Source organism: Gigantopelta aegis, chromosome 14 (assembly GCF_016097555.1).
Source record: "Gigantopelta aegis isolate Gae_Host chromosome 14, Gae_host_genome, whole genome shotgun sequence".
Classification (NCBI taxonomy): Eukaryota; Metazoa; Mollusca; class Gastropoda; order Neomphalida; family Peltospiridae; genus Gigantopelta; species Gigantopelta aegis.
The window spans coordinates 41,729,289-41,873,467 of record NC_054712.1 but is presented as its reverse complement, the minus strand read 5'-3'; the positions used below and the strand labels follow the sequence as shown (position 1 = coordinate 41,873,467).

At 38.2% G+C, this 144,179-nt stretch overlaps 5 protein-coding genes across 5 annotated transcripts; 1 reads left to right on the top strand and 4 right to left on the bottom strand.

The window, feature by feature from the left end:
* Positions 1 to 54,559: 54,559 nt before the first annotated feature.
* On the bottom strand, positions 54,560 to 55,262 carry LOC121389265 (glutamic acid-rich protein-like). The gene is made up of 2 exons (XM_041520864.1): positions 55,071 to 55,262; positions 54,560 to 54,778 (listed from the first exon to the last, which is right to left on the bottom strand). Exons 1-2 carry the CDS (start codon positions 55,260 to 55,262, stop codon positions 54,560 to 54,562), a joined length of 411 nt encoding a protein of 136 aa, XP_041376798.1.
* A 741-nt stretch (positions 55,263 to 56,003) lies between these two features.
* On the bottom strand, positions 56,004 to 80,259 carry LOC121389018 (cathepsin Z-like). The gene is made up of 7 exons (XM_041520612.1): positions 80,132 to 80,259; positions 74,152 to 74,270; positions 65,990 to 66,214; positions 62,076 to 62,226; positions 61,326 to 61,401; positions 56,590 to 56,679; positions 56,004 to 56,255 (listed from the first exon to the last, which is right to left on the bottom strand). The coding sequence occupies exons 1-7, from the start codon at positions 80,218 to 80,220 to the stop codon at positions 56,133 to 56,135; spliced, it is 873 nt and encodes a 290-aa protein (XP_041376546.1). The 5' UTR covers positions 80,221 to 80,259; the 3' UTR covers positions 56,004 to 56,132.
* Positions 80,260 to 82,985: 2,726 nt separating this feature from the next.
* Positions 82,986 to 88,881, bottom strand: LOC121388584. The gene is made up of 3 exons (XM_041519980.1): positions 88,746 to 88,881; positions 85,234 to 85,861; positions 82,986 to 85,127 (listed from the first exon to the last, which is right to left on the bottom strand). The coding sequence occupies exons 2-3, from the start codon at positions 85,832 to 85,834 to the stop codon at positions 84,583 to 84,585; spliced, it is 1,146 nt and encodes a 381-aa protein (XP_041375914.1). The 5' UTR covers positions 85,835 to 85,861; positions 88,746 to 88,881; the 3' UTR covers positions 82,986 to 84,582.
* Positions 88,882 to 92,079: 3,198 nt separating this feature from the next.
* LOC121388997 lies at positions 92,080 to 106,065 on the bottom strand. The gene is made up of 5 exons (XM_041520585.1): positions 105,967 to 106,065; positions 100,428 to 102,292; positions 99,506 to 99,589; positions 97,997 to 98,223; positions 92,080 to 93,625 (listed from the first exon to the last, which is right to left on the bottom strand). Exons 2-5 carry the CDS (start codon positions 102,273 to 102,275, stop codon positions 92,758 to 92,760), a joined length of 3,027 nt encoding a protein of 1,008 aa, XP_041376519.1. The 5' UTR covers positions 102,276 to 102,292; positions 105,967 to 106,065; the 3' UTR covers positions 92,080 to 92,757.
* Positions 106,066 to 107,064: 999 nt separating this feature from the next.
* LOC121388782 (lysosome membrane protein 2-like) lies at positions 107,065 to 138,536 on the top strand. The gene is made up of 13 exons (XM_041520279.1): positions 107,065 to 107,509; positions 108,796 to 108,953; positions 110,146 to 110,287; positions 111,397 to 111,597; positions 112,801 to 112,892; positions 115,857 to 115,906; positions 116,583 to 116,652; positions 120,747 to 120,928; positions 123,856 to 123,986; positions 125,136 to 125,209; positions 132,373 to 132,424; positions 134,582 to 134,731; positions 135,432 to 138,536. Exons 1-13 carry the CDS (start codon positions 107,390 to 107,392, stop codon positions 135,648 to 135,650), a joined length of 1,641 nt encoding a protein of 546 aa, XP_041376213.1. The 5' UTR covers positions 107,065 to 107,389; the 3' UTR covers positions 135,651 to 138,536.
* Positions 138,537 to 144,179: the final 5,643 nt, after the last annotated feature.

Below are 144,179 nucleotides of genomic sequence, written 5' to 3'. Positions count from 1 at the left end.
CTGCAGCATACACTCTGACGTGCCTCGTGACCGGATCGGCGTTCAGAGAACATTCCAACTATAAAGTGTTCATGGTTCTGCATATAAGATGTTCCTGGCTCCGTCGATTTGAAGCAGAAGGTTGTCTTCCGAGTAGATCAAACAGTTGACCGTTTCTGGTAAGGCTTTTTAAAATTGTAAGTCCAGTCGTAGATTACCCCTTTTTATAAGATCCAGGTATCCGTCCTTCAAGTGGTAAGGTTCCAAGGTGAATTGATAAAGAGCATAACCACTAGAGAAATCCTCTCTACACACGTCCAGTCCTGTGGATTCTCTTCCTTCGAACAGACTGTTGTAGGCCGAGATGTACTGGTTGCTGCCCACGTGTAGAGGTTGAGCTGGTAGCGATTCTCCATTCATGTACAAGGCAATCGTGTCCAGATCGTGCATGGCAAAATTGAATGGATTTTTGGTATAACTGCTTCGGCAGAGACCAGTGACACCACAACTTTGTTGGGACATTTATTTTGAAACAGGTGATCCCAGGTGAAACTCAGTTGTCCCTTGGGTTTGGAGGCCACTTTGATGTCGCTCCTCGTGAAAGGATATTTGGCTTCCTTGTCCTGCAACGTCTTGGCGTGGTCAGTGATGATGGCCGTATTGGGTCGCACTTTGCAGACTGTGAGGTATATGTCTTCAATCTTGACTTTGTAATCGGGATTATCTTCTCCTGCCATCAGATGGAAGGAAGGTCTGGTCCGGAACAGTTTGATCTGTAGATTGACGCCATTGATGAGATAACGTTTGATGTCTAAAAAGTCTTCGTATAGCGGTCCTTCCATATCCATGGTATGACTGGTTTCACATAAAACACCTCTGTTAATAAGTCCCGAATTGATGCCTGTTACAGGATCTGAACTATCAGTCGTGTCTTTGTAGTACAGTTGGGATTGCAGAGATGATTCCTTGGCTGTGGACGTACCATTCAGCAACACTTTGAGATAACTCTTGTAAGCATACAGATTGGTCGAGGTGGTGATAAGTTTTCCATTGAGTGTCAGATCCACTTGAGACCACAAACTCTGGAGCCATAGATTGATGGGTTCCCCCTTTTCATCTTTTGTCAAGATGCTACCGTCAGCTTTGGTGATTTTAGCTCTGACGTGTAGTTTGGTGCGTTTCAGGTCGATGTAATCGATGCCTTGTCGATAAACGTTAAACTCCACAGGACTGTTTTCTGCGGTGATCTGGGATGTGGGTCTCGTGACCTCATAATAGATTGTTTCCACAGAAGTGAATGTACGTGGAAGTTCAAAAATAGATAATTTTTCGGCATGGGCCTCTACTTGACCTTTATTCGTATAGGAAGCCATCTTACTTCTTTTTACTAAAGCGATCTGTCTTCTGCTTTTTCTGATTGCTTCTGCTCGTTGTGTCTCCTTTGTGCTTTCTTGGTGAACTGACTGGTCGCTCTGTTGCTTTCCCTTTTATACTTTTCAGAAGACGTTTCTGTTCAGCCTTAGCTTGTTCCACCACTTGCTGCGTTGGGGAGACCATGACAACATTGGGTGTCGGGGGCTTGTTCTGATCCTCTTTTTCGTTTTTCCACGTGGGATCGTAGAGTTCTAGACATCGATCCACACTGTACATGATCTGACTTTTCCCACCACGTTGAATTTCGAAGTGAGGTTGACGTTTGCTTTCTGCTTGCAATTTGTAGAAACGGGTCCATTTGTCTACGTCGGGAACATACAATTTGCACTGGTCTGACATGTTGCTCCTCTGAAGGTTCTATCCCAAATGATGATGGTTTTTAACAGACATCCTATTTATATAGATCCTGCATATCTCCAGCAATCCGTGACCACTGACCATACCGTTTTTGCTTTCATCTGATCCAGGTGACTGTCGTTCCAAAATGAAGGCTAACAAAGGGGTGTTTTGTTTCAATATATATTTTCTAGTTCTATTCATCACGGCAGGTGACACGAGCATTTTCATCATGTTCAGATATTCATTGTTAGATTGTAAAAATCGACGTTTCTATCCTGCTCCGATGTTAATACGTCTGTCCAACAACGATCGCCACCAAGGCCAACATTTGTTCTGCATTCATATCATTCAGTAAATTCAAAGTCATATGGTAATCGTGAATGTTCGTCATCAGTTTTAAATAATCATAATGTCTTAATACGTATTGGGGCCATGTTTCAAAACCAAAAAGGCTGTGGTTTCACGTGTAGTGTCACCGTTACTGGTTCCGTGATGAATGAAGCTGGATTGCCATTGGCATCCTGTACATAGACGTGCTGTCTATACTTCGAATCGTAATATACTTATCCATGGTGCTTATTGGTTTTGATTTTGGGATTTGGCAGCAAATAACCTAAGCTACTACTGAGTAGTGCTGTCCACAAGTTAGAATTTCCTCGATCAAGAGATACGTTTATTATACACGTAATCACCACTACGTAAATGATGACGATCTGAGAGAAAAATACTCGTTTACCAAAAAATTTCCAAGTATCACCCGAATGACTTCGAGAAAGAGGTTGTGTCTCTGCAGTTTCTTCCATACTTCAAACAGGTGTTGAGGTCTTTTATACCATCTGATATCGAACGACGTCTGCTTCTGGAATCCACGTATTGTACTTCTTAGGCCAGTGAAGCCATTTCACCAACACTTCTTTTTTCCTGTTACGAGTTCTCTTTTTCACTATGTCTTGGATGCAGTATAACTGTTCTGGATGCTCTGTCACCTCTTGAAGTTTGGCAGCATAGAATGCCCCTTCGATGGCATCACCACTCCAATCCTTTAATTTGTACATGTCTTTACCTTGAGACCAGTATCTTTTCTCGACGGTAAATATTTCCCCAGACCATTTCTCTTGGTATTCCCGATCGAAGGTACCACGAAGATGACTGACTCGTACTTTTTCACCTATGTCAAAAGTAAACTTTTTCTTCTTTTTCTGGATTTTCTTTTTAGATTTGATCAGATACTGCGACAGACGGGCCTCTTCTTCATTCGTTTTGTTTACACTGATTGGTGTTTGACCTATCATCCTATGTATGGTATGATTATAACTATGGACCACTTTCTCTAACACATCCATGTACTTGTAAGTAAAGTTTTTTAACATATAGCGATACAGGTGCATTATAATGGTTTTAATGACCCGTTCTGCGTAACTGGCTTTGGTTTAATTGAGTGAAAACAATTGCGTTATACCTTGTGACTTTAATAATGCTTTGAACATATGGTTCTTGTACCGAATCAGACTGAAACAGTTTTCGATTTGAATGGCAGAACCCACAAGTATCTGGAGAACAGGTCAATTATTACCATGAGATATTTCACCCCATCATTATATTTAGCCAAACTGACCATGTTCATCAGGTCGGATTGCCAGTGGCTGTCTAAGCCTTCCACCGTATATGTATTACGCGGAAACTTTCGCCTCACTTGATGTGTCATGGGATAGGTCTCTTGACCTTTCAACCATTTCTTTATCTGCGTTAGAGGAATTTTAAATTTATCCTCTGCTTTAAAGGCTTGGTACAGTTTAACAGGACCTGCATAACTACCAGGATGTTTCGCATCGTAGTAAACAGATTCCAGGTACCATTCACATAGAGACATGGTTCTCGACTGACCGATAGATCATAAAGACATGCTATTTATAAACAACAGATTCACAATATACAACACAAAATTTATTACTAAACAGCAGAAATACACAAAATATATGACAAAACATAGCAAAAACATACAGGTGTTTCAAATGCGTCTGAACACATTGTTCACACAGGGACATCTCGGAGAGAGTCTGTAATGTTCCATCACCGGATCGTCCGTCTTCTTCCATTGGTAGGCTCGTAACCCACAACAGAAGCACATGACGGCATCGTAGTTTCCCGTGTAATAAAAACCCGCCTGGGCGAGTTCCCTTTGGAGTAATTGTAGCGGCCATCGTGCATACGTCAGCATCCGGGCATAGAAATGTCTCATTTCGGGATGATGACAGAACAAGTAACGTCTTGATCAGTCTTCATCATCATCATCGTATTCATGGACAGCATCCGTTTGATCTGTAGGTTCATCCATCGATTCGTCATCTTCATTTCCATTCCTGATTTCACAGGCAGCATCTGTTTGATCTGTGAGATTTTCATCTTGTTTGGTAGTCACTCTTTTGATTGTATGTCTTTCTGAACATTTGCAGACCAAGACGTCGTCATCGTCGCTACTGCTGCTGCTACTAACACTGCTCGAATATCCCGATGCCATTTTCTTTGTTCCAGATAGAGTGCAACAAGACAAAAATGTTAGAATCATAAAACACGTCTACTCCCTAGGACAGTCGTAAAACAAATGACGTTTATACCACAAACCACTTTTTATAGCCAAAAAATGTCTGTTACCACTGATGGCACTCGTTCGGGTTGCAGAAGTTACACTGTAGGAATCCCATCTGATTTTGATGGTCGTCTTGCATGGCGCAGGGCACAATCGATTTCAGATCTGGTACAAAGTCACACATGACTGCGAAACAGTCTTTGAGTTTCTCCCATTGGTCTAGGTGAAGAAAAAATCCTTTCTTCGATGGCTTGATCGCGTCATCGCACCACCACCACTATTGAATGTCTACACCGACAATGTTGTTGTCCACGCTCACGTACACGTTGGACCCAATATGACGAAACAACTTCTCCTCTTTCCTTTCCTTTAAGACTGCAATGGTGATCAATATATAAATTCAAGATTTAAATAAAACCAGTGTAAAGAACTGCAAAAATACAAATATCACAGATAGATACGGACTTTTACTCAAAATTTCAATTTGTGCTGTATTGGCCACTCTCAAAGAGAATGTTACACCCCTGCACCACGGTGAGGTTACAGCACGCGCAGGGGTTGTTATTGATAAACAAACCTGCGCGTATGAATACATGTGACGTAGGTAGCACCTGTAAATTTGCGACCGGTATAACGGCGGTTTTACCACCTGAAATTTTATTAGAGATCCAATCAGATTGGTTCTTACAAATATGTTGAGTTAGAATGAAGGTTGAATGTCACTATACATGTATTTGGCAGCAGTAGACTTAGTTATTAAAATTAGCTCTACTGGGTCTACCAGTAGATCTAACAGCATTGCGTGGACTCCCATGTCCAGTTGACATTTCATCTATAAATAAACAATTTAAATCGTAATTCACCCGAATTATTTCGTATACCCTCGGCATACTACAGAATGTTTTCAAATTCTTTTCAAATCACTGGCATAATTTTGCAAGTAAGGTTTTAAATTGGTCGAATGAAAGGTCAACTGGACATGAGCTCCAACGGGCTACTGTTAGATCCACATGTAATAGTGGAGCTAATTTTAATTAGATTGACTCGTCAACTAGCAGAACGACAGTGGCGTGACGTTACTAATGATTGGTTTCGCGCTGAAACATACACAGTGACGTAACAAAAGAAGCGATATCATTCTCCTAGGAGAATATCGCAGGAGATGTCGCAATTTATAGTGCCAGCGATATCTCCTACAAAAGACTTTAATGGAAGATAAAAGACGCCACTGCATACACCAAGAAGCTTCTGGTCAGTCTCTGTTTATCGGACCAGGTGACGGAGGGTCGTCACTCTGGGGAAGCTTTCTCCATCGTGGATCCTCACCCTGGGAGAAATGAGGTAGACACAAGTACTATATTATTAGGGGTCAGAAATCCGGCCAGTGGCCGGTTTCTCATTAATATGCACTATAATTCATTAATATGCAAATGTATGCACGATGTGACAGGTCAGCCGCGTAGAGGAAAGGTCGAACGCAGCTTATGCACTAATACAAGTGTTGGTGAGCTCATTCATTAAAGGGACATTCCTGAGTTTGCTGCATTATAAGATGTTTCCGAAAAATTAAATATTTCTACGATTAAACTTACATATTAAATATATTTTCTTGTTTAGAATACCAGTGTCCAGAATTCAATGTGTTTCTGGTGTCTTAATATTTGTAAGAAGCCCAAACTGGATTTTGTCTTCAAATAATTTCGTACGTACGAAAAAAAAATATTTTAGGAAATAAAATGAAATTTAACCTAGTACAAATAGTAGAACGATCAGATACACGTTTAATATATAGCCACTAATATTTTATACAGAAAAATATATTTGATATGTAATTACAATCGTTAAAAAAGCTCTTTTAGTCGATAACATCTTAAAAATTGCAGCAAACTCAGGAATGTCCCTTTAAGCTAGAACAATGGATAGTAATCAATACAATACACGGCAAACAACGCGAGTCACGTGGTCGTTGTACGAAGGACACGGGTCAGGTGTTCGGGAAAATCAATACCACCACACCCGAGTGAATGCGAAGTCACGTAGCAGTGCACTGTGTATACCCGACCACGGTTCGGTATTGTGTTTTTTTTGTCAGACCAAAGGGTAATATTGTATTTTAAAGTTTAATGTTTTAAAAGATGGGATTTGTTCTGTATTTGTTAATGGCAATTCATTATAGATAGATGCATTAAAATTAATAAATTGTTGTGACGGAACATGCTCTTATCTTTTCGCCTGTGGCAATGTTAATTGTTTTAGAGGGCTGTGTGCAGCTTGGTTACGTAATACCCCCGTGCGACGGTGGTAGTCCTGCGTCCCAATATGCACTTAGACCAGATGTGGAGGCCATGTGGCCAGTAGTTACGTAATAACTCCGGTAGTGCGGTTTACGACCTGGGTAATTCTGGCGAACTGGCGACAGTAAGTCTGGCCAGCTGAGGAAATATACCGTCTCTGGGGGTTGTGGAACTGTCACATGATAGGTGAGGTACCGCGTTGTGCCTCCAGGCGATATTCGCTGTCTCTGAGATTTTTGAATAAATAGATAGGATTTTAGAGATATCGGAGAGAAACATTTGGAAGGCTCCAGGGGAACGTGTCCGACCGGACTGGTAAATATATTTTTCTACTCTGTTGTATAACCTTGATGTGATTGATGTGACTTTAAATATTTTAATACTGTATTATACCAATATTATTTAGACAGTGTCTCCGGTAATCTGACGAAGTAAATTGTAGGCTTCACTGTTCTAAAATATTAAAGCTTAGCCAGTCATCCTAGAGGACCTAGGTAAACTGTAGGTTATTGTCCTTATTGTGATATGTACCAGTATTAATTCTGTATTACAAGGTTACTGAATGAGTATTTAAGGGTTAATTAAAAATTAACCAGCTAGGAATAGAGTTGTAATTCCTTTATTAATTAAGTTCCCCTGGCAGCGTTTCTCAATTATCACACGTGTGTGGGTTGTATTAACGTGAAGTGATTAGAATATTGTGTAAACTAGACACCTAGTGATTAACTAATTAAGTGATTAGTTCTGGGTTGTTATTATACTGCGGCAAGTACATTTGTCAGCGTAGTGTTAATACAGATTCCAAAGTGTATTGTGTTTTGTTGTGTTTTCTAGTGAACTAAACGTGCTACATATATATATTTATATAAGATCTTATCTCTGATTATACCTAGAGCCGAGCCACTCGGGTATTAGACTGCCCCATACAGAGATATCTAATAGATATATAGTTAGGAGAGATATTTGGATAATCGTGTTTTATTCAGTTACGGGTATTATAGGATCCCCGTGACAATTGTGTTTGCTATATTTTTTTAATATAGATTTTATCTCACAGTGATGGAAGCTTCACTGTAATTGATTATAATTATAAAATTGAATTACTCGTTCTCAACTGGAACAAACACGTCGTGGCTATGCTTTTCGAACAGATACTGATTATTGATTATTACTTTTAAAGCGGTTGTATGGCTTTGCAATATCTGAAAAAGGGTCTACCCAGGTGTTCGCCGTTCCGTTGGAATTGGTACAAAGGAACTGAACAAAAGAAATTTGCGCTCATTTTTGGTAAAGGTGGGTTTTGATGCAGAATCGCCATTAAGAAATATATTGCTTTCATTCGTGGTAGACTCGTTCGTCATCACCCCTTGTTTCTATTTATAGTAGACTCGACCGTATATGAAGGAATGTAGTTGGCTCATTAAAGGGGGGGGGGGGATTAAAATCGTAACCCTCGTATATATATATTTTTAATGTAGTTCAAGGTGATGCGGGTTTAAACCTTAAATAATATATAAACTGTATGAATTTGCTTTGACGTCATTTTTAATTCGATTCATCATGGGGTTCACATCGTGTCTCGAATGTGAGAGAACGTTTACCAAATGGGATAATATGCAAAGACACAGGAAACAGTTACATCATATTCTCCCTCCTCCTCCTCCTCGTCCCTCTCCTCCTCAACAGCAAGTGTTATTTTGACATGGAGTTTCGTTGTCAATAGGTAGGGCGTACTGCCTTTGTTGGTTCCGTGATGGCTTATCTAACATATTGCGTTGCAACCTGTTCTTTTCACTTATTGTAGGTCGTAAGTCGATGGTAAAATTGCCATATGGTTTCTGGACAGCATTCTCATAAAGCGACATAAAGCTATCACTGTCATTGGGGTAAATTCCTCTCGTAAACAACTTCACTTGGTGTCTGTCAACGGGTGACACAGACAAGTAAATCATATAAAAAGTCGTTGATAAAAGAACATTCCGTAAATAAATTCAATATTGAAAAGAAAATGCGCAACTTAAGAACAAATGACCCCAAAGCTTTTTACAAATTACTAAAACCACAGAATGAAGAAAATAACTTCCCCCCACTTGACGATTTTAATAAATGTTTCAAAACTTTAAATGAAGACGAACCGGACGAAGACGAAATAAATATAAATCTGGATAACATAGACACACACAGTGAAAATGATTTAAATAGAAAGATAGAAGAAGGAGAAATATTATATGCTATAAAACAACTGAAAAATGGCAAGGCACCTGGAATCGATAATATTATAAATGACTACATTAAAGTGACTGCCGACATGATGCTTCCAATTTATTCCAAGTTATTTAACATAATTCTCGATAACAGTGTTTTCCCAAATGAGTGGTTGACGGGGGTAATTAAACCTATTTTTAAAAATAAAGGAAATCGTTTACTCCCTGAAAACTATAGGCCGATAACGCTGATCTGTTGTATCTCGAAACTATTTACGACTATTTTAAACAACCGATTAAATACCTTTATTGAAGAAAATAATATATTAAACGAAGCTCAAACAGCTTTCAGAAAAGGTTACTCTACCACTGATCACCTATTTAATATACATTCATTAATCGAAATTCTGAAGAAAAGAAAAAAGAAATTATTTTGCGCTTTCGTAGATTTTCAAAAAGCATTTGAACTAATCTCTAGGACAGGTCTTTGGCAAAAATTGCTTAAAAATAACATAAATGGAAAATTCTTCAAAATTATCTACCAAATGTATCAAGGAATAAAATCTTGCATTTGTATAAACAATGAAACATCAGATCTATTCCCTTGCAATATCGGTGTCCGTCAAGGAGAAAATTTGCCACCTGTTTTGTTTTCTAATTACTTAAATGATCTAGATAATTACTTAAAAAGCCACAATTGTACTGGGGTATCTATAGCCACAGATGACATAGCAACAATCTCGGAAACCGCTCTTTATTTTCTAAGCTTATTATATGCTGACGATACTGCGCTTCTCGCAACAAACGCCTCCGATTTAAAACAATCCCTTAATGCCTTTTCACAATATTGCAATAAATGGAAACTTAAAGTAAATGTAAACAAAACTAAAATAATAATTTTTAAGTGCACTGCTAATGACTACAAGAAGGTATTTACATTAAGAAACCAAACACTCGAAAATGTAAAAGAGTACACAAATTTACGGTTAACTTTTACCAAATTAAATAGGTTTATAATAACCAAAAAACTGCTAACAGAAAAGGCGACAAAAGCAATGCACTTTATCCTATCAGAATCTAAAGACAATAAATTTTCAGCTGAATGTAAATTAAAATTATTTGATTCCATGGTTGTCCCGATTCTTTTATATGGATGTGAAGTATGGGGCCATGAAAATATTGATATTATTTAAGCTATTCATATTAAATTTTTAAAACACATCCTACCAGTAAGGAAAGGAACCCCATTATTCATGATATACGGTGAACTTGGAAGAAAACCTCTTAAATTAATTATCCAACAAAGGATGGTAAGTATCTGGGCCCGAATTGTTTCTGGAAAACAAACAAAAACATCCCTCTTATTATATAAACTAATGTTACACGACTCTAACATATCTGGGTATAATTATAAGTGGATAAAACACGTGGAAAATATATTTAACCAACTAGGTATGACCAGTATTTGGATGTCACAAAACGTTTCATCTATACCACTACTTATTCATAACGTTAAATTAAGACAAAACGATCAGTACCTTCAACAATGGAATAGCGACATAGCTTCATCATCAAGGGGTAAAATGTACACCACATTTAAAGAACATCTAGCATTAGAAAAATATATTATAAAATTACCACAAATATCCTGGACTACGTTACTAAAATTTAGAACATCAAACCATTACTTACCAATCGAAACAGGACGATGGAACAACACCCCAGTAGAAAGCAGACTATGTACACTATGTAACAAAAATGACATCGGAGACGAATTTCACTATCTACTTACATGCTCTTTCTTTAATAACTCCCGAAAAAAATTGTTAAAGCTATATTAACAAAGCAATATGCTAAAATTTAAACAATTAATGACAAATGACAAAATAAGTCTTCAAACAAATTCGGTAAACCTTAAAAAGAAATGTCTCCCAAGCTTATGCTGTCTTATTCCGACTACTACTATCCATGTTTGCATATATATATATATATATATATATATATATATATATATATACATACATATATACATACATATACACATACATATACGGTGAATTAAACAAAGTCACATAATGAGAGTTGATAGCAATGTCACGTGACTCTTTGCCTCTTGGAAATAGGTTTTGTAACAACAGAAAATCAATTACATTCTTGCGATGTGAAGTACGAGTAAATAGTTGAGAAATACGCTTATCGTTCTTGGCCTCAGCCATATGATCATGCAAAATTAAGACATTGTTGTTGCGTGCATCGAAGTAGTTATCATCTTGTAGATTGTGGGGGATTCCTCTCACAAACTGAACTTGGGACATGGATTCACGGATAGTGTCGTAAAGAAGTTGCTACTCTGTGTAACACCATATTACGTTGTTAGGTGTTGGCTCGACAAGTCCTTTCCGTATATTGTACATAAACATAATCTTGCCACACCCACTCGGACCCACGAATACAGCATTGGAAGGTATAGTAAAGTAAAATGGTTCTTCAACTGATAACTGCTGCTGAACTTGCTGTTCCGGAGGAGGAGGAGGAAGAGGAGGAGGGAGAAGCTGATGTAACTGTTTCTAGTGTCTTTGCATATTATCCCATTTGGTAAACGTTCTCTCACATTCGAGACACGATGTGAACCCCATGATGAATCGAATTAAAAATGACGTCAAAGCAAATTCATACAGTTTATATATTATTTAAGGTTTAAACCCGCATCATCTTGAACTATATTAAAAAAAAAAATACAAAAAAAAATACGAGGGTTATGATTTTAATACCCCCCCCCCCCCCCCTCCCCCTTTTAATCAGCCAACTACATTCCTTCATATACGGTCGAGTCGGTTAGAAATAGAAACAAGGGTTGATAGCAGACGAGTCTACCACGAATGAAAGCAATATATTTGTTAAAACCGCACGCCCTAGTTCAATCCAGCGATAATAAATTATAATTTTGGTTAATCTACAAACCTGTAACACACTTAGATCATGTTTTTATAAAATGGAGTGAAAAAGCAGGTTTTATATCGATAAATACCATGTGAATTCTCATGTCCCAATTTCTTGAAATAATTTTGAAAGTTAGTATTCTGATGTCACCGGTAGATGTCGCTCGAAGCACAAAAATGCCTACGTCACGACAAATTTCACAGAGTGCGCACAGACTTGGGGTGCGTTCCTTTCACCTCTCCTGGACATGTTCCAACTGTTCTGTCCTGGACAGCGAAAGGAATGAGTTTGGAACAAGAAGTTACTTTACGAACATGGGTGCTTCTGTTTAGGAAGTGGCTGCTGCAGCAATCATGATACTTGAATGGGAATAAGACGACACTGACCTTGTTGATTATACTACAGTGTTTGAAATAATACATTTTATATATTTTGTATTAACCGCAATTAGCCTACATTTGCTATTCGGAACCGGGTACTAGTGCCTAACCTATTGTTATTAGCAATTAGATGCACCGTTTATTATTGGTGGTGGTGGTGGTGGGTGGTAGAGGTAGTGGTAGTGGTGGTGGTGGTGGTGGTGGTGGCTGCTGTTGTGGTGGCTGCTGTTGTGGTGGTGGTGGCTGCTGTGGTGGTGGTGGTGGTGGTGGCTGCGGTGGTGGTGGTGGTGGTTGCTGCTGTGGTGGTGGTGGTGGTGGTGGTGGTGGTTGCTGCTGTGGTGGTGGTGGTGGTGGTGGTGGTGGTGGTAGACCTTTAGCATGTTTTTGTTGAAAATGTCTTAACATGGCGTCTCTCCTCGAGAATGTGAAACCACATTCTGAACATGTGCTCTGGATGACGACTCTAAATGAAATAACGATATCTGACCCACATAGTTCCTTTTATAGCTTATTTAGAAATGCTTCTGCAGTTTCGGGGCTTTCCAACCCGTACCACTTTGTTGTTGTTGTTGTTGTTTCCGTTTCAGATCGGCTTTGGCTTGCTCTACCACTTGTTGTGTTGGGGAGACCATGACGGCTTTGGGTTTCGGGGACTTGTTCTGTTCCTCTTTTTCTTTTTTCCACGTGGGATCGTAGAGTTCTAGACATCGATCCACACTGTACATGATCTGACTTTCCCCACCACGTTGAATTTCGAAATGAGGTTGAAGTTTACCTTGTGCCTGCAGTTTATAGAAACGGGTCCACTTATCCACGTCGGGTACATATAACTTGTACTGGTCTGACATGTATTTTACTTATATACCTTATGACGCATAAAGATATGGTACAGGAATGTTGAATGTGTGTGATACGTATGACCAGTGTCCTTCCTTCCAAGCACAAATCTCATCGTGCGAGCTCCCAAAAAACATCGTTACCAAAATATTACCCTTTACCAGTGTTACTACCATAGGGACACGTCCAGAGTCACACTCATGGACCCAGGACATAAATAAGAAAGCAAAACCTGTTATTCACGGTTTTATTCACAACATACAAAATGAAAACATAGCACACAAGTGTCTAAAACATTTAATGTCTGAACAGGTTGTTCACATAAGGACATCTTGGAGAGAGTCTGTAATGTTCCATCACTGGGTCGTCTGTCTTCTTCCATCGGTAGACGCGAAGTCCGCAACAGTAACAGGTGATGGCATCGTGGTCTCCCGTGTAGTAGAAACCGGCCTTGGCAAGTTCTTTTGGTTTTTGACGTAATTGTATGGGCCACCGAGCATACGTCAGCATCCGGGCATAGAAATGTCTCATTTCGGGACGATGACAGAACACGTAACGTCTCGAATAGCAATCTTCCTCACAGGCAGCATCTGTTTCACAGGCAGCATCCGTCTGATCTGTGGGTTCATCCACGAGTTCGCCATCTTCAGTTCCAACCCCAATGTCACGTGTAGCATCCGTTTGATCCGTATAATGAATACTCTTCTTCTTCTCATCTTGTTTGGTAGTCACTCTTTTACATTTGATTGTATGTCTTTCTGAACATTTGCAGACCAAGACGTCGTCCTCGTCGCTACTGCTGCTGCTACTACTAACACTGCTCGAATATCCCGATGTCATTTTCTTCGTACCAGAATATCTTCAAACTCCAAAGCAAAAATAGACCTCGTTCACAGAACTTTCGGCAAGCGAATGACGCTACTAACAAAACACCCCTTTTTATATCTAAATACGAGCCTACATAGGTCAAGGCCAGTCGTAAGTAGGCCAAGGACAATAGTCTGGGGACAGTCCAAGGGCACAACGGAACTAGTCTAAGTAGGTCAGGGCATGACTCATACCAAGGCCAGATACCTGCCAAGTATGCCAAGGTCGGTCCATGACTCACACCAAGGCCAGACACCTGCCAAGTGTGCCAAGATCGTTCTTTCTTCAAAGCAATGGGCTGGGGATGTTTCTCTCACACACACACACACACACACACACACACACACACACACACACACACACACACACACACACACACATATTCCTTTCTTCTTCTTAACAAACATCCCTTTCTTCTCCTTAACGCATATGCCTTTCTTTTTAACAAATATTCCTTTCTTCGAGACAAATATGTCTTTCTTTCCCTATGACTAAACCAAAATACTAAAAATAAATATTTGTATTCAATTAATCTTTATTTTACGAGGAAGGAAATGTTTTATTTACTCAACACATTTTATTTACGGTTATACAGACATATGGTTAAGGACCACACAGATATTGAGGAAAGAAAGAAATGTTTTATTTAACGACGCACTCAACACATTTTATTTACGGTTATATGGCGTCAGACATATGGTTAAGGACCACACAGATTTTGAGAGGAAACCCGCTGTCGCCATTACATGGGCTACTGTCACGGGGATTCTATATTTCCCGTAACTGAATAAAACACGATTATCAAAATATCTCTCCTAACTGTATATCTATTAGATCTCTCTGTAACAGGCTGTTAAACCCTAGTATGGCTCGTCTAGGTATGATCAGAGATACGATCTTATATAAAGTATATATTATTATAGCACGTTAGCTCTCTAGAAAACACAACAAAAACACAATACACTTTGGAATCTGTATTAATCTACGCTGACAAATGTACAGCCGTAGTAGTTAATTAATAACAACAATAATAACAACCCAGAACTGATCACTTAATTAGTTAATCTCTGGGTGTCTAGTTACACAATATGCGAATCACTTCACCGTTACACCACACCCACACGTGTGATAATTGAGAAACGCTTACAGGAGAAGTTAATTCATAAAGGAATTACAACACCATTCCTAACTGGTTAATTTTTAATTAACCCTTACTACTCGTTCAGTAACGTGTGATAATTGAGAAACGCTTCTTGGGGAACTTAATTAATAAAGGAATTACAGCTCTATTCCTAACGGGTTAATTTTTAATTAACCCTAACTACTCATTCAGTAACCTTGTGACACAGAATTAATACTGGTACCGATCACAATAAAGACAATAACCTACAGTGTACCTAGGTCCGCTAGGATGACTGGCTAAGCTTTATATTACCAAATACTCATATAATGTTAGAACAAGAAGTCTACGATTTACTTCGTCAGATGACCGAAGACACTGTCTAAAGAATATTGGTATACTACAGTATTAAAATATTTAAGTCACATCAATCACATCAAGGTTATACACAGAGCAGAAATGATATTTACCAAAGTCCAAACGGACTAACGTTCCCAGGAAGCTTCCTAATTCGTTCTCCTAGATATCTCTAAAATTAATCCTAGCTATTTATTCCAAAATCAGAATTGGCCTGGGGGAACAAGGCGGTACCTCACGTATCATCTCATATTCTACATTTACTAGAGTCGGTATATTTCTCTCTGATCGTCAGTCTGGCTGTCGCCAGTCGTCGCCATCACGGTTGTAAAAACCGCACTCGCAGAGATATTACGTAACTACTCGCCACATGGCCTCCGCAGCTGGACTAAGTGCATATTGGAATGTCCGATCGAGGACGGTCGCGCAGAAGTCTTACGTAACAAGTTGCCCATCTGGGCTACGGGCAATAAACTGCACACGGCCCTCTAACACAAGAAAAATCGCCACAGGCGAAAACAAATTTAAGAGAATTTACCGTCACAGCTACTCTTCCGATTAGCAGCAAGGGATCTTTTATTTGCGCTTCCCACAGGCAGGATAGCACATACCACGGTCGTTGTCCATTTGTGGAGCACTGGCTGGATATAGCCCAATGGGCCCACCGACGGGGATCGATCCCAGACCTACCGCACATCAAGGGAACACTGAGATACGTCCCGTCCACACAGGGTTATTAGAGGATGCTTGTATTGGGTTCTGCTTGAACATAATAAATAAATAAACAAATAAATAAATAAATAAAATAAAAACAAATAAATAAATAAATAAATAAATAAACTAATTTAAAAAATAATAATAGAAGAAAATTTTTTTACCACATGAGATACGAACAACGTACCTTTCACGCTCAAGTCGACTACGCTAACGACTGAGCTACCGAGATATTGGCAAAGCCTGTCATTTAAACCATATATGTGACGAAATAGGTCAGTTCATAATAATCTTGTGAATGCGCTATCAGATAGTGTAGAACGAGAATTCCTTTTTTCACCTATTTCAATCATTTCGTCTTTCTGCCAGACTTTGAGAACGTAACTTCTAGAAGTTCCGTAAAGTATTTTATTTAGAGACTGACAACACAAGATACCATCACTTGCCGGATGTAAACAGTGATAACCATTCATCATTCAGCGCGCTAAAATTAAATCCACTACCTCCCGTCGGGCAGTCCTTAGAAGTGGTAGGTTAACGACACCACTAGAGCATCTCGATTTATTAATCATCGGCTATTGGATGTGAAACATACTTCTGACAGTTTTAGAGAGGAAACCCGCTGCACTTTCCCATTAGTAGCAATTTGGGATCCTACACCATCCCTGTCAAGGCTAGGCGATGAGTCACACACCAAGTACGTCAAGGCTATGACTTACACCAAGGTCGCACACCTGCCCAGGTATACCAGTCACTGCCTTCTAAGTCGGCCAATGCTCAACAAATCGGTCAGGGCCAGTCCAAGGACATCAGTACCAACCTAAGTCGGTCAGGGCCAGTCCAAGCACATCAGTACCAACCTAAGTCGGTCAGGGCCAGTCCAAGGACATCAGTACCAACCTAAGTCGGTCAGGGACACAGGCGAGCGTTCACCCTAGTAGACCACACCACTATGACTCACACCAAGGTCGCACACCTGCAAAGTACACCAAGGTCACGGCCAAGGTCAGACTATAACGACACACCTATGACTCATACCAAGGTCAATGTCATGACGCCATACAGGCCTTGTTACTACTATCGGGGTTATATTATATTTACTCTTGGAATTCTGCACGCACACGCTGGTCTACTTGACAACTTATTACGCATTGATGATGGTGTCTAAAATTATGGGAGGGGGGGGGGGGTATCTTTATTATGGCATCCCACATTTGGAATAAAATCCTTTGTTATGACAGATTTTGTCAGAGTTTGTATATATTTTTTTTTTACCAACAACATTGGGGTGTTACAAAATGTTGCTGGTTGCGTAATTGTTGAAATAAAAATGTCACGTGGATGTCAATGTCCCAACCAACTCTACCAAATTGAAGTAATTGTAGGCCTACGTTTCACAAGTTATTTTATTTTTTTAAAGTTTTAATAATATGAGTCGGCAGTCACACGTGAGATGCTTGGGTCGTAGTTCATGAACCACCTCCTCGGAACCAATGGGTTTTTCCCATCCCATTTTTTTTAATGTAGTTCAAGATGATGCGGGTTTAAACCTTAAATAATATATAAACTGTATGAATTTGCTTTGACGTCATTATTAATTCGATTCAACATGAGGTTCACATCGTGTCTCGAATGTGAGAGAACGTTTACCAGATGGGATAATATGCAAAGAAAGAAAGAAATGTTTTATTTAACGACGCACTCAACACATTTTATTTACGGTTATATGGCGTCCGACATATGGTTAAGGACCACACAGATTTTGAGAGGAAACCCGCTGTCGCCACTACATGGGCTATTCTTCCGATTAGCAGCAAGGGATCTTTTATTTGCACTTCCCACAGGCAGGATAGCACAAACCATGGCCTTTGTTGAACCAGTTATGAATCACTGGTCGGTGCAAGTGGTTTACACCTACCCATTGAGCCTTGCGGAGCACACACTCAGGGTTTGGAGTCGGTATGTGGATTAAAAATCCCATGCCTCGACTGGGATCCGAACCCAGTACCTACCGGCCTGTATACCGATGGCCTACCACGACGCCACCGAGGCCGGTCTAATATGCAAAGACACAGGAAACAGTTACATCAGCTTCTCCCTCCTCCTCCTTATCCTCCCCCTCCGGAACAGCAAGTTCATCAGTTATCAGTTGAAGAACCATTTTACTTTACTATACCTTCCAATGCTGTATTCGTGGGCCCGAGTGGGTGTGGCAAGACTGTTTATGTACAATATACTTCGGAAAGGACTTATCGAGCCAACACCTAACAACATAATATGGTGTTACACGGAGTGGCAGCCTCTTTACGACACTATCCGTGAATCCATGCCCCAAGTTCAGTTTGTGAGAGGAATCCCCCACTATCTACAAGATGATAACTACTTCGATGCACGCAACAACAATGTCTTAATTTTGGATGATCATATGGCCGAGGCCAAGAACGATAAGCGTATTTCTCAACTATTTACTCGTACTTCACATCACAAGAATGTTACAAAACCTATTTCCAAGAAGCAAAGAGTCACGTGACATTGCTCTCAACTCTCTTTATGTGACTTTGTTTAATTTACCCGTTGACAGACACCAAGTGAAATTGTTTACGCGAAGAATTTACCCCAATGACAGGGATCGCTTTATGTCGCTTTATGAGAATGCTGCCCAAAGACCATATGGCAATTTTATCATCAACTTGCGACCTACAACAAGTGAAAAGAACATGTTGCAACCCAATATGTTAGATAAGCCACCACAGAAGCAACAAAGGCAGTACGCCCTACCTACTGACAACGAAACTCCATTCGAAAGTCAGATACATTCAGATACTCAACCAGTATACATGGTAAGATCGTATTCTGCATCAATAATCATTTAGGAGACGAGGAATATACCGACGATGACGTGACTGAATCCAGTGACGAAACGGGTTCCTTTTTCATGGCTGCTGTTTGTTAAGTATCGAAAGTAGTTGCAATCTAATGTACGAGGGTTATGATTTTAATTCCCCCTCCCCCCCCACCCTTTTTAATCAGCCAATTACATTCCTTCATATACGGTCGAGTCTATTATAAATAGAAACAAGGGGTGATGACGGACGAGTTTACCACGAATGACAGCAATATATTTCTTAATGGCGATTCGGCATCAAAACCCGTCTTTACCAAAAATCAGCGCAAATTTCTTTTGTTCAATTCCTTTGTACCAATTCCAATGGAACTGCGAACACTTGGGTAGACCACTGTTGAAATATTGCATAGCCATACAACCGCTTTAAAAGTAATAATCAATAATCAGTCTCTGTTCGAAAAGCATAGCCACGACGTGTTTGTTCAAGTTGAGAAAGTGTAATTCAGTTTTATAATTATAATCAATTACAGTGAAGCTTCCATCACTATGAGATAAAATCTATATTAAAAAATAAAACAGAGCCCCAAACATATTAAATTAACGCTATAAATGACTAGTTTAAAACCACATCATTTATGTTTCTTTTAAATAAATTTTAAATAAATTTAATTTTTAATCTATAATGAATTGTCATTAACGAATACAGAACAAATCCCATCTTTTAAAACCTTAAAATTTAAAATACAATATTACTCAATACCGAACCGTGGTCGGGTATACACAGTGCGCTACTACGTGACTTCGCATTCACTCGGGTGTGGTGGTATTGATTTTCCCGAACACCTGGCCCGTGTCATTCGTACAACGACCACGTGACTTGCGTCGTTTACCGTATATGGTATTGATTACTATCCATTGTTTTAGCTTAATGAATGAGCTCACAAACACTTGCATTAGTGCATAAATTGCGTCAACCTTTCCTCTACGCGACTGACCTGTGACGTCGTGCATACATTTGCATATTAATGAGTTATCGTGCATATTAATGAGAAACCGGTCACTGGCAGGATTTCTGATCCCTAGTAACATAGTACTTGTGTCTACCTCGGTTCTCCCAGGGTGAGGATCCCCGATGGAGAACGCTTCCCCAGAATGACTACCATCCGGCACCTGGTCCGATAAACAGAGACTGACCAGAAGCTTCTTGGTGTATGCAGTGGCGTCTTTTATCTTCCATTAAAGTATTTTGTAGGAGATGTCGCTGGCACTATAAATTGCGACATATCCTGTGATATTCTCCTTGAAGATATCATTTCTTTTGTTACGTCACTGTGTATGTTTCAGCGCAAAACCAATCATTAGTGACGTCACGCCACTGTCGTTCTGCTAGTTGACGAGTCAATATAATTAAAATTAGCTCCACTATTACATGTGGATCTAACAGTAGCCCGTTGGAGCTCATGTCCAGTTGACCTTTCATTCGACCAATCAAAACCTTACTTGCAAAATCATGCCAGTGATTTGAAAAGAATTTGAAAACATTCGGGATTATGCCGAGGGTATACGAAATGATTCGGGTGAATTACGAAGTATGTCGGATTCAAATTCGAATATAAAATTTTATACAAAATTCGTTTGAAGACGAAAAAACCCAAAACCGTGATGGTATAGCCATAAAATCTGTTTATACTAGTATACAATCCAAAGTTTATTACTGTACTTTTCCCCTGTTTTTTCAGTGTTGAAATAGACCAACAAGTTTGCCTATTGCATAAATAGTCTCGCCCGATATTTTTTAGAATTTGTATGCTCCCGAATAACACTATAAAAGGCGAAGTGTAATTGGTCGATATTTAAATTGTTATTTATAGATGAAATGTCAAATGGACATGGGAGTTCACGCAATGCTGTTAGAGCTACTGGTAGACCCAGTAGAGCTAATTTTAATCAGATTGTTGATGAGTCTATCGCTGCCTAATACACGTATAATGACATTCAACCGACATTCTAATTCAACATATTTGTAAGAACCAATCTGACTGGATCTCTAATAAAATTTCAGGTGGTAAAACCGCCGTTATGCCGGTCGCAAATTTACAGGTGCTACCTACGTCACATGTATTCATACGCGTAGGTTTGTTTATCAACAACAATGTCAGACGTCGGTCAAAACGTCGGCCACAACTATAACCTGTTTGGCAAAACTAGTGTAGAAACTCTGGAAATCATGAAAATATCGGTGCATCGCAGTGAAGCGAGTGATAAAAGTTATAATGCAGACTCCTCAGAAAGCCGAAAAAGAAAATATTCCTCAATTATTCACGGCATTAATGTTGACGAAACGTCAGCACCGATTCCCCCAAACCCCGTGAAAACAAACTCACAACCTGCACAATTTGCCTCGGGGAACGAAAATGTTTTTTTTTTTTTTAAATGATTCAGATGTACAAAAAATAAAAGTCACTTACCAAAAACAATTTGGAATCCACAATTCAACAATCCACGTGTACAATTATGGCACAAATTTCCAACAGCAGTAAATCTTAACACACTCACCGTAGTTTAAAAACCAAATGAATGCTTTGTTAATGTCAAGGTCGTTTATTATTTCAAACAATTGCTCTATTTTAGTGTTGTTATAATTGTTATCAGTTAATATTTACTCGAGAATACATTTCATTGTACACCACGTTGAGAAGAAATTTGCATTACATGTAAATTATTACAAAATTACAAAAAGGCGTACTTATTTGTTGAGCGTAGGAATCATTTGTTGGTATGTAAATCGGTCTACATTCCTGAGTGATGTCACTGTAATGACACTATATCTTAGGGAAATCTGTTATAGTTTATTTCAGAAAAAGTAATAAAACAGTTGAAATTAGAATAGGCATAACCCTACTGTGTTTTTCGAGCTGCGGACGTATATCGGTGGTTTTACTGTCGCAAATTACGCGTCGCCAATAAAACTAAATTTGCGACAGTAAAACCACCGATACACGTCCACAAATCGGAAAACACATTAGGGTTATTCCATAATTATTGACAATGTTTACAATTGTCGCAAAAGAAAAGAATGATAATGGATGATAAAAAGAATACCCTCCTCGTGCCCTCGGTCATAAAAGTATAAAACAAAATCCCCGTCAAGCCTCGGATTTCATACTTTTATCAACTCGTGTTGATAAATTATAATATCACAAGACACTCGGGGAGTATCCTCTATATACATACCGGACTAGCCAAGGTCGGGGCGTAATCCATCTTCGTCTATCTGTTTGTCTGTGTTGTACATACGACCTTTAGTAAGAGTTATATGACCATTTATTTTGTGTTCGTGGCACTTTCTCGTCGACGATCTTGAGTCAAATATCTCATAGAGTCACATTAGTATATTATAGTGTCATATTAATTCTGGCTGTTCAAGGGTCATAGTGTTACACCCATGGTAATGTTGATCGGTCAGACCGTCAGTATTTCGGCCCCTGTACCTATCCGTTGAGGCATACAATCGTCCATCGGTCCATTTATAAATTGTATGTGATAATATTTTGATGATCATGCAGATATGAACAACAGATTCGCTTTACACATCGTATGAATGGCGTACTAATCTCCTTCTTACTTGTAACCATGACGTTACCATGACTACGACGGCGTCTTGATGATCCTTGAAACAGACTCGACACATTAACATTAAAAGGAACATTGCTGAATTTCCTGCAATTTTTAAGATGTTATCGATTAACAAAGACTTTTTAATGATTGTAATTGCATATCAAATATATTTTTCTGCATAAAATATTAGTGGCTGTATATTAAACGTGTTTCTGATTGTTCTAATATTTATACTAGGTTAAATTTCATTTTATTTCCTAAAAACTAATTTTTTTCTTACGTACGAAATTATTTGAAGACAAAATCCAGTTTGGGCTTCTTACAGATATTAAGACGACCAGAAACACATTGAATACACAGATACTGATATTCTAAACAAGAAAATATATTTAATATGTAAGTTTAATCGTAGAAATATTTTGTTATTGGGAAACTTGTTACAATTCAGCAAACTCAGGAATGTCCCTTTAAGGTCCATGGACTAGAAAGGTTGCCAATTCCTTTCAGTTTATTGTTACAGCCACACTATGGCAAACTTGTGCATAACATCAAAACGTAGTATCCTAATATTGTCTATTCATATATTTATAAATCGAAAGCGATATTTTTTGACATTCAATAGTTGGATGACTTTTAAGTTATATTATTTTAACTTTGAGATGTGTGAATCTAAAAATATATTATTGATCATTACGTTTGCCTCTATCCATGTCATGTTACCATGCTTCATGACCACAGGTAATTCCTAATAACATTACAAAAACAGGTGAAGTTACTTTGGTACTATTGTTTCTGAAATATATAGATATATTACAACAAAAAATGTAGCCGTTTTATTTTTTATTTGCATATCCCAGAAAAAAGGTGTGTAGAACGAATAATACATATGTATTCCCTAAGTACAAATCTATGTCAATGTCAAGTTTCATCATCAGAATACTTTTTCACAAATGTATTCCCTAAGTGCAAGTCTTTGTCAATGTCAAGTTCCATCACCAGAGTACGTTTTCACAAATATGTCTATAGATATGCATGTATGTATTCCCAGATATTTGACTTCAGACAGTGGCCGTTTTTGAGACAGAAGTGGGTGGGGAGTTGGAAATGTCATGTAACAACTGACATCTTGTCTGTACACAAAGAGAGTTGAGGGAATCGAAAATAGGCAGAATTTGGAATATCAATTCTTAAGTTAAGGAGTCGAAAAAAGATAGAAATTGGATTATTAATTAGTAAGTTACAACTGGAATAATTTCCGGACGTGTAGAGGGTTGGAGGGTTGGGGGGGGGGGGACAGGAAGTTTGAAATAGGCAGAATGTGGAATAGCAATGAATAAGATGCAGTTGAAATCTTGTCAAGACGTGTGGAGGGTTGAGGGCAGCCTGGAACAGACACAATTTGGAATATCAATTAGTAAGTTACAATCTTGTCCGGCGTGCTGCTTTAATACCTGCTAACATCAAATAGCAGTAGTAGACATCATTCTGACTGGGGGTCTCTGTATCTTGTGATAAAACAAAAATGTTATGCTACAAACTAATAGCAAACAACGTACATAAGAAATGACAAGCATAACACGTGAAACGTGATTAAGCGTCGGTTTTCAGACACTCCAAAAATATATTAAAGCGCATCACAAAAGCTGAATAAAAGTATTAATATTGTAATATGTGATGGTTATGGGCTTGGTAAAAGAAAACATTAAATATTTAACATGAGCATAGAAATCACGTCAGTTGTAAGTAGTGTCATCACGAGTATGAAGAGACGTGGCACGTGTTATTGTCATCCATTGCCGTCGACGTTAATTGAAGGTATTGCTGCGAGGAATTGGTCTCGTTTTGCTGCTTTAGTCTTTTGTTGTTGACTATTGCAGTTTTATGAAATATGTATAATCTCAGATGGAAATCCTAGAGATAAATTAATATATATATATATATATATATATATATATATATATATATATATATATATATATATATATATATATTCAAAACATAATGGAAAGAAAGAAAGAAATGTTTTATTTAACGACGCACTCAACACATTGTATTTACGGTTATATGGCGTCAGACATATGGTTAAGGACCACACAGATATTGGGAGAGGAAACCCGCTGTCGCCACTTCATGGGCTACTCTTTTCAATTAGCAGCAAGGGATCTTTTATAGGCACCATCCTACAGACAGGGTAGTACATACCACGGCCTTTGATATACCAGTCGTGGTTCACTGGCTGGAACGAGAAATAGCCAAATGGGCCCACCGACGAGGATAGATCCCACACCGACCTCGCATCGAGCGAGCGCTGTGCCACTGGGCTACGTCTCGCCCCTTCATAACATAATGGCTTCATGGCATTAAAAATATATATATTGAAAATGTAATGGTTTCATAACATTACACAAAGTATATTCAAAACGTAATGGCTTCATAGCACTAAAAATGTATTTTCAATACATAATGATTTGATAACAGTACAAAATGTATATTAAAAAAGTAATGGTTTCATAACATTATAAAAAGTTATATTCAATTGCAGAGTCGAATGGGCATTTGGCTAAATAGTTGTTAATTCTATGAATCGCTGTCTAATGTCTTGTCGATTTTTGTAGCAAGTTTCAAATTTGCTTAAATAATTTGTTTTCGTATTACTTATAAACATACAAACGAATAATTGATTATTTCACATCAAAATATGTTTTTTTTCGTTTGATCATTCATTAGTTTGGGTGAATTTTAAGTTATTTTCACAACTTTGAGTTGTCTAAATATATCAAATAATATTATGACGCAAAGCTAATTATTTTCTTGTCTGCTCATTTTTTGTTATCATGTTGTCTTCCTATAGACAGACAGGTTTGCCAAATGTCCGTCCATTCATTGTGTAAAAATACGGTGTTGACCGTGGATAACGGTTTTGTCCTTCACATTTGTGAAAACAGAAACTCCTAAAACACTAAAACAAGAGGAGTTATCGTGGTATCACTGTTTCTGAAATGCTTCTTGCTGTGCGTGTGAGAAAATTCCACCATGCAGAGGACTTTTTTGTACGCCGAAAATGGTAATAATTCATTACATTAGTCAATTCAATAGGCACCAAATTAACATGCTAATTAAAAAGCGCAATTGAAACGAGATTAAAAACAAAACAAAAACAAAAACAGAAATCGGAACACTACGAAGCAGATAACAAAAACAAAGACGGCATTCGGGAATGTTTGGATTTAATCGCGTATTCGCAAATGTTGGTAAATTACGGTAAGCCGATACGTTCATTTTTGTGAAAAAATGCATGTCATACAATTATTAATAGTGCCTAATATATTATAGAAATAAGATCGCCCAAATAATATTAGTTGGCGACTAACGCCATTATTTTTTAATATTTAAGTCGCCCAAATGGGACATTGGTCGCATTTGGCGACCTGGCCACAGGCCGTTTCGAGCCCTGTGTATATATATATATATATATATATATATATATATATATATATATATATATATATATATGTATATATATATAATTTATTTAATGGATAACTACATGTATGTTGACCATTTGCTGGTTTTACAGGTCTCAAATTGTGTTTTACCGCCACTGCGGAGCGAAGACGGTAAAACGGATATTTGCGACTGTAAAGCCAGCTAATTCAAGAAATGCATTTTCTTTTCCAAAATCGTTTAAATAAAATAAAAAAATCAGAATGAACGCAGCTTTAGCAAACTCCTGGTTGATCACTACTATAATGTGTAAACTCATCCGCCTTATAAAATAATTATAGCGCAAGCAGATTTTAAAAATACGTTTTACATGTAATACAACTGTTGCTCCTAATATCGTTTTTGTGTTTTATTGTTTTATTAACAACAATACAAACCATTATTACCGATTTCGCTTATTTCGAATACTCATCACGACAAATGGTGCTCGATTACGAATATTGATAATTCGGCATAGTTGCCGTTACTTACTTTAGAATTCCTGTCAGCGTCACACACATTATATCCCACAAACGTTTATAACCAGCATTTACGCCATAAAATTTAGAAGAGCACACATTTTGCTTTAAAAAAATATTCAACGTTGATATTTTAAAAGTACGTCCACCAAAAGAGTGACAAGTAGTGTATGAATATATAAATAGGCTCTCGGGGAATGACCCAAAGGTACAACAAGTTAATGCTCGTTTTACGGTCGCAAATGGATTTGATTAGCCAATCAAATTTCGCGTTATATGTAGAGTGAATTTGAATAAAAACAAACGACATGCAATTTTAGTCTTTGTTGGCCGCTTTATGTGTTATGCGCTTATCTCCCCATAAGGGTGCTCACGAGCGGAGAACGATCCGATAACACATTGAACATTTTAAAAACATTTGTGGGAAAAAAACGAAATCAACATGAACAAGATGCAAGTTTGTGTGTAGGACACTACCAAGGTTGGTGATCAGATTACTGTTTCACAAATGAAATCTCTTGAACTTGTGCAAGCGATGTCATGGAATGAACTGGTCGACGGTTGTAATACTGCGCAGTCTTCATTCCCGCCCGAATTGTTTGGTTCACTACCATACCACTTCAAGAAAGTAGCTGTCACGCCGTTGTTCCAGAGGAATACACCTTCCGTCTGTTCGTCCCTCAGTCCGATGATATAAGTATTTGAACCTAACAAATATTAAATATATCAATATTTATTGTGTATAAATATATTTATGGCAAATCTAGATCCGTGTTTAAGCACTAATCAGGATTCGCGTTTTAGCGCCAAGCTCTTTCTAACTTTGCTAAGAGTTATCTTCCTTGTAACATTTTGGCGCGGAAAGAATAGAAAAGAAATTGTTCGTGCTCATCATTTGAATCCTTTTTTGCTAGATCACATCGATTTATTTGGTAACCCCGTTATGTTTATTGTCTAATTTGTTTGTTTTTCACTGGGCTAAGATAGTTTGGACGGTAAGTCATGTCGGTTCTTTTTATCGGCAGTTCGCATGTTCGTCGCATACATGCATATATTCTCAGACATCCCTAGTTAAAAGATTTTAATACAAATAAGCAGGTCCGGGTTTTTGGCATTGGAGGTGGGAAAGTTTTTAACAATTGTCACGGGGATTCTAAAATTCCCGTAATTGAATAAAACACGATTATCAAAATATCTCTCCTAACTGTATATCTATTAGATCTCTCTGTAACAGGCGGTTAAACCCTAGTATGGCTCGTCTAGGTATGATCAGAGATACGATCTTATATAAAGTATATATTATTATAGCACGTTAGTTCTCTAGAAACACAACAAAAACACAATACACTTTGGAATCTGTATTAATCTACGCTGACAAATGTACAGCCGTAGTAGTTAATTAATAACAGCAATAATAACAACCCAGAACTGATCACTTAATTAGTTAATCTCTAGGTGTCTAGTTACACAATATGCGAATCACTTCACCGTTACACAACACCCACACGTGTGATAATTGAGAAACGCTTCCAGGAGAAGTTAATTAATAAAGGAATTACAACACCATTCCTAACTGGTTAATTTTTAATTAACCCTTACTACTCGTTCAGTAACGTGTGATAATTGAGAAACGCTTCTTGGGGAACTTAATTAATAAAGGAATTACAGCTCTATTCCTAACGGGTTAATTTTTAATTAACCCTTAACTACTCTTTCGGTAATCTTGTAACACAGAATTAATACTGGTACCTATCACAATAAAGACAATAACCTACAGTTTACCTAGGTCCTCTAGGATGACTGGCTAAGCTTTATATTACCAAATACTCATATAATGTTAGAACAAAAAGTCTACGATTTACTTCGTCAGATGACCGAAGACACTGTCTAAAGAATATTGGTATAATACAGTATTAAATTTTTTAAAGTCACATCAATCACATCAAGGTTATACACAGAGCAGAAAATATATAATTACCAAAGTCCCGTCTGAACTCGTATAGGTCGTTCAGTGGACGGCGTCCGTGATCCCCTGGAGCCTTCCTAGTTCGTTCTCCCTGATCTCTCTAAAAAAAACTAGCTATTTATTATAAAAAATCAGAATTTGCCTGGGGGTACAAGGCGGTACCTCCCCCTATCATCTGATATTTCCACCGCGACCAAGCGGTATTATTCCTCTCTGATCGTCAGACTTACTGACGCCATCGTCGCCAAATCACGGTTGTAAAAACCGCACTCGCAGAGGTATTACGTAACTACTCGCCACATGGCCTCCACAGCTGGACTAAGTGCATATTGGAATGCCCGATCACGCGAAGTATTACGTAACAAGTTGCCCAGCTAGCTAAGTGCATTTGGAACTGCACACGGCCCTCTAACACAATTAAAATCGCCACAAGCGAAACAAATTTAAGCACATGTTCCGTCACACACCCCCACCTCAAAAAGGATATTTCCTCTACTCTAGGAATAGGGAAATATACTACATTAAAACAAAAAGGTGCGTTAACCGACGCATACGGGCATGTATAACACATGTAATAAAAAGGTGACTACCAGTAATCACACTGAGTCTCTGAGTCCCTGGTATACAAATAAAATATATATAAACAAAACAGAAATAAAGAATGTCAACACATTATCATAACGTTCAACTTCGGGACAGGGCATCAGCGATTACATTGGATGTGCCCTTGATATGTTCAATGGTAATTGGGTATTCTCGCAGAAGAAGACTCCACCTCAAAACTCTCTGGTTGGAGACTTTCATTAGGATGGTCCAGTCCGTCTTCGTCTTCTTGGAACAGCACAGCTCCAGCACCCACGTCACTGGCACCCACAGCTAGCTTGAACGGCATTCGGTAGTCTGGTGCTGCCATCACGGGAGACGAGTAGCGCCTCTGCTTGAGACGGTTGAATGACTTCTCGCATTCACCTGACCAATGGAACTTCGTTTCCTTCTTTTTCAGCGTCGCACGTTTTCCAGGTTTTCTCCGATAGGCATGCTGTCGAATCGGCGTAGCGTTGGGTTCCAAGCGCACATCCTGGCTTAAGGTGTTGGTAATCGTTGGAAGGTTCTGACAAATGGAAACATTGTCTTGTTTCAACGTAGTTAACTTTGCTCGCTGGGGGTTCAAGTCTGCTAGAATCTGGCTGTTGGCCAATTTTCTCTCTGCAGTCTTGACGTCATCACAGGAAATTGAGTGTCTCTCAATTTGGACCGGTCTCTCTGGAACTATCGGCAGTCTGTCAAAATAACCTTTTAGCAAATTGATGTGACAATACCTAACCCTATCAGGAGTGTTTATCACATACCCTGTCTCATTAACTCGTTTGTCCACAACATAGGGCCCGAAATACCTGTTCTGCAATGAACCCCGTTTAATGGGAAGGTACAGCAGCACCTTATCCCCTGGTTTAAATTCCCGACTCCTAGTCTTCCTATCAAACACTGATTTTATTTTGCTTTGAGCATGGCTCAGTTGCTTCCTAGCTAGTTCGGTCGCCGGCAACCTCCTATCCCTAACTCTTTTATTTATTAATACTCCCTTGTCCACAGTTAACAAGGTAGTGCGAGCTGCCAACAAATTTGGATCCGCCTCCTGCTCTAGAATTAACTCTCGTCTAATACAAGGTAAGTCCCCTCTATCAAACACAACTGGTTCAATTCCCCTCTGCGGGAGATCAACAGGTACCACCACAATTAATTCCTCAGTTGACTTATCTACCATTTTACTGATAATCTCATCCACTCCAATGTCATGGCTCACACACGTATCAGACAAATCATAAATATCCTCTGCTTCTTGTGCTAACCTACTGGTCATATCCCTAGTCATTACACACGCAGGATATTTAATCTCATCAACCTCACACTCTTCTATTGGTAACCTGCTGTCTTTAATTAACAGTTGGTCACATTTCGGCTGACAACACTGACTAGTCAAACCATTTCCCAACAAAACTCCTATGTTTTCAACAGGCAAGTCCTTCACAACACCCATAATGACTGGTCCCGTCACAAACTTCGAACACAAGAAAGCCTTATGTAACCTGACAACCATATTTTCTCCAGTAACCGAGGTTAAGGCCAAACTACGTCCTATGTCTGAATTTTCAATACCAGCTAAACACTCTTGCGTGATCAAACTCTGACTACACCCGGTATCTCTATAGACTGATATAGCCTTAGGACTCAATTCTTGTTTCACATCACAAACCATACCAGTGGACACATACGGGTTTACTTTCTCTGCCATGGGACTAACCATTAACTCACTCGCTAACGGAGCTGACCTCACTAAACCGACCACTTGCGCATTATCGCGTTTCCTTTTAAAACAGTCCCCGATAAGATGGTTATCCTTTTTACAGTAACTGCAATGTGGACGAAAAGTTCGTGCATTGGCTGATAATGCAGGTCTATCCTTACTTTGCCCACCAGGTGCATTCCTTGCCTGACTAGCTGACCAACTAGATGACTCTCCCCGATAGTTACTTTCCCGGGAAAAACCTGGCTGAAATTTCTTCTTATCACCCTGTTGTAAAGAGCTACCCGGTACTGCCTGAGCTTTGTGTATTAACACGTAATCATCTGCCACTATGCCTGCCTCCTCTATCTTTTTGACATCACGATCCTCTAAATGAATACGTAAGCTAACTGGTAATCCATTTTTAATGTCCTGTAAGATCAACAACTCCCGTAACTCGGTATATGACTCTACCTGATGAGAAACAACCCATTTATCAAACATCCCTGCCTTCTTAGCCACAAACTCACTATAAGACTGACCCTGCGTTTTTCTCAACTCGCTATACCGTAAACGATAATCCTCAAGACGTAATTCATAGCCCTCAACACTGCCGCCTTAACTAGGTCGTACTGACTTGCTCGCTCATCACTCATTGAATTATAAGCTATACTAGCCTTCTCCTTAAACTTAGACACGGCTAACAATGTCCACTTAGAATGCGGCCAATTTAGCTGCTTAGCGGCCCGTTCAAAAAGTTGAAAGAACATATCTACCTCCTGGTCATCAAATACCGGCACTGATCTATACGCCTCCGACATGTTAAACCCATTTCCGGCTTCTCGTCTGACTTCTTCAGTATTCAACTTTAACTCATGTTCCACTTTTAATTTTTCTAACTGGAATTCTCTATCCCTATGTTTATCTTCTCTATCCCTCTCTTCTCTCTCTCTCTCTCTCTCTCTCTCTCTCTCTCTCTCTCTCTCTCTCTCTCTCTATCTTCTCTATCCCTATCTTCTTTCTCTCTATCTCTATGTCTATCTTCTCTATCTCTCTCTCTTCTCTTTCTCTCTCTCTCTCTCTATCCCTATCTTCTTTTTCTCTATCTCTATCTTCTCTTTCTCTCTCCCTCTCTCTATCCCACTCTTCTCTTTCTCTCTCTCTCTCTCTCTCTCTCTCTCTCTCTCTCTCTCTCTCTCTCTCTCTCTCTCTCTCTCTCTCTCTATCTAATGCACGTTCTTCTCTTTCGTACTCAAGCTTTTTAAAAGCTAACTGTTGTTCCATACTCAAGTCACTTATCTCTATCTCTGGAACAATCTCACTGTCTTCCATAACAGGCCTATCACCAAAAACTTCCTGGATAATAATTGTCTTTATATCACCTAAGGTTTTAGCTGATGTTAAATCAATTTCTCGCTCACCCGCGATTTCAACTAACTCGGCCTTACGTGCTCGCTTAATCTCCACTACACTGAGCGTAGGCCTATCCAGCAAATTCTTATCCATGTTTAGATATGACGCACTTATTATTAATTAATTTTCTAGTGAACAACGTGCTACTTCGAGTAAATTTGTAAAAATTAATTTATAAAGCCCCCATTTACAAACAATACTTTTTTAAATATGCATGTCCCGTTTCAGATCCCGGACAAGCCCCCAATTTTCTACTCCTGTCACGGGGATTCTATAATTCCCGTAACTGAATAAAACACGATTATCAAAATATCTCTCCTAACTGTATATCTATTAGATCTCTCTGTAACAGGCGGTTAAACCCTAGTATGGCTCGTCTAGGTATGATCAGAGATACGATCTTATATAAAGTATATATTATTATAGCATGTTAGTTCTCTAGAAACACAACAAAAACACAATACACTTTGGAATCTGTATTAATCTACGCTGACAAATGTACAGCCGTAGTAGTTAATTAATAACAGCAATAATAACAACCCAGAACTGATCACTTAATTAGTTAATCTCTAGGTGTCTAGTTACACAATATGCGAATCACTTCACCGTTACACAACACCCACACGTGTGATAATTGAGAAACGCTTCCAGGAGAAGTTAATTAATAAAGGAATTACAACACCATTCCTAACTGGTTAATTTTTAATTAACCCTTACTACTCGTTCAGTAACGTGTGATAATTGAGAAACGCTTCTTGGGGAACTTAATTAATAAAGGAATTACAGCTCTATTCCTAATGGGTTAATTTTTAATTAACCCTTAACTACGCTTTCAGTAATCTTGTAACACAGAATTAATACTGGTACCTATCACAATAAAGACAATAACCTACAGTTTACCTAGGTCCTCTAGGATGACTGGCTAAGCTTTATATTACCAAATACTCATATAATGTTAGAACAAAAAGTCTACGATTTACTTCGTCAGATGACCGAAGACACTGTCTAAAGAATATTGGTATAATACAGTATTACATTTTTTAAAGTCACATCAATCACATCAAGGTTATACACAGAGCAGAAAAATATATAATTACCAAAGTCCCGTCTGAACTCATATAGGTCGTTCAGTGGACGACATCCGTGATCCCCTGGAGCCTTCCTAGTTCGTTCTCCCTGATCTCTCTAAAAAACTAGCTATTTATTATAAAATCAGAATTCGCCTGGGGGTACAAGGCGGTACCTCCCCCTATCATCTGATATTTCCACCGCGACCAAGCGGTATTATTCCTCTCTGATCGTCAGACTTACTGACGCCATCGTCGCCAAATCACGGTTGTAAAATCCGCACTCGCAGAGGTATTACGTAACTACTCGCCACATGGCCTCCACAGCTGGACTAAGTGCATATTGGAATGCCCGATCGCGCGAAGTATTACGTAACAAGTTGCCCAGCTAGCTAAGTGCATTTGGAACTGCACACGGCCCTCTAACACAATTAAAATCGCCACAGGCAAAACAAATTTAAGCGCATGTACCGTCACAACAATACACATGTAACTCGTTTGGAACGACGTGTTATGGAAATTCGCCCGTCTCATTTAATAGTTCAGTTGCGGGGTAATGATCTTGACAGCTCGGAAGTAGACGAGGAGCGGACACGAGTTGATTTTACATCTGGTAGCATTATGTGATAGCTATAGATGTAGGTATAGTATTGCCAGAGTAACAATTTTGCAATTACTCCCCCGACAGGTAACGAGATCATGCTCTCCGGACCGGTACAACTAATTGGTGTGTTATGCCAATGCTTTCCTGAAACCTGAGTTAAGAGCACACACCACTGTATTTTATTGGAAGTTAGAAGGGGTTAAAAATAGCAAGTTGCCAATATTTTGTGATGGTGTTCATTTCAATGAGCTTGGATCATACAAATATTTCAGAAACATTCGTGGAGCAATTTTACACGGTCCCTAAAAATATTCCTATTACTGAAGGTTATGTACCATATTCTGTACGGTACTTTTATGGTTACACAGTATATTGGGTTGGTCAACTAGGTTGGCTTCAGATTACCGAACATGTGCTAACACCAGTTAATTCGGTAGATTTATTTGTTGCAGTAGTATGGCCTTACTGAGTAATTAAGATACAGGTAATAGTACTATTTGCTTTGGTCACTAAAACATTCGGTGATTTGCAACTGCTGTACAGAGGTGCACCAGTCCCACACATACAGTGGCGGTATGGGCGGGATTGGTCGTGTCACTTCGTGCAATGATGAGTTGCAACACAGTGTTGGTTATATACGTAATTCAGATCGTGTGTGATTCGCAACTGCTGTACAGAGGTGCACCAGTCTTTCGTGTACGGGGGGGGGGGGGGGGGGGGGGGGGGGGGGGCGTGCACGTGGAAATGGTCGTGTCACTTTCTACAATTATGAGTTGCAACACAGTGTTGGTTATATACATAATTCAGATTTCGTGTGATTTGCAACTGCTGTGCAAAGGTGCACCAGTCTCGCGTGTACAGTGGGGGTACACATGGGAATGGTCGTGTCATTTCGTACAATTATGAGTTGCAGCGCAACATTGATTTTGAACATAATCAGATTGCACATAATTTGCAACTGCTGTACCAAGGTGCACCAGTCTGACATGTACAGTGGCAGTACACTTGGGAGTGGTCGTGTCACTTTGTACAATTATGAGTTACAGTGCAAGTTTGGCTTCGAATAGGGTTCAGAATGGACATGGATTTGCAACTGCTGTTCAGTCTCACAAATACAGGGGTGGTACGTGTGTGTACACTGGTCGGGTCACTTCATACAATTACAAGTTGCAAAACAGGCCAGGCTTTGATCATGTTTCAGATTACGAGTGATTTGCAACTGCTGTACGACGTGCACCAGTCACATGTTCAGTGGTGGTAGGTGTGTCAATGGTCGTGTCACTTTCCACAATCATGAGTTGCAGCACTGGGTTTGATTCTTATATATATTGGAATGCACATAGCAACCGCTGCTAAGAGATGCATTAAAGTGTGCTCGAAACACTATAGGTCGTTTGTGTTCTTGTTTTCTAGCCTAAAACACAAACTTGATTATATGGTATTTGTTTGCATCGGTCTCGTGCTCAGATTGTACATGCATACTGGAACACAAAATTGATTATATAGTACTTTGGGTGTGTTAGTACAGATATACTGTCTGGTTAGTAGAGAAAGGAATGTTTATTGACTTTTCCTTATTTATATTTTGTATTACATTAATTCGCTGTATACTTTCTACATTATTACACATATGCCATGGCACCTAAGCAAAGACCTGTACCTCCCAAAAAATCGAAATGGTTACAACTGCGTCGTGAGAAGGCTTCAAGGGGTCCAGAGGCTACCAGTGCATCTAGTACATCAGGTACTGCAACGGGGGCAATGTGGAAACAGCAGCAGGTAACCTAGCACAGCAAATTAAATTGCAGATCACAGCAGCTATACCTGAAATAGCACATGCCGTGGCTAACACTTTAAAAAATGATGGTTTGACCGTGAACTTGCAGAGCGAGCAGAACAACCCAAGACCAGATGAGCAGCTGGAATCGTTCCTGTTGTCAACATGCCCACACGGTAATGATCAAGCATCAACCATACTGAATCCAGGTTTAAGTATGATGGGTGCTGCAGGATTTGACAACCATAGCATGCCATTGGGGTTGGGGGTTGATGCTAAAACTAAGGCAAAGATTTGGGCCAACGAATACACAGACTTTGGCATACTCGTCAATCAGGCTAACCTAAAAGAGAAGTTTACTGTAGTTGAGCAGGACGGTCAAATGACCTTTGTCAAACAATCCCCATCACAGTTTAAGTTTGTCTCAGTGATGCAGTGGATTTCTGCATTTCATGTGTTTGTTGGCATTTACTGTTAGAAACATCCTCAAGAAGCTTGTGCTCTAATGAAGTACGGGTTATCCATTCAAACGCTTGCGAAGCAAACATGTGACTATGCAGCCTTGCAGTACGACAGGAAATTTCGACAGTGGCGTGAATCATGCCCTGATCAACTGCACTGGGATCAATTGAATCCTGAGTTATACCAAGAGGCTTTAGCAACTGGCATTAATCACAAATTGCGGCGTGACTGGCAGATCCGCGATAACAATCGCAAACGGTCCCACTTGGGATCACAGGTTTGTTTTCGCTACAACAGTTCCAACAGTTGCACCAAAGGTCGGCACTGTTCCTTTCAACACGTCTGCCAAAAGTGTGGTGGCCAGCACCCAAAATCTTCCTGCTCAAACAATGGCCAAGTACGAGGTCAGCCCAGGAAAGCAACTCTGCCAGTCAGTCGGCAATAGCAACCACTCATTGGCTCCTATCAAAGTGGATAGGTTACAGTTTTGGCTAGATGGATATCCCATCAGTGAAAAACTCTTCATTGTCAATGGTTTCAGTTTTGGGTTTTGTATTCCATACAGAGGTAACAGACAACATAGCTTATCAAAAAACCTTAGATAAGCTCAGGTAAACTTAGATATTTTAGAAGAGAAGATTAAACAAGAATCTCAACTAGGACGCATAGAAGGTCCATTTTCAGATATCCCCTTTCCAAGTCTTCAAGTTTCACCACTTGGCTTAGTTCCCAAAAAACAACCTGGGGAATATAGGGTCATCCACCATCTATCATATCCTGAAGGTAATTCTATTAATGACGGTATCCCTAAAGACCTATGTTCAGTGCTCACTCCGTTGTTCCAGAGGAATACACCTTCCGTCTATTCGTCCCTCCGTCCGATGATATAAGCATTTGAACCTAAAAAATATTATATATATATATATATATATATATATATATAATTATTATTTTTTTTTTTTTGTTAATTAGCTACCACCTTTTTTTCTCTCTTATTTGCATTTCATCTTATTTCTTCCCGAACTGGCAGATCGTCCCAACTTTCAACGTATTTCGCTGTCCACCTACATGTCCCAGTCATTGTTACTCCAACGCGACATGTGCTTGTCTCTTGTGGCTATTCGTGCTATGGGCTTAGTCTGACTACATCGCAGAATGTCCAGTAGTCACTTCTAGCATTGCTAAGAGGCACCTGTAACCAACAACTATACTCCCCATCTGCCAGCGGTAGTTAGTTGGTGCCGTGAGTCAGACCAGTTGTGTTACCGGCAGCGGACAAGGATTCCAGGTGGGTGCAGGGACATCCACAGACACTGCTCCCGTGGAGGACATTGAAACAGCTAAGTGTTCATGTGGACAGCTGAGAAGATAGACTCAGAGGAAACTGACTGACAGGGTCCAAACAGATTGTAATCGTTGAACAAATATTGGCATGTTGTTTGTTTATGTTTATGTTGATGTTTCTATATATATATATATATGATACTGAGAATGATAGGCAGAACAATATTAAAGTTCAATTCATGAAACACAAAAGCCCCCCCCCCCCCCCCCCCCTACATGGAGGCATTTTGTCAGTGAGGCAATAGGAATACATATATATCATAGGTGTGGACGTGAACCATGCTTCAACGCCAACACAATGATACAACGTGGGTTCAATATAATGCAAAAAAACAACAACAAAAAAAACAAACAAGTTATACCTGAATTTCGAAACCATGTGGAGCTGAGTTCGTTTGTAAATCAGGAATTCAGTTACAAGCTGGACTCACCATTTTAGACCACTATTTTCTAATGCTAAATACAAACAAATGTACAGTTGTAATAGACAGTGTTATCAGCGGTGTTACAGCCCATGGACATGCCTTCCGGACCATGTCGCCCTAGAACCATTGTGTCCTCAGTTTGTCTATACGTACATTCGAGGCCCACTTTGTAGTGTTTATTAACTCTTTGGCAGATTGATCGACATATTATCTTTTGCAGCTGATTTCTATGCATGTATAAATTATTTTCTTGCCAACATTCCAGACGATTCATTTATATATATATTATTGTATATATATAAGTATATATTATTGATTACCTTTTAGACTCCTTAAAATGGACATTCCTGAGTTTGCTGCATTATAAGATGTTTCCGAAAAATATAATATTTCTACGATTAAACTTACATATTAAATATATTTTTTTATTTAGAAATAAAATGAAATTTAGCCTAGTACAAATAGTAGAACGATTAGAAACACGTTTAATATACAGCCACTAATATTTATGCAGAAAAATATATTTGATATGTAATTACAATCGTTAAAAAGTCTCTGTTAGTTGATAACATCTTAAAAATTGCATTAAACTCAGGAATGTTCCTTATGTGCATTAGCGGCATTTTGCTTTTTTATAGTCTTGAAACGAAATGTTATGCACTCGATGTGTACTGTTCAAAACTTCGATTTGGTATGGTGGTCAAGTCCATAGCACGTGGCAGTGGCCCGGTACAGTGAGGTAGCTATTTGTCAAATGTTTCTAAATATAGTTTATGGATAAAAATGTTATATTACCAAAATTGAACTTGCGTTTGTTTTTTCCGTCAGTATATGTTCAGAGGTTTAACGTCCACAACCTGTCACATGTTGTCCATTACTGTATGTATGTTCAGAGGTTTAATGTCCCTATGTTCAGAGAGTTAACGTCTCCGATATGTCACGTACTGTCTTGTACTATGTTCAGAGTTTAATGTCCCCTATCTGTTACCTACTGTCTGTTACTATGTTCCGAATAAATAAATAAATAAATAAATAAATAAATAACCAAATAAACAATCATAACGGTCTGTGATATATTTTACGTCTTGTAGAAGTTATTCTTTACCTGGATGTGCTACCATGTAGTCACTGACAGCTGTGTTTTTCTCTGCTGTGTCCAGGATAATCAATCTGTCACCTGATTGGCTGCAAACGTCACGTGCATCATTGGGCGATTTCTTCTGGTTGAACGCCTTAAAGCACACGTTCACGCTGTCAAGCAGCACATATCCGTCCTCTGCTGGGCACGGATCTGTAAACATAACAGCAATTCTTATACAGTGTTAAGAGATCTGGGAGGTTTGCTAAAAAGACAGTGTGATATTTTTGGTATCACGCAGTGTGTTATGTTTGGTATCGCACGGTGATATCACACGTGTACTAGTTCAATTAAAAAATATAATATTGAATACTATGTGGTGTTGCTAAAAATCTCACCAACTAATGGGGTAGATACTACAGAAACTTATTACTTTATGACGTAGTCCGTAAGCTAAGACCCCATGTGGATGAGCTGGAGGCACCAAACGTAACAATGTTTTGATAGGGGTATGTATCGATCGGGATCTCAAAACAATAGGATAAACATTTGCTGCTGATATAAATATAACCTTGCGGTCGGCAAATCACATAGCATGTACCTAGTTCATGTGCAGTCGACAAATCAAATACTATGTACCTAATTCAGTAGAGTAGTGACTCCATCCTGTCAAAGGGAGAGAACTGGCACTGTTCGTAAACCTCGTAGCATGCAAGAGACACGTGCCATTATGATGATAGGAAAACATGACGCAGTGAGGGTTCTCTTGGCATTTCCATACGCAAATCAGGGACGTTCTGACTCTTCCTACTCTGAGTATGACGTCATTAGCGATCTCGACGTCATTACGCCTGTAATTCCTGAACCAGTGAGACTGCTTGGATAGATCACAGCTGAAAATATAAATGATAATAAACGAGTTACAACTTACATGGGAATCAAGCACGTGTCAGCCAAAAGTTGGGCAAACTAAAGGCTGTGGTCGTCTTCGGTTGAGATCAGCCAGCTTTAACGAAACATGACGTCGAAGAGGTAAAAAAGCAGTCTGTAAAGAAAATTTAATTCCAGGCACTTATTTCAAAACGAGGGAATGCAACCGAAGGTCTCAACCAAGTTCATTTTTACAATGACATACGATACATTCTCCAATGCATTAGTTATGAATTTTGAGCATCTTAGGAAAGTCACATCTTACTAATTTACCAGAAATTGCAATAGCATAAGCACTCTTTGTAAAATGTTAAAATGCATTTCGTAAATTATGAGTAAATTCAGTAAACTATGGAGACCTCCCCAATGTCATTTGATATCGTAAAATACTGACTTGCAAAAATCTTTCTGCTATATTTGCATGTCTTGTTACCTTCTTGGGCCTTCATTTTCAAATCTGTATATAGCTATTTTGAACTGTGTTTTTATATATTCTATGAAGAACTGCTGTTGACATCTTGTCACTGTAAATACCCATTGTAAAATAGTTCCTAATATGCTCTAGTTACATATACATACGCATGCCAGTGTTTTTACCTAGACGGTATAATATCCGCCCGGTACCCCCTTTATTATTTTTAGTTTGAGGGTGAGGGTGAGGGTGAGGGAAGTCAAATGTGGTGGCTGACGCGTTGTCACGTGTCAGTTACATGAACAAATCAGACTTTGACTATGGAGTACCATTGATTGAAGTTGACACCATTACAAGTAGTCTGCCCGCAACTCCAGCCAAACTGGAAGAAATCCGTCGGTGTACAACCGAGGATGCAAAATTGTGTCATTTAAAGGGCATGATATACCATGGTTGGCCAGAATATAGTAGTGACTGTCCGCCTCATCTTAAAGAATACTGGACTTTCAGAGAAGATTTAAGTGTCGAGAATGGCTTGGTCTTGAAAGGACATCGTCTAGTAATTCCAGACAAACTGCGTCCTCAGATGTTACATATCATCCATCAAGGATATCTAGGGTCTGAGAAATGCCAGCTGAAAGCTAAAGATTGCTTTTTCTGGCCTGGTATCTCAAAAGATATTAAAGAGATGACTGCCTCATGTAACACATGCATACAGTTCTCGAAACAGCAGCCCAGGGAAACCTTGTTTCCACACAACGTGCCAAGCCACCCATGGCAAAAGGTAGCCTCTAATCTGTTCGACTATAAAGGAGCACAGTACCTAATCACAGCTGATTACGATAGCAAATTCCCAGTGGTCCGAAAACTACAAACTACTTCATCAACATATATCATTCAACAGTTAAAATCCATATTTGCAGAAAATGGAATACCGAAAACCTTGGTTTCGGATAATGGGTCACAGTACAGCAGTCGTGAGTTCGCTTCATTCTGCGAATCATGGGGAATCACTCATGTGACGAGCTCACCCCTCTACCCGCAAAGCAATGGCTTCATTGAAAGAATGGTACAGACCGTAAAAAACTTACTTAAGCAATCTCAAAGTTCCGGACAAGACCCATATCTGGCCTTGTTGGCGTATCGAACTACTCCGATCGACAACAAATTAGCAGCACCAGCCAAACTGCTCAACAACAGAGACTATCGAACTCAACTACCATCAAGTGGCCGTTTACAACGCCTCCAATCAGATGAATCAAATAGCCAAAACATCCAGAAACACCAATATGACAAAAGATCCAGTGACTTGAGTGAACTTTATCCCAGACAACATGTTGTTATGTACCAACTGACATCAGACACCTGGATTCCAGCTGAAATAAAAGGTGTCTCCGATAAACCCAGATCGTACTTTGTCGAAACTGCTAACGGGGTGGAATATCGTCGGAACCGTTCACATCTTAAGCCGGTGAAGACACAACCACCTGGTGGTGAAACTCAACAAGTCGACAACGAAACACAACTGTCTGACAGCGAAACAACCCAGGGAGAAGCACAATATTCAAGGGTGTCACATACTATACCTTCTGAACCACGAACATGTGCTACTAGAAGTGGTCGTGTTGTGAAGTCGCCTCAAAGATTAGACTTATAGTGGCTAAGCTGTATTATTACAACTCTATATAATCTAGTCAGATATTAATAAGTAGTCTATGACAATGTGCCAAACCAAGGACAAGACTGTGACCAAATTAGTCATATTAATATCAGAATGAACATTACAAGAAAGTATCTAAGAAACTTGAGATACTAACACTTTATTTTATTATTTTGAAGTTTAATTTCTTAAAGAGCTTTATGTTTTAAAACATTTTTTAATATAAGTTAATTGTTCTACAATTGGTACATCATTTAAAAGTAAGAATATTACTTTAGAGTAGCTAGTAATTTTTTTTTATTGTTTTCTAAAAGGCGGAGATGTGAAGTGCATTAATTGTAAGAACTACGGTACTGACAGGTGCGCGCTACACATGCGCAGTCGAGACTACTGGCCAGACTCGGCATGGTCGCAGGCACAATGTAACAAGAGAAAATAAACAAATTACACACGCTACACCATTAGTTAGCTTCATACAATAATAACGTGCTGTCACCGATGAAACCTTTTTACAGTAAGAGCTTGAAATACCCCATATATAGAAGAAGAAGGAAATGTTTTATTTAATGACGCACTCAACACATTTTATGTACGGTTATATGGCGTCGGACATATGGTTAAGGACCACACAGATATTGAGGGAGGAAACCCGCTGTCGCCACTTCATGGGTATACTCTTTTTCGATTAGCAGCAAGGGATCTGTTATATGCACCATCCTATAGACAGGATAGCACATACCACGGTGTTTGATGTACCAGTCGTGGTGCACTGGCAAGAGCGAGAAATAGCCCAATGGGCCCACTGACGGGGATCGATCCAAACCGACCGCGCATCAAGCGAACGCTTTACCACTGGGCTACGTCTCGCCCCTCCCATACATAGATAAAAATTCATTAAAATTCCACCATAAATCGTTTGAGTATTTTTGTTTAAAAAACAGCTTCATTGGAGTGATCAAAAACACAAACAATACAAATAGCATTATTTTCCGTAAAACAAAGTCCATTGTGGATGTAGGTGGGGCTGAGGTCGGGTTGGAGGATTGGGAGGGGGTGGGGTCATTATTCCCATATATCTGTATCTGCTGATACTAATGCCATAAATGACCTGCCTGTCAACCGTGACGAACTAGACAAACACATTTCACTAAGATATGTGATATTTTATTGAACGCGAAGCCGAAATGACAGTCCTGTGATTGCCGTCCATTTTAGGACTAACATAGAGGTAGACCACAGTCTCCTTAAATCATACAATTTTTGATCGAATTGTATTTAATTTCAAAGCACATTATCTCTTTTTGCCAAAACGGTTTTCTTTTTCTCCCTATGTTGACACAAGCAAAAAATTATAAATGAAATAGGGGCCTATATGTTTTGAAAACTAAAAGCAGACTATGGCTAGCCTAGGTTATAGCCTATAATATTATAAACGGGCGGTATTTTGTCACGTCAATGTTTCAGTGGTAAATCTATCCTTAGTGACGTCACGCCAATGTCATTCTGCTAGTTAACGAGCCCACCGCTGCTCAATATAGTGGCGCTGCGTGCAATGGTATCATTTCCCCCTTAATGGAAATGACGTCAAGCGTGAATGACGTCATTTTGTATAACCTTACATACAAATAAACTAGTGCTTTACGGTTTGTTTGTTGTTGTTGTTTGTTTGTTTTTTGTTTGTTTGTTGTTAGTTGTTGGGTTTTTTGTTTGTTTGTTGTTTTGTTTTTTCTCCTGAACGATGAACAGTTTTCAGTGTAAAATTGCTCTTGAAATGTTTTTGTTTTATGACTATAGACATGGTGCCTTGACCTCGATCAAACCCCTCGATTAACCGACTGAGTTAAAGGGACACTGCTGAGTTTGTTGCATTGTAAGATGTTTCCGACTAATAAAATATTTCTACGATTAAACTTACATATTAAATATATTTTCTTGTTTAGAATAACAGTGTCTGTATATTCAATATGTTTCTGGTCGTCTTAATATTTGTAAGAAGCCCAAACTGGATACTGTCTTCAAATAATTTCGTACGTACGAAAAAATACAGTCTATCCAATTTTATATTTTCTTCCTCGGATTCCATATTATGCTAATTCGGCTGTCTTCAGTCATACTTGAGCGAGCACTGTGGTGCTTTGTTTTTATTCGTTTTGAAAAAATTGCCAGTAATTTAAGAAAAATAAGAATTTCACACTCCCTCCCCACCCTTGTTTAGAAAGATTTTAGTTTTACGTCGTACATGTATTTGTTAGTGCGGTTTATTTGCCGCACCTTCACTCAAAAAAGTGTGGTATTAAGTTTTGTTACTTCTTCTTAGTTTTAACATTACTAAAGATAAATCTTTTGAATTTTAAGAACAAACAAAAACCTAATTAAATAAAATTTGGCAGCCTTGAAAGGCGAGCCATTTACCGCCACCTATATCTGCTTGTTTTTTGAGTGAACATAGCTTCACTGCATGTTTTATAACACTGTGAAAATATATATGTGTAGTATGTTTTCTTAGTCTTTACTAACTTTTAATACATCATGGCTACAGCTGTTTCTGAAAAAGGGATATTGAGGGGAAAAGTAATATTTTAGGAAATAAAATGAAATTTAACCTAGTAAAAAGTTTAGAACGATCAGAAACACGTTTAATATACAGCCACTAATATGTTATGCAGAAAAATATATTTGATATGTAATTACAATCGTTAAAAAGACTCTGCTAGTCGATAACATATTAAAAGTTGCAGCAAACTCAGGAATGTCCCTTTAAAGGGACATTCCTAAGTTTACAAAAAATATACTTAAACAACAGGCTACCAAGGCCATGTACTTTGTACTATCAAAATTCAAAGGACAACTATCTATCAACCGAATGTAAACTTAAAATGTTTGACTCAATGGTTCTGCCAGTTTTATTATATGGATGTGAAATATGGGGATATGAAAAAGTTTATTTATTTAATTATGTACAAATAAACTTTCTAAGACACATCATCCCCGTTAAGAACGCAACACCAATATTTATGCTTTATGTAGTTAGGGAGAACGCCTGTCGAGTTAATTATATATAGAAGAATGGTATGTTACTGGGCGCGACTGATATCAGGAAAACAATCAAAATTGTGTACTCTTTTATACAAAATTATGTTAAATGACCACCTTACTAACGGAACTACCAGAAAAACTGTGGACAGCACTCTTAAAATTTAGAACGTCTAACCATTACCTACCCGTTGAAATTGGACGTTAGAATAATATACTCATAGAAGATAGAATTTGCACATTATGTAATAAAATAGACATTGGCGACGAGTTCCATTATCTTTTTATTTGCCATTTTTCCCATAATTCAAGAGTCCAGTTGCTACATCCATATTATTATACGCGACCAAGTACTTATAAATTTAGAGAACTAATGGAGAATAAACAAATTAGTACCCTAAAGAAATTATCATATTTCATAAATATAATAACTAATGAATTCAAACGCCCTTGACTACAAACACCATCAAAACCAAACATAATTAACAAAATACTATCATTATCCACTGCACCATATATAAGTTTAACAATCTATTCGTTTATAAGTACTTGGATACCCGTATATCTGTATTAAACATCTGTATTATTACATAATATATTGATGTGCGTGATTGTATATGTTTGTATATGTGTTTGTGTATGTATTGTTATTAATGTATTTACTGTCAACCATCTTGTCACGTGTATATAACAAAATGTTTATGTATACATTCCTCCTATGCCGTTGTGTAACGGCCCGAGTGTAAATAAAGTCTTGTCTTGTCTTGTCTTGAGCACCTCAACAGAAGAATTACAGAGACTTGTTGCATCCAAGTGTCGTGGGTACCAGTCTTATCGCGAAAAATATAAAGTGGCCGCAACAAACACAATCAAAGGCCATCGTGTCTCACTACGAAGATACACAGCCTGATATTAACAAAAACTCCATGGATAAGCTTGAAATGATGAAACATCACTTCCAGCCGTTCAACATTCTTCTTGAACAATGGAGTGGAAAGTTTCTTAAAGGGACATTCCTGAGTTTGCTGCATTGTAAGATGTTTCCGACTAATAAAATATTTCTACGATTAAACTTACATATTAAATATATTTTCTTGTTTAGAATATCAGTATCTGTGTATTCAATGTGTTTCTGGTCGTCTTAATATTTGTAAGAAGCCCAAACTGGATTTTTTCTTCAAATAATTTCGTACGTACGAAAACAATATATTTTAGGAAATAAAATTAAATTTAACCTAGTACAAATATTAGAACGATAAAAAACACGTTTAATATACAGCCACTAATATTTTATGCAGAAACATATATTTGATATGTAATTACAATCGTTAACAAGTTTCTGTTAGTCGATAACATCTTAAACATTGCAGAAAACTCAGGAATGTCCCTTTAGAGTGATTCCTGAACTGGAAAATATACACATGTGCATGTATAACTTTTTTCAAGAACGTCATATTTAGTCATATAGTCTGGTCGATGCTCATTCATTAATTTGTTAGACTATAGTTATTACAAGTTAGTCTTTTACATAGCAAATACAAGTATCTATTTGCTAATTTCTTAACATTATACATTGATATGAGGTTTAAATATTCCTGTTGGAACATTTCCGGAGTTTTGAAAACATTGAACGATTTTGACTTTTTGCGTTGTGTTAAGCATTTAGATTTCGTTACGTTAATAGCATCTTGGCACTCTGAGGAGTCCAAAAATAGTTTTAGACATTGACTCGTTTGAATATTTTGAAAAACATCGAATATCTGTAAAATCTAAAAGTGGTATTATATTCTACTTCAAGAAACATCTGAAGCAGTATGTTAATCTTATTAAAACAAAGTATCTGTATTGGGTGAAAATATCAGGAAAGCTGCTTCAACTGCAAGAAGATGCCTTGCTGGGATCAGTATATATATATAGCACCAAGCAATTCAAGCTACAGTTTGACATGTGACACAGACCCTTTCTTACAAATAGAAAATGATATCAATAGTTTAACAAGTAATGAGTGTCACATTATTTAAGGTGGAAATTTCAATGCTCGCACTGCAGAGTTATCTGACTATATACCCCAAGATGATGACCAGTATATTCCCGTTCCAGAAGATTACTTATTAGACATGTTGTAATCGAAATAACAAAGATACAATAATTAATTCAAATGGCACAAAACGTACCAATCTTTGTATGTCGACTAAACTTAGAAGACTTAATGGTTGGACAAACGGTGACACATTAGGCGCATACACATGTTATACATACAATGGCGTTAGTATGATTGATTACATAATTGCTTCAGAAGATTTTGTTGAAAATGTATTGTATATGTGTGTTAAACCGTTATCATAACTATCAGACCATTGTCAGGTAGTTGTCCATCTAGTATCTAAAAAAACTGAACAAAATAAATGTACATATAAATATATGAAATTACCAGGTAGATTTAAGTGGACTGAAGAAAGTCCATTCAATGTCCAGATGTTGATTCTCTTCTAAAAATCCTTTATAATGAATAACTATAGCAATGATAAGGAAGGTGTTAATAAAGCAAAAGCTGATATGAAGGTAGTTCTTTCCACCATAAGCCTAAAGTCCATGACGTTTATTAAATCTTCAAATAAACCAAAACGTAAGCGGAAATGGTTTGGTCAGGCATAAAAAGAATACAAATTTTCTGCACTTGTTGCTTGTAAAAACATGCAAGAATATCCCAATAACAGAATATTTCTTGAAAAGTTTTACTCCGCAAAAAAAGCATACAAACATCTATGTAAATATAAATATCGTCAATATAAACAAAATATAATATTACAAATTGAAAATAATATAAATGGTGACCAATAAAAATGTTGGTATCTAATAAAACAGCTGCAATTATCAGATAATAATACAGACATTCTACCTGATCCAGATAGTTGTTACGAACATTTTAAAAAGCTCACTTCAGATTATTCAAATGAAGGCCACATTAAAATGCCACCTAGATAGAACATTCCTGACGCGTTTCTAAATATGCCTATTTCAGCTACAGAGACTATGACAAGCACTAAATTATTAAAAAAAAATGGCAAGTCCAGTGGAAAAGATTGTATTGCCAATGAATTACTAAAATCAATTGTGTGGCCTATGATACACTACTTTGTTAAATTATTTAACTTGGTATTACAAGACTCGTCGTTCCCAAAAAAGTGGAATGAATCAATCAATCTTAAAAATGTTACATAAAAAGGGAACCAAAACAGACCCTGACAATTATAGAGGAATTGCAATGAGTCCATGTGTTGGAAAACTATTTACAAACATTTTGGCAAGGAGACTCAAACATTATTTGGAACAAAACAATATACTTAGTATGAATCAAAGTGGTTTTCGTGAAAACCACAGCACTTCTGACAATGTGTTCATTCTGCAATCCATAGTACAAAAATATCTCTCAGTTAACCAACCTATATATGCAGCTTTCATAGACTTTAAAAAAGCTGTTGATATGATTAATAGAGAAAAGCTATTGTCTTCAATAAGCGTAAAATGAACACAGATCACCTTAACTTTACCATAATGAAAAAAAACATCTTATTTCTTACACGCAACACTATTCCGGAATTATGCCCTCTCATTTGCAATTTTGTAAAGAGATGCTTTAAGTTGCGTGAAAGCATATGAGTTGGAAGTAATTTCAAATTGCTTGGAGAATGTACGAGGGTGTGTGGATTCGTGAAAAATAATTCACGAACCCCGAAGGGGCGAATTGATGGTTTTTCGTGGCTCTACACTTCTGACAATCTTTGCTTTACCTAAATATACTCTTCAAAAGAAGAAACGCAAAACCACATTGTCGTAACATTTGGAGAATTGATTTAATTATTGAATGGTGAGTCCGATAATTACCAAATGTTGCAGGATTGTTCACAATTCACTCTAGTCCATTGTGAGTAAGTGATAGGACACACCACCAAGGTCAAGGTCATCTGGAGTCAATACCGGGTGTGGCCTCCGCGTGTGTTGACAACTGCCTGGCACCGCCTGCCCATTGAAGCAACCAGAGTACGGATGACGTCCCGGGGGATGGTGGCCCACTCGGCCTGCAAGGCTGCTGCCAGCTCGGGCAGGGTCTGGGGCTGTGGTTGTCGCTGTCGGAGGCGTCGGTCCAACTCGTCCCATAGATGCTCAATTGGGTTCAAATCCGGTGATATCGATGGCCAAAGAAGGACATTAATGTTGTTGTTCTGTAGGAAAGCCGTTGTGAGACGTGCTGTGTGAGGCCTGGCGTTGTCATGTTGGAACACTGCGTTGGCGTTGGCCATAACTGGAACGATGTGTGGCCGGAGGATCTGGTCAATGTAGCCCTGTGCATTCAGGTTGCCCTGCACGTGGACCAGGTCAGTTCTGCCAGTGTGTGAGATGGCTGCCCACACCATGACACTACCCCCGCCGAATCTGTCCACTTCCTGCACGCAGTTTGCCGCATAACGTTCACCACGACGCCTATACACGCGACATCTTCCATTATGACGTCGGAGCAGAAATCGGGACTCGTCACTGAACCACACCTGTCTCCATCGCAGTTGAGGCCATTGTCGATGAATCTGACACCACTGCAGTCGGAGTCGACGGTGTTGTGGTGTTAAGATGACACCTCGAACTGGACGTCTGGCACGAATTCCTACCTCACGTAGGCGGTTCCGTACGGTCTGGTCGGATATCCTGCGCAAACCTGGTATTGCTGCGGCTGTGGAGGTGGCAGTAGTCAATCGTTCCCGAAGGTGGCGTACCCGGATGTAGCGGTCCTGCCCGGGGGTAGTGACCCGTGGTCGACCGGATCTAGGGAGGTCACGTGTTGATCCATGTTGCTGGTAACGGTCCCACAGTCTGGAGATGGTGCTTGGGGACACATGGAATGCCCTGGCAACGGCCGTTCTGGATTCGCCTGCGTCTAGTCGGCCGATGGCATTGTTTCTCTGAGGTTCACTGAGACGTGGCATGTCCTGGATTGTCAACTGTCGGCCAGATACAGAGGCCAGGCAAGCGAACACCCTGCACTTTTATACTGTCGGTGTTCATGTTGCACGTGAAGACAATGCACGTGCAGTGGTGACATGGTTTGCACGTGGCTGCGTTTTTGCGAATATTCACATTTTGGAACTTTATTGTACAGTAGCTGCGTTTTATCGAATGTAACCGTGGGAATGTGTTTGAGACATGCAATGACCTTATATTCACAAAGCATGAACCGGTAGGAAACATAAAATCGGAGTTATAACCCATTTGTACCCTTTTGCGTTTCTTTTTTTGAAGAGTATATATATTATTATCACTAATAAGGCTTAAATTACATATGTATTTTTTGATGCAGATGTTTGTTCATGTAATTAATATTACTTATATTTAGACAAGTAATCTTGTTTTGATCGTCACAATTATGAAAGTTTGATTTTTACCTGTATTTTACCTCACGTGGTTTTCTTCCATACAAGTATACAGTTACTTCATCCGTGTAATAGTTATTCTCCTAGTTAGGCCCAGGACTGTACCCTGGTCAAAATCCTAGGAGGGTGGGGGCACTACATTTTATAAATAAATGAAACACTATACCAATTAAACCCTGAGATGTGTATGCTATTTTCTGAAGTTAAAAAAAAGGGAGATTCTCAGGGGGCACTGTTTAAATACCAAAAGCACCCACCGTCATACCACTAATGCTCTACCCGAACTGTATCATCTGTACCTTTCAAGACTTCAAAACGAAGAAGCTTTTTACAGGTCACCAGCTTGCATCACGAATAACTGAAGCCCGAATACTCTGAAAAACTACGAGTCAAAACTACATGTTTCACATCCAGTAGCCGATGATTAATATAGTCTGGCTGTATAATTCCAAAATGAACATATCGTGGAGGAAAAAGGTAAATGAAAATCCATTCGTATTTTTTTCTGAATCAGTACACCCCATAGTGTTTCAGAAAAATAAGTTCCCATGTCTGGGGCTTGGGGAATTTTTTTTTTTTTTTTAAATTTACACCACTTTGAAATTAGGGTTTCAAAACCTATCTAATATTCACCGAGATACGGGATAGGGATAACACATTTAAGGTTTCGGTCAATTGTGGTCGATTTATGTTATTGAAAATTGGCAAGAAGTTACAACAATAAATACCCTTTACTGTTATTTATGGAAGGACTTGATGTGATGATCCAAGATGGCTGCAATTTTAGTGGGAAAACAAAACTATTGTTTGGTGGTCAGCTGAACTCATTCTAACTATTCAAAAAACAACTGAAACTGTAAATAAAATGTATTTATCTCTGTTACATATACTAATTATTTGGTCTAAAGTTCTTAGGGAATTAGATGTACAGTGACTTGGGTTCGAATCCTGAATGCTAATTCATGTTAATTATATTCAACCTTTTTATGCACCAATCATAAAGACCTAACAAATTTTAATTTATAATAGTGAAAAATGGTAAAATGTTTCAAAAGTGATCACCCTTTACAGGAGTCAATGACTGACTTTTATATGATTACACAATCATGATTAAACCCAAGATGGCGGCCATTTAGGCGGGAAAATCGACAATATTGTTTCTTAGTTATTCCAGCTTATTAAAAACATTTGAAACTGCCTGTAATGGCATTTTATTTATTTTATATTACAGATCCTAACACGCTCGTCTGCTTTTCTAAGGTGTTTAGATATGTAGAGACAGTTTCGATCCTGAAGATGTAAATTTGCTTTCACATTAATTTCTTTCGATCTTCGTGCACCAATTATAAAGTGTTAACACCAGTGGCGGATCCAGAAAATCCATTTAGGGGGCCCCAGTGACATGAGGTGGAATGCCAAGGGTTTGGAGGGGATCGTAAACAAATGAAAATATATAATAAAATTATAACTATCGCAAAATTTAGGGGTGGCTGGCTCCTGGGACCCCTAGATCCGCCTCTGAACACGTTTTAATTTTTAGTCTCTTATGGTTTTTCTTCGACATAGAAAACTGGCAAAAAGTTGCAGAAAGGTTACTCTTTATTGATATCTATGAGTAAATTAGTTATAACACCATTAAAATCAAATCCAAAAAACCAAAAAAGACCCATGTTTTTACTAATTAACTCACGCCATTCCATTTCATCAGAACATTTGAAACTGCTTAAAATGAAATGAACTCTTTGCTAACATCACAATTAAAATTATTGTCATTGCTGAGGTCATTCACCACATGGAACACAAAGGGATGCTGATATACTACACTATATTATGTCAGCAATCTGCAAACTGTTAATTAACTGTAAATGACATGCGCATTGGTACTGTTTCTGCATCACTGAGAATGTGATAAAAGGAGCACATGTGTCAATAAAATCATCAGATAAACAACGGGAAAACTAGTAGGGTCCTATAGAATTCATTTTATAAAAGGTGTGCTTCAAATGACAATGACAACATGGTTGATTTGCACTTGAATCAGTAACGGCAGACAAGGACAAAACAATGGAGAGTCTGAAATCCACTTGATGCACTGAACAACTCTAATCTCGGACAATCTCGAACAAATCTGTTGACTTGTTAATGCAACAAAATTAAATCTGCAGAAACCTCAGTTCTGGACATTGCCACTGAGGTATCTATTACAACTGTTGCAACCATTGCTGAATAACTGGGTGCGTGAAAAGGTTGAAAATAATTAATATGATAACAAATTGTTCTCTTCAATATTCAAACCATCATCCTCCCCACCCCACAAATCCCAAACCAAAAAAAGGAAAGGAAAACAAAAAAGAAAGAAATTCAGACCAAACAGTATGGATCTACATGAGAGATAAAGGAAATTACATTAAAAACCAATTTCAAATGTTTAACTTAAGAAAGAATGACATAGCATAACTAGAAAACACCATCTTGGATTTCATCATAACATAATTACATCAAATTGGCCAATGGATTTTAGTAAAGAGTAACATTTTTTTAAAACTTTTTGGCAATCTTATTATTGCATAATAAAATTTGTTAGACCTTTATAATTGGTGTGGACATTCACAAGCATTAAAAAATGTTTTTGATGGGTTAGACTAACTAGAAAACAATATGACCGTTTTCCCCGCCAAAATGGCCGCCATCTTGGATTTCATCATGATTGTGTTATAATATCAAAATTAACCATAGACTCCAGTAAAGGGTAATCACTTATGTAACATTCTAACAGTTTTTATTATTATAAAATAAAATGTGTTAGTCCGTTATAATTGGTGCATGAAAAGGTTGAAAACAATTATCATGAAAGCATATTGTCGTCTTCAAGCTTCGAACACGTCGCCATAGATCTAATTACCTAACAAATTCAGACCCCAAATCATTAGTATCTGTAATAGAGATAAATAAAAATTTCATCACAATTAGTTTCATTCACTTTTGAATAGTTAGAATGACTTGAACTGACCACCAAACAATGTTTTAGTTTTTCACGCCAAAATGGCAGCCATCTTGGGTTTGATCATTATAACATCATTACATTAAGTTCTTCCATAGACAACAGTAAAGAGTAATTATTTTTCTTGCCAATTTTTATTGACATAAATAAATTACAAGTGACCGAAACGGTAATTTTGTTATCCCTACCCCATATCAACTGTCTCAGCCACATCAACTATCTCACCCACATCAACTGTCACACCCATCTATCTCACCCATATCAACTGTCTCAGCCACATCAACTGTCTCACCCATCTGTCTCACCCATATCAACTGTCTCAGCCACATCAACTGTCTCACCCACATCAACTGTCACACCCATCTGTCTCACCCATATCAACTGTCTCACCCACATCAACTGTCTCACCCATATCGACTGTCTCGGCCACATTCACTGTCTCACCCACATCGACTGTCTCACCCACATCGACTGCCTCACCCACATCAACTGTCTCACCCAAATCGACTGTCTCACCCACATCAACTGTCTCACCCATCTGTCTCACCCATATCAACTGTCTCACCCACATCAACTGTCTCGCCACATCGACTGTCTCACCCATCTGTCTCACCCACATCGACTGTCTCACCCATCTGTCACTAACATCAACTGTCTCACCCATCTGTCTCACCCATATCAACTGTCTCACCCACATCAACTGTCACACCCATCTGTCTCACCCATATCATCTGTCTCAGCCACATCAACTGTCTCGCCCACATCAACTGTCTCACCCATATCGACTGTCTCGGCCACATCCACTGTCTCACCCACATCCACTGTCTCACCCACATCGACTGTCTCACCCATCTGTCTCACCCACATCAACTGTCTCACCCAAATCGACTGTCTCACCCACATCAACAGTCTCACCCATCTGTCTCACCCACATCAAGTGTCTCGGCCACATCGACTGTCTCACCCACATCGACTGTCTCTCAGACACATCGACTGTCTCAGCCACATCAACTGTCTCACCCACATCAACTGTCTCACCCAAATCGACTGTCTCACCCATCTGTCTCACCCACATCAACTGTCTCACCCACATCAACTATCTCACCCATCTGTTTCACCCACATCAACTGTCTCACCCACATCAACCGTCTCACCCATATTAACTGTCTCAGCCACATCGACTGTCTCACCCACATCAGCTGTCTAACCCACATCGACTGTCTCACTCATATCGACTGTCTCACCCACATCGACTGTCTCACCCATATCAACTGTCTCACCCACATCGACTGTCTCACCCATCTGTCTCACCCATATCAACTGTCTCACCCAAATCGACTGTCTCAGCCATATCAACTGTCCACCCACATCAACTGTCTCACCCATCTGTCTCACCCACATCGACTGTCTCACCCACATCAACTGTCTCACCAAAATCGACTGTCTCAGCCATATCGACTGTCCACCCACATCAACTGTGTGGGAACAAACCAATGACCTAACAACAGGTGTGTACGTGATTTGTAATTGGCCCTAACTAAAGACAGGGTCACACGCTTTTATGACCTATTAAGTAGCCCAATAAATGTTTGGCCGAAAACGTACATACTTCATCTTCTTCATCATCATCATCATCATCATCATCATCATCATCACCACCATCATTATCACCATCATCATTTTCTTCTTCTGCTTCATATGCTTCTGTTTCTACTTCATTATCATCATCTTCTTCATTCGCTTCTTCTACTTGTTCATCATCATCAGCTTCTTCTTTTACTTCTTCTTCATCATCTCCATTATCTTCTTCTACTTCTGCATCATCATCGTCTTCTACTTTGTCTTCTGCTTCTTCGTCATAATCTTCTTCATCATCTTTGCTTTCTTCTACTTCTTCTTCTTCCATTTAATTATCATCTTCTGCTTCGTCATAATCATGTTGTTGTTGTTGTTGTCCTTCTTCGTCTGTGACCGGGTCATCACTGGAGCAATCAGTGGCGATTTTTAAAAGTGATCTCTAACGTATATTGGAGACAAAATTGATCTCCAGCGTGAGATCGCTCACAAGAGAAGGTAAGACCAACAAAGGATCAGCTTTCAGAGTCGAATGGGTATTTGGCAAACTAGTGGTTGATTCCAAGAATCTCTATCTAGTGCCTCGTCTATAGGTAGGCAGCCACTCCCGAGGAGATCATTTACTGAACAACACATCCGTCCTGCACCGCGAAAAAGAGGACTGCCACTCCCAGACTAGTTTACTATTTCAAAACTAGCATAGGACAGAGCTCATTGGAATAAATATAGCTGTGATGACATGCACTCATGAATATTTGTGAAAACAGTGATGATATCAGAGGCAAGTTCAGCCAGCCCGAGCAGAAAAACGTCCACTAGACTGGTTTATGCGCTTCACGATAAACCAAATGGTCACGTCGATAACCAATCAAACAGTTCGCGAACGTTAGCGAAACGTTTGCTGGCTGAATTTGGGACTGGTGTTCGCAAACCCATGTCTCGTTTTGAGGACGGAGCGTTTGGGAGACAGGTAGGGGGTCAAAAGAGTACACGTTATTGTAGTTGTTAGAGATGTTGTTATTGTTTGTCAACTGTATTGTTTCTTGAGAGAAAACACAAAGATAATAAATAACACATTTATTTACGATTCAGTACACTTGTCTGTTTTCCTTAGCTGTACATTTGGAAACACTCCCCTCCTTCTCCTCCCCCTGACCGTGTCATGGTTAAGCTCACTCGCATCTTCATCTTTTGTGATATGTTATAGTCCAGCTGGTATGATGGGGTCGGCGTAGTTACAGGTGTCTTCGATACCCAGATTGTAATTCTTCCCAGTGCCGTTCTTGTACACACTGGTCACGATCCGAAACCAGCCCTTCTCTCCCTGCAAAAGAAACACCCCGAAAATCAAACACAATATCATCGTAGTTTTGTTATCTGCTCATAAATAACAGTTACATACTAATCAATAAATACAAATTTGGAAAACAGTGGGCCATTCAGCAAGTATGCAACGCTGGGAGGGGGATTTTGTATTATCAAATTGATTATGATGATGATTAATAATGATACTAAATTAGCCTGCAAAGTGCTTAGTAGAATAATAAATTATATTGTTACGGTTCCAGTTATTTTTCAAATATTTTTCTTTTTAAAATAACTATGTTGGCCAACACTATTTTCACGCATCCGTCAGTTTATATGTTATTAAATCTTACCCACGGCTCGCCCCACGAATTTCGGACAATCCAGTATTCGACACCACGTCCATCAATTCCCCATCCAGCTACAGACACACTGTGGTCCACCTGAAACACAAACATTTTTTTTTTAAACATTTTATTGTACAAAGAACAAAATAATCGGGCTCAAGTTTGACAACTTACGAGGCCCTCTGCTAACCACAAGCATTCTCAGAGTATTGCTAAAGCAATTCATGTCCCCAACCACGCCCAACAATTGTTCATATCTCCTATGTTCATGGGCCATAACTCTGTGAACAAGCATTCTATGAGTACTGCTAAAGCAATTCATTCCCGCAACCGGGCCCAGCCAATTTTCTATCGCAAATATTCAAGGAACATAACCCTGTGAAAAATGGGTAAATTGTCATGAAAATAAAACCTTTATCTGTAAAGCTGTACACAGACTTTCAACTCATTGAGACATTCTGGAAAAAATCTCCGGGAATTTTTTTTTCGTATTTTCTGTGTTCAAGTGCCATAACACTGTCAGAAATGGCTAAATCGTGAAAGTAAAACTTGATCTGTAACAGTACTTAATAAATCTATAGGCAAAATCAAAGTTCAGTATATTGAGGCATTGTGAAAACTTTATTTGGGAAAGATGGACGGACAGAAAGACGGAGAAAACACCTACTATATTCCCATCCGGTAGGATCGGTAGGGGACTGACAAAGCATCGCATGGTCGTTTGGTCGACAAATGTTGAAGCATTGTTCATGTAAACGTGTAATTCCGATAAAGACCGAAAATTACCGAACAATAGGTAACGGATCTGATTGGCTGATATTGGACCAGACCTCCTTGAAACACCCATATCTATGTTACCCTTCTTATAAAACCATCAACTCATCACCTACCGGCCTCGGTGGCGCAGTGGTTAAACCATCGGACTACAGGCTGGTAGGTACTGGGTTCGCAGCCCGGTACCGGCCCCAACCCAGAGCGAGTTCTTAAGAGCTCAGTGGGTAGGTGTAAGGCCACTACACCCTCTTCTCTCTCACTAACCATTAACCAACTAACAACTAACCAACTGTTCTGATAGTTGAGGTGTGTGCTCAGGACAGCGTGCTTGAACCTTAATCGGATATAAGCACGAAAATAAGTGGAAAATGAAAAAAACTCATCATCTAACTGCTATCAGATACTTTAAAGGGACATTCTCGAGTTTGCTCAATTTTTAAGATGTTATCGACTAACAGAGACTTAACGACTGTAATTACATATCAAATAGACCGGACTCGTTGGCGTCTTGGTTAGGCTATTGGTCTACAGGCTGGTAGGTACTGGGTTCGGATCCCAGTGGAGGAATGGGATTTTTAACCCAAATACCGACTCCAAACCTTGAGTGAGTGCCCGCAAGGCTCCGTAAACCACTTGCACCGACCAGTGATCCATAACTGGTTCAACAAAGGTCATGGTTTGTGCTTTCCTGCTTGTGGGAAGCGCAAATAAATGATCCCTTGCTGGCTGTCGTAAAAAACTGTCAGAATGACCATATGTTTGACGTCCAATAGCCGATGATAAGATAAAAAATCGATGTGCTCTAGTAGCGTAGTTAAATAAAAGTAAACAAACTTTATTTTACATTTCAAATATATTTGTCTGCATAAAATATTAGGGGTTGTATATTAAACGTGTTTCTGATCGTTTCTAATATTTGTACTAGGTTAAATTTCATTTTTTTTTTTTTTCGTACGTACGAAATTATTTGAAGACAAAAACCAGTTTGGGCTTCTTACAAATATTAAGACGACCCAAAACGCATTGAATATACAGACACTGATATTCTAAACAAGAATGTAAGTTTAATCGTAGAAGTATTGTATTAGTCTGAAACATCTTACAATGCAGCAAACTTAGGAATGTCCCTTTAAGTGGATAAGAAAATAATATGGTACTAAAGACGACAAGGTGGAATGAAAAAAACTAAAAATGCAAGTGAATAAACAACATTTTAATAGAGAACTATTTCAACGTGTATATCAGACTTATTAAATATCTTGCGGACGTCCATTTATCTTATAAATAATAGCATCATTTGGTTCATAGCGCATTATTTATATGCTTATATTCCTCAAACATTCCGATGTGTACATACATAAAATATTCCATAAAAGTGTAGACTGTAAAGGTAGTTTCAGAGAAAACATTTTCATAGAAAATATTGATTTGTTTTATATGCAGAACAATAAGTTATTATGCTGCATGATTCAAATTAGAATTAGCAAATAAAATAAAACAGATAAAATCACGTACAAAGAGATTATTAAACATGTATGGTACACCACTTCAATACTTTCAATCAATTATTTTCTTTGACTTTCATCATCGATATTCGGATTTAAGTGGATGACACCATCCGATCAACTTTCGGTTACACAATCAGTTAGAATTGTATGAACATAAGAAGGATTTTAATTATAAGGACGATGCATCTTTTGTCGTGTGTACCTTAGAAACGACTCATTTTTACCTTTAATAGCTATTTAATATGTCTTTCTTTATGTGCATATGAAAACAAACCCAAACCAAAGCATATTTACATCTCTATACTCCACAACTCTATCATCTACACTGGAGGAACAATTTGCAGTGCCAGCAAAATGTTTGTGAAAGAAAGAAAGAAATGTTTTATTTAACGACGCACTGAACACATTTTATTTACGGTTATATGGCGTCAGACATATGGTTAAGGACCACACAGATTTTAAGAGGAAACCCGCTGTCGCCACTACATGGGCTACTCTTTCCGATTAGCAGCAAGGGATCTTTTATTTGCGCTTCCCACAGGCAGGATAGCACAAACCATGGCTTTTGATGAACCAGTTATGGATCACTGGTCGGTGCAAGTGGTTTTACACCTACCCATTGAGCCTTGCGGAGTACTCACTCAGGGTTTGGAGTCGGTATCTGGATTAAAAATCCCATGCCTCGTAGCTAACAATTTCAATTATAATCGATCACTGGGAACATGACTACAGTTAGTAGCTAACAATCTCAATTATAATCGATCACTGGGAACATGACTACAGTTAGTAGCTAACAACCTCGATTATAATCGATCACTGGGAACATGACTACAGTTAGTAGCTAACAACCTCGATTATAATCGATCACTGGGAACATGACTACAGTTAGTAGCTAACAACCTCGATTATAATCGATCACTGGGAACATGACTACAGTTAGTAGCTAACAACCTCGATTATAATCGATCACTGGGAACATGACTACAGTTAGTAGCTAACAACCTCGATTATAATCGATCACTGGGAACATGACTACAGTTAGTAGCTAACAACCTCGATTATAATCGATCACTGGGAACATGACTACAGTTAGTAGCTAACAACCTCGATTATAATCGATCACTGGGAACATGACTACAGTTAGTAGCTAACAACCTCGATTATAATCGATCACTGGGAACATGACTACAGTTAGTAGCTAACAACCTCGATTATAATCGATCACTGGGAACATGACTACAGTTAGTAGCTAACAACCTCGATTATAATCGATCACTGGGAACATGACTACAGTTAGTAGCTAACAACCTCGATTATAATCGATCACTGGGAACATGACTACAGTTAGTAGCTAACAACCTCGATTATAATCGATCACTGGGAACATGACTACAGTTAGTAGCTAACAACCTCGATTATAATCGATCACTGGGAACATGACTACAGTTAGTAGCTAACAACCTCGATTATAATCGATCACTGGGAACATGACTACAGTTAGTAGCTAACAACCTCGATTATAATCGATCACTGGGAACATGCCTACAGTTAGTAGCTAACAATTATGACTACAGTTAGTAGCTAACAATCTCAATTATAATCGATCACTGGGAACATGACTACAGTTAGTAGCTAACAACCTCGATTATAATCGATCACTGGGAACATGACTACAGTTAGTAGCTAACAACCTCGATTATAATCGATCACTGGGAACATGACTACAGTTAGTAGCTAACAATCTCAATTATAATCGATCACTGGGAACATGACTACAGTTAGTAGCTAACAATCTCAATTATAATCGATCACTGGGAACATGACTACAGTTAGTAGCTAACAACCTCAATTATAATCGATCACTGGGAACATGACTACAGTTAGTAGCTAACAATCTCGATTATAATCGATCACTGGGAACATGACTACAGTTAGTAGCTAACAATCTCGATTATAATCGATCACTGGGAACATGACTACAGTTAGTAGCTAACAATCTCAATTATAATCGATCACTGGGAACATGACTACAGTTAGTAGCTAACAATCTCAATTATAATCGATCACTGGGAACATGACTACAGTTAGTAGCTAACAATCTCAATTATAATCGATCACTGGGAACATGACTACAGTTAGTAGCTAACAATCTCAATTATAATCGATCACTGGGAACATGCCTACAGTTAGTAGCTAACAATTATGACTACAGTTAGTAGCTAACAATCTCAATTATAATCGATCACTGGGAACATGACTACAGTTAGTAGCTAACAAGCGCTGTGCAGAGCACGATAAAGGAACAATCGCTCTACGACTTACCACTTTATATACTGTGTTTTTACTTTTTAAAAATGCTGACAGAACGACAGCTTTACTATGTAATTTCACTGCCTTCAAAATGAAATTCGCACTCCCGAACCCTACCCTGGTGACATGCTTTGAAATACGTGAATTTACCTTAGGATTTATGTTGTATTCTTCATACACCCCTCCAGTATACTTGTCAAGACCTTCCGTAGCTTCAACATGACAACTGTTATAATTAAACTATTATAATTATATTATATGAGAAATTATATTATAATTATAATAGTATATACATAAGACCACCTGTTGCTTTAATATGTAAACTACAATAATTAAAATAACATATATATAGTTGGCAAGACTTTCCGTACCTTCAATAGGGCAAGTACACAATTATAATAATATAATATACTATATATACTTAACAAGGCCTTTAGAAGGTTCAATATGGCAACTACAATAATTAGATATTATAATTAGATTATTTACTTAACAAGACCTACGGTAGTTTTAATACTGCAACGACGGTAAGATATTTCGTAGATTTAATATGGTAACTACAATACTTAACATTATATACACAACAAAACCTTTCTTAGCTTATACATGTCAGCTATGTTACATAAAGTAATGTATTATACATTGTGTATAGTAGCTGTCATTGCAAATACACTTATAAAATGAAATGTCTTAGCAAGTCTACTCTCATCCTCGTATAGTCAACTCTTCGATCCGTCTTTATCTGGGTCAGTTCCAGATTTCCACTTGACAGAATGAGGTGGGAGACATTAGGTTCGCTTTGCCCCCCCCCCCCCCCCCCCCCACCCTTAATCAAACTGCAGGGTCCATCCCTGGAAATTACGTTTTTAATTTCGTACAATAGTTACCAAATACTAGTACCTGATTGGTCCGTTTTTGTATATTTCTGCCATCATGTTTGCACGTCCGCTGACCTTGCCGTAGTCTCCCACTTTCCACGTGGTGTAATTCGCGAGTGGGCCACACTCCCCAAACGTGTGGCACGTTCCGCACGTGTTGAACGGGTCGCATTCTGTTAAAAGGGATTTTTGTTACATTCAAGACATGAGTGTGTTTTCAATACATAACGGGTCGCATCTGTTAAAGGTAATTTTATTTTATTTCAAGACATGGGGGTGTTTTTAGAATATAACGGGTCGCATTCTGTTAAAGGGATTGTTGTTTTATTTCAAGACATGAGTTTGTTTTCAGTATGTAACGGTCGCATTCTGTTAAAGGGATATTTGTTTTATTTCAAGACATGAGTGTGTTTTCAATATATAACGGGTGTCGCATTCTGTTAAAGGGATGTATATGTGTTGTCACTTCTGGGGTTCGAGGGGTATAACTATTATTTTATTCTTATTATTGATTTCTGGAAATGTTCACCTCAACCCAGGGCCTGCAGTTACACAGAATGCAGCACATACATCCATTGTTCACATTAACGTGTGCGGTCTAGAAGCTAAGCTTGATTTGGTGGAAACTGAATTGTGTAATTACGATGTTATTGCCATATCCAAAACTCACTTAAATCCCAATATCCCAAATGATAAGATTCTCATTAAAGGCTACAAGGAACCATATCGTAAAGACAGATTAACGAACAACTGGGGTGGTGTAGCAGTTTATGTAAAAAATTATATAATCTCGAAACATCGCACAGATATGGACATTCGTGGTTTGGAAGCTATTTGGGTAGAGATAAACTATGCAAATAATAAACTTTTAATAGGAACCTTCTACCGAGCTCCTTCTTGTGGAGTAGATTCTTAGAACTTAATCGAAGAATCATTTTATTGTGGTTTAGATGATGAAATTGAAAAGGTTATCATGGTTGGAGATTTTAATGCTAATGTTCTAGAACGGAACAACCCAAGAATTGATCATCTGTGCAACCGCTTCCAACTGTCTCAACTGATAAATAAGCCAACCAGGATTACTGAAACTACCAAAAGCACTCTTGATCTAATTTTTGTTTTTTCTTCTCGATATGTGACAAATGTTGATGTACTCACTCCGCTTTGTAGCGATTTTGGACTACTCAAATGCTGATATCCTTGTTTTAAAAACATTCTTTAATAATTTTGACTGGGACAATATTTTCAATCAAGAATGCTACCCGTTGCGCGATGCTGATCACTTACAGGGATTTAGAAGCCGAACAAAACTATTTTCTGATTCGTTCTTCCCTTCAGGAGTTAAATTATGGAACAAACTACCAATTAATACTAGAAATTCTTTATCCATAAGTTGCTTTAAACAACACTTATATGCAAACAAAACTAAAACTCCATTTTATTTTTACACGTGTGAGAGAAGACCAGAGATATTACACTGTCGTCTTCGTCTAAATATTAGCGACCTAAATGGACACAAATTTACACGTTTTATTTCGGATACTCCAATCTGTTCCTGTGGCATCCTATTGAGAATTCTGAACATTTCTTACTCCATTGCCCAAACTATGACAGACGACGTGCTCAATTTCTATTTGCTTACTCAAATTTAAATTACAAAGTGCTTTTACTTGACCAAGAAAACGTTGACATGTTTAAAACGGTTCAACAGTTTATTGTTGCAAGCAAACGCTTTGACATTATCTGACAATTCTCATTCATTTATTCTCTCTCTCTCTCTGTCTCTCTCTGTCTCTCTCTCTCTCTCTCTCTCTCTCCCCTCCCTCCCCCCTCTCTCTCTCTCTCTCTCTCTCTCTCTCTCTCTCTCTCTCTCTCTCTCATTCTGTCTCTCTCTCTCATTCTGTCTGTCTGTCCTCCTGTTTCTGTTCATTTCTCGCGTGTTGTGTGTGATTGTTTTTCTCACAACTATTGTTTTGTCTGCTATGTTTTGTAAAAATTGTATTTGTAAAATGTAGGGAGAGACCTTAATATAGGCATCGCCTGTTGGTCAATCCCAAACGTTAAACGTTAATAAATATTGTTTAAAAAAAGAAGAAAAAAAAAGAAGGGATTTTAGTTTTTATTTCAAGACATGATTGTGTTTTCAATACATAACGGTTCAGTTAACGGGATTTTTTAAGACATGCGTGTGTTTTCAGTATACGACGAGTCGCATTCTATTCAAGTGTTAAAGGGATTTTTGTTTTATTTCAAGACATGAGTGTGTTTTCAATATATAACGGGTCACATTCTGTTAAAGTGTTAACGGCAATTGTCTTTTATGTCAAGACTTGAGTGTGTTTTCAGCATACAATAAAAAGTTTGTCTGTTTAGGAGTTATACTAAATTTCGATTTGACACTACCATCTACCACTCCTAAATGCTAGAGATGCGCGGTACACCGGTATACAGTAATATAAATTTTTATCAATACATATCGTGATATTTTCATAGCGTATCGATATATTGCTCTTATATATTGTGTACGTGTGTTAGTGCACACGTATTATATTTCAAAACAAAAACTACCAGTTAAAACCCCCACAAAAACCCACAATAGCTTCACTTGCTCGAACGAATCTTGATTGACTAGTCACTTCTACTTTTTCAATTCTAGATTAGTGCCTGTAGTGTATCATTTTATTAAGTCATACAAACTCTACGTGAAATTAGATCACATTATAAATTCTTTTAATTGAGAATTGGTCTTCGATATATATCGTGTTACACCAGCCTCGGTGGTGCAGTGGTTAATCCATCGGACTACAGGCTGGTAGGTACAGGGTTCGCAGCCCGGTACCGGCTCTAACCCAGAGCGAGTTTTTAAGGGTTCAATGGGTAGGTGTAAGGCCACTACACCCTCCTCCCTCTCTCTCTCTCTCTCTCTCTCTCTCTCTCTCTCTCTCTCTCTCTCTCTCTCTCTCTCTCTCTCTCTCTCTCTCTCTCTCTCTCTCTCTCTCTAACCACTAAAAAACAACTAACGACTAACCCATTGTCCTGGACAGACAGCTCAGATAGCTGAGGTGTGCGCCCAGGACAGTGTATTTGAACCTTAATGGGATATAAGCACGAAAATAAGTTGAAATGAATGAGTATCGTGTTACGTATCGCAATTCAGGTTTCTGTATCGCAATATATCGCAATACGAAAATTATTGCAATACATATGTCTACTAAATATGTTTTGGAGTGGCAGTCTTTCTACAGGAAGCATCGTCCCGAGATGTGGTGGCACTCTTCATAAAGGAGAAACATATGACAGTTTCATTATAGCATTTTAATCAAAACATCTTTTCGATTCTGTCTTGTGCAGAGATACGATTATGGAAGTGGTAATAGATTTGTTGTTCACAAAGAAAGAAATGTTTTTGTTAACGACGCACTCAACACATTTTATTCACGGTTATATGGCGTCAGACATATGGTTAAGAACCACACATATTTTGAGAGGAAACCCGCTGTCGCCACTACATGGGCTACTCTTTCCGATTAGCAGCAAGGAATCTATTATTTGCGCTTCCCACAGGCAGGATAGCACAAACCATGGCCTTTGTTGAACCAGTTATGGATCACTGGTCGGTGCAAGTGGTTTACACCTACCCATTGAGCCTTGCGGAGAACTCACTCAGGGTTTGGAGTCGGTATCTGGATAAAAATCCCATGCCTCGACTGGGATCCGAACCCAGTACCTACCAGCCTGTAGACCGATGGCCTAACCACGACGCCACCGAGGCCGGTTTGTTCACAATTGTTTGGTTTTATTGTTATTATTCTGGTTGTTTGTTTTAATTGCATATAAAGACGTATTTTATCACGTTACCATGTCAATAATCGTACATCAATGTTAGAAACATACTTCGTATTGGATTTAACAAACACATTTTTTTAAAGTTCATACTTTGAACAATGGCCTGATAGTTGTTGCAGGTTTCGTCAGGAATCCCCATTTTCTTGGCATAGGCGTAGACGGAGAAGTCACTTCCGCCATGACAACTTCCGGCATTACCGCAGTCTATCACGTGTTGGGCTGACAGGTAAGCGAGCGGCCATTTTCCTTTTCGTTTTATGTTGATTCTGTCGGCGAGGGAACTGGTCGCAGCCATAGCCCAGCACGATCCACAAACTGCGATTATATACAGACATATATGTAACAGTCAACCTCGACATACATACAATATATAGATATTCAAATATCAATACATACATACATACCTCAATAGCTCATAAGTAAGTTATTTAAAGTTTTAAACGTAAAACATTTCAAGTGTTGGCCGAGTATTTACAAACAAATGCAAGGATTGTATTTTTCAAACAACGGTGTTGAAGAAAGTTTTTATTATCATGTGTTAAAAGTTGAACACAACATCATTTTTGGAGGAGTGTTTCAGTTTTGAAAGGGAATAGTCTTTTGAACAAAGGGAATTCCACACGAGCGCCAAAGTCATCTTTATTTTCATCAGTAGAGCCATTGATATCTGGACAGGCTCCTCGGACCTGACATAGGAGTAGCTGCAAAGTTTGTGACGCGTTTAATGTCGAGTGTGGAATCCGTATCACTGAGTGTGACTCCTGCTATAGGTATACGTAAATGTCTTTAAAGTTAAGTCAAAATAATATAATAATAACATAATACTAATACTAATAATAGTAATAATTTTTATTTAAAATAATAATAAAATATTAATAATAATAATTAACATATGGTTAAGGACCACACAGATTTTGAGAGGAAACCCACTGTCGCCACTAATATAATATAGTTCTTTATAATAATAATAATTATTATTATTATATAATAATTATTATTATTATAAAGAACTATATTATAAGCAAGGCCGTTTTATATTTCCTATCGTTGTGACTGCTTCTCTTTTGACCGGCGTCGTGGTTAGGCCATCGGTCTACAGGCTGGTAGGTACTGGGTTCGGATCCCAGTCGAGGCATGGACATTTTAATTCAGATACTGACTCCAAATCCTGAGTGAGTGCTCCGCAAGGCTCAATGGGTAGGTGTAAACCACTTGCACCGACCAGTGATCCATAACTGGTTCAACAAAGGCCATGGTTTGTGTTATCCTGCCTGTGGGAAGCGCAAATAAAAGATCCCTTGCTGCTAATCGGAAAGAGTAGCCCATGTAGTGGCGACAGTGGCTTTCCTCTCAAAATCTGTGTGGTCCTTAACCATATGTCTGACGCCATATAACCGTAAATAAAATGTGTTGAGTGCGTCGTTAAATAAAACATGATTTCTTTCTTTTTGCTTCTCTTTTGATTTGCCGACTTTCTTCTTTGTTCTCACCCGATACCGCACTTCGCAAGGATCTTTTTGCTCTCAGGTACCGTATTCACATCGTACAAAGATACATTCTATAATTTCAACGGCAATAGTAGCCGCTTTTGCTGTCTTCTGTCCGCGTCGATCAATTTATAAAACGGCGGTCATATATTTATAAGACGTCAATGGCGTAGCCAGCACTTGCCTCGTCTGGACTTTCCCCAGATTTATGTAATTTTTTCCCATGACACTGATATTTATTTTACAGGTGGTCTGGGTTTCCCTCGACGTTTTTTCCGCTCTGGCTATGCCCCAGGACGTTGTATTCAAATAGCATTAACTATGATGTATTTACCTGGTTATTTGTGAGAGAAATACTTCATTTTACACCACCAAGGTTAAATTCAACTCCAAAACTCAACTAATTGTAATGATCGTAATAATCTATTATTTGTCCACACTGATGAAGTATCAGCCTTTCAAAAAAGTGTCAATAGAGATATATGTAGAGTTACCATTGGTGAGCCAATTGTTAATCGCCCATTACAAATTTAAAGCTATCTCCTATAGGTTTGAGATCAAAGAAAGATGAAAGCTACACAGTATTAAATGATGACTGTGTAAAGTGGGGCCTCATTAATTGTCACGAACGTGTACACATGCAATTCTGTAAACAAATCGTAGATGTAAAACGAAGCACATCACACATGATAGTGTATTATGAACTAGTCCGTTCCCTCTTATATAAGCAGAAATATCCACATTGTAAAATATTGGTTAAAACCATTAAACGCCGATAACTTGTTGATGAATATATAAGAAAAGTACACGCAACTTCATGCAAGTCAAGTCAAGTGCGGGATTTATTGTTCAACATTTGCATCACGGTTAACAGAAGTGCTGAGAAATGTGTTTCTTCACAATTAAACAGAATAGCAGTTCAGTTTATCCGGTCTGTGTTACTGTCGTGTTGGGAATCGTCTGAACTGTAGGAACAATTATTGTTCCGCGACAATCGATTATGAATTTTATAATCTATCATCACATCGGTACAGCCAAACCGAACAGTTTTCAGTTATAATAGATCACTGGGACTTCACTAGTTTACTGTAGTAGATACGCCACCGTAATGAATTTACAAACATATTGCTAATAGTGTATCCTTTAAATCTTATCTACAGACACCTACTGCATTTAAATACAAACAGTTTTTGTAAATACAAGACACCTGCATGTAGCCTTTCTATAGAAACAGCTGACATAATATAGACATAAATGGTAGAATCAACTCTTTGTAATATCAGTGGTGTAAAGAACAATTACAATTTCATCCTGGTTTTAGAGTATTTATGAGGCAGATACATTAAACCAAAACAAATCATATCTCTGGACAACGCAGTCGAAAATATATTACGCAAAGTATTTAATAGATTGTTGCTTCCATGAGCTAATATCATGTGCTCGTCCTTAGGAAAACTTTAGGAGATTCGTAACATGAAAGGTTACTGCCACTCCCAAGAATAGCTTAGAAAACCCACATTTCCTTTACAATAAACCATCAATATATAAATTAAATCAACTACTGTCCATTGATAACACGACAGTTGATTAAACTATGTGGATTTCTGATTAAGCTACCAAATACAAAACAAATCATCACACATGAGTGTATACATGTGTAAATATTACATAAATGTAAGCTACACATTTACTATTAATTTAATACATTAATTTATATATATTTCTTAGTGTATATCATACACGTTTGTGAACATTATTATAGTCTGAATATAATATGTTCATGTCACGATCGAGATCGGGATGGACGTGCACGAACCTTCAGTTGATTTAGGCACGTGAACACAGTTTTGGTTAGTTTGGTTAGTTGGTATACATGTCTATCTTACGTCTATAAACTGGGGATCTAGCCTGGATGAGAGTTTAATCATATTAACGATATAATGAACCGGCAGTTTCTCGCTCAACAACAGTATCGTTTATTTATTTATTTGGATTTTATTTGAATTGGATGAATAATTTCATTTACCCAGACCGCAGTTCCGTTAATTATTGCACATTTGATAAAGCAATCAAAATGGTAAATAATTTGGGACATGGTACTTTGATAGGCAAGATGGATATCAAATCAGCTTTTAACACTTTCAAAATTTCCATCAGATTTTGAACTTTTTTCAAGTTACTTGAACACATATTTGTTGATAAATGTTTACCAATAGGCTGTTCATTATGTGCCTTGTTCTTCTTATTTACAATGAATATTTAAATTTCATTAACAAAAGGAAACTGATCGATTATTTATATGATTATTTATTTGGTGGTCGAAAAATGCACAGAACCAATAGCGTAGCAAACATGAGGCAGACGAGGCGCTTGCCTCGTCTGAAATTTCCCCAGATTTATTTTATTTTTCCCATGACACTGATATTTATTTTACAGATCTGGGTTTTCCACAGCGTTTTTTCCTCTTTGGCTACGCCCCAGAGAACATATTTCATTGATTTTTTTTATATGAAATTGAGGTTTGATGTACTTGAGAAAGCCAGAATTAGGGTTGCAGAACTAATTCGTTTGGATGGATACATAAAATACCTTGAAACTATAGCATCAAATTCTAATTTATTTTCCCCGACCAGGTTCATTTATCTTCTCCTGGTAACAACTGCACATTTTTTCAGTGCTTTTTAACTACCACCGATAATGTATGTCATACATGTGGAGAAGTCGGTCCATTGCAGTGTTGTGGGTAGCCGCTGGCTGACATGGCATATATACAACTGGCCACGGATCGGTTCTGTTAGCAATGGCTGAGATCCGCATGGTGACGCTAGATATCGCTATGTGGCAGTTTCTCGCTCAACAACAGTACCGTTTATTTATTTTATTTGAATTGGATTATGCTATATTTTCATTGATGCTTTATTTGCATATTTTTGACCAATCTAATTAAAATTAGCTCCACTATTACATGTGGATCTAACAGCAGCCCGTTGGAGCTCATGTCCAGTTGACCTGTCATTCGACCAATCGACCAATCGAAACCTTACTTGCAAAATCATGCCAGTGATTTGAAAAGAATTTGAAAATATTCGGGATTATGCCGAGGGTATACGAAATGGTTCGGGTGAATTACGAAGTATGCCGGAAACTAATTCCAATATAAAATTGTATATAAAATTAGTTTCAAGACGAAAAAAAAAAACGTGATAGTATAGTCATACATTCTGTTTATACTAGTATACAATCCAGAGTTTATTACTGCACTTTCCCCCCTGTTTTTCAGTGTTGAAATTGACCAACAAGTTCGACTATTGCATAATTAGTCTCTCCTGATCTTTTTAGAATTTGCATGCTCCCGAATAACGCTATAAAAGGCGAAGTTTGATTGGTCGATATTTAAATTGTTATTTATAGATGAAATGTCACCTGGACATGGGAGTCCATGCAGTGCTGTTAGATCTACTGGCAGACCCAGTAGAGCTAATTTTAATCAGATTGATTTTTGACATGTGTATATCTGGTTCCAGTGTGCACTGTTGCTCAATTTATCTATTTGTGTCCATTTATTTATATTTGGGTTGTCCGATTGCCCTATTTTTGGGTGGTAACCTTAAATTAAGCAATGGTCAATTCAGGCAATAAACAAATAAACACATAATATTTTGAATTGTTATCTTTGATAATAACATTTAATCTTTCTATTAAATGAATATATATATATATATATATATATATATATATATATATATATATATATATATATATATATATATATATATATATATATACATACATATATACATGTCTCAATAGCTCAGAAGGTATCGTGGCAAGTCTGCAATTTGCGGGCGATTCGGTACCATAGGTTCGAGTCCCAGAAACGGCATGGGACAATTTGTGAGGCCAGAAAGGATTTAATTATCCCCTGCGTCAGTGCGTTAATATCTATGTATGTAATCGTCAACCTCGACATACAAACAATATATAGATATTCATACATCAATACAAGCAATGTGAACACGACTGGTCGTGTGTGGTAGATACACCCTTTTTAAATACAGTTCATTATATAATTATGTCTGACATAGGTCGTATGTGCCAAATACGACACATATGTATTCTTTGTTATCGGTATGTGATAGCAATTACAAATGCGAAGTACAATAGAGTATACATTATGTCAATATTTGTATGTGCTTGAATCCTAAAAATAACACACACACACACACACACATACACCAAAACATTAGCACAACATAGCACACAAAACACGCACACACACACACACACACACACACACACACACACACACACACACCAAAACATTAGCACAACATAGCACACAAAACATAGGCTGAACATGACATAGCACACACAACAGGACATGAACATAACATAGCTCACACAACAGGACTTGAACATGATATATAGCATACAGAACTTGGCACATCAATGACAACAAGACCTGAACATAACATAGCAAAAAGCTGAACATGAGAAAATAATCACCATAGAAAATGAACGTGACATAGCACTTGCGACAGTTTATTTGTTTTGTTTAACAACACCACTAGAGCACATTGATTAATTAATCATCAGCTATTGGATGTCAAACATTTGGTAATTATGAGGAAACCTGCTACATTGTTCCTAATGCAGCAAGGTATCTTTTATATGCACTTTCCCAGACAGGACAGCACATACCACGGCCTTTATCCAGTCATTTGCGACAGAACCTGAACATGGCATAGCACTCACAACAGAACCTGAACATAATAGAGAACTCACAACAAACCTGAACATGACGTGGAACACACAACAGAACCTGAACGTGACATAGTGCACACAACAGAACCTGAAGAAGAACATGACAGAACACACATACAACATACCATGATCATGACATAGCACACACAAGAGAACTTGAACATGACATATCACTCACAACAGACGCAGAAAATAAGTTAGCACACACAAGAGAAACCGGAGGATTGATCACTTAACACTCAACAAAACACGGAGAGAACACTGCACATAATATAGTCTGGGCATATCACTGAACACACATCATACATAACCTGGAGAGATCTCTGAACACAGTAGAACCTGAAGAGATCACTGAACACAATAGTACCCGGAGAGATCTCTGAACACACAACAGAACCTGAAAAGATCGCTGGACTCACAACAGAACCTGGAGAGATCACCGAACACACAACAGAACCTGAAGAAATCACTGAACACACAACAGAACCTGGAGATATCACTGAACACACAATAGAACTTGGAGAGATCACCGGACACACAACGGAACCTGGAGAGATTACTGAACACACAATATAACCTGGAGAGATCAATGGACACACAGCAGAACCCGGAGAAATCACCAAATACAACACAAAACCAGGAGTGTACACTGAACACACAACAGAACCTGGAGAGTACACCCAACGTACAGCAGAAGCTGTAGGGTTTATTGTTCACACAATAGAACCTGGAAAGAAGCCTGCATACTCAACAGGTGGACATGGTATAGTGTTCACTACTTCTGGATTTGATATTCAGTACACACCCTCATTGGAAATGTAAACCCTATATCCTTTGAATGAGCTTCACTTGAACCCGGTGTATCCCAAACCAATAAGCTACTAAACATAGTTTCTTCATTAAAGGATACCAGTTTCAGTTTGCTTAACTATTCTGGTGTGTCTGTTGCACTAGCTGATAAACCAGGTATTCTTGAAACTAGTGAAGTACACCCTGAGGCAGCAGAACCAGGAACTATCTGCAAAAGGACTCCCATGGCGCAAAGAACACGGAAAGAACACTGCACACAACATGACATCAGCTTTTCTGATGACTCATCAGGAACGAATACTTGCCTAGAAAAAAGAGGTTTTGTATGGACAAGTCGTCTAATTCTGATGCAGTATCATCAAACAAAGATCATGGAGCACCACCACCACAGTGTTTCTGATAGAAAGAAATGTTTGGGTATGGCTCTATCGAATTAATAGCAACCACAGTCAACAGAGATATGGGGGGGGGGGGGGGGGGGGGGTCCTCCTTCAGAAAGAAAATGGGTTAAGCTTAGGGTTGGGATTAAGAAAATCATAGTTTTTTGTCAAAAAAGTAACTTTAAAAAAAAAACTGCAAAAATATTTGGGTATGTGTGCTAACGCGCTACACCATTCATACAGTGTGTAAAGCGGTTTTGCGTTTCATACTAGCATGAAACTAAAAAAAATTCACGTTCAATTCTTAAATATATATATTTTTTTTATTTATTATTTTTTTTTTTTTAATTAAAGGGACATTACTCAGTTTGCTGCAAGTTTTAAGATGTTATCGACTAACAGAGACTTTTTAACGATTGTAATTACATATCAAATATATTTGTCTGCATATAATATTAGTGGCTGTATATTGAATGTGTTTCTGACAGTTCTAATATTTGTACTAGGTTAAATTTAATTTTATGTCGTAAAATATAATTTTTTCGTACGTACAAATTATTTGATGACATAATCCAGTTTGGGTTTCTTGCAAATATTAAGATGACTAGAAACACATTGAATATACAGACACTGATATTCTAAACCAGAAAATATATTTAATATGTAAGTTTAATCGTAAACTCCAAAATTTAATGTCTGGATTACCATCTTAGAATGGAGCTATAGAAAGGAAACTGATAAATTGATATCTCATTTTCCCTGACGATTATTTTGAATATATAAAACGGAAGGTTCAACGAAAAATATTTACACTGCGGGATGTGTTGATTTCTGGTCGTGCTGGCATAGTTGACGCCATTAATACTTCGCCAGTCGAGAGACTTGGGGACGTCTTTGTCCGTCAGGTACTCAAACGGACGAGGATACGTCCTGAAACAATTACATTGAAGAAGCTGAAACATACAAATCAATTCCAAGGCGCCAGGCTGCACGTGACCCAACGTTGCCTTGTTAAAAACAAAATTTGTGGCACATCATGAAAGGTAAACACAACTGGAATGACTGTTACGGGATGACTGCGTATTTATTTCACTAACTTTCATAAACATTTCCTCAAGCGATATTATTATAACAAAATAAGTACTCTGAAATTTAAACAACTAACGACAAATAACAAAATAAATGTTCTCAAAAAATTAAATAAATTAATAAAAGAAATTATTGATAAATGCAGTAAACTCTCAAAGAACACTGGCATATATATATATATATATATATATATATATATATATATATATCATATAATATCTTACATTTTCAGTGCAATCAAAGTATGTGATATTTTTCAGATCACATACTTTAAGAATTTGATAACTTTGCAAATTAGATGTAAATTAGTCGAGGTCTCAGCACTAGGTTTATTGACATTTAAGGAAACATACTTGGGTGACACTCCATGATTGACGTATGCATGCATAGTCGTCAAATAAAACATTTTAATGGCAATTTGACACTGAAAGCTGTCCAGCATTCAGAAAACAAAAAAAAGTTAGGCATAACTTTATTTTGATGTAAGGACATCCAAAATGATGTCATTTGAGTTTGACGTCATTTTCATTCAAAAATACACCGCGCCGTCATTTGAATATCTAGTAATGACGGACTGGAATTAAAGTTGCGTGTACAGTTTACAAAACCACGTTGTATTAAAAAGAAAGAAGTGTTTTATTTAACGACGCACTCAACACATTTTATTTACGGTTATATGGCGTCAGACATATGGTTAAGGACCACAGAGATTTTTTTAGAGGAAACCCGCTGTCGCCACATAGGCTACTCTTTTTTACGACAGGCAGCAAGGGATCTTTTATTTGCGCTTCCCACAGGCAGGATAGCACAAACCATGGCCTTTGTTGAACCAGTTATGGATCACTGGTCGGTGCAAGTGGTTTACACCTACCCATTGAGCCTTGCGGAGCACCCACTCAGGGTTTGGAGTCGGTATCTGGATTAAAAATTCCATGCCTCGACTGGGATCCGAACCCAGTACCTACCAGCCTGTAGACCGATGGCCTGCCACGACGCCACCGAGGCTGGTACGTTGTATTAAGCTTGAGCTTATATGATAAAGAGATTATTACCCTCGTGTATTTCGGTTACGTCAATATCATATATTAGGAATAAAAATAATGTATTATGCTCGCCAGAGGCTCGCATAATACAATTTTTATTCCTAATATATGATATTGACGATACTTAAAAACACTCTGGTAATAACCTCTCTCTCTCTCTCTCTCTCTCTCTCTCTCTCTCTCTCTCTCTCTCTCTCTCTCTCTCTCTCTCTCTCTCTCTCTCTCTCTCTCTCTCTCTCTCTCTATATATATATATATATATATATATATATATATATATAAAGTCTCGGAGACGTAGTGGTTAAGCCATCGGACTACGGGCTGGTAGGTAAACGGTTCGCAACCCGGTACCGGCTCCAACCCAGAGCGAGTTCATAAGGGTTCAATGGGTAGGTGTCAGGCCACTACAGCCTCTTCTCTCTCACTAACCACTAACCAACAAAAAAACTAACGTACTGTCCTGGGCTGTCTGTGTGTGTTTGATCCTTAATTGGTTATAAACACGAAAATAAGTTGAAGTAAATAAATAAATAAATAAATATATGTATGTATATATATGAATTATTTACAATGAATTATTACTACCCAAGTATACATATATCGACGTGTGCGTGAGTGCGTGTGCGTGCGTGCGTGTGTCTGATACATCTTAAGATTAGCGCATTTGGTATTAATTACAATAATGTGACATTACTTTATTCCATTTGTATTATATTATTTTCTTTATTATTTTATTGTATTTGTATTATACTATTATACTATTGTCTCCTATAAAAACCCTATATTGTCACTACAGCTTATGTATCACTATCATGTTCCTCATATGCCGTTGTGCAACGGCCTGAGCGTAATAAAGTTCTGTTCTGTTCTGCTGCTTAAATATACTGATGGAAAGTAATGGGAAGGAAAGAAAGAAATGTTTTATTTAACGACGCACTCAACACATTTTATTTACGGGTATATGACGTCATACATATGGATAAGGACCACACATATATTGAGAAAGGAAACCCGCTGTCGCCACTTCATGGGCTACTCTTTTCGATTAGTTGCAAGGGATCTTTTATATGCAACATCCCACAGACATAATAGTACACATAATGTTACACAAGAATCATGCTTCTCTGGAAAAAATCATTTGAAGCAGGTGTGGTTTCGAATCCCGAACCCCGATCTCATCTTATGCTCTCGCGCCTGTTCAAATAAAAGTGGGACAAAATGTCAGTCAGTACCGTGGCATCGAATGCAAGTAACACAGTTACCTTTCGTACCCATTGGGCTACTTCTCGTCTCGGTCAGTGCAACGCGACTGGTATATCAAAGGCCGTGGCATGTGCAGTCGTGTTTGTGGGATGGTGCATGTAAAAGATCCATTGCTACTAATGGAATAATGTAGCGGGTTTTCTCTCTAAGACTACACGTCAAAATTACCAAATATTTGACATCCAATAGCCGATGATTAATAAATCAATGTGCTCTAGTGGTGTCGTAAAACAAAATAAATTTTAATCAGTAAACGTTCTAATAGTGTGGGCCCATTGGGCTATTTCTCGCTCCAGCCAGTGCACCACGACTGGTATATCAAAGGCCGTGGTATGTGTTATCCTGTCTGTTGGATGATGCATATAAAAGATCCCTTGCTGCTAATCGAAAATAGTAGCTCGTGAAGTGGCGACAGCGGGTTTCCTCTCTCAATAGTTCGACGCCATATAACCGTAACTGGAAGTGGATTGGACACGTCCTCTGCCTGGATGCAGATCCCATAACAAAAACAGCCATAACAGCCATATTAGCCATATGGTGGACACCAGAAGGCAAGCGGAGGCGAGGACGCCCAAAGACAACCAGGAGAAGAACTGTCTAAGCAGAGTTAAAAGACATTAAACACACCTGGGGCACCATACAGCGAATGGCCAGAGACAGGGAGAACTGGAGAAATTTCGTCGCTGCCCTAAACGCCAGAGGGCGTAATGGGCAGTAAGTAAGTATATAAATGTAAATAAAATGTGTTGAGTTCGTCGTTAAATAAAACATTTCCTTCCTTCCTTCTAATAGTAGCCTAAGGATGAGCTGGTTCTGGTAGCAGTCCCTATGTGTATGTTCCCTTTCTTATTTCCACCAGTATACATGTGTATTAGTTTTAAATATCACAGAGACTGCGAGTTTAATGTTAGTGTTAGGTTCGAACCGATCCGCTATTTTTACTGTCGGCTTGTAAAGTCTTTTCCCCATCGAGTGGCGTCATCTAGTTCAGCCGATCCGCTATCTCTACTGTCGGCTTGTAATGTCTTTTTCCCATTGAGTGGCGTCATCTAGTTCAGCCGATATGCTATCTCCACTGTCGGCTTGTGAATACTTTTTTTTTCAATCTAGTGGCGTCATCTAGTTAGCCGAAACGCTATCTCTACTGTCGGCTTGTAATATCTTTTCCCCATCGAGTGGCGTCATTTAGTTCAGCCGATCCGCTATCTCTACTGTCGGCTTGTAAATTCTTTTCCCCATCGAGTGGCGTCATCTAGTTCAGCCGATGCGCTATCTCTCCTAGTGACTTGTAAAGTCTTTTTACCATCGCGGTCGGTGTGGGATCGATCCTCGTCGGTGGACCCATTGGGCTATTTCTCGTTCCAGCCAGTGCACCACGACTGGTATATCAAAGGCCGTGGTATGTACTATCCTGTCTGTGGGATGGTGCATATAAAAGATCCCTTACTGCTAATCGAAAAGAGTAGCCCGTGAAGTGGCGACAGCGGGTTTTCCTCCCTCAATATCTGTGTGGTCGTTAACCATATGTCTGACGCCATATAACCGTAAATAAAATGTGTTGAGTGCGTCGTTAAATAAACCATTTAATTTAATTTCTTCCTTTTTCCATCGAGTGGTGTCATCTAGTCCAGCCGTTCTGCTATCTCTATTGTCGACTTGTAAAGTCCTATTTTCCATCGAGTGGCGTCATCTAGTTCAGCCGATAAATAAAGCATGACATAATTGGGTTTTATCAGGCCACCAAACATCGTCCTGAATAACTGGTTTGATTTATAATTTCCCTTTCAGTTGCAGAGAATACTACATTAGGAACTGTGCGATAACACGAGGGGCAGGACGTACCCTAGTGGTAGAGCGCTCGCTTGGTGCGCGGTCGCTTTGGGATCGATCTTCGTCGATGGGCCCGTTTAGCTATTTCTCGTTCCAGCCAGACTGGTATATCAAAGGCCGTGGTATGTGCTGTCATGTATGTGGGATGGTGCATATAAAAGATCCCTTGCTACTAATGGAAAAATGTAACGGGTTTCTTCTCTTAAACTATATGTCAATATTTACCAAATTGTTTACATTTAGTAGCCGATTATTAATAAATCAATGTTCTCTAGTGGTGTCGTTAAACAAAACAAACACATTAATGGACAAGAAAGTGGTATTCTATTTCTTATATATCATAAAAAAATGAATTAAACGTACTTTTATATTAAAATTCATTTTGATTGATTAATTAATTAATGAACGAATGAATGAGTGAGTGAGTGAGTGAAAGAATAAATCAATGAGTATGCATTACTCCCTCCGCTGAAAGACAAATTAATATAAAACGGTCGCCCCAATCTCATTAAAATTAGCTCCACTATTACATGTGGATCTAACAGCAGCCAGCTGGAGCTCATGTCCACCAATCAAAACCTTACTTGCAGAATCATGCCAGTGATTTGAAAATAATTTGAAAACATTCCGAATTATCCTGATGGTATACGGCATGTTTCATGTGAATTACGAATGCCTTATTTAGACCAGTAAAACTAATTTTAATCAGATTGCTAACAACACTGCGTAGTCTCCAATGTCCAAGTAACATTTCGTCTGTAAATAATAATTTAAATATTGACCAATAACACTTCGCCTTTTATAACATTATTTGGGAGCATACAAATTCTAAAAATATCGGGCGAGTCTATTTTAGTGGCCGCAGTACAGCGAACCATACCAATACGTACGGGATGGGTTATCAGTCTTCAATTTTACATTACAAATTATTTATTTATTAAAAAAACTAAAAACTAAATCAGTCTTCAGTTTTACATTACAAATTATTTATTTTATAAAATAAAAAATGTTTTAATAGTGGAGCTAATTTTAATTAGATTGCGGTCGCCCCTACTCCCTCCTAAGTTGCCGACACCTAAATGAATGAATGAAGGAAATGTTTTATTTAACGACGCACTCAACACATTTCATTTATAGTTATATGGCGTCGGACATATATTTAAGGACCACACAGATATTGAGGGAGGAAACCCGCTGTCGCCACCTCATGGGCCACTCTACCCGATTAGCAGCAAGGGATATGTTATATGCACCATCCCATAGACATGATAGCACATACCACGGCCTTTGATGTGCCAGTCGTGGTGAACTGGCTGCAGCGAGAAATAGCCCAATGACTCACTGACAGGAATCGATCCCAAACCGACCGCGCATCAAGCGAGCGCTTTACAACTGGGCTACGTCTCACCCCAAATGAATGAATGAACAAATAAATGAATGAATGAATTAGCAAATGAATGAATAAAAACAGACGTCGGTGGGTTGGGATAGACATTTTTTCCTTCCTTTTATCACCTTGAAAAATCAAACAAAAAAACTAATATTTTAAAACAAAATCCTACTTACCGAACTCCAACTCCGTGTTCATAAATGGGATCATAGTTCGCCCGGCCCAGTGTAAACAGGGAAACAAGCAAAATGGCGACCTCTTTCATTTTGTTTTAACCCTACTAAATGATCGTGCTTTAAGGTGTATGTTTAGTTGTCATGTGATAGCAATTATAAAAGTGTCCCGTGCCGCGACATCACGTGAACAGAAATGACCCTACTAGATATGCTTATCTATACAATGATAAACGTTAAGAGGAAGGGACCAGTGTGTGTGTGTGTGTGTGTGTGTGTGTGTGCGTGCGTGTATGTGTATGCACGTATGTGTGTATCTGTATGCGCGTTAGTTTGTGCGATTGTGTTTTGTGTATGTGCGTGCATCTGTGAATATGAGTTTTTGTATGTATGTATGTATGTATGTATGTGTGTGTGTGCGTACATGCATGTATCTATCTATGTATGTACGTATAGATAGATATGTGTGTATGTATGCGTGTGTCTGTGTGTGTGTGTGCGCGCGCGCTCGCGTGTGTGTGTGAATGGATGGATGGATGGATAGGTGTGTGTGCGTGTGTGTGTGGATGGATGGATGCATGGATAGATAGGTGTGTGGGTATGTGTGTGGATGGATGGATGGATAGGTGTGTGTGGATGGATGGATGAATGAATGCATGTATGTGTGTGTGGATGGATAGATGGGTGGATAAGTGTGTTGATGGATGTTTGTGGGTGGATGGTTGGGTGGGTGGATAGGTGTTTGTGGATAGATGGATGGTTGGATAGGAGTTTGTGAATGGATGGATGGATGGTTGGATGGGTGTTTGTGGATGGATGGTTGGATAGGTGTTTGTGGATGGATGGGTGGGTGGGTGGATATGTGTGTTGATAGATGGATGGGTGGGTGGATAGGGGTTTGTGGATGGATGGATGGTTGGATAGGGGTTTGTGGATGGATGGATGGATGGATGGGTGGGTGGGTGGATATGTGTTTGTGGATGGATGGATGGAAGGATGGATGAATGGATGGATGGATGGTTGGATAGGTGTTTGTGGATGAATGGATGGATGGGTGGGTGGATAGGTGTTTGTGGATGGATGGTTGGATAGGTGTTTGTGGATGGATAGATGGATGGGTGGGTGGATGGATAGGTGGGTGGGTGTGGATGGATGGATAGGTGTGTGTGGATGGATGGATGGATGGGTGCGTGGGTGGGTGGATGGATTGGTGGGTGGGTGGAGGATAGGTGTGTGTGGATGGATGGATGGAGTGTGTGTCTAAATAAGGTTAGGGCGGGATCTAGTTCAGTCGTTTGAGCGCTCGACTGAGGTGCCCGACTCAAGCATCAACTCTCGTCGGTGGACGTATTGCCCGATTGTTTGTTCCCGTCCCAGCCTGTGCGCCATGCCTGGTGTATCAAATGTTCCCGTTCCAACCTTTGCGCCATGCCTGGTGTATCAAATATTCCCTTCCCAACCTGTGCGCCATGCCTGGTGTATTAAATGTTCAAGTATGAGATAACCTATCCAGTCTGGATGGTCCATACTGAAGATCCCTTGCTGCTAATTATAAAATGTAGCGGCTTTCTTCTGATGACTACGTCATAATTACTAAATGTTTGACATCCAATAGCCGATAATTAATTGATCAATGTGCTCCAGTGGTGTCGTTAAACAAGCACACTTTACTTAATACTGTACAAAAGAGTTAACTATGTCCTGTACTGGTGTAAAGAAATGATTGATTCTATTTATGTTTGAAGTATTTCATGAGTATCTCATTGGCTATTGCAGACGACAGCCTTGTGTTTGGGTAGACAACAAATTTTACAAGAAATACGTTGTTGGGAAATGTATAGAGGATATTTCATGTTTTTTTTGTCAAATATGATTTATATCTCATCGAGTGAAGTTTCAATCATATCTCACGAGTCGCGCTTGCGCGACGAGTATATGATTGCAAACTTCACGAGATGAGATATAAATCATATTTGACAAAAAAAAAAAGAAACCGTGAAATGTTCTATTTATTATATAGTTTTTGGCAATTTACCTTTATTTTTAAAATACCAGCAGCAAAACAGTTCTGGCCTTGTTACAGTGAAGATATCACTTTCTACAGTGACGATAACACATTTTAGAGTGAAATAGCGAAATTTTCACTCTAAAAGGTGAGTGACTTGATAACACTTTTATTTCACTGATATTTTAAGATATTTCACTAAATGTTATATAACAAAAACATATATTTTAGACTCCAGAAATGTATTTAGGGACCCTGATAATATAAAAACTACATGTTGTTTGAAATATATACTTTAGGCCTATTTGTGTCCACCGTATTGAATTATATGCCTCTATCACGGGTTTTCTAACGTGGTTTTCCACCACGAAACCGTCCTCAGAGTGAATGAACCAATGTTTAACGATACCTCAGCACGAAAAATACATCGGCTATTAGGTGTCTTAACTATGGCATCCTCCTCAGTGACCCCGAAAACCCTAAATATAACACACATTCTAAGCAAAATAATCGCCATAGAGTGGGAAAAAACCTAACATCTGTATTCGGGGACCCTTTATATGTTATGTACAGAGACGTTAGCGTATAAAAAATGGAAAATGTGTAGGTGCAATTGTGAAAGAAAACCCTATATTTTGAGGATATCGAAAACGATTATTCCATTACCAGCATCAAGGTTGATGGTTTAACCGCTACATACACTGCCGATATTATCATATTAATGCAGGCGACTACGGGGTCAACATCTCCTGTGACAATTACGCACATCCGAGAAAATCTCATATCCTAGACAATCACAAACATCCGAGAAAATCACATACATACCTGTGTATATTGTCAACAAACACAAACTCAGCAAGCCAAACGTTTATTTAGATAAACACATAAAATGTATGTATAAAGCTTTTATATTTATGGAGGAAAACGTAGAAAAACAATCGGAGTTGAACACGTGGGATAAAACAATTATTGTACTGAGTTTTATTGAATATAATATTGGTTTATAAATACAAACAAACAAACAAACAATATATATATATATACAGAGAGAGAGAGAGAGAGAGAGAGAGAGAGAGAGAGAGAGAGAGAGAGAGAGAGAGAGAGAGAGAGAGAGAGAGAGAGACACACACACACACACAGACAAGGAGACGAGGGAGATAGTGTGAGAGACGCAAAAAAATAAAATATTTAACAAGCATAAATAAGCAAATAATGAAATGAAAAATAAACATAAATAAATGCTAAGTAAAACCTTGATTCAGATCCAATTCCTTAATTTAGAATACACAAGATTAACCATAACATAATACTAGTAAAGCTATTTTGGTATTGAGGGCACTTGAGACAAACAAGTGCAAAGTATACAAAAATAAAAAACACAAGAATGCACTCACCATAAATAATACTTGACTCTGAAGGAAATTATATATATATACACAGAGAGACAGACAGACAGATATAGAAACAGACAGACAGACAGATACGAAGAGAGTGAGGAGGAAAGAGGAAGTGAAAGAGTTATAAAGGCAGAGAAAGAGAACGTGAGAGACAGATAGAGGGCGGAAGGGAGAGTGGGGGAGGGAGGGAGAGAGAAAGAGACGGAGAGAGTGGGAGGAAGAGAGGAGACAGTAATATAATACAAACATCAAAATATAATGACTATCTTACCAACGTACAATGTTTATATAGAACACAGTCTGCTGCACTTGACTCAGTACAAAGTTTTTGCTTATAAGAGGCATGGTGGCAAGGTTTTGGCGTAATGTAAATATCAATAACCCTAATAAGGGACCCTAAACGGAAACGACATTACAGTCAATTAAATGCAATTTTGTCATGTTATCTTAAAGCGGCAATCTCAGGAATATGTTAATTTTATTATCCACATTCTTTATCTTCCGTGACAAGCAAGTAAGTGATATCCTTTAGACGCAGTCCATAATCTGTGTGAAATAAACATGTTTCAACTAGCCATGGACGGCCAAACCACGAGTTACCTTCTCATTAGTTACCTGTAACCACTAGCGGATCCAGAAGAGGGCCACAATTGTCGCGTGTCACCCACCCAGCCCGCTTGATGTGCCCTTGTTAATGACTTTGTTTTGCATTCATTATCCACAGTAACAACACTCATTTCCTCTGACAACAGTCTCTGGGCATTTTTATTTCAAGATTTCCCCAAGAATCATGCCGCCCAACCCCATTAAAAATGTAGCTCCTTATGGGACCTCCGGTCATTTGCCTTCGGCAACCACAAATTGCCCTTTTCAGAACCTTTTTTACCCCAAAATTCTGGATCCGCCACTGGCAACAATGCCTTTATAGCAAGTATACAAGTCTGGAACAGCTGGAGTTGTTTTGCAGTTGCATTACGAAAATAATTATGCTATGGGATGGGAAAACGAGACTGCCGCTTTAACAGTACATGGATACAGACATTAAATTTTGCTTATTGCATACGTTCGTTCACTCCACCCAGTGATATCGAATTTGCGTTCGCATAGTAATCCGGGTAACCTATTTCCGGGTTGGCGCCTCCTTGTCCTTCCGGGATGACGGCGCCCATTCCTGGCAGACCATGACCTGGGTTGCTCTGGCGTTGACCTTGGTGGCCTTGGCATTGGCTGTTTTCTTCCACGGCATGACCGGTAACAAAATTACTTGTCAGTGGTTGGCCTAGCTGGCGTGCAGCAGAGAAGACATATGTAAGACGTGGCATCTGAGAAGCACCTGCAGCGCCTTGTTGGAAGAAATTACCTTGAGGAGGACTTGGGAGGAAACCAGGAGTGATGTCGTCTGTGGTCGGCTGCGACATGATGCTTCCCTTGTAGGTGTGCCCCACGGAAGCTTGGGGCGCTCTAGAGTATGACTCAGCGTGCTGATGGTAGCCGTAGGGCGCCGCCGATTGAACAGGAGCGTTGACAATCTGACCCGGGATTCCTGGGTTTCCAAGACCACAAGGAGGAACGAAGCAGGGATGATTCATAAAGGGTCCTGAAAAGACAGTTAGGAGGAGTCATCATTGAAATCGTTGGTGCCGCATACGCCGAAGGCAATTCATTAAATCTCACATGTTGCTGGTACATAACATCAGAATTACCTGGCGTGTTTCCGTGGATGCGGTGTTGAATATTTTGCCCAGACGATTCGGAGAGAGCTGGTTCATCGTGGCACTTCATCTGAAACTCAAACGATTTGGCCTCGACGTCTCCTTCCTGGATCTCCACAACAAACGTTAACTTCTCCATCTGGATCGTGTCTTTGCTAACCAACTCTGATTCGCTGCCAGGAGTGACAGTCCTTTTGCCGTCGCCGCTGACAACAAATATCTTCTTCTTCTTGCTTCTGTTCCTAACTATTAAACTGAGATCGCCGTTCTGTTGCTCGCGACATGCCAGTGCTGCGTGTTGTCGTCCGAATGTCTCGCTGTTCAGAAGAACATCAGCGGTTCTACTACGCTCTAGAATGATCTCTTTGTTTATTTCTTTTGTGATCTTCCCTTTGGGGAAATGATCCGCTAATGTCTTGTCTGTGTTCTGGGCGTACCTCAGAACAATCTGGTGGGGAGTTTCGGCGGTGGCGCCCTCTATAATTCCATGTTCGCCCGTATCCACCGTTTCAGCATTGAAATCCACTTCAGACTCCTTCGTTTCTGCATCCAGATCTGAAGAATCACCCACGTCTGATGCCCCCAGTGGCATATTGTTGTTAGATGACTTTCACTCTCTCTAGTAAAAAAACAAACAAACAGAAGCTATTTACTAGTGTTGTTATAGAATGTGCCAAACGTGGTATATTGTTGTTAGATGACACTCTCACTTTCTAGTAAAAGAAAGAAAGAAAAACAGAAGCTATTTACTAGTGTCGTTGGGTTTATAGAATGTTGTCCTAGTCGTATATTATTGTTAGATGGTCTGCTCGCTCTCTCGTAAATGAAAGAAACACAGAAGCTAGTTACTAGTATTGTTATAGAATGTGCCCCTAGTGGTATATTGTTGTTAGATGACTCTAGTAAAAAAGAAAAGAAAAACAGAAGCTATGTACTAGTGTTGTTATAGAATGTGCCCCTAGTGGTATATTGTTGTCAGATGACTCTCTAGTAAAAAAGAAAAGAAAAACAGAAGCTATTTACTAGTATTGTTATAGAATGTGCCCCTAGTGGCATATTGTTGTCAGATGACTCTCTAGTAAAAAAGAAAAGAAAAACAGAAGCTATTTACTAGTATTGTTATAGAATGTGCCCCTAGTGGCATATTGTTGTTAGATGACTCTCTAGTAAAAAAGAAAAGAAAAAAACAGAAGCTATTTACTAGTATTGTTATAGAATGTGCCCCTAGTGGCATATTGTTGTTAGATGACTCTCTAGTAAAAAACCCAAAAAACCCAGAAGCGAGTTATTATTGTTGTTATAGAATGTGCCCCTAGTGGCATATTGTTAGATAACTCTCTCACTCTCTCTCTAGTAAAAGGAAGAAAAACAGAAGCTATTTACTAGTATTGTTATAGAATGTGCCCCTAGTGGCATATTGTTAGATGACACTCTCACTCTCTCTCTAGTAAAAGGAAGAAAAGCAGAAGCTATTTACTAGAATGTTGTCCTAGTCGTGTATTGTTGTTAGATGGTCTGCTTCCTTTCTAGTAGCTATTTACTAGTGTTGTTATAGAATGTGCCCCTAGTGGTATATTGTTGTTAGATGACATTCTCACTTTCTAGTAAAAGAAAGAAAGAAAAACAGAAGCTATTAACTAATGTTGTTATAGAATGTGCCCCTAGTCACATATTGTTGTTAGGTGATACTCTCACTCTCCAGTAAAAGAAAGAAACAAAAACAGAAACTATTTACTAGTGTTGTTGGGTTTATAGAATGCGCCACTAGTAGCATGCTTTTTAAAGAAAGATCCTATTATTTTCTGTCAAAAGAAGAAAAAATTAATAAATAAGAAAGAAAAAAGTTAAGATTATAAATAGATCTATTTACGACGGTGCATTATTTTCTAATATAAGAAGCAAAAGATTTTACTCTGGTAGAAATAATAGACCCATTTACGACCATATTGTCCAATAATTATATTAATATCGTAAAATAAGCCTGTTTTGCCATTTAAAAAAATAAAATAAAATATGCTGCTATTTTCTGACAAAAGAAAAAAGGTCACACAAAAGGTAAATAGACCTATAGATACAAGTTCCTGCTCCCTAAACTCAATAGACTATTCAACTATTGTGCGACAAACAAAATTCTTATATCATGGTCTTGTCAATTAATATAGATAATAATAGTTGTAGTTAGAGACCATCAAACTGAAAAAATAAGTAAAATAAATAAATAAATAAAACAAAAAAGCACCGGCCATTCATAAACTACTAATTCATCAGTAAAATTAATCACGTTTTTTTGTTGTTGTTGGGGTTTTTTTTTAAAAGAAGCCTTATAACACGCATGATGATTATTTTCGAAATGATTATATCATCGTTTAGTATTTGTAAGAATATATTCGTATGAAACGTCAGCGTTAAAAACGTACGTGTTAGTAATTTCGCCACGTGTTTACTGGGCTTAGGTTACACGTAATTTCAGGGAAACATATTTTGCCTGGCACATATGCTTTAGACACCGATCTTGCGGTGTAACTAGAGGAAACAGATCCGTTTGAACACTCGATTAACATTACACGTTCATACAATTTTTGAGCAGTAAACGGAATATTTTAATGCCTTTTCCAGTTTTCGCTTTGTCTAGTTCTTAAAATAAAGAAATAAATTTTGTAAAAACATTTATTAATTAAAAAAAACCCAAAAAACCCAAACAACCCCCCCCTAACAAAAAACAACAACCCAACCCCCCCCCCCCCCCCCAATCAAAAAAAAAAACACCCAAAAAAACAACAACCCCAAAACCCACTGACCATTCATAAATTCTACTAATTCATTACGAAAATGAAACACTTTCAAAAATTCTTTTGACACCCATGGTGTGGCCATTTTCGAAATGGTTATATCACCGTTTAGTATTTGTCCGTATGTATTGTTAAGGAAAGTCAGCGTTACAAACATACCTGTTATTAGTCATTTCGCCACGTGTCTGCGTGACTTGGGTCACTAGTAATTTCGTGGAAACGGATTTTCCCCGAGAAATATAATTTTCATATCGATCATGCGGTAAAGTGAAAACCGATTTGCCACGTTGTTGGTTTGGCTAGCATTAACAACATCTCAGCACATTATTAAACCATGATTATTTGGTAGTTAACATGTTTTTGTTTTTTCGAAACTATTAAAGACATGAACGGATTTAGTAGTTTGAAAATGGGGTTACCATCTATATCACTGAGAGGTGAGTGTGTGTGTGTGTGTGTGTGTGTGTATGTGTGTGTGTGTGTGTCTCTGTGTCTCTGTCTGTCTCTCTCTATCTCTGTGTGTGTGTGTATCTGTCTCTCTCTCTTTCCCTCTGTGTGTGTGTGAGAGAGAGAGAGAGAGAGAGAGACAGATACACACACACACAGAGATAGAGAGAGACAGACAGAGACACAGAGACACACACACACACACACACATACACATCAAGAAAAGCATCTAGAAAAGAATAAATTCTCGTTTAAAGTAACACCTACCTTTTGTCGTATTAATTCCCAGTAGAACACACACAAGATATACTTTAACTGGGACAAATTTAAAAACAGTCTTTCGTATGGAGGAAGATAAACACAAATGTCGGAAAATACCAGGTGACTATAAATAGACGTTAACTATTGTGTTGATCTGACTGAAGGTCAAATACGGGAAATCCGGCTGAGGATCACGTGGCGGCGTAAACTGCGTTCTTTTGTATTACTATATATGGGCATAGGTAGCCTATTTAATAAATAAATAAATATATATATATAGGTAGCCTATTTAATAAATAAATAAATATATATATATATATATATTTATTTATTTATTATATAGGCTACCTATGCCCATATATAGTAATACAAAAGAACGCAGTTTATGCCGCCACGTGATCCTATTATATTAAACAGTATATATTTATTTTTGTGGATGCAGTTGCGAGAAGGGACTTTACCCTCCCTCTAATTATCAGTGGCGGATCCAGGTGGAGTTTTATAAGTTTAATAATAATAATAATTTTATTTATTAAAATTATTATTAATATTATTATCAATACTATAATTATTTAATAAAATTAAAACTATTTATAAAAAATATTATTAAAATTATTTATTATTATTAAAATCATTATCATCAAAATGATTATTATTATATTGTTATTATTTTATTACTATTTTTATCATTAAAATTATTATTATCATTAATATTATTATCATAATGATAATGATAATAATATAATAATAACAATATAATTATAATAATTCTATTAATAATAAATTAATTTTAGTAATAATAATAATCTTAATAATAATAATAAATTAATTTTAATAATAATAATATTTTAATAATAATAATATAATTTTAATAGTAATATTTAATTTTTATTATAATCAAAATTTTAATAATAATATAAATAATAATTTTAATAATAATAATTTTTGTGATTTGTGAATCTGACATCGTAATTGACATCATTGAATGATATTAATATCGATTGTGATACCAACTACCCCCTCCCCCCCACCTTCTGAATTTGATATGTACGTTTTGTTTGTCCCCACTTCCATTGAGGGATACTTCACGTATCAATCGCAACGTGGTGACAGTCTTGAACTGAAAAGGTAGAAATATATATATATATATATATATATATATATATATATATATATTTTTTTTTTTTTTTTCCTTCTCAATTTGACGGTAATGGAATTGCGCAGATCATCTCAAGTAAGATGTCCGCTCACAATGCGGTAAATACACACCACTACTGGTCTGACAAAGAATGTACGAATGGGAGAACTGCAAGGCTGTAAGAATGGGAGAACTACAAAGCTGTAAGAATGGGAGAACTACAAGGCTGTAAGAATGGGAGAACTCCAAGGCTGTGAGAATGGGAGAACTCCAAGGCTGTAAGAATGGAAGAACTATAAGGCTGTAAGAATGGAAGAACTACAAGGCTGTAAGAATGGGAGAACTCCAAGGCTGTAAAAATGGAAGAACTACAAGGCTGTAAGAATGGAAGAACTACAAGGCTGTAAGAATGGGAGAACTACAAGGCTGTAAGAATGGAAGAACTCTAAGTCTGTAAGAATGGAAGAACTACAAGGCTGAACTACAAGTATGTAAGAATGGGAGAACTCCAAGGCTGTAAGAAGGGAGAACTACAAGGATGTAAGAATGGGAGATCTACAAGGCTGTAAGAAGGGGAGAACTACAAGGCTGTAAGAAGGGGAGAACTACAAGGCTGTAAGAAGGGGAGAACTACAAGGATGTAATAAGGGGAGAACTACAAGGCTGTAAGGGGAGAACTACAAGGATGTAAGATGCAAAAACAAATCAACATAGGTCCACCTCGAAAATGTTCAGTTAGAGGCCATTCAAATATTAACGTTCAAGGGGTGAGTAGGTGTAGATCCAAATGTTATGTAGCTTTACAGTGGGAGGGGGGAATGAGTGTACTGAACAGCGTTACGTAACACGTTTTAAAATTACTTCTTAAAAAAAAAAAAAAAAAAAAAAATGGCGAAGAGTGACGGACCAGCCCAGTGGTAAAGCGCTCACCCGATGCGTGTTTGCTCTAGGATCGATATCCTTGGTGAGCTCCTTGGGCTATTTCCTGTTCCAGTTAGTGCACCACGTTTGGTATATCAAATGACTTGGTATGTGCTATCCTGTCTGTGAGAAGGTACAAATAAGATTCTTTGCTACTAACAATACATTAACATTATATTACACCCATTGCAGGACTTGTTTTTATGGGGGGGGGGGGATCTCCAAGAGTTACTAATATGTTTTAGGTGTATGGTCTAGCGTTAAACTTACAGGGGGAATGGACGGTGCTTAATTTTGACATAAGCCACCTTCATGCCAGAGCAGCACCTCGTGTTGCTGTAACACAAGTGGCAGTACACTTCAAACCAACTGATTATTTAAATATCAACAGACGTCAACCTTTCTGGTTATTTGAATATTACAGACGTCAACCTACTTATTATTTAAATAGTACAGGGGTCAATCTACTTGTGTATTTGTAATCCTCAAATAAAGATTTCAACAGGTATTTCAGAACTTTGTGGGTGTTTTTTTTTTTTTTTTAACTAAGGAAATATTTCCGTAACCGGACTATATTAAGCTGTTCCAAGTAACGACAATTGGTACGGTGGTGCCAGAAGGGCACTCTGCTATCGAGTTATATCCCTCGTCTTCCCCGTCGTCTGGCAGTACATACTAGACTTTAGGGATATTCCAGAAACCGTCACAGATGGGAGAGAGCCTCAAAGGGAGTGGTATCCAGGGCCCCATGTCACTAAACATAGTAAGTTTACGTCTGCTACTAGCAGTTATACCGATCGTGCGTTTACACTTGTTTGGCATCAATTTTACGCAGAAAATTACATCATTACGGAAGCTGGAGTATTTTAAAGACAAAAGAAAATGAAATATGTGTTCTTATAACTATATTTGTAAACTATAATAGTAATAGGAATTGGGGTTTAGTCGTTGATTGACATTTATGTGCAAAAATAGGCTTACGATGTTTTGTGAAATTGGGTCCATGGCCGTAGCTGGGATTTTTTGTTTGAGGTGGGGAGGTGGGGGGGGGGGGGGGGGGGCACACAACTGAGTAGTTAATAGTCTAAAACTCCTTAAATGGTTAAGAAGAGAATTTTTTTTAAGTTTCAGTTTTTTTCTGGATTTTTTCGGGGGGGGGGGGGGGGGGCGGCATCGCTAGCTACGGACCTGGTGTCTGCACTCATGTTAGCATAAAATGCTTAAATAATAATCCTGTACTCCAGGTGCAGCGTTGTAAAAGAAATACTAAAAAACTCCCGATTACTCGGAGATGTACGTATTTATTGTACAAAACCAAAGATCATTGGATCTAAAGTCAGAACCACATTGTTAACAACTACTATAAATTACTCTCAGATCTGTAATTACTGCTAGATTTGTTCACCATTATATCCAGACACAAATAGTGGAAAAACCATTACAATAACACAGCTTTCACATACTATATTGTAACGATGTGGCCTATATCGACTTCGCTGAAATCTCCTAGTACAAAAATAATGCAACTTTTTGTTGGCTGCCATTTTGCATTTTAAAGGTATAAAGCAATCATTATGACGTCGGATAGTTTGGAAGAATCAACCCCTCTTGAAGAGTATTCCATAAAAAAAAGCAAATTGGTAGATCTAAGGCAAAGTCGATATACATGTAGGTGACATGTTTTTTCACGATTTCTATCTGGACAAAATGTGTGTACAATCTAACTGTAATTAAAGGTAGGAGAGTAATTTATCATAATTGTTAACAATGTGCTATCAGACTTTACTTCCCTGTATTAGACGAGTCAACATTAGTTTCTCCATCTACACTCCTCACAGACTTTAGTTCCCTGTATTAGACGAGTCAACCTTAGTTTCTCCATCTACACTCCTCACAGACTCCAGTTCCCTATATTAGACGAGTCAACATTAGCTTCTCCATCTACACTCCTCACAGACTTTAGTTCCCTGTATTAGACAAGTCAACATTAGTTTCTCCATCTACACTTGTCACAGTCACCGCATCTAGATCTATCTGCAGAGTTGTCTGCTCGTCCATATTTCCACCATCCACAACCTCCACTGGCTCTGCGTAAATAACCTGCTCAGCCTGAACGTGACTGGAAATCCCTTTGGCCGGCACTCTGAACGTAATGGTGTGAGTTGTCACCCCTGGACCACCAGACTCCGACCGGATTACCGTCTCTATCCCGCCGGCCAGCTGCGTGGTCTGCGTCCCGTCTGTCTGTGAGTTCTGAGAGATGGCGCTCAGCGCAGAGTAGATCAGCTGAACCGCAGTTACCTCCCCTGAGAGTAACCCGGCGCAGTTTGTGAGTCTGGCGAGATCTTCGACGCTGATCTGAGCCTCGCCCGAGTCCATGGTCTGCATCTGCATCTCAACCTGAACCGGATCTGGTTTCACTGCACAACTCCCAACCTGTATCACCTGTTCCGGTTTCAACAAATTCTCAACCTGTATCACTGGCTCCGATTTCAACGAATTCCCCGCCCTCTGCTGGATGACGCGGGTCCGTTTGGGTTTCTCCTCGTGTGTAGCTGTGACGGTTGACGCCTGGACGAGCCCGTTCCGGTGGTCGGCCAGGTGGTTGTCGTAGTGGATCTTGTTGACGGTCTTGAAGCTGCACGAGCCACACAGGTAGACGCCCTCCCTGCCCGGGTGTTTGGTGCGCAGGTGAGACTTGAGCGAGATCGCCTGGATGCACGAGTATGAGCAGTACTTACACTTGTACTGGCGCTGGCCTGTGTGACGCATGCGGTGCTTTCGCATCGAGTTGTGGTCCCCCGTCGAGTACTGGCACACATTGCACCTGCAGAACAAAGGTAAAATTTGGTTCTTTTGTTTAACAACACAACTAGAGCATATACATGTATTAATCATCAGCTATTGGATGTCAAACACTTGGTAAATTTTGAAGTGTAGTCTTAGAGTGGAAACCTGCTAAATTTTTCTATCAGTAGCAAAGGATCTTTTATATCCACCATCCCACAGACAGGATAGCACATGTGAGTTCTGATGTGTATGATATAGTTATCTTACGTGAAGGGTTTCTCCCCAGTGTGTGAGTTCTGACATGCATGATATAGAGTTATCTTTCGTGAAGAGTTTCTCCCCAGTGTGTGAGTTCTGACATGTGTAATATAGAGTTATCTTACGTGAAGAGTTTCTCCCCAGTGTGTGAGTTCTGACATGTGTAATATATAGTTATCTTACGTGAAGGGTTTCTCCCCGGTGTGTGTGTGTGTTCTGATGTGTATGATATAGAGTTATCTTATGTGAAGGGTTTCTCTCCCGTGTGTGTGTTCTGATGTGTATGATATAAAGTTATCTTACGTGAAGGGTTTCTCCCCGGTGTGTGTGTTCTGATGTGTATGATATATCATATAGAGTTATCTTATGTGAATTATTTCTCTCCCGTGTGTGTGTTCTGATGTGTATGATATAAATTTATCTTACGTGAACGGTTTCTCCCCAGTGTGTGAGTTCTGACATGCTTGATATAGAGTTATCTTTCGTGAAGAGTTTCTCCCCAGTGTGTGAGTTCTGACATGTGTAATATAGAATTATCTTACGTGAAGAGTTTCTCCCCAGTGTGTGAGTTCTGACATGTGTAATATATAGTTATCTTACGTGAAGGGTTTCTCCCCGGTGTGTGTGTGTGTGTTCTGATGTGTATGATATAGAGTTATTTTACGTGAATGGTTTCTCCCCGGAGTGTGAGTTCTGACATGCGTGATATAGAGTTATCTTATGTCAATGGTTTCTCCCCGGTGTGTGTTCTGATGTGTATGATATAGAGTTATCTTACGTCAATGGTTTCTCCCCGGTGTGTGTTCTGATGTGTATGATATAGAGTTATCTTATGTGAATGGTTTCTCTCCCTGGTGTGTGAGTTCTGACATGCGTGATATAGAGTTATCTTACGTGAATGGTTTCTCCCCGGGGTGTGTGTTTTCTGATGTGTATGATATAGAGTTATCTTATGTGAATGGTTTCTCCCTGGTGTGCGTGTTCTGATGTGTATGATATAGAGTTATCTTATGTGAAGGGTTTCTCTCCGGTGTGTGTGTTCTGATGTGTATGATATAGAGTTATCTTACATGAATGGTTTCTCCCTGGTGTGAGTTCTGGTGTGTATGATATAGAGTTATCTTATGTGAATGGTTTCTCTCCGGTGTGTGTGTTAGTATGATATAGAGTTATCTTATGTGAAGGGTTTCTCCCTGGTGTGTATGATATAGAGTTATCTTATGTGAAGGGTTTCTCCCTGGTGTGCGTGTTCTGATGTGTATGATATAGAGTTATCTTATGTGAAGAGTTTCTCTCCGGTGTGTGTGTTCTGATGTGTATGATATAGAGTTATCTTACATGAATGGTTTCTCCCTGGTGTGAATTCTGGTGTGTATGATATAGAGTTATGTTACGTGAATGGTTTCTCCCTGGTGTGTGTGTGTTCTGATGTGTATGATATAGAGTTATCTTATGTGAATGGTTTCTCCCCAGTGTGTGTGTTCTGATGTGTATGATATAGAGTTATCTTACGTGAATGGTTTCTCCCCAGTGTGTCAGTTCTGACATGATATAGAGTTATTTTACGTGAATGGTTTCTCCCCGGAGTGCGAGTTCTGACATGCATGATATAGAGTTATCTTATGTCAATGGTTTCTCCCCGGTGTGTGTGTTAGTATGATATAGAGTTATCTTACGTGAAGGGTTTCTCCCCGGTGTGCGAGTTCTGATGTGTATGATATAGAGTTATCTTACGTGAGTTGTTTCTCTCCCGTGTGTGTGTTCTGATGTGTATGATATAGAGTTATCTTATGTGAATTGTTTCTCTCCCGTGTGTGTGTTCTGATGTGTATGATATAAAGTTATCTTACGTCAATGGTTTCTCCCCAGTGTGTCAGTTCTGACATGTGTGATATAGAGTTATTTTACGTGAATGGTTTCTCCCCGGAGTGCGAGTTCTGACATGCGTGATATAGAGTTATCTTATGTCAATTGTTTCTCCCCGGTGTGTGTGTTAGTATGATATAGAGTTATCTTACGTGAAGGGTTTCTCCCCGGTGTGCGAGTTCTAATGTGTATGATATAGAGTTATCTTACGTGAATTGTTTCTCTCCCGTGTGTGTGTTCTGATGTGTATGATATAGAGTTATCTTATGTGAATTGTTTCTCTCCCGTGTGTGTGTTCTGATGTGTATGATATAAAGTTATCTTACGTCAATGGTTTCTCCCCGGTGTGTGTTCTGATGTGTATGATATACAGTTATCTTATGTGAATGGTTTCTCCCCGGTGTGTGAGTTCTGACATGCGTGATATAGAGTTATCTTACGTGAATGGTTTCTCCCTGGTGTGTGTGTTCTGATGTGTATGATATAGAGTTATCTTATGTGAATTGTTTCTCTCCCGTGTGTGAGTTCTGATGTGTATGAAATAGAGTTATCTTATGTGAAGGGTTTCTCTCCCATGTGAGTTCTGATGTGTATGATATAGAGTTATCTTACATGAATGGTTTCTCCCTGGTGTGTGTGTTCTGATGTGTATGATATACAGTTATCTTATGTGAATGGTTTCTCCCCGGTGTGTGAGTTCTGACATGTGTGATATAGAGTTATCTTACGTGAATGGTTTCTCCCTGGTGTGTGTGTTCTGATGTGTATGATATAGAGTTATCTTATGTGAATTGTTTCTCTCCCGTGTGTGAGTTCTGATGTGTATGAAATAGTTATCTTATGTGAAGGGTTTCTCTCCCATGTGAGTTCTGATGTGTATGATATAGAGTTATCTTACATGAATGGTTTCTCCCTGGTGTGTGTGTTCTGATGTGTATGATATAGAGTTATCTTACATGAATGGTTTCTCCCTGGTGTGTGTGTTCTGATGTGTATGATATAGTTATGTTACGTGAAGGGTTTCTCCCCGGTGTGTGTGTTAGTATGATATAAAGTTATCTCATGTGAAGGGTTTCTCTCCAGTGTGTGTGTTAGTATGATATAGAGTTATCTCATGTGAAGGGTTTCTCTCCAGTGTGTGTGTTAGTATGATATAGAGTTATCTCATGTGAAGGGTTTCTCCCCGGTGTGTGTGTTAGTATGATATAGAGTTATCTTACATGAAGGGTTTCTCTCCAGTGTGTGTGTTAGTATGATATAGAGTTATCTCATGTGAAGGGTTTCTCCCCGGTGTGTGTGTTAGTATGATATAGAGTTATCTTACATGAAGGGTTTCTCCCCGGTGTGTGTGTTAGTATGATATAGAGTTATCTCATGTGAAGGGTTTCTCCCCGGTGTGTGTGTTAATATGATATAGAGTTATCTTACATGAAGGGTTTCTCCCCGGTGTGTGTGTTAATATGATATAGAGTTATCTTACATGAATGGTTTCTCCCCGGTGTGTGTGTTAATATGATATAGAGTTATCTTACATGAATGGTTTCTCCCCGGTGTGTGTGTTAGTATGATATAGAGTTATCTTACATGAAGGGTTTCTCCCCGGTGTGTGTGTTAGTATGATATAGAGTTATCTTACATGAAGGGTTTCTCCCCGGTGTGTGTGTTAGTATGATATAGAGTTATGTTACGTGAAGGGTTTTTCCCCGGTGTGTGTGTTAGTATGATATAGAGTTATCTTACATGAATGGTTTCTCCCCAGTGTGTGTGTTAGTATGATATAGAGTTATCTTACATGAATGGTTTCTCCCCGGTGTGTGTGTTAGTATGATATAGAGTTATGTTACGTGAAGGGTTTTTCCCCGGTGTGTGTGTTAGTATGATATAGAGTTATCTTACGTGAAGGGTTTCTCCCCGGTGTGTGTGTTAGTATGATATAGAGTTATCTTACATGAATGGTTTCTCCCCGATGTGTGTGTTAGTATGATATAGAGTTATGTTACGTGAAGGGTTTTTCCCCGGTGTGTGTGTTAGTATGATATAGAGTTATCTTACGTGAATGGTTTCTCCCCGGTGTGTGTGTGTTCTGATGTGTATGATATAGAGTTATCTTACGTGAAGGGTTTCTCTCCCGTGTGTGTGTTCTGATGTGTATGATATAGAGTTATCTTACATGAAGGGTTTCTCTCCCGTGTGTGTGTTCTGATGTGTATGATATAAAGTTATCTTACGTGAAGGGTTTCTCCCCAGTGTGTGTTCTGATGTGTATGATATAAAGTTATCTTACGTGAAGGGTTTCTCCCCGGTGTGAGTTCTGATGTGGAGTTGTATCATGGCCTTCCTGGCGGCGGTGTGCTCACAGAAGGGGCAGGTGAATGGCCGCACCTTGTGGTGGACGGCCTCCACGTGTTTCTGGAGCGACTTCTTGTTGGCGTACCACCGCTCGCACGTCTTACACTGCTTCACCCCGTACCAGCTGCTCGAGCTCTTCGGGTCACGACCCTCGTGGATCACCTGCAGTTAGGATAAACACAGTTCAGTAACATAGCAAACATCCATATCAGTCTAACGGTCTTCGTCACAAGCAACAACAAGGTGAGCTGTTGATCACTCGTTTGAAATGTGTACTAGACAAGCAGTCACAAGAAATTTCATGTAAAATATACATAAAACATTATGTTATACTCCCCTGATACATTCCATGTGAGTGTAGAGAGGAACTGCTATGTTACCTATGTATGTTCTGACAATTAACAGCCCCCACCCCCAGAACTGTTATGTTACCTACAAATATTCTTAGTTGGTCATTAAGAGCCCCCACCCTCATAACCTTTATATTACCTGTGTATCATCTCACCTGGTCATTAATATCCCCCACCCCCATAACCTTTATTTTACCTGCATGATCTCACCTTGTTATTAATAGCCCCAACCCCCAGAACCTTTATATTACCTGTGTATGATTTCACCTGGTCTTTAATATGCCCCACCCCCATAACCTTTATATTACCTGTGTATAATCTCACCTGGTTATTAATAGCACCCACCCCCATAACCTTTATTTTACCTGTGAATGATCTCACCTTGTTATTAATAGCCCCAACCCTCATAACCTTTATATTACCTGTGTACGATCTCACCTGGTCATTAAGAGTCCCCACCCCCAGAACCTTTATATCACCTGTGAATGTTCTCACCTTGTCATTAAGAGTCCCCACCCCCATAACCTTTATTTTATCTGTGAATGATCTCACCTTGTTATTAATAGCCCCAACCCCCATAACCTTTACATTACCTGTGTACAATCTCACCTGGTCATTAAGAGTCCCCACCCCCAGAACATTTATATCACCTGTGAATGTTCTCACCTGGTCATTAAGAGTCCCCACCCCCAAAACCTTTATATCACATGTGTATGATCTCACCTGGTCATTAATAGGCCCCACCCCCAGAACCTTTATATCACCTTGTATGATCTCACCTGGTCATCAATACCCCCCCCCCCCCACCCGAACCTGTATATTACCTGTGTATTATCTCACCTGGTCATTAATAGGCCCCACCCCCATAACCTTTATATTACCTGTGTATGATCTCACCTGGTTATTAATAGCTCCCACCCCCAGAACCTTTATATTACCTGTGTATGATCTCACCTGGTCATCAATAGCCACCACCACCAGAACCTTTATATTACCTGTGTATGATCTCACTGTATCATCAACAGCCACCACCACCAGAACCTTTATATTACCTGTGTATGATCTCACCTGGTCGTTAACATTTATGTTCTCACCTGGTGGTTCTTCATCTGACTGAACTGCTTGAAACCTTTCCCACAGATATCACAGGTGTACGGCCGACTGTCGCTGTGGATCTCCTGACAAAAAGCCAAGCAATACATGACTGTGTGTTTAACATCATGCTGAACAGCACAGTTTATATTACGGCTGTTTGGAGTATAAGGGAAGACAGGAATAACAATTAATTTTTAAAATCCATCGGTTGGCCCATTGGGCTATTTCTTGTTCCAGCCAGTGCACCACCACAACCGGTAACTATAACAAAGGCCATGGTATGTGCTATTCTGTCTGTGGTACACATAAAAGATCCCTTACTACTAATGAAAATATATAATGCGTTTCCTCTCTAAGACTATATGACAAAATTACCAAATGTTTGACATACAATAGCTGATGATTAATAAATCAATGTGCGAGAGAGAGAGAGAGAGAGAGAGAGAGAGAGAGAGAGAGAGAGACAGACAGAGACAGACGGACACAGAGAGAGACAGTGAGACACATGCAGTTTCCTTTCTACGACTATATGTCACAGTTACCATGTGTTTGACATCCAATAGCTGATGATAAATTATTAAAATAAATATATATGCTCTAGCGGTGTCTTTAAACAAAAACAAACCTCCACTCTGAATAATAAAAGATAATCCTGTAATATAGGCAGTAAAAGTGTTTGTGTGTGTGTGAGAGAGAGAGAGAGAGAGAGAGAGAGAGAGAGAGAGAGAGAGAGAGAGAGAGAGAGAGAGAGAGAGAGAGAGACACACACACACACAGAGACACACAGAGACAGAGAGAGAGACACACACAGAGAGAGAGACAGACAGACAGACGGACATAAAGACTGATACATGTAGTTAGACGGACACATATATTCAGATGGATATATTATAAGGAATTATTCCAACTTGTTACACTAACCTTATGAATGTTGAGTTTGCGCACCGTGTCCACCTTGTACTGACACTCGTCACACTGAAACAGGTCGAGGTCGACACGGTGGTCCTTCCACAGGTGCAGCTTGAGCACGGACCACATCCTGAACTCCTGCCGACACTCGGGACACGTCAGGTAGCCGCAGTCGTCGTGGCACCGCAGGTGATACTCCAGCGACTCTCGGAACATGAACCTCGCCTGGCAGCCGAACACCTGACACTTGATGAAGTGGCTGTCCACGATGGAATACCGATTGCGCCGCTTCTTGCCCGATGGGGACACTTTCTTCTCCGTCTCTATGTAGTAGTCTTTCTTGAGAGCTCGTGGTGGTCGCGTTTTCCTCCGCTTGCGACCGTCGTGGCGGACTCCAAGGTCCCGTCCCGGCTGCCAGTCTTCATCCTCCGTCTCCTCTTTCCTCTCCGCTTCCAGGCGAATCATCTCGGACTTCTTCTTACGGCCAGGTTTCTTCTTCCTTGTAGCTATCTCCTGTCCTTGGTTAGAGGCAGAATTTGGCAGATTTCCTGTGGTGTTTCTGTTTAAGAGTCCCACAGCTTCAGGATGTGAGCTCCTCATGTGGTCACCAACTGCCTCTATGCTGCAGAACGTCTGGCTGCACAGTCCGCACAGAAAGAGTTCTTTTATTATGATGTCCTCTTCACTCCTGAGAGCAGGATATGTTTCTGATTCCTGTATACTTTCTACATGTGCCGTGCCACCATGAGGATCGCTGATAGCTTGTGATGGTTCAGGGCAAGCCACTGATGTCTTTGATGCACATGTGACACCCATCTGAGAGTTTCTAGCAACCGATGTAGACTCTGGACTAGAAACAAAGGTGTTTGCTGAAGCTCCATGTAAACTATAGGTAGGTGCTGCAACTGTAACTGTGTGGGTTAAATCTGCTGATGTTTGTTGAAGATCTTGCCCAGATGAGACCAGCACATGCCTGTTCCTTGGAGCACTGGCTAAAGAAGAGGCAGTCTGATCTGCAACAAATTCTGATTTAGCACTAGTGTGGATAGTCCTTTCCTCCTGTTTCTTGGAAGACTGGTTCAATTCAGGTCCCAGGAGAATGGGATTGGTATCAGTTCTATTGCATGAACCTGCATCTGAAACAGCTGAATCTTGTGAACGACCAGCATTTAATAACAGCAAATCTCTGTCTGATTCAAGACTCTTTTCCACATTTGAAATCACACCATCTGTGCAGCAGTCTTGATCAGAGGGCAAGGTCATACAAATGATGACTGTTGGATTCATGGCTGCATCAGTCTGCTTGTCTTGAGATTGAACAGCATGGTTCAATGAGTCTGTTGTACACAAATTTTGAGATGGAACAACATGGTTCAATGAGTCTGTTGCACACAAAGTTTTCATCTCAGTTTTGTCATGTGTGGAAGCAGATTTTAATGTATCGCTGCAAATCTGTGTTACATAATCCTCACTCTGAAATTCATCACAGCACTCCTGAACTTCTGTCTTAATATTCTCACACTTTTCCCACTTTGAAGCATCATGCCCATCAATAGAAACAACTGTGCTGTCCCCTCTAAACCATTCACTCTGTATTTCTTCGCTGTTTGTCTCGGTTTTTATATTCACTAATTGTTTGTCATCTGCCTGATTGCTACAGCTTTCTACCATCTGAACACACTGGGTTGTTCTTTTATCGACAGACATGGTGGTGTTGTTGGGCTTCAGATGAATGTGAGATGTCTTCACATGGTTGCTCATCATTTGTGGCTGTGAGCAGACATATGCACAAAACTTGCACTTGTATGTCGTAACAACCTCCATGAAACTGGACAGATCCATATCACCTCCTTCTGCCATTGTTAACTTTTTGAAATCTAAGAAAAAAAATTAATTATATTTTTTTTGGATCAAAATTAAAAATACTGTACTGATTTAATAAGAATATTTCTCTGTTAGAAGCTAACAAATTCATTCAGAAAAGAAAAGAAAAAAGAAACAACAACCAGGGCTTCTAGCTAGAATTGTTACAAAAATCCACCTAAAGATGCAGCATTTGATCAAAAAAGTAATTCACAATGGTAGTTATTTACTAGCCCAACATTGAATATCACTAGCCATGGGAGTGGGGCTACCATAAATTATGGGCTTCTAGATTATGGTAGCCCAACTCCCATGGCTAGTGATATTCAATGTTGGGCTAGTAAATAACTACTACTGCCATGCCCGATGGCTAGTTATTTTTGTGTGTCAAATGCTGCATTTAAGTCTTGTTTTGTAAAGGTGAATATCCTGCTCCTTCCTCCCCTCAAATCTAAGTGTTTTTAAGCTCTATCTCCTTCTTTAGGTGACATATCCAATTATTCCTGTTAGTAAAATTGTATTTAATTGAAGTAGGACTAGTGAAATTTTAATCAAGGCTAGTAATTTTTTTAAATCACTGATCCCATGGCTAGTGGATTTTTATGACAATTCTAGAAGACCTGATAATCTAGAAGCCCTGACAACACAAAAAAAAAACCCCAAACAAAACAAACCCCACTAGAACACCAGAAGCAATATCACTGGTGGGATGAAGACAATGTTAACAATTATGATACATGTAACTCTGCCAGACAAGCTAATTAATATGTTGCTGACACTTTACTCTGACAGAGCAACATGTGGTGTGTTTTTATGTTAGGAGTTGCACCTTTCCAGGAATGTTTCTGGATCTACCCAAGTTTCATCACTGGCTTGTTTAACATGGTTAACAAAGTCCTGCTGTCTGCTATGACAAACTGGCATAGTAAATAGTCAAACATTGGTGTGTCTACAAACAACATTTTAAATAGTAATACATGTAAAGATCAGGCTATGGTATGCTACATGATACCATCACTGTTAAGACAGTGGTTCATAAGCAGAACAAGCTCTGGGTGAGCAGAACAATTCGCCAAATCATCTATTTAAACTTCAAAAATGGCAAAAACACAGTTATTTTCTAATAAAATAACAATTATTACATAAAATTTATTCGCCAAATTAAAATAAAATTCGCCAATTATTTTTAACATTCGCAATTGGCGAATTTGGCGAGTGCCAGAGCTAGCCCTGCATAAGTGCAGTAACTGTTTAAATACTCAGTGAGTTCTCTCGTGCAAGGAGTATGTTTTAGGAGTGGCAGTCCTCCTACAGGTAATGTAGGAACAATGTTTATACATTAATGAGTAATCAAATAAAGGTGACGAACAGCTTAACAATTAATGGAACTCAGCGCATGGTATCGGAGCTTTTGTTTGAAGAAGTTTATTTTGTTTAACGACACCACTAGAGTTACCTTGATTTATTAATCTGCTATTGGATTTCATACATTTGGTAATTTTCAATCTGATTAAAATTAGCTCTACTGGTCTACCAGTAGATCTAACAGCATTGCATGGACTCCCATGTCCAGGTGACATTTCATCTATAAATAACAATTTAAATATCAACCAATTTCACTTCGCCTTTTATAGCGTTATTCGGGAGCATACAAATTCTAAAAATATCGGATGAGACTATTTATACAATAGGCGAACTTGTTGGTCTATTTCAACATTAAAAAAACAGGGGGAAAAGTGCAGTAATAAACTCTGGATTGTATACTAGTATAAACAAATTTTAGGGCTATACCATCATGTTTTGTGGGGTTTTCGTCTTCAAACAAATTTTATATCAAATTTTATATTGAAATTAGTTTCCGGCATGCTTCGTAATTCATCCGAATCATTTCGTATACCCTCGGCATAATCCCGAATGTTTTCAAATTCTTTTCAAATCACTGACATGATTTTGCAAGTAAGGTTTTGATTGGTCGAATGAAAGGTCAACTGGACATGAGCTCCAATGGGGTGCTGTTTGATCCACAGGTAATAGTATTTAATCAGTGGAGCTAATTTTAATTAGATTGGGTAATTTTGACAGTCTTAGAGAGGAAACCTGCTACATTTTTCCATTAGTAGCAAGGGATCTTTTATATGCACCATCCCAGACAGGATAGCACATACCACAACCTTTGATATACCAGTCGTGGATCTTTTGTTTGAATTACATCTCCACTTTGAGAACTGACTGGAGCCAGCTATTTGGTGAAGATTTTGTATACAAGTATCAGGGGTTTCCCCAGAACCATATGGCGTAGGGGGCCACTACGCCTTAGGTGTGTAAGAAAGCGCTTTGGCATCATGTAAGTGCCTTAAATCAATTACCTCTATGCTTTAATTGGCTATATGTGACAATTAACTGTTGGTTGTAACAACTTTTAAAACTTGACAGTACACAGGCATTCACACTTCTAACAGGTGAAACATGTCCTTCATACCTCATTAGGTGAAGGGCCCTCGACACCCTTTCATTTAACAACAGTTGATTACTAATTGTCATAGACAACCAAGCTGGCACTGGAATGTAAGTGCTTTAAAAATATCCTGGGGAAAGGTCGGAGTATCATAGCAGTGGCGGATCCAGGGGGGTGAATTGGGTGGCTAGCCACCCCCTCCCTTCCAGGGCAATTTTTTTTTATGTTCATTCTAAACATGTACCGTTACTTCAAAGTTTTCTTCAGGAAGATGCAAATAAAGCCATTCCGTTAGCGAAAATACTATGCATCGCCCTGTTGTCAATCAGGTGTAGGCCTACAATTGAACCGAGTATGTCTTACATCGATAAGGACAAAATTAAATTGTTTTCGATATATTTTGTTGTGAATCAGGAAAACGGCAACAAATTTATCAACTTTATGGAATTATTAATTAGGAATTAGATCCTCAGAAATCAGTGACATCAGGCTCTAAAATGTCCACAATGCCGAAACTTCCGAAGACTTTGCTCCCGGAACCTTCACCATGGCTCAACCCCCGCCGGTTCACTTCATTCCAATCCAACCACCCCCTCTTATTATTTTCTAGATCCGCCACTGCATAGGGTGAACAGTTTCACTTGAAACAAGCAGTCAGTTCTAAAATATACCAATATTTAGATATATAATTAAACAGATGCTTCAAATGAACACTAAACTATGGACCAATTGTATTTTTTTTATCATTGACGATTAGGCTCATATACATGTAGGTTGTAGATCTATCAACTTGCAGACTTTTTTTTTCTTTTTTTTAAAGTGGTGTAGTAGGGTTGGTTTTGTGCGGGTTTTTGTTTTTTTCATTTTGTTTGTTTCTGGGTTTTGTTAGATTTGTTTATGATAGTGAAACAATTTTGTGTATGAACCTTTAACTTCCATATAATAATTGACATTGATCATCAACATGGCGGAAGTTGACTAGTTAAACACTTTCAGACATAATGTTTTTAATTCTACACCACACCCAAGCTGCAATTATTAATACTAGTATTTAGTGACATAACATGTTTCGACATAGGCCTTATTCAAGTTATTGCTTTTGAAATGTTAAGGGGTGTTAACTTTAATAAATATCCTCGTACCAAATTTGGATACGGGATGTTTAAACAAAACTGAGTGTGTCAGACGGTTCGTGTTTCAAGCAACAGAAACAGATACTAATAACATAATTACCTGCACTTTGTACAATGATGAGTAAAAACTCGAGAGTGTGTAATTTTTGTAGAAAATTACTGCATTTATGTAAAACTACCCAAAACAGAGATGAGGTTAACTTTTGATAGACTGATAAGTCTATTTACATCACTTTGCTTAGTGTTACGCTATGCCAGCGGAGAACACAACGTGATCGGTTAAATATTTTGTCTCGCTACAGCTGTTAACCAAAAGTTCTAAAGTACTAAACGAAACAAAGTTGCATTTAATCAGCGGCCGAGTAGGCGTGTGACGTATTATACTTCTCAAGACATATTGTCGAACTAAATTAATTTTACTTTACAAATGATTTCTTTTAGAAAATAAATACTTTAATTAAACCATTATTTCATTTATTATTATTATTATTATTATTATTATTATTATTATTATTATTATTAGGCCCTATTATTATTATTTTTGTTTTGTTTTGATTTGATTGGTTTCATTTCATTTCATTTCGCTTCACTCCACTTTACGTCGCTTCACTTCAACTCACCTCACTGCATTGCACTTCATTTTACTTTATTTTTATAGTTGGTCGGATGGGTGATGTCAGGAAGACTGAACCCACAACATCATAATTATGGAACATGAAACATTTAGTGAATGTTTTTTTAGCCAACATCAGTCAGTATTTTATTTATTTATTTATTGTTTGTTTAAATTTGATTTTTTACGGACTTATCTATAAATTATTATTGTTATTTTTATGATAATTATTTACATTGTAATGTCGACAACCTTTCTATCTCCACCATCTTTTTGCATACATTTCTCGATAACCGTGGGAGGTTATGCCCAAAACAGGCGTGCTTGAACCTTCAGTGGAAAGAATGGGTCAAATGGTTAACTGACTGGTTGGATAATTGAGCGAATGATTAATTGATCGATTGATTGATCGCTTGATCGCAAAATTGGTCGATTGATTGATTACTTAACTTATTTATTGATAGCTAAACTTTTGGTGTCTAGTTGTGGATTTGTTGTAGTTTTACTGCTATCCTAAACATTGGTGCGCTGGTGAAACAAATCAGTACCAGTCTCTGGCGTCAGGCTGCAGTGTTTGCGGTCAAAGTTCAACCTGTACTTTATTTTACTTTTTAAAGATAAAAACCGGTCTCATTTATGCACAAGTACGACGTGATATTGTACCCTTTCTCTTTTGCGGCATTCTTCAAACTTGAACTCACTATTTATGCTTTTTTGTTTAAATGTCAAGTTTGTTTATGCTTGCAGTGACGAGTGAACCTGTTGACAACGTTCAACGTTGAACGTACTACCATTTATGATTTAGGATAATTCATGAATTAGGCCTACAGTCTATTGTCTAGAAGCTTGAATTTTGACTATTTGACATTTTATCAGACTAGATTGTGGCACCTGCATTAATTACGAAACTATGGTGCTAACACTGACGAGAAAGATGAAAGTTGTGTGCTGTGTGGGGCTGACCCTTGCAGTGGTTGGTATTGTCATGATTCCAGTTGTCCAAGCGATTGTGAAGAGCAAGATTAAAGAGGTATACATTGTTTGACAGCCAGCACAGTATAAGTCTGATAAACGTTAAGCGCAAGCGTTAAGATACACATGCGCTTGATGTTTATCTTGATGAACTATTCTAATACATACGTGGTGGGTCTGGGATTGATCCCCGTCGGTGGGCCCATTGGGCTATTTCTCTCTAGCCAGTGCACCTCAACTGGTATGTGTTATCCTGTCTGTGGGATGGTGCATATAAAAAATCCCTTGCTGCTAATCGAAAAGAGTAGCCCATGAAGTGGCAACAGTGGGTTTCCTCTCTTAATATCTGTGTGGACCTTAACCATATGTCTGACGCCATATAACCATTTATAAAATGTGTTGAGTGCGTCGTTAAATAAAACATTTCCTTCCTTCTAGTCTAATACATCTGCCGTTACTCAAATGCCCATTTTCCATTAACACATTTCCGTGCAGAAGTTTATCAATACAGTGCATTTACATAGTACCTTTTTCCATTACGCGATTGCATGTGTGGACATTGAACGCTCTGAAAAAAAGTTGATCAATGAGCAATGTTTCCACGAGTGATTTTTTTTTTTTTTAGCGCAGTGAAGCATAAACTTTTAGCTTAAAGTAGGCCGACAACCTGAAAGTTTGTATTGTAATCCACTTTAGAAAATGCACGGTAAAATGCGGAAATGCTCACGATAAAATGCATGCAGAATTACATTAATGGAAAACAGGCCTAAATCTGATGCCACAGACCATGTTTCAGTTAGTTATGAGATTATTATAAATGCACAAGTCATGAACTCCACATGTAACAGATAATGTCAAGCTGTGGTACAAAAAGAAAGCAATTATACCATATATACTGTTTAGTATTAGTACATCATGTTAATACCGATTAACCATACCAAAAAATTTGGATGTTCTTATATATATGCCTAGTTCACATGGCCAATGTTGTCAAAAATGTTTTTCAACAAAAGTTCTAGAATTGATGTGGTGATGCAGCTTTCTCTTTTCTTTTTTTTAAAGCACAGAAAAGGTGGGAATTATTAATACTGAAATAAGGGGCATATTTAAATTTAAATCAGAATGCACATCCTAGTTCATGTGTGATGCCATTTTGGCTCCAAATGCAGTTTTACATCATATCAAGAAAAGCCCAGCAAAAATCAAAATCATACAGGTGGAAAAAAAAAAAAAAAAAAAAATGTTGATGCACGAGGGTCAAAATTGACGTGCGCGCTGACCAGAGACCAGAAATTTATTTTGTTTGGCCTAATATGTGAATTTTAATATAATTTTTTTTTTTAGGAAATGATGCTCAAAGAAGGTGGGATGCTCTATAAGATTTGGAAGAATTTTTCCATCCCGATTTACATGCAGATCTACATGTTCAACTTGTCCAACCCTGACGAGTTTAAGAGTGGCCAGAAACCAGCCATGGTACAAACCGGACCCTACACTTACAGGTTAGTGTATAAACTAGTTTCACAACCTGGATAGAGCTACAGGTATAGAGTGTTTATGAGTATTATACTGTATATGTTAGAAATTATTTATATAACTTATTTATTTCACTGTGTTAAATTTATTAGATAAATGTTTACGGTTCACTGGTAGGCCTGTGTATCAGACAGTGATTGACACCAGCTTGTAATGCTTATAAATGCATGTGGTTATGGAAAAGGGCGGACCCACAGTTTTGTAAGTGGGGGCCCCATAAAATTTTAAAAAGTGCAATATTAGTCTGTCCTCAGGGGTGCAGAAAGTACTCGCCCGCTCGCCGAATGGCAATCTGTCTTTTTGATTTTGTTTACCACGTCAGGTTGATCACTTTCCAGGTGTTCTTAATAATGTTTTGTCAATATATTCATATATATCATCTGAAATGAAGACACTGTATATTATAATATTATTATTAATATTATATTATTCTATAAACTGGCGGACTAGTAGAAATTGTTGCGGGCTAGTAAATTTTAGTTGATTCTGGTCCGGCAGGCTGGTGAAATATTTTCCATTTCTGCACTCCTGGTCCTAAGCAAACGAGTCAAGCTCTCAAAGGGAGTGTGATTTTGTAGAGATTCGAAGACATGCTGCCGGGAACATTTTAAAATAAAGATGCTCATGCAGAAATGTGTTTTCAGAACATTTCAGTGTTGTACATTTGTGGATGATAAATTAACAAAACATGAAAAAGTAATTAAGAAGGACACTTCAAACAATGGGGAAGGAGGTTGATGCGGCCCTCGTCTAGATCTGCCAATCAGTGATATCACATTGTAGTGTTTGTGTATAGCTGTCTACATTTCCATGGCCATACCCTCGGAGGGGAGGGGGGGGGGGCGGGGCAGTTGCCCTCCCCTTTTTAACTCCAGAAAATAGCATAAACATCTCAAGGTTTAATTTGTATAGTGTTTCATTTGTTTATAAACTATACACGAACACTAAAATGTCCCGTTTTATCTCCGTATACATTAATATGTAACCAATTTATGCAAATGTGTCCAACTAACTACTCTTATAACGAACTAACTATCATGGAACACTGATTACACTGCTCCTGTTGTTGACATGTTACCTGTAGAGAGACATTTGTGTAATGTATGTTTTTGTAAATATATTTCTTGTATTGTCATCATATTTTCTTTCTTTTTTCAGAGAAGAGAGATACAAAATAAATATTACTCACAATGCCAATGGTACAGTAACATACCGCCAGATTCGGAGGTTTATCTTCAATCGAACCATGTCTGTGGGAGATGAGTCTGATCTCTTTGTCACTATCAACCCAGTGCTTATGGTGATTATCTTTTTATCACAGTCTTATCAACCCAGTGCTTATGGTGATTATCATTTTATCACAGTCTTATCAACCCAGTGCTTATGGTGATTATCATTTTATCACAGTTTTATCAACCCAGTGTTTTTGGTGATTATTATTTGATCACAGTTTTATCAACCCAGTGATTTTGGTGATTATCATTTTATCACAGTTTTATCAACTCGGTGCTTATGGTGATTATTATTTTATCACAGTTGTATCAACCCAGTTCTTTGGTCCTTATCGTTTTATCATCACAGTGCTTGTGGTAATTATGCTATCACTGCCTGTTTTATCATTTTATCACAGTCTATTTTATAAACCCTGTGCTTATGGTAATCATTGTAATTTTATCACAGTTTTATCAACCCTGTGCTTATGGTAATCATTATAATTTTATCAGTTTTACTAACCCAGTGCTTATGGTAATCATACTCATTTTATCGCAGCCAGTTTTATCAACCCAGTGCTTATGATGATCATAATTCTCGTTCCACATCACTCCCCTGATACTAGTGCTGGGAGAGCAACTTTTATCTCCCCTTAGCATGTGAATTTATACGGTATCCATATGGTGATATTTAGCTAGCGATATCTTAAATGGGGGGGGGGGGGGGGGGGGGGGAGATGTAGCCCAGTGGTAAAGCGCTCGCTTGATGCGTGGTTGGTTTGGGATCTATTCCTGTCAGTGGGTCCATTGGGCTATTTCTCGCTCCAGCCAGTGCACCACGATTGGTACCTCAAAGGCTGTGGTATATGCTATCCTTTCCATATAAAAGATCCCTTGCTGCTAATCAAAAAGAGTAGCCCACGATGTGGCGAAAGCGAGTTTCCTCCCTCAAACTCAGTGTGGTCCTTAACCATATTTCCGACACCATATAATCGTTATATAAAATGTGTTGAGTGTGTCGTTAAATAAACACTTCCTTCCTTCCATATCTTAAAAGGCTCCCCATAATCGTAAGTTAGAGGAACAATTCTTCACTTCCCTAATGTTTTGTTCATGTCGATGTCTTCCTGGGCTGTCGGATACAGAGGCTGAGATAACATTTGACTGTATTCTTTATTTTTGTCTTTCTATTTCACAGACTCTGTTGGCATCTTTACACAGTGAATCCGGACTGGTTCGGGAGATTGTGAGTTTTGTTCTTGGTCTTAGTGGCCAGGACATAATTATCACGAGAAGTGTGTCCGACGTCATCTGGGGCTACCATGATCCGGTGCTTGCGAAGGCAATGAAAATTGCTAAAAGCTGGTTCTACACCGACTACGTTGGGTATTTTATTAATGTAAGTTACCAAGCAAATTCTATTTTAGTTTTGTGTGGTTAAAATTTTACCACGGAAACAACAGCATATTATGTCGTTGCCCTTCTTACATGTCGGCCATTGCACCTTGACTGATACATCAAAGGCCATGGTATGCACACGTGCTGTTCTATCTGTCGGATGGTGCATATAAAAGGTCCCTTGCTACTAATGAAAAAAATGTTGCAGGTTTCCTCTCTAATATATGTGTTGCAGGATAAAAGTCATATTGTACCACATGTATTTTGTTTATAACTTGTTCCAGCCAGTACACCACAACTGGTGTGTCAAAGGCCGTGGTATGTACTATCCTGTATGTGGGATGATGCATATAAAAGATCCCTTGTTACTAAGACACTGTCCAGAATTACCAAATGTTTGACATCTAATAGCCAATAATTAATAAATCAATGTGCTCTAGTCGTGTCATTAAAACAGGGGCAGGACATAGACCAGTGGTAAAAAGCGCTCACTTGATGTGTGGTCAGTTTGGGATCAATTCCCGTCAGTGGGGCCCATTGAGCTAATTCTCGTTCCAGCCAGTGCACCATGACTAGTATATCAAAGGCCATCATATGTGCTATCTTGTCTGTGGGATGGTGTATATAAAAGATCCCTTGCGACTAATGGAAAAATAACGGGTTTCCTCTCTAAGATTTTGGAGGGGCGTACAATCCCGCGTAACTAATAGTATTCTAGTGGTATTGGGATGGGACGTCGCTCAGTGGTACATCGCTTGCCTGATGTGCGATCGATCTAGGATTGATTCTCGTCGGTGGGCCCATTGGGTTATTTCTCATTCCAGCCAGTGCTCCACAACTGGTGTAACAAAGGCTGTGGTATGTACTATCCTGTCTGTGGGATGGTGCATATAAAAGATCCCTTGCTGCTAATCGAAAAGAGTATCCTATAAACTGGCGACAGCAGGTTTTCTCTCTCAATATCTGTGTGGTCTTTAACCATTTGTCTGACGCCATATAACCGTAAATAAAATGTGTTGAGTGCGTTGTTAAATAAAATATTTCCTTCTTCTAAAGGTATCGTTAAACAAAACAAACATTTTTTATTTTATTTTTTAACTATATACAAATTGCATATTATTAATAATAATTTTCATCATTAAAAATAGGGGGATGAAAACATGGAATAAAAGAGAAAGATCCACTTTTTAGGAATTTATTCCAGAAAAACAACACTGATGATGGACTGTACACTGTGTTCACAGGCGAGAATGATATCAATAAACTGGGGGTCATCAACAAGTATAATGGTTCCAGGTATGCTGTATTTTATTGTTCCTCTATCGAGAATGATATCAGTAAACTGGGTGTCATCAACAAGTATAACGGTTCAAGGTATGCTGTATCTTATTGTTCCTCTTATCGAGAATGATATCAGTAAACTGGGGGTCATCAACAAGTATAACAGTTCCAGGTATGTTGTATCTTATTCTTCCTCTATCGAGAATTGATATCAGTAAACTGGGGGTCATCAACAAGTATAACAGTTCCAGGTATGTTGTATCTTATTCTTCCTCTATCGAGAATTGATATCAGTAAACTGGGGGTCATCAACAAGTATAATGGTTCCAGGTATGCTGTATCTTATTGTTCCTCTATCGAGAATTGACATCACTAAACTGGGGGTCATCAACAAGTATAATGGTTCCAAGTATGCTGTATCTTATTGTTCCTCTATCGAGAATTGACATCAGTAAACTGGGGGTCATCAACAAGTATAATGGTTCCAGGTATGCTGTATCTTATTGTTCCTCTATCGAGAATTGACATCAGTAAACTGGGGGTCATCAACAAGTATAATGGTTCCATGTATGCTGTATCTTATTGTTCCTCTATCGAGAATTGACATTAATAAACTGGGGGTCATCAACAAGTATAATGGTTCCAAGTATGCTGTATCTTATTGTTCCTCTATCGAGAATTGACATCAGTAAACTGGGGGTCATCAACAAGTATAATGGTTCCAGGTATGCTGTATCTTATTGTTCCTCTATCGAGAATTGACATCAGTAAACTGGGGGTCATCAACAAGTATAACGGTTCCATGTATGCTGTATCTTATTGTTCCTCTATCGAGAATTGACATTAATAAACTGGGGGTCATCAACAAGTATAATGGTTCCAGGTATGTTGTATCTTATTCCTCTATCGAGAATGATATCAGTAAACTGGGGGTCATCAACAAGTATAACAGTTCCAGGTATGTTGTATCTTATTGTTCCTCTATCGAGAATGATATCAGTAAACTGGGGGTCATCAACAAGTATAACGGTTCCATGTATGCTATATCTTATTGTTCCTCTATCGAGAATTGACATCAGTAAACTGGGGGTCATCAACAAGTATAATGATTCCAGGTATGTTGTATCTTATTCCTCTATCGAGAATGATATCAATAAACTGGGGGTCATCAACAAGTATAACAGTTCCAGGTATGTTGTATCTTATTGTTCCTCTATCGAGAATGATATCAGTAAACTGGGGGTCATCAACAAGTATAACGGTTCCATGTATGCTATATCTTATTGTTCCTCTATTGAGAATTGACATCAGTAAACTGGGGGTCATCAACAAGTATAACGGTTCCATGTATGCTATATCTTATTGTTCCTCTATCTAGAATTGACATCAATAAACTGGGGGTCATCAACAAGTATAATGGTTCCAGGTATGCTGTATCTTATTGTTCCTCTATCGAGAATTGACATCAATAAACTGGGGGTCATCAACAAGTATAATGGTTCCAGGTATGCTGTATTTTATTGTTCCTCTATCGAGAATGATATCAGTAAACTGGGTGTCATCAACAAGTATAACGATTCAAGGTATGCTGTATCTTAGTGTTCCTCTATCGAGAATGATATCAGTAAACTGGGATCATCAACAAGTATAACGGTTCCAGGTATGCTGTATCTTATTGTTCCTCTATCGAGAAATGACATCAATAAACTGGGGGTCATCAACAAGTATAATGTCGAGAATGACATCAATAAACTGGGGGTCATCAACAAGTATAATGATTCCAGGTATGTTGTATCTTATTGTTCCTCTGTCGAGAATGATATCAATAAACTGGGGTCATCAACAAGTATTACGGTTCAAGGTATGCTGTATCTTATTGTTCCTCTGTCGAGAATGATATCAGTAAACTGGGGTCATCAACAAGTATAACGGTTCAAGGTATGCTGTATCTTATTGTTCCTCTGTCGAGAATGATATCAGTAAACTGGGGTCATCAGCAAGTATTACGGTTCAAGGTATGCTGTATCTTATTGTTCCTCTGTCGAGAATGATATCAGTAAACTGGGGTCATCAACAAGTATTACGGTTCAAGGTATGCTGTATCTTATTGTTCCTCTGTCGAGAATGATATCAGTAAACTGGGGTCATCAACAAGTATAACGGTTCAAGGTATGCTGTATCTTATTGTTCCTCTGTCGAGAATGATATCAGTAAACTGGGGTCATCAACAAGTATAACGGTTCAAGGTATGCTGTATCTTATTGTTCCTCTATCGAGAATGATATCAGTAAACTGGGGTCATCAACAAGTATAACGGTTCTAGGTATGCTGTATCTTATTGTTCCTCTGTCGAGAATGAGATCAGTAAACTGGGGTCATCAACAAGTATTACGGTTCAAGGTATGCTGTATCTTATTGTTCCTCTGTCGAGAATGATATCAGTAAACTGGGGGTCATCAACAAGTATTACGGTTCAAGGTATGCTGTATCTTATTGTTCCTCTATCGAGAATGATATCAGTAAACTGGGGTCATCAACAAGTATTACGGTTCAAGGTATGCTGTATCTTATTGTTCCTCTATCGAGAATGATATCAGTAAACTGGGGTCATCAACAAGTATTACGGTTCAAGGTATGCTGTATCTTATTGTTCCTTTATAATCTTATCTTGATGACTTATCATAACCATTTTGTTTGATCATTCATTTATTCATTCATTGCTATTTTGGACATTAGACTCATCAACCCAAGTTTTTTTTTTGCCAAATTAGTTTTTTAATAATTTTTTATAATTATAGTAATAATTTTGAGCTATTCCAAACTCCAAAAATATGTTGCCTAAATTATGCAAGTTAACAGGGATAAAACCCCCACCTACTAATGGCTGAATCTATCTGACACTGCGTTATAACTTTTAATAGCCAGTGATTAAACGACAGATTAATTTTCATGAAACCAACATTTCTTTCCTTCTTTCAGCTATGTTGACTACTGGAGTACCAAGTGGGCTAACATGATAAATGGATCTGGTGAGGTTTTTTGCAGTTTGCCTTTGCACCAGCAGACAGACCAACTATTGTATGACTCGACAAACCAAATAAGACGTGAAAAATTAAATTGAGATCTTCTGAAGAATACATAAGTACACAGTTATTTTGGTTTAATGTTTGTTACTTTATGTTAGTGACAGTAATAAAAAGGTAACCAATTTACCAATATATATATACTTAACGGAGTGTGTGCATGTTTATTATTATGGTCAAAGGCTGCTTTGTTCTGATGATGGACAGTTATGGTAGTTTGAATTGAATTCAGGGCATGGTGGGAATTTTCTAAGTCAGTACTGTTCTCTTTATAATAAAATAATAGAATTTAATTATAAGTGCTTAATAATGTTTTCGACATAAATAATCATCCATGTATATTAATGGGTTTTGTTTTAATATTGTGAAAATCATTTACCATGTCCCCATTCAACATTTACAGTTTTTGCTATAAAATTGATGTATGCAGCATTTGTTTTCAATATCAGTGACAGGACCTAAGAAAGAGAGATGATATTTAGTTTATGATTAACACAATATGCTGCTGTGTGAGGATTGCAGCTTCTTGTCAGTCTGGTATTAGTGTGTAGTAGTACATACATACTGATTTTTATTTAAATTTAAACACTCATGTGAATGATAAGAAACATTTATGTTGCAGATGGTACAATTGCTCCACCTTTCCAGGAAAAGACGACCACACTACCCATGTTTTCATCAGATATCTGTCGGTAAGTTTTCTATATGTTGGAGATCTTGTTTTTTAAGGTGTGCGAGTGCGATCACACACGTACAGTGCACATAATGTTAATCTGGCGAGTGTGAAAAACAACACATGTTACACTTAACAGCACATGTTAAAATATTTTGTATCTTGATTGCCACTATTTGCCGTATGTAGCTGATTGAAGACCCATTTAATAATACCCATTTTTTTTTAAATGTGACATGAACAGTAGCATCCATGCAAGCTCTTAATATATTACTAGTACTTATCTTTGCTATACAAATCGAAAAATGCTTGTTTAATTGACCTCTTCAAAGACGTACCAATCCAATCAAAACTCTTTTTTCCTATTTAATTTATTATTAATTAGAAAATGTCCACTTTAGTAGCATAATAGATCCCAACATTGATACGGCTAACTCATTTATACTGTTTATATAGTTATGGAAAAAAAGGAATTGAATTAAACAGTGGCTTCTGTAGCCTGCACAAATTAACTCATTACGGAAATCAGCGAAGTCGGTAAAATTGTCTTGATTAGTTCGTAACTTTCGGCCTACAAAGGTTAAGTGAGGTCCCGAAAATGGCAAGTGTGTAACTTTCTACTTTCTTTAAAAAAAATGAAATTTAGACGGAAGACAATTCAAAAGTAGACTGAATAATAAAAAGAAGGAAAATAAATGATAATAGGTTACCCTGTATGTAGGAATAAGCCTAGGTCTTGTTTACAAAAAAGTATTTTTATACGCCCGTTTATGATGAGTCATATTATGGTATGGCATTGTCCGTCCGTCCGTCTGTACATTCATCTGATAACTTTTTCTGGTCCGGACCATATCTTGCGTATGGCATTGTCTGTCCGTCTGTACATCCATCTGATAACTTTTTCTGGTCCGGACCATATCTTGCATACAGATGCATACAGGACCATCAAACCTCACATGTAGGAACAACTTGGGATGACTGTGTCACATATTATTACTAGGTCACTGTGACCTACTTTTCACGGTCTACTGCACATAACAGTAAATCCTTATCCTGATCATATCTTGCATACATATGCATACAGGACCATCAAAACTAATATTGATGGTTTTCCATCAAACTTCTGACGGGCGTACCATGTACCTCACCGGTACTCTTGTTTTATGTCTACAGTGAAACTTCTCTAAACCGGACCCTCAGTAAACCGGAATTCCCTCAACACCGAACTTTTTTCACGGTCCCGCACTTTATGCAGCTTTAACCACTGAAATAAACCCCTGAAAACCGGAAACCCCTCTACTCTGAATACCGAACGAATTTCCGGGTCCCGTTTTGTTTATTCAATACAAATTTTACCTCTGAAGACCGAACAATTAAAAACTCTGACCATACCAATTAGTTGTCAAAGTCGCGGTGTTACTAACTATACCAGATGGTATGCGCATGCTCGGTGTAGCGTGTCCGGGACGTGTTTGAGCGTTTGTCGAACAATGCTCTAATTAGTCTCTGTTACCTAGATTTCGGTTAAGCGTTGTCATTCATGTGCTCGTCGGCAGGTAACAATGGAACACTTTGTTAAGCCCGACTGTTAAAAGAAAAACTCAGAACATTTCTTGACGTTTCAATGTGTTACATGTTCCAAATGTATTTGTGTTATTTGTTCACAAAAGCTCAACAATCTACATAAAGAGTTTCCACTTTAATTTGGTTATTGTTGATTTATAAATGTAATTTAACACATGTTTGTACCTTGGTAATACTAATAGTAAAAATTAAAAAATGGTTATCAAGGCTGTTTCTTAAAACCTCAGTAAACCGAACACCTCTCTAAACCGAACATTTTATTCGGTCTCAAGGGTGTTTCGGTTTACAGAAGTTTTACTGTATTATATTTCTTTTTTTATCTTTAAAAAACCCTCAAATAAAACTTCATTTAAATATTTCAACCAGAGGTTAATGAATGTATATCTGTTATTTATATATGTATAAAATATAGTAACAGACATCAATGATCATAGCCAACTATTTAATTTTTGTTTGTTTTAATGTAAGTTTGTTAGAAAGTCACAGCCGATGGAACATGATTTGATCTGCAGTACTCTGTGGCATATACCGGCCTCGGTGGCGTCGTGGCAGGCCATCGGTCTACAGGCTGGTAGGTACTAGGTTTGGATCCCAGTCGAGGCATGGAATTTTTAATCCAGATACCGACTCCAAACCGTGAGTGAGTGCCCCCCAAGGCTCAATCGGTAGGTGTAAACCACTTGCACCGACCAGTGATCCATAACTGGTTCAAAAAGGCCATGGTTTGTGCTATCCTGCCTGTGGGAAGTGCAAATAAATGATCCCTTGCTGCCTGTCGTAAAAGAGTAGCCTATGTGGCAACAGCGGGTTTCCTCTATAAAAAAAAATCTGTGTGGTCCTTAACCATATGTCTGACGCCATATAACCGTAAATAAAATGTGTTGAGTGCGTCGTTAAATAAAACACTTCTTTCTTTCTGTGGCATATTGACCAATCAGAACTATCAGGGTCATATTAGTTTACTCTTGGAACTCTGGCTGCACGCACATGCTGGTCTACTTGACAACTTGTTTTTGCATTTATGATGGTGTCTAAAATTATGTGGTTTTTTAATATTATCTTTATTATGACATCTCATGTTTTGAATAAAATCCATTGTAATGAGTGATTTTGTCTTGTACACATGTATATGTTTTATCAACAACATTGGGGGACAGTTCTAGATCAGTAACGTAATGCTAACTTGACATAGATGTCAGAGCCGTTTGTAACTAATAGTGGTAGGTCAAATGACGTGTTAAAAATGTTGAGGGAGAGAGACTGATTTCATAATTGTTGAATTAAAAATGCCACGTGAATGTCAATGCCTCGACCAACACTTGTCATTTGAGCTAATTGTAGGCCTACGTAACGTTTATTAAATAATACTAATATGAGAGATTCAATTCAGTCGGTAGTGCACACCTGAGATGCTTGGGTCGTAGTTCTAACTGAACCACCTCCTCAGAACCAGTGGGGTTTTCCCATCCCAACCATCCTAATCATATTCGTTGTACATAATAATGAAATTCAATACAAGTTGATTCCTACACATGTTAAGCTGCACGTTTATCAAACCATCTAACACTGAAAAGGTATCTATAATTGTGTGCATCAAATTATCTCCATAGTACATATTGTAATTAAAAAATCAAATTGTCTGCATCAGTGTATGTCGTAATTATATTTCAGTAGCACTACTTCTGAAATTTTTGAATAACTCCATTCCTGAAAGTGAAAAAACAGTCAACCTACACTAATGAAGCAAACAACATTATTGGTTTATTGGTTTCACTCGCCGTAGCATTTTGATGAGTGCAATTTTTCACTCGGCATGGTTTTTCAATCAAAAACTGACTGTTGTTGTTGTTGTTAAACCAACCCCTGTAATTCCCCACGGCAATTGGCAATGCCGTAGAGATTGCCGTGGAGATTTTAATTATCCACAGCACTTTTTTGCCTTAGACTGTATTCAGTGGGGTTTTTTTTAATGGCATGGTTTTTTTTTGCCGTGGACATTTTCTTAATTGCAGGGGTTGTTAAACTACTAATTTCTTTTAAAATTTATGTTTGTTTTAGAGGATATCATATTGTTTGTCTATTTATGACAATGATTATGATTAAATTTGTGTTACAATCATTACAGTTTAAAGGCATCCAATTAGTCTAGCTCTAGTAAACCTAACATAATCCAAGATGTCTGTCCTTACAGCAAAACAATATTTTCATTTTCCTTATATTTTCATTTTCCTTTAAATAAAACGGGGAACATTTGTTGAGTATTTCGTTGCAATTCCCTACGCAAGTTTCAGAGATCGCTACACAATTTTAAAACATTAAACAGTAGTTGCTAATCAATTTTCAATTGACTAGAAATATATCACTTGTCAAAATTATAAAAACAAAATGTTCTTTGTAAAACGCTAATAAATTGTAACATAATTCTAATTTTGTGTCAACAAAAACTTTAGAGATCAACTCAAATAGCTTCTAAACAATAAATATGTGAGAGATATTGACTTAAAAAACCTCATTCTGCTCATTTTATAGGTCGGTGTTTGGCGTGTACACGTCGGATGTGAAGAGTCCACAAGGAATCAACTTGCATCGATTCACATCGACAGAAGATCAGCTGGCTAACAAGACCATCAACCCAGCAAACGTCGGCTTCTGTACGCCAAACACGAGCTGTATGGGTACCGGAGTCCTCAACATCAGCCAGTGTCAACTACGTAATTATCCAATTCATTATCTGTTTACGTAACAGCCAGTGTCAACTACGTAATTGTCTGATTCATCATCTGATTCATTTATCTGTTTATTTAACAGCCATTGTCAACTACGTAATTATCCGATTCATTATCTGTCTATGTAAGCCAGTGTCAACTACGTAATTATCGAAGTCATTTATCTCTTTACGTAAAAGCCAGTGTCAATTAAGTAATTATCCCGATTCATTATCTGTTTATATAACAGCCTTTGTCAATTGTGTAATTGTCTGATTCATTATCTGTCTATGTAACAGCCAGTGTCATTTACATACCTATCTGATTCATTTATTTGTTTATGTAAGAGACAGTTTCAGCTACGTAATTATCTAAGATATTTATCTGTTTATGTAACAGCAAGTGTCAGTTACATAATTATCTAATTATTTTAATTCAAATTTTTATTTATTTTTTAATCTAATCTTTGATTATCTTTATTTATGTAAGTTGGTTGTCTATGTCCCCGGGGTCGGGCAGTCCGTGCGATTCTGCCTGCTATGTCAAAATTTGTTTGGCAACGGGTTGGTCGCGCGTAGCTGCGGTTCTCCGGGGCCAGGTTAATCGCTTTTTAATAATTAGAGATATTATTTAACATATTTATTCTTTTTAATCAATTTATATGTCTCTTCCAGCTCTACCAAACTTTTATGGTGGCTGGATGGGGACATTTCTTTTAGCTGTGTATATATATGTTATATGTTTGTGGTATGCAAGTCTGTGAGTATAAGTGTATTGCTCGGTATTGGGTGGGGGCTTATCTGGCAGTAATCCCCTCCCACTTCCGGAAAATTACATGTTTTAAATATGTGTGTCTTTTAATTTTGGCTTTGGTTGTGGGTTTTGTTTTGTTGTTGTTTTTTTGGGGTTTTTTTTTTTTTTTTTTTTTTTTTTTTTTCTTTCCTTTTATTTTATTTTCTTTATTTATTTTTTTATTATTATTATTATTATTATTTTTTTTATTATTATTATTATTTTTTTTTTTTTTTTTTTTTTTTTTCTAAATAAATTTGATAAGTTTATGTTTATGTATATTTTATCCATATTTTAATCATTATTTTATATTTTTAATAATAATTTTTTTTTAATGTAATTTAACAGGGCAGGTGTCTGGTCTGTGCCTTTGGTAGTGGCTTGGTTAATATTACCTTGTCTACTACCCTAGGTATTATAGATTAAAGTGTTCGCCGTGTCTTCTAAATGACCTAATCATGTTGTTTTAGAAGACAACTGAGGAGTCGCCTGTTTTTCCATTGATCGGCCGGGTTCACCTCTCTCCTTCTGGCAGGCTTGGAACTTAAAAGGAAATATTAAATTAACCATCGCTGGATTTTTTGTGCCACTACCCTAGTGGCACCAGCGATTAAACTCTTACAACCCTTTGGCGTCACTCTTCAAGTGACACCGGTTTGGGAAGTTATAATAACTTCCTAAACAACTAGTAGGCTGCTAGGATTGGACTGAACTGCGGTTGGACACGGTGGGGGGGGGGGTGGGGGTGATGGGATGCCGGGAGTTAGGTCATTCTTTGGGGCTATATGCGTAGGCGGTTCGGCCTTAGGTTTTGTGTAGGGCCGGCCTCCCCTCCCTCCCGACCCTCACCTAGTCACACCAATGTTTAAAATATGACTGGCAGCCCCTTTCCTCTTAACCTCCCATGGGCTTAATGAATACTGTTTAAGAATTATTATTAATATTAGACCAGCCCATCTAAATTTGCGCCGAAAATATATTATATTAATAATTTATATAGGTTAGGAATGTTGATATTTTCTTTAAGGGCGCAGCCAAAACTTTTTAACCCCAATTTCCCCCTTTTTATATTTTTGGCATTAATATTCAAAATTTCCCCTATTTGTTAGGTTATCCCTGTCCCGAGTCAGACCCCTGATCCTATTGGAGGCCGGACTCGGGATAGGCGTGTTTGAAACCCTAGTGGTATATGGACACGTTAAACAAGTTACTAAGCTAAGCTAAGCTAAGTAACAGCCAGTGTCAATTATGTAATTATCTAACTCATTTATCTGTTTATGTAAGAACTAGTTTCAACTACATAATGATCTAATTTATTCACCTTTTTATGTAGCATCATCCAGTGTCAATTACCTAATTTATTTACCTGTTTAGATGTCAGCCAGTGTCAATTACGTAATTATCCGATTCATGGCTCAACTTTAGCAGTAGGCCAGGGTGTTTTGGCTACTGATTTGTTTCTCGGGCTACAACTTCTAAACCCAGTAGTCCCTCAGGCTACTAAATTTATTTTTGCACATCCTGTTATTCCGCACTTAAGACATTTAAAAAACCCACCTAAAACAACATGTTTAAATAAAAATAAATGATTTTACCTTTTTTTCTTTTTTAATTTATTAAAATTATTGGGCTACCGATTTTTATTGAGGACTACCAGATTTTATAACCTGGTAGCCTGGTGGGCTACCACTGAAAAATGTTAAGGTCAAGGCCTGTGATTCATTTACCTGTGGGTCCTTGTTTGAAAATGGTTCACTAAAGTGTAAGATAGTCACTAGACCAGAATGCACTGCAGTGACAGTTATAAACAGCATCATTCTCTTCAGCCGGTCAGGTCGGAAATCATGCTGTTCAGGTTGATGTAAAATAAGTATTGGCAGCCATGAGTTTAAACATAAAATCCCAATATAACAAAGGCAATTTGAAAGACACTAAAATTATATGCAGTGTATTTTTTAAATATTTTTATTTCTATGATGAGCATTAGAACAAGAATGCATATTAGTATGCTAACCATGGTGCTTTAACAAGTTGAACCATGCTAAAACTGTCTGGGTGTATGTTGCCCATTATTGATGAGCAAGACTGGTATTTTTCAGTTAACCCTATAAAGTATTGATTCATGACTCTTTATTTTCCAGTGGACTATTTTCACATTCCTATAGTGGTGTCGTTTCCCCACTTCCTGATGGCTGATATGAAGTACCTCAGTGCTGTGGACGGGATGCATCCAAACAAACAGGAACATGAGACGGCTGTGGACTACGAACCTGTAAGTTAGCTACCGATTAAACTCGCGTGATATATATTTGAGGGTGGGGGGTAGGATGTAGCCGAGTTGTAAAGCACTCGCTGATGCACAGTTAGTCTGGGATCAATGCCCATCGGTGGGCCCATTGGGCTATTTCTCTTTCCAGCCAGTGCACCACAACTGGTTTTATCAAAGGCCATAGTATGTGCTATCCGGTCTGTGGGATATGGTGCATATAAAAGATACCTTGCTACTAATGGAACATGCAGAGATGCCAACCATTACGAATTTGGCAGAATCATAACGAATTGAAAGCATAGATTGTGCTACTACGATTGTCTTGTTCGAAATTCCGATTTCTAGAAAAAAAGAAAGCCATCACTGATAACATTCCTATTTTGGGGGGTGGGATTCCTATTTTTGAAGGCCTGGATTCCTATGACACTCCTACTAGGGTTGGCATCTCTGAACATATAGCAACTTGGACTGGGTCACCAAAGAAAAGGTACTGCTTGTATGTTTTTGAAAATGTTTATAAGTGTTAAAGGCATATTGTCACAGACCACTGACCTATTTAATGATCTAACAAAGTATTACCTGAACAAATATAATTTGATTTGTCCCTAAATGTACTTTATTCAACCATCTTCATAACCACCATACTCCATTTATTAATGACATTTTGTTAAAATAATTGAATTATGGCAATGGTCCATAATTCAAAAACTAAAATTGATGAGAGGGATGATATGGATTTCACTCCATCATGGTTCAGTTATGGTGATGCAATAGCTAGATTTGTGTTCCAACAATTAAAGTAATTTTTGTTTATTATCCATTTTTAGAGATATAAGGTCCTTAAATCTGTGTCAGTATGCCTTTAATGATCCCATGATATGTGCTAAAATTGGAATTGTGTTGTCATGTACTAAGCTTTTGGTTTATGATTCAAAAATACTTTTGTCATAAATATATATTTATTATTCACAATATATTTTTTTCTTACTATGTATTGAAGTTCTACTTCGTTGTTATGTACTAGTGTCGTGGATTATATATTTGATATTGTACTGACAAAGTTTCATTGTATATCATATTGTTTGATATTGTACTGACGATGTTTTGTTGTTATGTACTAAGGTCATGTGCTATATGTGTATTTATCAACAGATGACTGGACTTGTGCTGCAGGCAGCCAAACGTCTTCAGATTAATATTTACATAGCTCCCATCGACAAAATGAAGTAAGTAAATTAAGCACAATTCTATTCCTTAGATAATGCTTTGTTTGTTTTTTCTTCAGTTATACATGTTAAACGCGCTCTGTCACGGATGGCTGACCTAATTATTGACCCAACAAAGTATTATATGACAATATATACATTTGATTTGTACCTAAAAGTACTTTATTGAACCATCTACATAACCACCATATCACACTTATTATTGATATTTTATAAAAATAATTGAATTATGGGTACGGTCCATAATTCTGAGAAAAATAACGGCTATTTGGAGAGCAGAGGTGTGACGTATTATTTTGAGTCACGTGATTGGCATTCCCTGAATAACCGCAGTGCCAAAACGATTTACCAAGCTCGTGTAATGAGAACGCTTGACCGACATACATGTAAGGTAAATAGAAAAAAAAAAAAAAATGAAAATAAGTTATTAAAAATTAATAAAAACATGTACTGAATAATATTAAGCTTATACATTAATTTATTTTAGTAACAGAAGCATGTTAAATGTCAACAATCCCGACTAGTTAGGCCTTTGCATCTATAGGTAAATTTATCGTTAGTCGTATGCGAAAAACTCTAAACATCTGGATCACAAACACCGTCATTTTCCACCGTGTCAAATTATTATTACTGCTGCTGCTGCTGCTGCTCCTCCCCCTCCTCCTCCTCCTACCACTACCACTACCACCACCTTCTTTTTGGGGTGGAGGGGCGGTGTTTTATCTGGATGAGTTTTGGCTATAAAAATGCATGATTAACGTGCGTGCACACAAGCACAAATGGCAGGCTGAACTTGTCCCTGCATGTAGAACTGGATTCAGCTGGGTTAAGTAATAATTAGCCAGCCTTTGGACGACAAAACATGCAAAAGTACACTGTTTTTTTACGCTATACATTAAAACCGAAATACCACTTTGCGAACCAGTCAAAATAATTTGCACATGCGCCTAATAATAATAATAATAATAACAATAATAATAAATGGTGAGTTCATGTTCGACTGTTTATTATTTTATTTCAGCGTATTTGCGGTTATTTTCGTCATGAAATAATATATTTTTTATTATTTGCCATGTATATAGCCGGCCCTCATTTGCCAAGTCTCTATACATGGCGATCATTTATATAAAATCCACAAATACATTATATGATTGTTGTATATATAGCCTCGTCACTACGAGTCTGTTTTTCCGTATTTTTATGACTTTACAAGAAGACTTCCAAATTTAAAAAATGAAGCGTGTTGTGGAATTCAATTAAATTATTTTGGATCATATAATAACTAGGTTTGGTATTCCAAATAATTTATAATGCATATTTAGAGAAACAAGGCCCACTAAATCCGTGATTGAGCTCCTTTAATAGAATATGTAGAGTTCTTTTATAAAAACAATTAAATCTTTATTAATTATATTACTGTTAAGGCTTATACTGAATAAAAATACCTAAAAAATTAGCCAAATGGGATTTTTATTAGCCATGATGAAAATATTTTAGCCAAAATAGTTTTGCACAGGACTGTAGAGAGTATTTACTAGGGGTGGGAAATCTCCTCGGATCAGCTGTTTTCCTCTCATGGCACATTGCGTTTCCTCGCATTTTAGTCGTCCTTTCCTCCAAAATGGCACAGATTTTGGCCTAGGATTTCAAGAATTTCCAGTACCCCTCTAGATTTCCTTTTTTTTTTTACAGTTCACCAATTCCCACCCTTGATTTACGCTATATGTGAATATGAAAATGCATCTTTTACAGCTAATTATGTACAAACTTGGAACAAATCTGAATGACAAAACCATATTCCCTGATCAAAATCAAAGACACCAATTGGGATAGGGGCAATTAATATACTACTTTGATTTTCATTTGGTGTGTGTGTGGGTATGTGTGTGTTTGTGTGTGTGTATATGTGTGTGTGTGTGTGTGTATATGTGTGTGTTTGTGTGTGTGTGTGTGTTGCACTATCTTCAGAGTTAGAGGTCAGTGCCCACTGCAACCACCTACCCTGCACCTCTGCTTCTAAAGCATATGACATTAAGTCAACAAACAAATAATGTGTGTGTTGGGGGGGGATGTTTATGGAGGGTGTTGTTTTTTCTTTCCTTTCTTCTTCCTTGTTTTTTCCAAATAATTTGTTTTGAGTTGATACTTTTTACAGATAGAGCTGATTATTTCTTTAAGATAGCATTCTATATGTTGGTTTGAATTGCCTTATTATTATTATTATTATTATTATTATTATTATTATAAAGTAACCCATCAATTCCCCACCCCAACAATTTCATAATTTGCGCCATGTTTTCAGTGCTGTGAAATACCTTTACTAAGAATGCTGACTTCACATGTTGTTACAACTATTCCCCGACGATTAATAAATCAATGTGCTCTAGTGGTGGTGTTAAACAAAAACCTAATGTTTTACAACTATTCCATTTATGTCACTTGTTTTGATTAAAAAAAGATATATTGAAATTGAAATTTGTATAAATACCGGTACTGCATGTTCATTTCCCGTGATTGTGATCTGCATGCGTGCTCTCGACCACTAGGGCAAAATTAACAAAGACAAAGGAAATAAATGAAACTGCAGTTACGTATTCATTGATGCTAACAGCTGGGGGTCTTTTTTACAAATAAACATCAAGATTTACTTGTGTATAATTGAACTGTTTAATGTCCACAATGATGTCTCTTGACACATGTATTCTCAGCTGACTGAAGTGTCATATGTACATTGAAATTGACACGCATGTTCGATCAGGATTGGCATTATAACCATACAAGACTGGGCTGAAGCAAATCCTCGAATTCGGACAAAAACGATACAGATATTCAGATAAAATGAACTTGCCTGAAACCTTTTCACCGTGTATTTCCATCATTCTACCCACAATATTATTTGTAATCCATGTAAAAATGCATAGTGATTCTTTTGCAACCCTATATGGCCATTTGGCAGAAATTCTAATATGAATAAATAAATATTGTTATTCAGATTCGGACATTTTTGTTTAATGCGGGCAAAAATCAGGCAGCCCATACACCTATGGGTATTGGTAGAGTCAGCTGCAGCCTGTAACACATGACCCTGTGACTGGTACATCAATGGGATCCCATACACCTATGTGTATCGGTAGGGTGAGCTGCAGCCTGTAACACATGACCCTGTGACTGGTACATCAATGGGAGCCCGTACGCCTATGGGTATTGGTAGAGTCAGCTGCAGCCTGTAACACATGACCCTGTGACTGGTACATCAATGGGATCCCATACACCTATGTGTATCGGTAGGGTGAGCTGCAGCCTGTAACACATGACCCTGTGACTGGTACATCAATGGGATCCCATACACCTATGGGTATTGGTAGGGTAAGCTGCAGCCTGTAACACATGACCCTGTGACTGGTACATCAATGGGAGCCCGTACGCCTATGGGTATTGGTAGAGTCAGCTGCAGCCTGTAACACATGACCCTGTGACTGGTACATCAATGGGATCCCGTACACCTATGGGTATCGGTAGGGTGAGCTGCAGCCTGTAACACATGACCCTGTGACTGGTACATCAATGGGAGCTGCAGCCTGTAACACATGACCCTGTGACCATCAATGGGAGCCCGTACGCCTATGGGTATTGGTAGAGTCAGCTACTGTAACACTATGACTGGTACATCAATGGGATCCCGTACACCTATGGGGTAGGGTGAGCTGCAGCCTGTAACACATGACCCTGTGACTGGTACATCAATGGGATCCCATACACCTATGTGTATCGGTAGGGTGAGCTGCAGCCTGTAACACATGACCCTGTGACTGGTACATCAATGGGATCCCATACACCTATGTGTATCGGTAGGGTGAGCTGCAGCCTGTAACACATGACCCTGTGACTGGTACATCAATGGGATCCCATACACCTATGTGTATCGGTAGGGTGAGCTGCAGCCTGTAACACATGACCCTGTGACTGGTACATCAATGGGATCCCATACACCTATGGGTATTGGTAGGGTAAGCTGCAGCCTGTAACACATGACCCTGTGACTGGTACATCAATGGGATCCCATACACCTATGGGTATTGGTAGGGTAAGCTGCAGCCTGTAACACATGACCCTGTGGGACTGGTACATCAATGGGTAACACATCCCATCAACACCTATGGGTATTGGTAGGGTAAGCTGCAGCCTGTAACACATGACCCTGTGACTGGTACATCAATGGGATCCCATACACCTATGCCTGTAACACATGACCCTGTGACTGGTACATATACACCTATGGGTATTGGTAGGGTGAGCTGCAGCCTGTAACACATGACCCTGTGACTGGTACATCAATGGGATCCCGTACACCTATGGGTATTGGTAGGGTGAGCTGCAGCCTGTAACACATGACCCTGTGTACACTGGTACATCGGTAATGGGTAACACATGACCCTGTGACTGGTACACAATGGGATCCCATACACCTATGGGTATTGGTAGGGTGAGCTGCAGCCTGTAACACATGACCCTGTGACTGGTACATCAATGGGTGCCCGTATGACCCTGTAACCTGTAACACATGACCCTTGTGACTGGTACATCATATGGGATCCCGTGCCTATGGGTATTGGGATCCCGTACACCTATGTGTATTGGTAGGGTAAGCTGCAGCCTGTAACACATGACCCTGTGACTGGTACATCAATGGGATCCCATACACCTATGGGTATTGGTAGGGTCAGCTGCAGCCTGCAACACATGACCCTGTGACTGGTACATCAATGGGAGCCCGTACGCCTATGGGTATTGGTAGGGTAAGCTGCAGCCTGTAACACATGACCCTGTGACTGGTACATCAATGGGATCCCATACACCTATGGGTATTGGTAGGGTCAGCTGCAGCCTGTAACACATGACCTGTGACTGGTACATCAATGGGAGCCCGTACGCCTATGGGTATTGGTAGGGTGAGCTGCAGCCTGTAACACATGACCCTGTGACTGGTACATCAATGGGATCCCATACACCTATGGGTATTGGTAGGGTCAGCTGCAGCCTGTAACACATGACCCTGTGACTGGTACATCAATGGGATCCCATACACCTATGGGTATTGGTAGGGTCAGCTGCAGCCTGTAACACATGACCCTGTGACTGGTACATCAATGGGAGCCCGTACGCCTGTGGGTATTGGTAGGGTAAGCTGCACTGTAACCTGACCCTGTGACTGGTACATCAATGGGAGCCCGTACGCCTGTGGGTATTGGTAGGGTAAGCTGCAGCCTGTAAGACATGACCCTGTGACTGGTACATCAATGGGATCCCATACACCTATGGGTATTGGTAGGGTCAGCTGCAGCCTGTAACACATGACCCTGTGACTGGTACATCAATGGGAGCCCGTACGCCTGTGGGTATTGGTAGGGTAAGCTGCAGCCTGTAACACATGACCCTGTGACTGGTACATCAATGGGAGCCCGTACGCCTGTGGGTATTGGTAGGGTAAGCTGCAGCCTGTAAGACATGACCCTGTGACTGGTACATCAATGGGATCCCGTACGCCTGTGGGTATTGGTAGGGTAAGCTGCAGCCTGTAACACATGACCCTGTGACTGGTACATCAATGGGATCCCATACACCTATGGGTATTGGTAGGGTGAGCTGCAGCCTGTAACACATGACCCTGTGACTGGTACATCAATGGGATCCCATACGCCTATGGGTATTGGTAGGGTAAGCTGCAGCCTGTAACATGTGACCCTGTGACTGGTACATCAATGGGATCCCATACACCTATGGGTTTTGGTAGGGTAAGCTGCAGCCTGTAACACATGACCCTGTGACTGGTACATCAATGGGATCCCATACACCTATGGGTATTGGTAGAGTAAGCTGCAGCCTGTAACACATGATCCTGTGACTGGTACATCAATGGGAGCCCGTACGCCTGTGGGTATTGGTAGGGTAAGCTGCAGCCTGTAAGACATGACCCTGTGACTGGTACATCAATGGGAGCCCGTACGCCTGTGGGTATTGGTAGGGTAAGCTGCAGCCTGTAACACATGACCCTGTGACTGGTACATCAATGGGATCCCATACACCTATGGGTATTGGTAGGGTGAGCTGCAGCCTGTAACACATGACCCTGTGACTGGTACATCAATGGGATCCCATACGCCTATGGGTATTGGTAGGGTAAGCTGCAGCCTGTAACACATGACCCTGTGACTGGTACATCAATGGGATCCCATACACCTATGGGTTTTGGTAGGGTAAGCTGCAGCCTGTAACACATGACCCTGTGACTGGTACATCAATGGGATCCCATACACCTATGGGTATTGGTAGAGTAAGCTGCAGCCTGTAACACATGACCCTGTGACTGGTACATCAATGGGATCCCATACACCTATGTGTATTGGTAGGGTAAGCTGCAGCCTGTAACACATGACCCTGTGACTGGTACATCAATGGGATCCCATACACCTATGGGTATTGGTAGGGTAAGCTGCAGCCTGTAACACATGACCCTGTGACTGGTACATCAATGGGATCCCATACACCTATGGGTGGGTATTGGTAGGGTAAGCTGCAGCCTGTAACACATGACCCTGTGACTGGTACATCCATGGGAACCTGCATATAAAAGCTCTGATGCTGATTTTTGAAAGGAATAGCCGTCGAGATGTCAGCAGTTTTCCTTTGTGACTCTAGGACCGGGAGGGGCGAGATGTAGCCCAGTGGTAAAAGTGCTCACTTGATGCGCGGTCAGTTTGGGATCGATCCCCGTCAATGGGCCCATTGCGCTATTTCTTGTTCCAGCCAGTGCACCACGACTGGTATATCAAAGGCTGTGTTATGTACTACCCTGTCTGGGGGATGGTGCATATAAAAGAACCCTTGTTGCTAATCGAAAAGAGTAGCCCATGAAGTGGCAACAGCGAGTTTCCTCTATTAATATCTGTGTGGTCCTTAACCATATGTTCAATGCCACATAACCTTAAATAAAATGTGTTGAGTGTGTCGTTAAATAAATAAAAAAAATTGTTTTTTTTTGTTTTTCTAGACCGGGTGTCAAAATGTCAGACACCAGATGGTCACAATTTGATATGTTGATGTGTCGTTAAGCTTTATTTTAAGTTGGTCTTATGATGGGGGTTTTTCTTCCTTTTTTTCATCAGACAGACATACAACATAAAGCCAGTTGTTTTCCCAGTATTTTGGTTGAATGAGGTAAGTGTGTTTTAATTAAAATTTAAAAAACTCAATTAACCAATGACAGTGAAATCTGAGAACTGAACAATTTTTTATATTATTATCAGCATCATCATCATCATCATCATGATTATTATAATATGTTTTAAATCATCATCATTATTATTATTATCATTATTATTATTATTATAATATGTTTTAAATTATTATTATTATTATTTGTAATGTGCAAAAAAATTATTATCCAGTGAAATCTATCTAAACCGGATCACGCCAGAGACCAAATCTTTATCTGATTTAGAGAGAATCCAATGTTTACAAATTGAGCTTTTTTTGTGTGTGAAGACCTTTATAAAATGTCAAGTTATCTCAGTTCTGTAGTTGATGACTGGTGTTGATATTTCAGTTCTGTAGTTGATGACAGTGGTTTTGATATTTCAGTCCTGTAGTTTATGTCTGGTGTTGATATTTCAGAGTTCTGTAGTTGATGACTAATGTTGACATTTCAATTCTGTAGTTGATGACTGGTGTTGATATTTCAGAGTTCTGTAGTTGATGACAGTGGTGTTGATATTTCAGAGTTCTGTAGTTGATGACAGTGGTGTTGATAGTTCAGAATTCTGTAGTTGATGGCAGTAGTGTTGATATTTCAGAGTACTGTAGTTGATGACAGTGGTGTTGATATTTCAGAGTTCTGTAGTGACTGGTGTTGATATTTCAGAGTTCTGGTGTTGATATTTCAGATTTCTGTAGTTTATGACAGTGGTGTTGATATTTCAGTTGATGACAGTGGTGTTGATATTTCAGAGTTCTGGTGTTGATATTTCAGTTCTGTAGTTGATGACAGTGATGTTGATATTTCAGAGTTCTGTAGTTGATGACAGTGGTGTTGATATTTCAGAGTTCTGTAGTTGATGACTGGTGTTGATATTTCAGAGTTCTGGTGTTGATGACAGTGGTGTTGATATTTCAGAGTTCTGTAGTGATGACTGGTGTTGATATTTCAGAGTTCTGGTGTTGATATTTCAGAGTTCTGTTGTTGATGACAGTGGTGTTGATATTTCAGAGTTCTGTAGTTGATGACAGTGGTGTTGATATTTCAGTTCTGTAGCTGATGTCTGGTGTTGATATTTCAGAGTTCTGGTGTTGATATTTCAGATTTCTGTAGTTTATGACAGTGGTGTTGATATTTCAGAGTTCTGGTGTTGATATTTCAGTTCTGTAGTTGATGACAGTGATGTTGATATTTCAGAGTTCTGTAGTTGATGACAGTGGTGTTGATATTTCAGAGTTCTGTAGTTGATGACTGGTGTTGATATTTCAGAGTTCTGGTGTTGATGACAGTGGTGTTGATATTTCAGAGTTCTGTAGTGATGACTGGTGTTGATATTTCAGAGTTCTGGTGTTGATATTTCAGAGTTCTGTTGTTGATTTTTTTTTTTTTTTTTTTTTTTTTTTTCTCTTTCACAATTTAGACCAATAGTCCAGTCTGTAAGATAAAATGAGCTGTTTTTTCCAGTTCGCCTCTCTTTCCATAGAGTTTGGTGTGTATGGCAGTTTCGATTGGCCACTCAGCTTGTCTCAGGTCTTGATGAATTGGACACACCTGTAAGATGTCTTCTGCTGTTTGGTCTTCCAGGCCACAACTGCAGGTTGGTGTTGCTGCAAGTTTAAACTTTCTGAACATGTGAGCATTCAGTCGGTTGTGGCCTGTCCGGAGTCTCAACAGAGTTACTTGTTCCAAGCGACTGAGAAGGTGGTAATCATCTTGTTCTGTCCTGGGTCTGTTGGCTGCCTTTATCAAGGTTTTCTTCTCTGAGAAGCTAATGTTGTTGCTGGGCTGTACATGATTAGCTCCTAGCTTGGCTAGCCTGTCTGCTTCCTCATTTCCTGGAATCCCACAATGTGCTGGGATCCACTGTAGAGCTACTCGTCTTTCCTTTGCTACCTCTTGCATGGCTTCATTCAGGTGAGGAAGTTTTTCCCCTTGCAAGGCTTGTAGGACTGAGAGAGCATCTGTGAGGAAGACAACTTGTTGACAGTCTTCTTTTGCATCCTTGATCATTGTAGCAGCCTGAATAAGTGCATGGGTTTCTGCATTGTAGTTGGAACTGTGGGTGCCAGTTGGTACTTTTGCAGTTAGGGTATTTGATGACAGTGGTGTTAATATTTCAGAGTTCTGTAGTTGATGACAGCCATGCCGAGACTCTACAGAACATGCTGTTCACTCCACTGCTGGTCGCAAAAGTCCTCGAGATCGTCCTCATAGCTGGCGGCTCTCTGCTGCTGGTCTCCGGACTGGGCCTGGCATTCATCAAGCGTAAGGTAAGCATTAAAGGTTCAAGTTTGTTTTGTTTAATGACACCACAGCACATTCATTAACTAATCATCAGCTATTGGATGTCAAACATTTGGTAATTCTGACTTGTAGTCATCAGAGGAAAGCCACTACATCTTTTCTAACTCGCCAAGGGATCTTTAATATGCACTTTCCCACAGACAGGAAAGCACATACCACAGCCTTTGACCAGTTGTGGTGCACTGGTTGGAATGAAGAAAACACTAATCAGTTGAATGCATCCACCAAGGTCATTCTATCCTGCGATGTAAGCACTTCCAAGCGAGCACTGAACTGACTGAGCTAAAATATCTTTGTTGTCATTAAATTGGTTGGGTGGCTAAGAATTTTTTTTTGCTTTTTTGGTTAAAAGCATGAAATTTGGCACATATTAACCTTGATCCGTTAAAAACATTTTCAGATATGGACCTAAATGAACAGTGCCCCATTATAGCCAAGGAGGATCTACAAATGTCCCCCACCCACTTTTAATACAAATAAAAAATACATATCTGGTATGGACATTCTCTCCAAATGAGTACATTTTGTCACTTCCTAGAGAGGTACAATAATCTCTACACAAAGTATGGAAACTAGAACTGCACATGAAGTGTTGAATTCACAAGAAAGAATGGGTACTGCATGTTAAGTAATTGCTGATGAATGGTTCATTAACTAATGTTTTAGATGCTGGGAAGAATTGAACCGCAGATCGAACCTCCCCAACATATTGACAGTTATGATGAACGACAGCCTCTGTTGAGTGGCTCCCTCTCGGGGAAGGTTCCGCCGGCTCTGGTAGATGAATCCCGCAATACTGGGCGTGACGCCAGCCACATGGATGACGATGATGTCCCAGATTTTCATGTTGAAACAGGTGGAAGCCCATCAGGTGGTGTTAATTAAAACTCTCCACGAATCGACAGGAAATTGCTCAGTGTTACGCCTTCATGAGTCACTACTAGCAAAGCTTGCTGTCCAGTAGAAAACCCTTTATTGCAACTGAAATTTAAGTCAGTATTATTCTAATAATTAGTACTGAACCCATCAAAAGTATTTTAATTGATTTTGCTTCTGGTTAAGATTACACCATATTTACATCTATATTTGCAGTGAGCAAAGAAGTAGAGAAACATTTTTCAGTGTCCAGTATTATACTTTGATGTGATTTTTTAAGCTGCTTTTTCTTTTTCTTTTTCTGTTTTGTATAAACTTAATTCTCGTAAAATAGACTAGGTGTGATTTGAAAATTGAATTGAATCTTACATTGATGTAGGGTATAACATGTTTAGCCATTTGCAAGACCAAATCAGCTTTTGAAATGTGTAACAAATACTTGATTATACCAAGTTGTAAATATGGATTTTTGGGAAAGCAGAAGTGCCATATGAAATTTATAGGACGAGTTAGAAATTATTTTATTCCCCGAGTGAGACTGAGAGTATAAAACATTTTCAAACAAGTTCCATAAATTATGTGTGGCACTAATGCAAATGTTATAAATTTATTATCGATAAACATAGTTGTCAAGAAACTTACTTGAAGATCATGTGATAAATTATTATTATTATTATTTTTTTTATTTTTTTAAATTTTGTGATAAATTTATTATCGACAAACATAGTTGCCAAGAAACTTACTTGAATGATCATGTCATATAGAAAAATTATTATAATTGACATTTTCTATGTTAGTGCTTAAATTTTATATTTACATTTTTATTTAACAGATATATTAAACCATGACTCTGAATGGAAATTATACATGTATTAATAAACTCGCACATGACATTTTTTCCTGAGATATTATTATGTGCCAAACCCTTTACGGTCTTTCATACACTACTTCTATATAGTCCTCATTCATACTTGTATAGTGTTCAGTGTTTCTGCCAGAAAGAAATTTTTGGGTATGGTGCTATGAAATTAAAAATTTACAATGTGTGTGCTGAATGCAATTGCAGTTGATAGGGGGTATGGGGGTCTCCCCCAGAAATAAAATGGGTTAGGTTTAGGGTTAGGGTTAGGAAAATCATACAGTAATGAAAAGAGTCATTAATTTTGTCAAAAGGTATAGGCCTACTTTAAAAAATAAAATCTGCAAAAACAATTTGGGTATGGTGCCATACCTATTTTACCCTCTGGCAGAAACAAATACTATTTGTTTATACTTAATTATATAGCTGATAATATAGTGAAAACAGATTTTAGTATTGGGGTCTTTCAGCAGTTACATAATGCAGAATCATGTATATGTTTACCCCCTAGCTCTCCCCATAGTGTAGTCTGTCTGTATTCATACGTAATACACCCCTTTCATGTCATTGTTGAATGGCTGACTTCAGAAATATACTGAACAAAATTAATTACGGGACATATTCTCGGCATATTTAAAATCAAATATTGTTTCCCAAGGCTCTCACTGGAACAGATTTTGGTTGAGCCAATTTTCAGATACAATGCACAATAGATTTAAGGAAAACTGTATTAGCCAAAGACTGTAGCCATTTTGTTTAAAAATTAGCAAATTGACTAAATTTTGCAATGAAAAGGGTGAGCCCTGGTAATCCCCCCTCCCCCAACCCCCCAGTTTGTTGCATTGTAAGGTGTCTGTGTTAAAGCTTAATGATTTAAACAATTTAAGACGAGTGTCATTATGAACAATAATCACAAAACACCAAAAATGTGCTACATTTCATTTTGTTTAAACAAATTACAACAGTAACTGTCTTCTAAACAGCAAACATGTACTAAGGACATTTTTTCTAAACAGATTTTCTTTTCCTTAATTTGACGAAATTTTTATGAAAAATGGAAACATTATATCAATATATATTCTGTTCGAGACATTTTGTTCAATATCGCGGTGCGATTCGCTACACAAGTTTCAGAGATTGCTACTCAATTTTAAAACATTAAACAGCAGTTGCTAATCATTTTTCACTGGACTAGAAATATCACCAATCACGATTTTGTAAACAAAATGTTCCCTGGATTTGAGGCTGATTTCTTTAATTGTGGGAAAAGTTAATTATTTGTGTAATTGTTTTAGAAATAAATGCAAATATCATTAAGGTGGATGACAGTAACTTTTCGTACCCTCGTTTTGGCTTCGTACACAGTAAATAAAACATATCCAATGGTAATTTTTTGATATGATATATTTGACAAAAGGTACTTTTTATTTCTTTCATCTTTTGAAACTTAAAATTAATATTTTGTCCAGAATTATGAAAAATAACAAAATACCAACCTGTAAACGTTGTCCACTTGTTATAGAAATGTGACAGGGGTCAAGGTTAGTAGACCAGTTTTTATTTTAATGTGGCAAAGCATTGTAATAATATACACATGTAGCTACTTTTGAATTTGAATGACGTCAGTATTCCAATGACGTAACTTTGAATCGCCTTACAATAATCATACACTGGCTACATGACGCTTCCGTTTTAAGAATGCTGTAAACACTCAATATCTGGCTTAAGCAGCCCATACATGATCAATTTTATTGACAATAATATTGTCAATTATAAAAATTGACAATATTATTGATCATTAGTGTGTGATATTGAAGCAAGTTTTTGATTGACACAATATATTGACAGAAACATCGGTAGATATTTATTGAAGGTTTCTCAATACTAGTGTGTCGTTGATGGCACTTTGTCAAATTATTGCACACTATTTCATTCGGAAGCCAGTCATCTAAGGATAAACATGTCCAGTTAGGAAAAAGAAGAGAGAAAATTTCTTCTTCTTTATAAATATAACATTAATAAAATTATCAATCCACTGTCTGCTTTATTTCTTTTATTTTTATTAAAATATATATATTAACTTTGAATTATGTTTTCTTGCTATATTTACTGGCATTTATTTTTCAAAAGCATTTTCTCATATTTACCTATTGATGTCATCATTAATGCAAAATTAGACCAATTACGGTAGTATTTTATGAATATAATGTTAATTATTTAATAATGATTTGCTATTACATCCATACGAATTTTTTTTTGATAATACGCCTGCTCATTTTTTCTAAGTTCCTTAAGCAGTTGAAAATGGCCAAACTTTGTTCTCTGCACTAACCATTGTTTGGACCATGGTTTTCTTTTTTATGTTTTCGCTTATCAAAAGCAAAGACAATAGCTTAGAGCAATGACTTGAGGACAAATGACTTAAAATTTTGTGTAAATAACTGCGTCGTTGGTGGCCAATAAATATTCATCAATAATATTGTATCAATATTATTGTCAATTAAATTGATCGTGTATGGGCTGCTTTAGACCTCATCGGCACTAACACTTCCTTCTGTTCACCTGTTCGGCTGCAATTGATTGCCAGGTGTGTCTACATTTACAGTGCTTAAACACCTGCATGCTCGAAACCTTCGTGGTACATGAGCATGTAAAAAAAAAAATTGGATCGGATTAAACACCTGCATTTAAGAATAAAAGACCTTGTAAATTCTTACCAGTGCATTTAAATTATATGTTATAATATGGCAGAACTGTGATTATTTATTTATTAATGTTATTTTCATCAAATATGTTTTGACCATTGATGTTTTACAATGTTCTAATGTTAATATGTTTATTGTTTGATTATTGTTGTATGTTATTTTTGGCTGATTTATTATAAACAAATAATACTCATTTACTTTTGAAGTCCAGGCATGCAAAGAAATCTACATGTGTATTATAAAATATTTTTATTAATATATGTTGTAAATTTTTTCTAATTGTGTTGATAATCATGTGTAATAGAGCAATGCAAAAATATTAGTTAGCAATATTTCTTGACTTGAATGTTTTATGTTCAGTATTAACAATGATATGACATATATTTACCACTTGTTTACCAAGAATTAGAGCAGGTTATTATTTTGATATTTTTGTAACATGACAATATTTATACAAAATAATTATTAAAAAGTGCACAATATGTTCTTGAGTATTTCTTGTTCTTTTCTGACGCGTGTACTTTTTTATTTTTTTTATATACTCTTCAAAAAAGGTAGGGGAACCTGAAATATTAATGTTAATATCAACTATTATACCAAACATACGTTCTGACCACAGACATCCTAGTAAAGAATGTTCAGATCTGTTTATCAACACACCGAAACACATTCCATAGTTGGCACATGCATCACACAGTTGCCCCGTACACATGCGTGGGATGTTATTCTCGATTTTGACAATTTCCAGGAAGGTCGATTAATCACCGTGGAACATTCATTCTGTTGATCATACAGTTGTTACTGTTTTGTTTTAGTCATTTTTTGTGATTTACGGACCAAAAAAAATTTCAACTTTCAAATTTCACTTCTGACCCAGATCGTCCTTCAAGATCTTTAGTGGTCATAAAACCTACTGTAATACTGAACTACCGGTTGTAATGTTTGCCCAATTAATTCACTATTATCATATAACCATTCCCCACAGCTAATATATCTTACAATTTTGGCAATTGTAAATTCTTATTAGAGTTCCCCTACTTTTTTTTTAAGAGTATATATGAGTGTATATATATATATATATATATATATATATATATATATATATATATATAGTTACTAGTCCTGTAAAAATTTAATTTCACTCAATGACTTTTAGTGATAACATTTCTAACATCCACCTGAGATATCATTTTTTTCTTACTACAATACATGTATATACCTGGATTATTTTTGTGTCAAATTTGACTTAATTTTCTGGTGTTGGCATTTAATTCAGTGTTAAGGGCCATATTCTCGGCATATTTAAAAGAAATATTATTTCCCCAAGGCTCTCACTGAAATGAATTTTGGTTTAGTCAATTTTCAGGTACAGTTCAATGTTAAAAGTTTCTTGTTGGCTGCATTTCTCACAAACTACCTGTAAGTACTACATCAATGAAACTTGCTTTATAGTTGCATCTATGAAGGTTTTACCGGTCTCGGTGGCGTCGTGGTAGGCCATCGGTCTACAGGCTGGTAGGTACTGGGTTCGGATCCCAGTCGAGGCATGGGATTTTTAATCCAGATACCGACTCCAAACCTCGAGTGAGTGCTCCGCAAGGCTCAATGGGTAAGTGTAAACCACTTGCACCGACCAGTGATCCATAACTGGTTCAACAAAGGCCATGGTTTGTGCTATCCTGCCTGTGGGAAGCGCAAATAAAAGAATGAATGAATGAATGTTTAACGACACCCCAGCACGAAAAATACATCGGCTATTGGGTGTCAAACTATGGTAATGCAAATAAATAAAGTGATGATCAACATCAATATAAAAATTCAAGGTTTAAACAAAAACAGTGTAAAGAACTGTGCAAAAATACAAATACAAATATCACAGAATTTTACGGACACCGAATTTTACTCTAAACTTCAATTTTGTGCTGTATTGGCCATTCTCAAAGAGAATGTTACACCCCTGCACCACGGTGAGGTTACAGCACACGCAGGGGGCAAATAAAAGATCCCATGTAGTGGCGACAGCGGGTTTCCTCTCAAAATCTGTGTGGTCCTTAACCATATGTCTGATGCCATATAACTGTAAATAAAATGTGTTGAGTGTGTCGTTAAATAAAACATTTCTTTCTTTGAAGGTTCATCTTGATGCATGTTAAAAAAAAGAGTAATTTATTAAATTAAAATTTTCATTATTTTGTTCAATGTGATTTAATTATTAGGTCACCTGAACAATCAGTTTCGATCTAGTGTTGTCTTATGCATTTAATATCTCCAGTGTCTAAGTCAATGCCTCACATTAAAAAAAATCCTAACAAAACTGTATTCCTTGATCAAAATCATATCTCTCTGCTCAAGACAGAATTGAAAGAATATTTTAGGCAAAGTTGTGATTGTATCCATGATGATCCACTATGAGGTACTTATTTTAGGAGGACTGCCACTGCCCTAGGAGATCCGTAACAGAATTGTTTCTTTCATTAAATGGGGTTCATCCTTCGACCCATCATACCTTAGATACGATAACATAGCACTGACATCAACGCGGTCTTCTAACTGAGATGTAGGCGAAAGTTTCCGTTACAGTACAGTAACTAACCGTACATCAGGTGACTACTGCATCCCGCCCCCTGCCCATAACAGGAAAAACTACTAACATGGTCACAGAAGTTTTATTTATAATTTTGGGGGCGAGATGTAGCTCTGTGGTAGAATGAATGAATGAATGTTTAACGACACCCCAGCACAAAAAATACATCGGCTATTGGGTGTCAAACTATGGTAATGTAAACAAATAAAGTGATGATCAACATCAGTACAAAAATTCAAGATTTAAATAAAAACAGTGTAAAGAACTGTGCAAAAATACAATTACAGATCGATACTGACTTATTCAAAATTTTAATTGTATCTCGAAGAAAACAAGGGGATTTATGCTGTATTGGCCATTCTCAAAGAGAATGTTACACCCCTGCACCACGGTGAGGTTACAGCACGCGCAGGGGCTCTGTGGTAGAGTGCTCGCCTGAAGAATGATGGGTCTCAGGATTGATTGCCCTTGACGGAATCCGATTCCCTCCCCAACACAAATAGTGCTCCAAAACTGGCACATGTGGGCCATCCTCTATATAGCTATTTTTTCTCTAAATGCCTTTATTTTCGACACACATGCACGTACATGTATAGAAACGATATAAACCACTCTACGCACTGTTCTGAGTATTACTATATAGATAATTTTCAAAAACAAGAGTTCTCTTTATTCTGGTACAAAATCTATGATGAATTGCATTAAAATGACATTTTGTAATAAATTTAACACCAAAAACATATGGCCGTAATTTAAATGCAAACTCTTTAAACTACATGATGTCATTGTGTGTGCTGGCCAAATAGTGATGCAAGGCTTTGTTATTTCACAATTTGCAAATGTGTTTTTTCTTTCTTTTTTTCATACCCTGATGAACCTGCATATATACAATGTACAAGAAATAACAATCCTTTTCGTTCTTTTTCTTAAAAGAACAAAAACAAAACAGAAACAAAACAAACATCTTTAAAACTAAAAACGATAACTAAAAATGAAGCAAAAACCACCTTGAAATGATGTTTATTATTCTCAAAAATACTGCATAATACATTTCACATGTACCTCTTCCATAAATATACTGTTTAACTGTAAAGCTATAATTATGTCTTCTGAGTATAAGGTTTTTTCCCCATTTTGTCTTACTACAGACCCCTCATTGAAACCACCACCAAGTATTACGTATACTGACGTCCAAAAGAAACTTTACTACAAGGCTTGAAATTGTATTATAGAAACCAACAAACGGTACGGTGGGATATGAAAGTATTATGAAGTTCCAACATTTAAACGTCACAGTGCACTTCATGATACATGCAAAGTGTTTGTAAGGTGCTTTCTAAATTGTGTCTTTTCAATTAGCAACAATATTTATTAAATTATTCTCATTTTAGGTGTGTAAACGTTCTTTTGGATGTCAGTATTTGATGCAGAACTAGCATTCGAAAATTTTATGATCATACACCAAACAACACCGAATGTATTAGATCAGGTCCCAATTTCACAAAACACTGTAAACCTATTTTACACGTACCTGTAAACATAAATCTATGACTAAATTAACCACAATTCTTATCACCACTAACAGTACAATAAATTTACTTTGACGTATACATACAGTGAAAACCCATCTAAACCGGACACACTGGGGACCAAGTAAAATGTCCGGGGTTTAGAGAGGTTAAGTTTTGTACTGATTTTTAAAAAAGGACTGAAAAATTTCTGGTTTTGGGGGAATTCCGGTTTTCAGAGGTTTCACTGTATTTAATTTTCTGGTTTCCTTAAAATGTAAATTTTCTGCATGAAAAAGATAGGAAACATGTAAACGTATGATTGGGATAACTTCACACACTTACGTTTACAATGTTTTATGAAATTGGCTCCAGATGTCCAATGATGCATAATATTTGTATATAAATACACATGTAACTAAGCTATAATCTCTGTTATGATTTTTTGTTGGTTACTCAACATGGCTAATTTAAGATAAAACTGTACATAAATACGTACTGTAGCTGCTGTTTGAAGTCAAAACAAGCTAAAAAAATATTAAAACACAAAATAATTACATAAGATTATGTTTATATGAGCACTACACACATAAAAGAAAAGCTCAAAAATGTATTTGAATAAAACATCACTTGAATCACAGCGTTATGTAGAGTAACAAACATGCATGGAAAAACCTGAATACAACTACCACCTCAGTCAGGAGACCAACCTAATATTGACGAGATGTGTGTGTGTGTATGTATGTATATATCTGTTTGTGTGTGTGCATGTATCTGTGTGTGCGTGTGCGCATGTACTTGTATGTGAGCTTGATGCCTTCTATGTTACGTCTGACATATATATTTGGTTTTCATATATCACGTAGGCAATTTTTACAAGAT

Coding starts and splice junctions, on each gene's coding strand:
- LOC121389265 (XM_041520864.1), bottom strand. CDS start 55,262: ATGGAAGAAGAAGAAGTAGAAGAAAGCAAAGATGATGAAGAAGATTAT. Junction 54,779..55,070: donor AAGAAGATGATGATAATGAA/GTAGAAACAGAA, acceptor TTGGTGAGACAG/TTGATGTGGGTGAGACAGTC.
- LOC121388997 (XM_041520585.1), bottom strand. CDS start 102,275: ATGGCAGAAGGAGGTGATATGGATCTGTCCAGTTTCATGGAGGTTGTT. Junction 98,224..99,505: donor GTCAGATGAAGAACCACCAG/GTGAGAACATAA, acceptor TCCTAACTGCAG/GTGATCCACGAGGGTCGTGA. Junction 93,626..97,996: donor ACCGGGGAGAAACCCTTCAC/GTAAGATAACTT, acceptor TTTGTTCTGCAG/GTGCAATGTGTGCCAGTACT.
- LOC121388782 (XM_041520279.1), top strand. CDS start 107,390: ATGGTGCTAACACTGACGAGAAAGATGAAAGTTGTGTGCTGTGTGGGG. Junction 111,598..112,800: donor ACGTTGGGTATTTTATTAAT/GTAAGTTACCAA, acceptor AATTTATTCCAG/AAAAACAACACTGATGATGG. Junction 120,929..123,855: donor CATCAGCCAGTGTCAACTAC/GTAATTATCCAA, acceptor TTTATTTTCCAG/TGGACTATTTTCACATTCCT.
- LOC121388584 (XM_041519980.1), bottom strand. CDS start 85,834: ATGCCACTGGGGGCATCAGACGTGGGTGATTCTTCAGATCTGGATGCA. Junction 85,128..85,233: donor CATCCACGGAAACACGCCAG/GTAATTCTGATG, acceptor CTGTCTTTTCAG/GACCCTTTATGAATCATCCC.
- LOC121389018 (XM_041520612.1), bottom strand. CDS start 80,220: ATGAAAGAGGTCGCCATTTTGCTTGTTTCCCTGTTTACACTGGGCCGG. Junction 74,271..80,131: donor GAACACGGAGTTGGAGTTCG/GTAAGTAGGATT, acceptor TAATTGTTTCAG/GACGTATCCTCGTCCGTTTG. Junction 62,227..65,989: donor CTATCAGGCCATTGTTCAAA/GTATGAACTTTA, acceptor CCCTTTTAACAG/AATGCGACCCGTTCAACACG.